Source organism: Prionailurus bengalensis, chromosome X, assembly GCF_016509475.1.
Source record: "Prionailurus bengalensis isolate Pbe53 chromosome X, Fcat_Pben_1.1_paternal_pri, whole genome shotgun sequence".
In the NCBI taxonomy this organism is placed as follows: domain Eukaryota; kingdom Metazoa; phylum Chordata; class Mammalia; order Carnivora; family Felidae; genus Prionailurus; species Prionailurus bengalensis.
This window is the reverse complement of record NC_057361.1, coordinates 96,002,860-96,147,038: the sequence shown is the minus strand read 5'-3', so window position 1 is coordinate 96,147,038 and position 144,179 is coordinate 96,002,860. Positions and strand designations below refer to the sequence as shown.

The following is a 144,179-nucleotide window of genomic DNA, read 5'->3' as shown; positions in this document are numbered from 1 at the left end:
GAGCTTCAGTCACCCCATGTGAGAGTCCACATGTTCTCTAAGCCTCCTAATGGCTGCGACAATGCTGGATTTTGTGTTTATTTATTTATTTTGAGAGAGAGAGAGAGAGAGAACACACGCACACGCATAGGGGAGGGGCAGAGAGAGAGAGGTAGAGAGAGAACACTGGGCTGTCAGCGCAGACCCCCCACTCAGGGCTCAGTCCCTCAAACTATGAGATCATGACCTGAGCTGAAATCAACAGCCGGTTGCTCAACTGACCGAGCCCTCCAGGCGCCCCTGTGATAATGTTGGATTTTATGTTTTCTTTATATGTAAGGATGAGAAAAAATATAAATAAGGATATTTATTTATATATATAAATATATAAATTTATATATATATAAATATATAAATATATTATAAATATATAATATATATATATATTATATATATATATATTCTGTTTAGCTTGCAAATTCCTACAGGTTGAAGACCTTGTTTTTCTCACTGCTTTTCCTCTCCCCCCAACAGACACGCACACACACACACACACACACACTCACCATATTTAGAAGCAGCAGCAAGGCGAAAAGGCAAGATGGCAGCAAGTAGTGTTGGGCAGGTGAATGTGCTCTATAAAAATGGAGGGAGGAAAAGAAGATTGGGAGGGAAGGAGAGGGAAGCAGAGTCCTGCACAGTACAGTGGGACGCCTGCATTGTCACGCACATTCATGATTGCTGGTCATGGTCATGGGCTGTGAAGGCAAGAAAAAAGAAATGCCATTAAAAGTCATTTCCATTTTACACTCTCAATCTGTAAAAAAAAAAAAGTTTAATGATGTGCAATCAGTCAATAATTTGCAAGATCATTAAACTCCTACAATGGAAGGAAAGAAGTCGTTAAGTCTCACAGATCCTAAGCGGCAATTCTCCAAAGAACAAGTGATAGAAGGTGGTTACGAGATGCGGCCAGCAAACCCTGAACTCAAGTTCAGAAGACAGCTCTCACCAATGTTCTTCCAGGGTAACAATTGCCGGGGCAATTCGAGTCATGGGCTTGTTCAAATTAGAATGATCTGATTTCTGTTCCAGAAGCACAGCTTTCACGTAATGCTAAATCACAAGACGTGGAAAATGGCTTATAATGGTACGATTTGATCAAAGAGATAAGCATGTCTCATTTACTTGTTTCCAGGCTAACCATTCACTATTGTTTGAATAGAGCTGGTAATCACAGACTAATGAGCCTTGAACTGAAGACCCAAAGGTAGAGAACTGTTTTGGCGTTGAAGCGTGCTAATTAAGAAGCAAGACAGAGTAGGAAAGAAAAAAAATACATACAATCTGAAGTCGGCCCTGTGTAGCTGGCGAGACAAACACAGCAAACGATGCTTTGAACTAAGTATCAGGGTACCTCTGCGTTATACTTGGTTCCTTAACTTAGTCAAGAAGCGCTTCTTCAACACCTAATATGTGCCAGCCACGATGTTTCGTGTTAGGGAGATAAAAAGTAATGGGATTTGGCTAAAGCATAGAATGGATGGGATGGGGGTGGGGAAGGGAAAGGAAAAAGCTGGCAAGGGTACGAGTTGGTGGCACATACCTTCGTAAAGCCATTTAAGGGGTTGAGGGTTTATTCCGAGAGGATCAGGGTGTTGCCGAGTGGTTTGTAAGCAGGTAAGCAGCAATTCTTTTTGCATATTTGAAGGTATTTCTCCAGCTAGAGTATAGAGGAGGTATGGAGGGATAGAGTCTGGTATTGTACAGTAGGAGGCCAATCAGTAGGTGATTGCAGTGGGACCGGCAAGAGATGATGATGGCCTGACGTAGTTCCCACAGATCTTGCTGAACAGTTGGACGTTTGGGGAGGGTGGGAGCAGTAAGAGAGAAGAAGGGGTCAGAAACGATTCCCGGGTTTGCAGTTTGGTCAGCTGGGTTCAGTACGTGAAGCCGTGTACCGAGATGGGGGTACGGAGAGCAAAGAGAAGCTTCTTGGTGGCCCAGTGAATTCAGTATTGGAGCCACTGACACTCAGGTGTCTGTGGGACCCTGAGATGGAGTTGTTGAGTAGACATTTGGACATAAGGAAAAAGCTCCCAACCTAAAATGCAGATTTGGGAGCCATCTGCAGAAGGATAATAATTTAAGCCATTAAGGGGTAGTTCAGGTGACCAAAGAACCGCGCGTAGAGTGAGAAGAGAAAACAGGCTAAGTCACAATCTGGCGGACACCAGCGTTTAAGAGATACGCAGAGGAAAACAAACCTACAAAAGAAACCGAGAAGGAGCTAGAGGAGAACCAGGTGGGTGTGGTGTCACGGAAATCCAGAGAAAGGACTGCTTCAAAAAGAAGCTAATCCAACTTTTCCGTCCACCACTTTCCTTTCTTGACCTCGCTATCATCTCTGTACAATAAAAACATTGGACTAGGTGTACGTCAAAAGTCATCCCAGAATCATCTCCCGTTTTTTCATAGGAAATCTGAAATGTTTCCCCTTAGTTTGGCTAATTCTTTTGTTTTTAAATGTTTATTTAGTATTGAGAGACAGAGAGAAACAGAGCATGAGCAGAGGAGGGGCAGACAGGAGGAGACACAGAATCCGAAGCAGGCTCCAGGCTCCGAGCTGTCCGCACAGAGTCCGATGCGGGGCTCGAATCCACCAACCGTGAGCTCGTGACCTGAGCTGAGGTCGGACGCTCAATCGACTGAGCCACCGTGGGCGCCCCTGAAAGCCTCACCTCGATTTCGTTTTGTAGCGGGCAACTCTCGGGGTGTCGACCTCTCTACTCCGAGGACTCTCCCTCCACACGGGGGAGGGAGAATGTTTGCAATTTCTACTCTGTGGATCTGTCCCCCCCCCACCTCTGACCATAGCAAGTGGTCCAGGGTGGACACAGGATCCAGGGGATCGTGATGAATTCCTCTCTCCTGATTCTTTGAAGTTGGTATTCAAAGATATTCATCTCTATTGATTGCTCGAACTGAGGAAGCAACAGCCTGTAAGCGGTAGGTTGGTCATCTTATGCAGGAAGGTGGAGCAAAGGTAAATCTGCCGAAAGAGCATGAAGCAGGCGAAAGGGCAGAATTTTAAAAAGAGCCCATGAGATGTGGGGAAACGTCTTAAAGAGACACAGCGGCCCGAGAGTGAGTGTAAGGTCGACTACCCTGGTTCCTAATAGCAGGTTCCTTCTTGGTTCCCATCCCTCTTAAGGCTGAAATGCATCCTCGACCTTGGTTCCTTGTAATAATGTTCCTCATTTGTGCTTACACTCGTTTGGTTTCACTTCTGCCACTTTTTTTTTTAATTTTTTTTTTCAACGTTTATTTATTTTTGGGACAGAGAGAGACAGAGCATGAACGGGGGAGGGGCAGAGAGAGAGGGAGACACAGAATCCGAAGCAGGCTCCAGGCTCGGAGCCATCAGCCCAGAGCCCGACGCGGGGCTCGAACTCACGGACCGCGAGATCGTGACCTGGCTGAGGTCGGATGCTTCACCGACTGCGCCACCCAGGCGCCCCCACTTCTGCCACTTTTGATCTGCAGTCTCCTGGCTTAAGGTAAGGAATTATAACTTTTCTGCCTGGTCTACACTGGAACAGCAACAATGTGGATTCAAATGAAGGATGACACACCAGGGATATCTTAAAGGAGTAACTGCAGGAACTGATCTCAGGCTTAGAATCTCCTCAGCACCCTGTGGCCCTTTCACAATGTATATGTATTTATACTGTTGTGTGTTTAACAGCGGTCTTTGGCCATTTCTCCTCCTAGAAGGAGGTGGTCAGTGAATGCCTAAACATCCCTATCTGGTATGTGCATTTCCACAAACCTGGGAAGTCTATTTTGTGGCTATATCAGAGCATCCTAGAGGATACGGAAAACTGGAACTTCTCTCTTCATGGCCAAGAGAACCCATGAAATCGCAGTTGAAAGAAAGAATGAAGGAAAGAAAGAAAGCAAAGAAGAAAGAAAAGAAAGAAAAAAGGAAGAAAAGAAGCAAAGAAAGAAAGAATGAAAGAAAGAAAGGAGAAAAAGAAAGAAAGAAAAGAAAGAAGGAAGGAAAGAAGAAAGAAAGAAAAAGAAAAGGAGGGGGAGGAAGAAGAGGGGGGAGGGGGAAAGGGAGAGGGAGGACAAGGAGGAGAAAAAGAAGATTCAGATGGATTGCCTAGGTCAATGCTTAACTTAATTTATTTTTTTTAAAATTTTTTTTTTCAACGTTTATTTATTTTTGGGACAGAGAGAGACAGAGCATGAACGGGGGAGGGGCAGAGAGAGAGGGAGACACCGAATCGGAAACAGGCTCCAGGCTCTGAGCCATCAGCCCAGAGCCTGACGCGGGGCTCGAACCCACGGACCGCGAGATCGTGACCTGGCTGAAGTCGGACGCTTAACCGACTGCGCCACCCAGGCGCCCCTTAACTTAATTTATGTACCTCATCATTACAAGTGAGTTCTGACCCAGTGACCATGCTAGCCATGAGGTAAGGGCCTGCCCCAAACGCGGTGTCCGCCTGTGTGTGAATCCTAACCTGTTAAGGCTTTTGGAAACAGAAAGCGAGTTTTCTCAAATATAAATACTAGTCCGAGCATCTCTTCCAACGTCTCTCACTCACTTGAGATGCTGTTTTGTGCTGACCGGGCTTTCAGTGAATACCGTGTCAGGATGTCGATGTTCTGTGTATGCCAACAACAAAATTAAAGAAAGAAAAATGAAAATAATGCCCGGAATAAAAAAAAAAAAAAAAAAAAAAAGGGAGTGACAAAGTAATAAAGTTCACTATGTCCCAGAGCCAGATTCGCTTTGGACTTCCTGCCCTTCAAATCTTTTTCATCGCCAGGGACCAGGCAGTTTGGGCCCCACGCCACACAGAATACGATCTGACCTATAGCGGCTGATCCGTCTACTTGCCACCCGACGTGCTGGAAATAATGGGGTCAGGTTGACGGGTGACACAGGGGGCGATCCCGTTGAAATCGGCAATGGGGCAAAAGGAACCACTTCTGCCTCCTTTGCCTTTCCCGGAAGCCTGGACGCGGGGCACAAAGAATATAACCGGAAGAATTCAGGGTCGCAAGGGGAAACTGAGCAGACCCCCACGGTGTCCACCGGAGGGTGCCTCCTTCGTGGCAGAGTCCGTCAGGTGTGTTAGAAGCAAGTGCGTGAAATGATCTTCACTTCGTCTTTCCAGCTCCCCCTCCGTGGGAGATGATCCCGTTTGCCAGGTCCCCGGCCTTAATTTCCACAGCTACGTCCTTCGGTCAGGCTGTCATCCCCTGCCTCTATTATTCTAGCAGCCTTCTGCTGGGTCTCCCTGCCTCGTGTCGATCTCTCTCTCTCTCTCTCTCTCTGCCCCAGTCAATCTTGTTTCCTGTTCCTATATTCAGTCTTTCCGAATGCCATTTTCTTTACGTTTATCCCATCTGAAATAGCCGACAGCAGACTCTTCTTATCCACTGAATCAAACTGAAAGTCTCCCCCCTGCTTCCTCCCCTTTACGGTGAGGCAGGTGCCCTGTTTGTAGCAGAAATTGCGCAGGTGTGTACAATAGGATCTATACGAGGCAGTTCCGTTATTTTTTTTTAAATCGCTGTCTTTAAAATAGAGGCTGAGTGGAAGCAAAGTGTGAAGACAAGGGACGTGGAAGGAGGCAAAGCACCAAGACAGCTCCTGACTCACCTTGAAGCCACGTTCGAGACCTCCTACTGATGAGGTCTGAAGGATTGGGGTTCGGAGCCAAAAGCCAAGAAATAACTCTTGAGACGTCTTTGGGTCCAAAAGGTGGCTTTTTGCTTGTTTGTTTGTTTTAAGTTGATTTATTTGTTTTGAGAGAGTGAGACAGAGACACAGAACACGGACCGGGGGGAGGGGCAGAGAGCGAGAGCGAGAGAATCCCAAGCAGGCTTCACACAGCCAGCACAGAGCCCAACTCCGGGCTCGAACTCACGAACCGTGAGATCATGACCTGAGCCTAAGTCAAAAGCCAGATGCTTAACAAGTGAGCCACCCAGGCACCCCCAAAATGGTGGTTTTATTAAAGCACAGGGGAGGGCATGTGGGCAGAAAGAGATGCACTTGGTCTATGAGGAGTGCCTGATTATAGAAGATTTTCTATCCCATGGAGGGGAGGGTGATGTTAGGGCTTCAGGAAATTGAGTGTATAGGCTTCTGGAAGTTTGGGTATTGACAAAATTGCTTTCCTCCTTGTAAATCATTAAGACCAGTTGTAAACTGTTAGAGACCCATGTCCTACACGACTGTGATCTCCATCAGTTAACTATTTTTTAATGCTTATTTAGTCCTGAGAGACAGAGAGACAGAGACAGACACAGAGAGACAGAGTGTAAGCAGGGGAGGGGCAGAGAGAGAGGGAGACAAAGAATCCCAAGCAGGCTCCAGGCTCCAAGCTGTCAGCACAGAGCCCGACACGGGGCTCGACCCCACGAACTGCAAGATCATGACCTGAGCTGAAGGAAGTCAAATGCTTAACCGACTGAGCCACCCAGGCGCCCGTTACCAGTTGACCATGTTTTTCCCTTTCCTTTGCTCTTGGGCAGCCAGGAGTGTCTGAGAAATGTCGCGCATCTCTCACCCGGTGGGGGGCAGGGGGAGTTGCTGGGTGTTAGCCTGTACTTTGCCCTCAGCTTTCCTTTTGCTCCCTCATCACTATTGCCACCAGGCGATTGTCACCCACCCTTTACAGTGTCGTTGTGGCCACTAAGCAAAGACAGTGTTTGTTACATGCCAACTATAATCCATACTTCAGATGTTCCATCTCATGGACGTCTAATGGCCTTGGGGGCACGTACTGAAGCCCTACACCTTGCAGAGGAGGAAACTAAGTCTCAGAAGGGAGATAAGCAAGTGAGCCAGGACTGTCTCCGAACCCAGCGCCCTTCCCTTTATTGTGCTGTCTCTCTTTAGTTGAGGTAACGTGAAAGTGATCTATATAGATTAGATCCTCTCCCGAACCCACCTTCCCCTTTAGGGAAACGGTCAAGGGAAGGTCATGCATGCATGTAATCGTCTCCCTTTGCACAGTGCCTATAGAGGTCCCTTCCATGGATCCAAAATCGGGAAACCCTTGAGCTCACGAATTCTCACCAGTAGCAACCTGGAGCTCACAAACACCCCTGCGAAGTAAGATCAAACTAGAATGATTCTTTGTAAAATCGAACATGCAAATGAATTTCCTTCAGGTTTAATTATTTTAAAACCTAAATCTAAAGTGTAATGCATTAATAGCAAAAGAGACTGAAAAGGGCTATTGGAGGCTATTTGATCTTTAACGCCCTGTGGGATATTCCTGCCATTTCTGAGTGTGGCTGCTCTCTTCCATAGCAAATCTTACTTCCCCGCAAATTATTCAAGTGTGGCATCGAGAGCAGATTGAGCCCATCAGCTCCTCACTCTAGATTTTCTTCCGTTGATGCAGCTGAAGGACGTATTGCCTTCTCCAGCAGCCACATCCAACTACGGGTGCATACTGAATTTAAAAATCAGGCAAAAAGACCTAAAGAGATTGCTGTGTGTTCCCGCTAAGTCACGCCTCCTGCAAACGCGTGTTGACGGAGCTGGGTTGCTCTCTTGGGTTGGGCTTTGGGGCATCCTCGTGCAATATCTTATGGTTATCTCTGCTAAAAATGTGTCTTTGTGGCATGCAGCCTGTCAAGACGCTAGTGAAGGACGACACCCAGCCTTCTGGCTTTGGTTGTTGACCTGGAGCTGTGCAAATCCAAATCTGGGGCTCGGATACAGCTCTAGGAACCATTCGCTCATTGGTAGGAATTTAAGCAACAGGCATGGGTGAAGTCTTCCAGAAGATCAAATGCTTGGGAATGCTACATCCAGGGTGCAGTTTGTATCGGTATAGGGGAACGAAACTAAAGGTTGCCAGGAGCTGGCGGAGGTAGAGAACATGCGATGGAATCACGGAGCAAGAGCATTTCAAGAAGAAATGAAAACGAAATCAGTTGTGTCAAATGCCACAAAAGGCTAGTTGGAAAGAGGAGTGCCGGTACAGTCTCCCTTCTCTCCCTCATCAGGGAGAGGAACGGTCTGATATAACTTGTCTTGGTGACCTCATGGTGGTTTCAAAGGATCATTGCTTTTGCTTTTTCTAATAAGAGCTTATAAACTACCCCTTTCTTTTCTTTTCTTTTTTAAAGCTTATTTATTTATTTTGAGGAAGAGAGAGAGAGTGAGCAGGAGAGAGAGAGATTGCTTACTACTCTTGGAATGATAGTTCCCCATTCGACTCTTGGTACATTCTCCCATTCTCAATAATCAACAGGCTTGTTGAACAATCTTATCTCTCAGAACCCTGGTGTGTGATACTTCCAGAACAATGAGCTGTACAGTTACTTAAGAAGAAAGAGGTGGCCTTCAAAAAAGATTTTCCCCACATTTCTTGGACTTCTGTTCCCCCTTCCCAATATCCCTTCTACCATTTTTATAAAAAGATTATTCCCTTCCACTAAAGGACATAAGCAAAATAGTTGGGCTTTTATTTTGTAGTGTTTATTTTGAGAGAGAGAGAGAGAGAGAGAGAGAGGTGGGGGGGGGGTGAATCACCAGTAGGCTCCATGCTGTCAGCACAGAGCCCAACATGGGGCTCAAGTTCATGAATGGTGAGCTCATGACCTCAGCCAAAACCAAGAGTCAGACACTTAACCGACTGAGCCACCCAGGTGCCCCCAAATAGTTTGACCTGTAAAAACCTCAAATGCCATCAAAGTAATTCAGTTAACTTGCCAGTAGAATAATGCCAGTGGGTCTCAAAATTCTCAAGGCAAAGACATAGGCAAGTTCCTTCCTCATAGACTGCAAAGAACCATTGCTACTCGCGTTCTATTAGTATCATAGGGACACACACCTAATTCCACTCAGACCGCCTTGAAACTTTACTACCTCATGCCTTCAGACAGCAGGCTTTTATCGTCACGCTTAATGCAATGAAATCTTTAAGCATTCTCAAAAATTATAAAATGGGTGACATTTCTGGTTTAGCCAGAACCAGAACGATGAGGCATTTAAATTGCAGCTATGAATGGTACTGAAGTCAGAATTAAAAATACAAGATCCGATTGCACCTATTGACCTATATAAAGCCTAGAGAAACAGCAATCCTGTTTTAAGGCAAATTTGCAGATTAATACAGAACTCACAGATGTGAAGAAGAAGAGAAGCCAGTAGCTTCCCTGCCAGTTCCTTCTGGCTCTTAGCAGGAGATCTAGTTGCCACTTCTGAGAACTCCGTCCTGATTTCATACCCCTCTGCTTGTACCAGAAAAACTGTCTCTCCTCATGCCAGAATTTTCTTCCATGTCAGGGGTCTAAAGTCCTTCTTCCTCCTCCCCTACATATGGTTGTCGGAAAATCACCACAAAGAGATCCAGCTGGATGAATGAATCACCCTTTAGACACACAACGCTTCTCAGAGGCACAGATCTTTTGCAAGCGGATGGGGACATCCGTCTCCGCAGCAACTCAGGAGTTAATCCTCAACCAAACAGTCCTGTTAAGTAATTCAGAAGTACAGGGTTTGGTGGGTTGTTGTTTTTTTTTTTTTTTCCTTCCCAAAACGGTAGGGAAAATGTGGAACACAGTATCTACATATCACTCCATTGAAAACTCCAGAGATCCCTCTGTTCTCCAAGCAGATGGAGATCCCACTCTATCAAAGGTCTTGTCTGTTGGCTATTTTTATGTGGCTCGTTGCTGCTGACTCTCACAGAGTGAAAAAGGAGAAAGGTAAGAATTTTGCTGATTCACAGCTTTCTGGTGTTTCTGCCGCTCGGGCTCCTATTTTGTTGAGTTTTATTTAGTCAGTCTCAAATGCAAGTAAATTTCTATTCTCTGAAGTGTAATGTTCCATTCCCAGATGACTAACTCTTTGAAAGTCATTTTCGGGATCTTGAATGATAAAATGCCTGTCTCTCATGATGGCACCAAATCCCAGAAAAATCCAAGCGAGTTGAAAAAGAGTTATAATATATACTTTGTTACAGATTCTATGGAAGGCAAAGAAAAAAAGGCTTTAAGTTAGGCTCAGCAGGGAATTTAAATAGTGTTTTAAAATTAATCACAGAAGATTGTTTAAAGCCTTTGGATTGTTAAGAAGTTAAATAAGAACTGAACATTGCCCAAGTCATAAAAAATTCACCATTTTAATTCTAACTTCCAATATTTTCAGGAAAGAAGGTCCCAGATCAACCATTATATAAAAACATTCACCATGACTAGTATTTCTGGCCGTTAAAGATCAAAATTATTTTCTCTAAAAATGTTCAAAAAATATTTCTGGTTTTGACTCGGGATCATTTTGATAATATTTTTTTTTAATTTTTTTTTCAACGTTTATTTATTTTTTTTTTTGGGGACAGAGAGAGACAGAGCATGAACGGGGGAGGGGCAGAGAGAGAGGGAGACACAGAATCGGAAACAGGCTCCAGGCTCCAAGCCATCAGCCCAGAGCCCGACGCGGGGCTCGAACTCACGGGCGAGATCGTGACCTGGCTGAAGTCGGACGCTTAACCGACTGCGCCACCCAGGCGCCCCACTGAAATACTCTCTGCTTTCACTTCCGCATCTGCACTTATGCACAAGTATAGATGTAAATGGAAAATGGGGAAAAAAAGAAAGCCTTTTACAAATGCTTGCTTACAATGCAAGCTGGTTTAATTGTTATACAAAATGATCCCGAGTTGGGGCGCCTGGGTGGCACAGTCGGTTAAGCCGTGGGAAAGCGTATGGCAAGTTAAAAATTCATCCTGTTTGATTATTCACAGCTTTTTCTCCCCTGCCACCTCTTAAAAAGAGGAATATGCCTCTTAGCTCCTTCCTTCTCTGCACCCTCCAAGGAGGGTCCGGTCTTGCCACATAGGTCTTTGGGCTGTAGCAATGGAAGATCGGAAGTAAAGGAAGATGAAAGGAAAGCTGGAACTGGCATTTAGAGCTGAAGGTCAAAGCTAATTTGCACTGAGTGGGAGAGTTGCCAGGAAATAGGGATGAGAGGAGCCAAGATAAAAGACAAGTGTGTAGGACAGGAAGAAGCAAAGAGATTTTAAGATGCCTTTCTGGAGACTTTATGTCCCATCAATAAGATTCGGGAGCTACAAGTCAAGAGATGAATTGTTGGGGCACCTGGGTGGCTCAGTCGGTCAAGCAGCCGACTTCGGCTCAGGTCATGATGTCGCGGTCCGCGGGTTCAAGCCCCGCATCGGGCTCCGCGCTGACAGCTCGGAGCCTGGAGCCTGCTTTGGATTCCGTGTCTCCCTCTCTCTCTGCCCCTCCCCTGCTCGCACGCTGTCTCTGTCTCTCTCTCAAAAATAAATAAACATTAAAAAAAATTTTTTAACGAGATGAATTATTGTCAAGTTCCTCTTGGTCGAATGGACTGTGTTCCCTATGCCTTTAACATTGCTCCAAAATGATACCGTGTGGTTTTAATGCCTTCAAAAGCTTTTTGGTGACATACCTTTGGCCTTTACAGTATTTTTTCCATTTTATCGTAATAACGCTCTATCATGGAGGAAATCCTCGAAGAATTTCCGTGTACATACAGAAAACCCTTACTCTTCTTTGCTGGCACAAGACAATGACATTTTTAAAAGTAGTTTTTAAGTTTATTTATTTTGAGAGAGAGAGAATATGAGGGGAGAGGGGCAGCGAGAGAGAGGGAGAGGGAGAGAATCCCATGCAGGATTCGTGCTGTCAGTGCGGAGCCCGACGTGGGGCTCCAACTCATGAACCGTGAGATCATGACCTGAGCCAAAATCAAGAGTCGGACGCTTAACTGACTGAGCCACCCAGGCGCCCTGGTAATGACATTTTTTACTCGAAGTGACTGATTAATTAGAAGTCCAGTGAGAGGGAATGAGAACTAGATTGGGAAGAGGGAAAGATTAAACTCATACTAGGTGTGTTAGTACATCTGAATAGCCCGGCACCACCTGTTAGATACAAGCAGTAAATTGATTAATGAAACACTATCATTGGTAACACTAATCAATTAATAAATACATTCATTTCTTTATGCGATTCCACAGCAGCTCAAAGTAACAATCCAGGTAAACTCGGTATGGTACTTGCATCTAGGAGTTCCAAATGGAAAGAGAAGACGGTGGAGAGAGAGACATCCATATAATTAAAATAATGGGATCTAATACACTTTCGGGTAGAATAACATATATGTAGATGCCATAGGAATTCAAAGCATGGAGACCTGAGCGAGGAAAATAAAGGAAAGCCTCACCCCTGATGTACGAGCTGGGTCCACAAAACCAAGGAGGTAAGAAAGTGATGGAGCGAGTACACTCTAGAGAATAAAGGCTCTGCCTGGCTACGGCGGCATGGTGCGTTGGTAAAAAATTGCATGGGACCGGAGAGTGCGTGGGTTATGGCAAAGGGTGAGAAAAGCGAGGCTGGTGTTCATAACTTGCACGATACAAAGCTGGAAACGCGGATTGAGACCAGATCAAGAAGAGTGGCAAACTTTTGCAAGTACACGCAGAGGTACGTTGTCTTTAACGTGCATTCATAACTTCCGTGAATTCTCAAAGACCTCGTGACCACCCAAGGTTTACAGGTCACTGCCAAAGGAAAAGGAGAACCTGTATATTCTTCTTTAGCATATATTTTTGTAAACTCCTTGTATCGATGACTATGCCATTAACAACTTTTCAGATCGCACATACAATTTTAATCCTGCCTAGAATATGTGTCCCAATATGTATCTGGGTCATAGTTTGTCCACACTCCTAATGTTGAGCATTATTATTCCCATTTTTCTGTAAGTACGAGACACATCCCTGCAGCTAAACTCTTCGAGAGCGTTTGTAACAATTTATTTAGAATAGACTCCTGGAAATTTAATTGTTTGATCACATACTGTATGCCTTTTTAAGGTCACTTGCAAATGCGGCCAAACGTTTCCCCCATAAAGATGGCGCTGATTTGAACTATTATTCACAGTGTGTGTGGTGTCTCTGTACATGCTGGACTGTAGTCAAAACAGGAAATTACACTTTCCTCTTTCACATTTTGATGTCCACTCGCGTTGTCATCGGTTGTGTCCCTGGCCCTTTTTAGATTGGGGGGCTTGTCTATTACCTAAGGAATTGTAGGAGCTTACTTCTGCCTCTACTAACGTTGTGAATTATTTGTCGTTCATGTTTGTGAATATTCCCTCTATCACGGTTGCCTTTCTCTTTGTTTCTGCAGTGTTTGACTTGCAGAAGTTGTAAGATTTCACTTAGATCTATCGGTGTTACCCTGGACGAATTACAACTAATATTTAGGAAGTCCAGAACCATCCCACGATAGTTTAAATATCTACCCATATTTTCTTCTAGATTTTCTTTTTTTCTTTTCTTTTTTTTAATGTTTATTTATTTTTGAGAGAGAGACAGAGACAGGGCCTGAGTGGGGGAGGGTCAGAGAGAGAGGAAGACACAGAATCTGAAACAGGCTCCAGGCTCTGAGCCGTCAGCACAGAGCCCGACGCGGGACTCGAACTCACAGACTGTGAGATCATGACCCGAGCTGAAGTCGGACGCTCAACCGACTGAGCCACCCAGGTGTCCCTCTTCTAGATTTTAAAAGAAGCATCTGTTTCCTGCGGAATTAGTGTGGTATGATTTTCCAGGTGTCCCACTGAGCTTATTTATTTATTTATAATTTTTTGTCAAATTAGCTTCCATGCAACACCCATGCTCATCCCAACAAGTGCCCTCCTCAATGCCCATCACACCGAGCTTCTTGAAACATCCAAACGGGACTCCCCAGCTTCAAATGTCACCTTATCTCTCAGGTCGATCTCTTACCACTTTTCGCTTGCTAACCACACCCGCATCCTCTCTAATCTTTGAACTTGCCAAGCTCAATCCCACCTAAGGACCTTAATGTGTGCTCTGTTACCTGGGCAGCGAAAAGAGCTCACTCTCTTACTTAGGTCAGATCTCCACTTAAGTGTTAGGCACTCATAAAGCCTTTCCCTGAACCATCCGTCTAAAACAAAACACCAGTCCAACCCATCACACTGTGTCTCCTTAGTCTGCTTTATTTTTTTTTTACACCACGTAACTCTACCTAAAATGATATATTTACCTCCATACTCATTTATTGTTCTGTTCAGCATCATATGCTTCACATGAGCAGATGTTTTGTCTTCTTTTTCAATCTCTCTATCCCCGGCGCCTAAAGAGTGACAGGTGAACAGGAGGAGATCAATAAATACTTGCTAAATATAGAAATGAACAGCAAATATTCATACCTATTTGTACCTTTTGAAATGTCTAGTGTGTTCCTCTGATTTATCCGCCTATCTCAATACCCATGCCAACGTATGTAGCTTTATAATATATATTAAAATCTGTAAGGACAATCTTTATTTCTTTCTCAATATGTCCATCTCTAACCTACTGCATATATTCTCCCAAATGAATTTCATTTTTTCTATTTCCAAATAAACGATCTTTGAATTGGACTTTCACTAAATCATGGATTTATAGGAGGAAAATTGACAATATTTCTAACCACGAATAATTTGACATCTCTCCATTTAGTTGATTCTTCCCTTATGTCCCTCAGGAAAGTTACAGTGTTCTTCATGTAAATTTCATACATTCCACCTTTGTTTTATTTCTAAGGAGTTGATAGTCTGGTTATCATAAAGGAGATCTTTCGTTCTCATTATTTCCTACCTGGTTATAAAGGTAGTGTAAACATATCAACGGGTATGTTATATTTATTGCACAACTCACATGTATAATCTTAGGACTATTTCATCTACTAAATCTACCAATGACTAGAACTCATGAAACATATGCCATACTAATGCATTAGTTCCGTCTGTTTATCTTTTCATTTCTAATAACTTTGCTGTTTGTTTTTACATGTTTTATTTTGCCCATTGGTTGCAAAAGGTTAGTGGCTGGTATAAAACTACCTTGTATAACTGGGAAGTCAGTACAACCGTATTGTTGGTTTCCTGTATGATTTAAAGTACCAACACATGAAACAATAATCATAAATCCATGTTAATGGGCAAATGATGTAACAAGGTATGATTGATAACAACAGAAAGGGGAAGCAGCGATGTTTAGAAACAGAAGTAATGTATGAGGTTGAAGCTAAGTTCACATCAATTCAAAATAGATGGTTATAAGTTTAAAATGTTGGCTGTAATTCACTTGGTAACCAATAAGAAAATAACTAAAAAATGTACAGAAAAGGAAATTGGACGGAGTGAGAATGGCACACCCGACAAAACCGAACATGAAAAAAGGCATGACTGGAAGAACTGAGACCAAAAACTATATAAGGCATATTGAAAACAAATAGAAAGATGACAGGACTACGTTCTTCACTGTGAGTAATTACGTTAAATATAAATGAAATCAATTCACCAGTTAAGGACAGAGATTGGCAGATTGATCACGATAAAGTGATTTTGTTGTTGTTGCTGTTTTGTCTTTTTGTTTTTTTGTTTTCTTTCAGCTCGAGGATTTCTTTCTGGTTCCTGTTTATAATTACTGTCTTGATTGATATTATTTATTTGCTCATACATTGTTCTCCTGGTTTCACTTAGCTCTATACCCATGATTTCTGTTAGTATTTAAGCCTACTTAAGACAAGTGAATTAAAGTCTTTGTCTAATAATTCCAATGTTTGGGTTTCTCTTAGAGCAATTTCTATTAATTTTTTTTTCCTGTGGATGTGCCATACTTTCTTGTTTCTATGCACGCTGCATAATTTTTGTGTTGGAAACTGGGCACTTCGAATATTATAATGTGGTAATTCTGGGTATCGAATTCTCCTTCCTCTCCGTGGTTTTTTTATCGTTGCTGTTTTTCATTTTAGTAGTTTATGTAGTGAGTTTCCAGAATTAGTTCTATGAAGCATGTATTTTTTTTTGAGTGTGGACCCTGAAGTCTCAGCTGATGGCTGGACAGAGATTTCCTTAAATGCCTAAAACCCGTAAGTCTCCACACTTTGTTTTGGAGATCATTGTATGTATTGATGCATGTTTATATATATATGTATATTTATGTATAAATATATATAAGTTTATAAACTTATATGTTACGTGTTTATATTTATTATAAATTATTATAATTTATATATATATATAATTTATTGTCAGGTTGGCTAACATACAGCGCATACAGCGTGCTCTTGGTTTTGGGGGTAGATTCCCTTGATTCATCACTGACATACAACATCCAGTGCTCATCCCAACAAGTGCCCTCTTCAATGCCCATCCCCCATTTCCCTCCCCCGCCCCCCCTCCCCCCCCCCCCCCGCAATCAATCAACCTGCTTTTAGCACTCAGCCAGGCAGTTGACTCTTAGCCTCAACTCTTAGCCTTTACTCCCTGCTGGTGCAGAGCCTCAAGATCAGCAGACATGAGAGCTTAGGGCCTACAGAGATATTTCCTGAGCATGCACGGCCTAGACACGCACACAGTCCTGCACATGTGTGTGGATTTCTAGAGTTCCAGGGAAAGTTGGAGATTTTTAAAGCCTCTCATGTTTCTCTCTCTCTTTTGAAAAGTTGTTGTTTGCCTCAGCTATTATCGCAGCCCCACGCAGCTGTGATTTTAATGTTTATTTATTTCTGAGAGACAGAGAGAGACACGGCACGAGCAGGGGAGGGGCAGAGAAAGAGGGAGACAGAATCGGAAGCAGGCTCCAGGCTCTGAGCTGTCAGCACACAGCCCGACCGCAGGGCTCGAACTCACGAACCCGGAGATCATGACCTGAGCTGAAGTAGGATGCTTAACCAACTGAGCCACCCAGGCACCCCAGAGGCAGCTGGGCTTTTAAGCGATTTGGACTTTTTGCTTTAGACAAATACTCCCAAGGTAAAGGCTATCGGCACCGGACTGTCTACGTACCCGATCACATAAAGATAAGCCTAGCATGTGAGATTTTCTAGAAAACTGTCAGGTCAAATAATGGCGATTCACTACAAATGGGGCTTTGGAAAATCTTAAACTCCCCTCTTACCACTCGAGGGACCATTAGGCTGCTGATTTCCACCGTGATTGTGGACCATTTTTCTTGACCCAGCCCTCTCGTGGTTGTTGCAAGCCTTTGGTTCATTCCCAGAGTTCTGAAAATCTTAAAATTTTTGATACGTTGAAATTTATTTCTCATTTAGCTCAAAATATTTTGAATTTATAGCTCTTTTTACCCTTTGTGTTTTTTTTTAAATAATTGTATTTCTTTTGTTTTTAAAGCTCGTGTATTTATCTTGAGCGAGAGAGAGAGAGCACACACGTGCCAGCAGGAGAGAGACAGAGAGAGAGGAGAGAGAATCCCAAGCAGGCACGGAGCTCGATCTCACAGACCATGAGATCATGACCAGAGCAGAGATCAAGCGTCGGCTACTTAACTGACTGCACCACCCAGGTGCCCCTATAATTGTATTTCTTTTCTAAATGTACAAGTATTTCCTGATTATCTATTTGATTTTTAATATACCCAGCTCAACAGCACTTTGATCAGAGAATATACTTTTCCTAATTTCAAAATTTCATTGTTTCCTTGAGAATTCAGCTATCGTCTGATGTTCCTCTGGAGGCAATGTATCTTTATTTTCCTCTGGATTTAATATTTGCTGTTTCTCTATTGTTCTCATCAGCTTTACAGAACCTAGACGTGTTTCATTGGTATTTACCTTGTTTTGTGTTCATTGGGCTCCTCGAACAAAAAATATTCGACGAGCCTCAAAATCATGCTGAGAAAAAGATTACAGATGCAAAAGAGTACATAGCACATGATTCCATTTATATGCAACTTGAGGAAACACATATCCACTCTATGGAGATAGACTGAAGATCAGCGGTTATCTGGGGGCCAAAGATAGAGATTGACCACAAAAGGGAACAAGGTATCTTTTGGGGTGATGGAAATGTTCTCTCTCTCTCTCTTTTTTTTTAATGTGGTGGAGGTCTCATAAAATGTTGTTTGAAGCCACTAAGCTTTGGGGTGGTTTGTTACTTTGCTATAGAAACTTGTTTGTAGAAGCATGGTGATGTGATACAAACACTAAAAGATGTAACACTGTCTATGGGACCAGGAACCAGGCAGAGGCTAGAAAATCAGTGGCGAGTCTGTTAGCAAAGGCTTGAGGAACGTCAAACAGCTAATGAAAACTGGAAAGGCAATGAAGAACTGTTATGTGAATCTGGGAAAAAGAGAATCCACTTTGCATCACAGCAAAACAAATAGCAAACTGTCACCTGAGTAGTCTTGGAGAATAGAAAATACGCATAAATGAACTTACAGCTGGGGCGAAAGACACGTCTCAGCAGAATGTTGAGGGGGACAATTGGCTTCTAGCTAGGTAGCGCGAAATACAGGAAACAAAAGATGAATTTGTTGATGAGTTGCAGCAGTTTTTGGTGGAGTCTTTTGGGGTTTTCTATATACAAGATCAGGTCATCTGCAAATATAGATAATTTTCCTTCTTCCTTTTTGATTTGAATAACTTTTCCTTCCCCGCTCCCCTCTCTCTTTCACTGTCTTTCTCGCTCTCTCCTAATTGCTCTGGCTAGGACTTCTGGCACTATGTTGAATAAAAGTGGCAATAATGGGCATCCTTGTTTTTTTCCTGATCTTAGAGGAAAGCTGTCCATCATTGAGTATGATATTAGCTGTGGGCTTGTCATATATAACCTTTCTTATGTTGAGGTACGTTCCCTCTATACCCAATTTATTCCCTCTATACCCAGTTTGTTGAATGATTTTTTTTTTTATCATGAACGGATGTTGGATTTTGTCAGATGCTTGTTTCTGCATCGAGATAATCATAGAATTTTTATCCTTCCTTTTCTTAACATGGTACCCCACATTGATTGATGAGCATATGTTAAACCACCCTTGCGTCCCTGGAATAAATCCCACTTATTCGTGATATAGGATCCTTTTAATGTACTGTTCAATTGGATTTGTCAATATTTTGTTGAGGATTTTTGCGCCTGTGTTTATCAGGGATATTGGACTATAATTTTCTTATAGCATTTGTTTCTGGCTTTTGTCTCAAGTTACTGTTGGGTTTGTAAAGTGAGTTTGGGAGTGTTCTTTACTCTTTATTTTTCTGGAAGAGTTTAAGGAGAACTGGAATTAATTCTTCTCTAAGTGTTTGGTAAAATTCACTAGCGAAGCTATCTGGTCCCAGGCTTTTATTTGTTGGGAATTTTGGATTATTGATTCAATCCCTTTAGTAGTAATCGGTCTGTTCTCATGTTCTATTTCTTCATGATTCATTCTTAGTAGGTCATATGTTTCTAGAAATTTATCCAGTTCTTCTAGAGTGTCCAATTTGTTGACACATAATGGTTCATATTTGTCTCATGATCCTTCGTATTTGTGTGGTATTAATTGTAATGTCTCCTCTTTTGTTTATGATTTTTTAAAGTTTATTTGTTTATTTTTGAAAGAGCGAGAGACAGATCAAGTGGGGGAGGGGCAGAGAGAGAGGATCCCAAGCAGGCTCCACACCGTCAGCCCAGAGCCCAACGCAGGGCTTGAACTCACGAACCATGAGATCGTGACCTGAGCCAAAATCAGGAGTTGGAGGCTTAACCGACCGAGCCACCCAGGTGCCCCTCATTTATAATTTTATTTATTTGAGTCTTCTTTCTTTTTTACATGGTTAAGGGTAGCTGAAGATTTGTCTATTTGGTTTATCTTTGGAACTCCTTTTTTTTTAGGTTTATTTTTGAGGGAGAGAGAGCGGGCACGTGAGCAAGTGGGAAAAGAGCAGAGAGAGAGGGAGACAGAGAATCCCAAGCAGGATCTGCGCTGTCTGCACAGAGCCTGACGCAGAGCTTGAACTCACAAACTGTGAGATCGTGACCTGAGCCCAAATCAAAAGTTGGACACTCAACGGACTGAGCTATCCAGGAACCCCTGGACCTCCCTTTTTAAAAATGAAAGTGCCTATTGTAGGTATCCTAGCTTTATCTTACCTTGGGATACGTCTGAGGAAGGCAAATAGCATGACCTTTTATCTGACAAGTCTTAGGATCCAGAAGAGCTGCCCCTCCAGAAATATATTAGATGAACTACATGTAATGAGTCTAATCTACGTCTAGATCAGCCTTAGATAATGACATTAGGGCTTTGAGCCTGAGCCAAATGTCATAATGAGATTTGAATTTGGGAAGAAAGGATAAACTGTCTTACACAAGGTGGGACTACAAATAATTGTGCCTAGAAGAGAACCAAGGTAGATTGAAAACTATTGCCGTAATACTTTACGGCTCCTGCTATCGACAGGTAGCGTGTTTTGCCCGAGCGCTTTGAGTTTCATCTTCCTTTGTGAGTTATTTTGACTAATAGGACATAATAAATATGGCATTGTATGAATCCAGAGCCAAAAGCTAAAGAGAAGTCCTTGAAAATTTTGCCTTCAATCACTTAAAATGCCGCCCTGAAATTGACATGCTCTTGAAAAAGACCAGTGTTAAAGACTGAAGAGAAAGGTCCAGCCATCCCAGATGTTCCAAATGACTCAAGCCCCCTGACATCTTGTCGGCTGAATGCAGCCACTTGAGTGAGCCTCAGCTGATCAGAACAGCCCAGCCAATGCACAGGGTCATAAAATAATAAATAAGGCCTCGTTGTGCGAATAATAAATAAGTTTCGGGATAGTGTTATACAATGCTTATGTTATGTATAATTGTTACACAATACTTAAAATAGCAAACATTTATCGTATGACACAGTTTCTGAGAGGCTAGAGGCTTGGAGGAGCTTAGCTGAGTTTTCTGGCTCAAGGTCTCCCATGAGGTTGGAATCAAGCTGTCGGCCAGGGTTGCAATCAATTCAGATCTTGGCTGGGATTGGAAAATCTGCTTCCAAACTCACTCACATGGTTGTTGGCAGGTCCCTGCTCCTTTCCGGCCGTTAGCCAGAGGCTTTAGTCCCACACCCTGTGGGCCTCTCCACGGGCTAGTTCACAGCATGGTAGCTTTTGCTTTCCCCAGAGTGAGTGACCCAAGATGGAGAGAATGTGTATACGAGAGAATACGCAAAATAAAAGCCACAGTCCTTTTTTTTTTGAACCTAATCTTGAAGTGACATATCGTCAGTTCTGCTGTATGCTATTGGTCGCACAGACTAATTTGGAGGCAATATGGGAGGATACTATACAAGAGTTTGAATACCAGAAGGTGGCGATCATTTGGGGACATTTTGGGGGCCAACTGTCACACACAGTCATAGGGAACTGGAATAGATTTCACAGAATCATTCTTAGTTTGGCCAGCGATGAGAATTACATTGTGATTTTCTTTTTTTTTTTTTTTAATTTTTTTTAAATTTTTTTAATTTTTTATTTGTTTTGCAAGAGAGAGAGCGAGAGAGCCTGCGCACATGAGCAGGGGTAGGGGCAGAGAGAGAGAGGGAGACAGAGAATCCCAAGCAGGCTCTGTGCTGTCTGTGTAGAGCCTGACTCAAGACTTGATCTCACGAATGATGAAATCATGACCTAACCTGAGATCAAGAGTCGGATGCTTAACCAACTGAGCCACCCCACGCGCCCCGCATTGTGGTTTTCTTCTATAAAGTTCATACTTTTAGAAATGCATAGTGAAGATGGGGTACATAGTGATATGGCTCATAAGATTTATTTAAAATACTTCAGGGGCGCCTGGGTGGCTCAGTCGGTTGGGTGTCTGACTTCGGCTCAGGTCATGATCTCTCGGTCCGTGAGTTCGAGCCCCGCATTGGGCTCTGTGCTGACAGCTCAGAACCTGGAGCCTGTTTCAGATTCTGTGTCTCCCTCTCTCTCTGACCTTCCCCCATTCATGCTCTGTCTCTCTCTGTCTCAAAAATGAATAAACGTTAAGTAAAATAAAATAAAAATAAAATAAAATAAAATACTTCAGCAAAAACAGTAATAACAGAAGGAATAGATAAAGCAATATCTTAAAAATGTTGGGGGTGCCTGGGTGGCTCAGTCAATTAAGCGCCCGTCTTCACCTCAGGTCATGATCTCACGGTTGGTGGCTTCCAGCCCTGAGTCGGGCTCTCTGCTGTCAGCGGGGAGCCCGCTTAGGATCCTCTGTCCCCCTCTCTCTGCCCCTCCCCCACTCGCACGTGCGCACGCACACATGCTCACTCTCTAAAATAAAAGATATTTTCAAAAAATTGGTGAATATGGGTTATAGGCAGAGGGAGTGCATTATCTTATTCCTGGGGGCCCGAAATAGTTCCTGTAAAATTTTAAAACCAACATCTACAATGCACAGGACCTGGAACCCTTGGCAACTTTTTGAACTTGGGGGAATTTTAGACAGCAACTTAAAAACGCCCGAGGGAGAATGCCTCCTTCTTTCAAATTTCTTTTAAGTTATGCAAGCAAAATACAAATAAACCGAGACCACTGACACTGGAGCTTACTGAGGATGACTTTTAACTTTTGCCTTTGAATTAGTATCCGCAGCCCGCAGCTGAGAACAAGGAATGGTTAAACTCTTCGCGTTCTGAAGCGGCCTCCAAGGCCCAATCAATAATCGGGTCCAGACCTCTCTCTCTCTCTCTCTCTCTCGGTTATTATAAAGAAACTGCTGAACTGACTCGAGTAGCCTCAAGTATCTCTGCAGGCCACTCCCAAAGTCTATCGAAGCAGAAGGCTACCGAGAGGGCAGGCAAGCCAGCATTTAGTAAACACCCTAACGGCAAGTTACGGCGGGCTCTTTTCTCTGCTTCGTCGGCAGGATTAGGAGATAAGGATCTCACTGGTGGCGTGATGCTTGTTAAGACCTGCTTGTGGCACTCACAGGCGTGTAGCAGTGGGTAGCGAGGGAGCCTTCGGGAGACCTTGACATGTACCTCCCCGGGGCTTCTTGTGGTCCTACGCAGACATAGCCACTGTCGCCTGGTTCTCCGCTTAGAAATGTCTGAAGGCAAAGGACTTTGCTGGTCCAGCCAGCGGAGGCAGGTCAAGGAAGGAACGCTCGCGCAAAACGCTCCCCAGGACTCCACAGCGTGGGAATGGGCAGGAAAGAACCTCGGCCATTCCCTTAAATCCACATGAAAGGGTGTGCGGTATAGGAGGGACAGGTGCGGTAGGGTCGTGTAAGGCAGGCAAAAATCGAGGACGCATTTTACCTTGGGGGGGGGTGACTCTAACATATCAGTCAATATCAGGAGGATCACTGAAGATTACTCTGTACGGTGCCTCCCCCCCCCCTCCGCCCCCCAAACAAACAAGACTTCTCTGGTAGGTACTACCCTCCTTCTTCCATATCCAAACTCTTTCTACCTTTCAATAGTTTCCCACTGAAGCCATGTGATGCGGCCATGTGGTGCGATCTGACCAATAAAATGTGGCCAAAGTAGCGGGTATTAATTCCATAGGGAAGTATTTAATCACCAACGCTGGTGCTCCAGCCTACGCTTTCCCACGGCTTTCCCAATGCTGAGCCAACATATGGAAAAATATGAACGGAAGAGTCACCACGATCCCAGAAGACATTGGAAGGTTGAATCTTGAAAAGTTCTTTTTGGAGGCCGCGGAGATTTTGGAGCTGTTTATTACTGGTCGATAAAAAGGTCAGGTTTTCCGTCCGTGGTGGGGAGGTATCTCCTGATATCACTCTGAGGAAAGCTTTGAATCCCAAATGAGATTGAGTATTGAACTCTTTAAATTATACGATTTGTTTAAGAATGAAATCTTGCCATTTGCAATGACGGGATGGCGTTAGAGAGTATTATGCTCCTAGAAAAATAAGTCAGTCAGAGAAAGACAAACACCAAGCAATCATACGGGGAAAAAAAGAGAGAGGCAGACCAAGAAACAGACTCTTTTTTTTTTTTTTACGTTTATTTATTTTGAGAGAGAGAGAGAGAGAGTACAAGCAGGTGAGGGGCAGAGAGAAGGAGAGACGGAATCCCAAGCAGGCTCCACACCATCAGCACGGAACCCAATGCGGGGCTTAAACTCACAAACTGTGAGATCATGACCTGGGTCAAGATCAAGAGTGGGTCATTTAATGGACTGAGCCACCCAGGTGCCCTGAAACAGACTCTTAACTATAGAGAACAAACTGATTACCATAGGGGAGGTGGTGGTGGGGGGGGGTTGGGTGGAATAGGTGATGGGGATCAAGCAGGGTACTTGTTGTGATGAGTGCCGGGTGATGTATGTAAGTGTTGTTCAATCATATATTGTACACCTGAAACTAATATTACACTATACGTTAACTAACTGGAAATTAAATAAAAAGTTAGAAAAGTAAAATACTTATATATGAATGAATGAATGAATGAGACTTTTTTAATAACTCAAAGTAACCAGTGGCCAGGAAGCCATGGCATCTGGTCAAGATAGTTTTAAGATATTGGTTACCTAGGGGCTCCTGGGTAGCTCAGTCATTGAGCATCCAACTTTTGGTTTCAGCTCCAGTCACGATCTCATGGTTCATGGGTTCGAGCCCGGCGTCGGGCTCTGTGCTGACAGCCCGGAGCCTGAAGCCTCCTTCGGATTCTGCCCCCCCCCCCGCCCCCGCCCCCGTCTCTGCCCTTCCCCACTTGTGGTTGTCTCCTACCTTTCCCTTTGCTACTTTCTCAAGTATTACAACAATACAGCCACTAGTGAAAACATTTTCTGTTGAAAGTCCACATACCCAACGTAGCGTTTTGTACGTCGTGCCTACTTACATAAATGTTTGTTTGTGGCATATTTTACCAGAGGACAAGGGGGGTCTCAGGGTACAAGCCATCTATGGAATTAGACAAATTATAGGCGCAGCATCTCACTTACTACGCACGCTGGACTGACTTCATGTAAACCCTCACTCCATGTTTTCTGCTTTCAATACTTGGTTCTTGTTCCAGATTTTCCTTTCGGCCTCATCCCTATCCCAGCTGAGGTTGCTCGCAAAATGACATGCGCTTTTAGGGCAATAGTTTATGGATCCCAGCCGATAATAAAAATCGCTCATTATAGCTAATCAAAAATGGTATGGAAATTTTCAATTTGCTCTGTCGTTTCACAGTCCCGTAGTTTTATTTATTCATAGAGATTACAGCATATTCTGGAAGCTGGTGTATACCCTTTGAAAAGACTCCAGCTGTAACATGAAATATATCTAAACTGAGTATTCGCTTCCAGATACTCGCGTTGGTCATTTCACTCTGAGTCTCCCTGTATTTGTACTTTAGAAAACCATTCTAAATAATTTGTAAATATTCGTTGTGGTCTCCACGCAGTTTTAGTCGGCTTACTTTCAGAGTTACTCACATAGCTTTACTAAGAAGTCACTGGCTTATGGGCAACCTGGGTGGCTCAGTCAGTTGAGGGTCCGACTTTGGCTCAGGTCACGGTCTCACAGTTCGTGGGTTCGCGCCCCGCATCGGGCTGTCTGCTGTCAGTGCAGAGCCCGCTTTGATCCTCTGTCCCTCTCTCTCTGCCCTTCCCTCACTCGTTCTATCTCTCTCAAAAATAAATAAAACAGGGGCGCCTGGGTGGCGCAGTCGGTTAAGCCTCCGACTTCAGCCAGGTCACGATCTCGCGGTCCGGGAGTTCGAGCCCCGCGTCGGGCTCTGGGCTGATGGCTCAGCGCCTGGAGCCTGTTTCCGATTCAGTGTCTCCCTCTCTCTCTGCCCCTCCCCTGTTCATGCTCTGTCTCTCTCTGTCCCAAAAATAAATAAATGTTGAAAAAAAAATTTTAAAAAAAATGAATGAACATAAAAAAATTTAAAAAAAAATAAATAAATAAAACACTTAAAAAAAGAAGTCACTGACTTAAAAAATGGCAAATATAGACAATTTTATATCTGATTTGTTCATTTGTTTTCCTTCCTTTTTGAAATTCTCTCCTTCCTCTGTTTTGGTAACCCAGGCATCCCTTCTCTACATGTGTGGTCACTTATCCATTTCAGTGCGTTGTTTTCTCTCTATTCATCTCTTTCCCTCTCTCTCTCTCTCTCTCTCTCCTTGAGAGGCAGAGAAAGAGTGTGAGCAGGTTGGTAAATACAAATATGATTCCACGATCAAGAGAGGACAGTATAAACCCACAGATGAGGCCGAGAGGAAAATCTGGAACGAGAACCAAGTATTGAAAGCAGAAAACATGGAGTGACGATTTACATGAAGTCGGTCCAGCATGAGAAGTAAGTGAGATGCTGTGCCTATAATTTGTCTAATTCCATAGATGGCTTGTATCCTGAGATTCCCTTGTAATGTTTCATAAACTTAATCAGAACTATTTAGAAGCCTCCTCTGAAGTTTCTTAATATCCTTGCTAATGACGCCTACAACTTACACATATGAATACATATATGAAGTGCACTTTTTAAATGCTGATCTAAGAGTGTAGGGGCGCCTGGCTGGCTCGGTCAGTGGAGCACGTGACTCTTGGTCTCAGGGCCACGAGTTCCAGACCCACATTGGGCCCAGAGATTACTTAAAAAAAGAAAGAAAAACATTAAGAGAATCAAAACGCAGTTGCAGGAACGTGAATTCTCAATGGCCTACTTAAAACTTTTCAACTTTGAGCGTCTCCTTGGGTCTGCTTCATTTTCCAGATATCCTCCAGATAGCTACAGGACTCACTTTGTCATCTCATTCAAGTCCCAGCTCAATGTTATGATCCTGCTGAAGCCTTCAGGGACACCCCTATGTAAAATAGCACCTTGACCCCTCAACTTGCTTTATTTTTTTGTAGCACTTATTACCAATCGATATATTTATTTGTACCTTCACTAACCAGAATCCAAACTGAATGAAAGACTTGATTTTGTTTATATATCTATTTCTGACAATAAGACTTAACGATTTTAAACGTTGCCTAAGTATTTAAGGGGATTTACGCCACTGTCCAAAGTGGTTACTTTGGGTTTTTTTTCAGGTAGATCATTTTATTATTTTCATTTTTACAGATGAGGAAACTAAGGCAGAAGAGCATTCATTGTCTTGGCAGTCTGGTTCCAGAGACTCTGCTTTTTTTTTTTTTTAATTTTATATCTTATTTTTTAAAATTTACAATGGAGTGTTACTCGGCAATCAAAAAGAATGGAATCTTGCCATTTGCAACTACGTGGATGAAACTGCAAAGTGGTTACTTTTCAAAGTTTTGCTAATCAATATAGCTTCATACTATCAATAGCTAATAGCTCAAGACACAATATACATTTAGAGTGGGACCCATTCATTGTTAATGATAGCGGAGGTACGTCTGCATTTCACGTCGTTTCCAGAAAAATTTCAAACTATATCTTGGCCACCTTGCCACCAGATCTGTTTGTACCTTCATTTTTACTCTGTTTTTGGTTAAAAAGAAAACCAGCAAACTGGTTCCAGAACTGTCAGCCTCATCTTTTCTTATTGGCTTGCGCTCACATTTTAGTATCACCTATAACCAGTCCCCTTAAATAAATAAGCAACTTGTCCACAAATGCACTCCGATGAGCACACAGAGATTGTAACGGGTGGCAACATGGCAAAAGCAGCAGGGCCCTACCACCCCCCCACGTGGTATGACGCCTGGGCCTCCCGGAGGCAGGTCATGCACTCAGTGTAGTATCTGATCATCTCACGTGTCGATCTCGTGAGGGTGCCTGTGTCAATCTAGAATATTAGAAATCTTGGTACACTTTAGCTTTCACTTAAATATAGAATATAAAAAAAATTGTAATGTGTATTGATTTTTGAGAGCGAAAGAGAAAGGGCACGAGTGGGGGAGGGGCAGAGAGAGAGGGAGACACAGAATCCGAAACAGGCTCCAGGCTCCGAGCTGTCAGCACAGAGCCGGACGCGGGGCTCGAAGTCCTGAACCGCAAGATCATGACCTGGGCCGAAATCGGATGCCCAACCGACTGAGCCACCCAGGCGCCCCTTAAATATATAATTTATTATTGACTTCCAGAACCCAAATGAATCTTCTTACACACTTGCAGCACGCATGTATCCACTTTTTAAAAAAAAAATTAATTAACGAATTACTTAATTTTTTAGTAATCTCCACACCCAACACGGGGCTCGAAGTCACGACCCTGACATCAAGAGTCGTGTTCTCCTCCAGCCGAGTCAGCCAGGTGCCCCATGCATGTATCCACTCTTAAGATCATGACTTTGGAGCATGGGTTTACTCCGGCTCCAAAGAGATCTGGGTTTCTATCCGTGTTCCACCGCTTTACCAGCTCCATGACCTTGGGCAGATGCAACTTCACTAAGTCTCATTTTTGTCATCTATAAAATGAAGATGCTAAAGTGTGTGTTTATTTCGCAGGGTTGCAGGAATTAAATTTTTTTTTTCAACGTTTTTTATTTATTTTGGGGACAGAGAGAGACAGAGCATGAACGGGGGAGGGGCAGAGAGAGAGAGGGAGACACAGAATCGGAAACAGGCTCCAGGCTCGGAGCCATCAGCCCAGAGCCCGACGCGGGGCTCGAACTCACGGACCGCGAGATCGTGACCTGGCTGAAGTCGGACGCTTAACCGACGGCGCCACCCAGGCGCCCCGAGGGTTGCAGGAATCAAATGAGATCATGTGTGTAAGACGATCGCAGTCAAACTCAGGATATAATGAATACACGGTATATCTTGTCCGTTATTAGCAGGGTTACCTTTCTAGGCTCAGAAGCTCCAGAAATGCATCACTGAGAAGAGAAAGGAAATGCCTACTAGGTGATAGAATTGTCTCAGAGGACAGCCATTGGTGATGAGACTCTCTCCACAATTGGCCATGCCTAAGGAAATCAGTGAGCTCACGGTGAAAAAATCCATTGGGTCTTGGCGACAAAATTTTCATTAGTGTGCGCTTTCTGGGATATCCTACATTTCTCCAGCATGTTCATTGTCTGGTTGATGCTTCTCAGAGAGGCAAATTTACACTTACTCGCTTAATCTCGTTCCTCATCTATGCTTTCTATTTGCAACCAAAGTTTTAGAGATGTGGCAAGGGTTAGGACACTAAGTACGGGAATTTCAATCGTGTTTTTCTATATATCCGTTATAACTGATTACCCATTTTTTTTCTCGATAAACTTTCAAGCTGTGTAGCTCAGTATCATATGTAACACCAGTGGAATCGGGGTTGCTGTTGCAATTTAATTTTTAAAGTGCTGATATTCCTGTTGCCGATTTATGACTTTCCCCGGTGCATTTCGCAAAGATCACCCCGATGGAGAAAACACGACTCTGTTTTACACAAGATGTATGTTAAATTATTCTGTCATCCTACAGTGTATTATCGTCAAACGCTGCGTACGCTGTTTTTGTACTGCTGCTGATTCACTGGGATTTAGTCAGACAAAAGAGCGAACATCTCACTCCCATGAATTGTTAAATTCATTTTGAAAACTGGGGGATTTTTGAAAAATTAGAGGGTATAAGTTTATTTATTTTATTTTTGAGATAGAAGACAGCGTGAGTGGAGGAGGGGGAGAGAAGCTTAACCGGCTGAGCCACCCAGGTGCCCTTAGTGTCTCCCCTTTAAGACACCTACCTTTCCGGGCACCTGGGTGGCTCAGTCAGTTAAGCGTCTATCTGACTCTTGATTTCGGCTCAGGCCATGACCCCACGGTTTGTGAGTTCAAGGCCTGCGCTGGGCTCTGCGCTGATGCACGGAACTTGCTTGGGATTCTCTCTCTCCTTCTCTCTCTGCCGTCCCCTGCTCGCACGTGCGTGCTCTCTCTCTGTCTCTCTCAAGATAAATAAAAACCTTATATATAAAGAAAAATTTCAAGACCCCTCTCTTGTAATTCAGGATTGTTCTGTCCGTCCCTTCCTCATCAACCTTGACGTTGGTATTCATCACCAATGCTGCCTCAGGTATCACTATGCCACTGTACAAAGTGGTGGGGTTTTGAATACACAAGGAAGAAAAAAAAGAAAGAAAGAATCAGAAACATTTTAGGGAAAATATCTCGAGAGCGCTAACCATTCAGGAATAGCTAACCTGTTCGGTGGCCTCCAGCTCTGAAAAAAATTTGCCTGCACTGGTTGAATACGCTTACCTCGTGTTATTAACACGAATGAAGCCTGCTGATTAGCGAGATCTTTGGATTAACAAGAATTCTCTTTAAATAATTCAAACACCGATGCCGACAAAAGGGGGATTATCAGTCATCCATGCCTCGAGAGGGATTTAAACCAGGTTGTTTCCTTCTTGACATCGGGGTATGAGATGAATTATCTGAAAGGAACGCGTGACAATGTTATTGTAGGCAAAGAAAATAGATAATTTTGGATTCTGGAGCACTTTAAGAAGCAGGTCAGGCCTGCTTGGAATCCCACAGTACTGGGCGGGGGTGCATTGAAGGCAGCCTGAGGGCATTGAGTGTTACTGACTCTGAGGACCTTGGTATGTGTCCCAAATCAAAGACCCACCTTGCTTGTCTTAAATATTTACCTTGCTAGAACCGACCATTCACCCTGGAAAGAGGGTGAAAAATAAGACATCCATGACCCTTTATTTCATGACCCAAAAGCAGGATGTAAGACTGAGTTTAACATTACATTCTGGGCTTGGAGAGCGACCTGGCCACTCATTCTGTAGATGGTCTTTAAAGGAAAACGTACGATGAATGCTAACCAACCGGCATACATTTTCTTGTGCTGAGGACTACCTCAATTCCTACATCGTGATCTAGATTCTATATATATATATACTCTCTGTTGGTATTCTAAAGGTGAATATTTAAGGTTATTTTAGCCATTAAAAAACTGTACTGAGGCCATTAAAGTCACAATTGCTCCCAATTCCGCCTACTGAAATTTTCCAACAAGTGTATGCGGAGTGGTTGAATAATTCCTTTCAAATGTTACATCCGCTTGCCTCAGATTGCTAGTGGCCTCGTTCTCCCTTCTAATGAACTGTGACCCGAGAGGCTGGGGAGATTGACTCTGTTCCCTTTCTGGGCACAAGCTAAGAAAGCCTGCTGAGAGCCTCCGGGACTGTGTATCATTTTGATGTTTGAGGTAAAATATCAGAATAAATTGTTCCCAAAAGAAAGATATCAAGTGCATGCTAAAAGACTCTTGCCGTCTGCCATTCCCATCAGACCCCAAGCAACACGGCAATAAAAGTGACCGATCTGCATTCCCTTGGATCATCTTGGCGTATTCTCCCCTCTCCGCTTAGACCATCTGGTGGGTTCCTGCAGACAATACCCTGCATGGTTACTGTGAATGGAGCCTGGCCCGTTGGGGAAGAAAATCAATTATCAGCTTCTTTTTCTCTTTCGATTGGAGGCAGGCTTGCTCTGCTCCACTGAAGAAACCTTCCAGTAGATTACGTTGTAGCTTTCACTGCGTTAAGCCTTTTGTAAGACTTAGCCTATAATGCCTCTGGTTTCCTCTTTCAATTTGGTCCTCATTCCCATTGTTCTCTCTCTCTCTCTTTTTTTTGTCCCCCTGGTATACTCCTAGACAATATTTCTTCAATATCGTAGGTACTGTCTCTATTTCTTTCCGTCTAGAAACACTAAACCACGTGATAGCATTGTAGCACCACCTTCTTTTTTTCCCCTCTTACGTAACGACCGCAAGAGATTCTTCCCCACCCCACTCGCACACGCCAGGTTTTGGTGGTTTTTCTGTGCGTGGGTGGTAACGTCTTAATGACCAAAGTACATTATCCCCACGGAGTCTTCTATCACGTTTTCAATGGTATTCTTTGTTCACGACAAGAACGGGTGTTTAGCTAACTTGGTTTATGAAATCCCAGCTCTCGGTGAGTCCGCGCCTATAGACTTTGATTAGGGGCTGGATTTAAAGAGATAGTTCCACCCTGAACATTTCAGCAGAAGGGAGCAACTGAATGACTGGGAAGCTTGGGGGAATAGTCGTGATTTTTTTTTTTTTCAGCAAGAAGCTTACCATTTTACAGCTACATGTTTTTATCGCAGCCAGAACTGCTGCTCTCTCACTTGACTTAAAAAAAAAAAAAAAAAAAAAAAAACAGGAACCTGTGCTTAATGGGGATAATTTTTCCCTTGTAGATGCTCAAGTTCTAGAACTAGACAGTAGTGATGGTCGTACAACATTGCAAATGCACTAAATACTGTTGAATTGCATGCTTTGAAATGGTGAATTTCATGTTCCGTCTATTTTGCAACAGTGAAGAAGAAAAGAATGTGGGGAAAAAGAAGAGGACAAAAATTGCAACGAAGACCAAGTCCTCTTAGGTGACTCCCAATTGCCCTTTTCCTATTCGTCTGCCAACCTCTATCCCTCCTTTCCCCTAAGTGTGTGATAATCCTTGCTGTACTCGGTCTATCCAGAAGAAAGAAGCTTTTTTCTGCTTCTTTCAGGTCTGCCTTTCTGAGTCAGGGCTGTAGGTTGCTCAAAGCAGATCTACATGGTCTCTTCAGCCATGCCAGTGATCACATTAATTCTCATTCTGTTTACAGTGTAGGCACATACCCCTATTTTGGATGAAAATGTTTCGACTGAAATTGCTCTGTCTTTCCCGGAAAGTTATCAGCATGGAACGCAGTAGTGGAAACCAGGAGGATTACGGTACAGCTCACTGTCATTAAAGAAGCATGGGGTTTGGAATCAAATAAATCAACCTGACAACTTAGTATATGATATAGGAAAGGTGAATCACCACGAGCCTCAATCTTTTATCTATAAAAGTGGGATAACACCTATGGCACAGGGAGAGTTGGGACCTTTAAGTATGGGTATGTTTAAAATGGTGTTACATACAAGACACGTTGGATAAATATCTCCTGTGTTGTCTAGCTCTGTCACGGATTAAATGTAGAATCGTCACCGAGTTCTTTAACCTTTTTTGCTTCTATTTCCTCTGAGAGACCGAGGGAGAAGAACGATGGTTTAACAGTAAGTCAGAAGATGAGTAGATCCTGAACAACAGCAAACCGCTTCACCCCTGTAAAGTTCCTCTGCGTTATTTTCATTTTGGACCACATAAGACACAGTAGTGTGGAGACCCATATCCTTATCATTTCACAAAGAGCCGGTGCGTTATGTAATTCCATTCGATTTTATAGAAACGAGCAGGGAAGGGGCAGAGAGCGAGGGAGACCCAGAATCCGAAGCGGGCTCCAGGCTCCGGGCTGTCAGCACAGAGCCCGACGCGGGGCTCGAACCCACAAACCGCGAGATCATGACCCGACCCAAAGTGGGACGCTTAACCAACTGAGCCACCCAGGAGCCCCCAGAGAGTCTTTCATCAAACTAGCCTACTCAATTTTTTTTGTCCCACTAGGTTGACAGAAAGTGCATAATTTCACCATGACATATTTTGAAGTACTCGGAATAAGAACGTATGCGGTTGCCATTGAACGTCTCTCATGTAGGTATTTTTTGTGCCAGTAACGTGCACTGATTGCTCCCAGTGAGTTACTTAAAAAATCATTCTTTTATCTACTCAACCCAACCACTCGTATGGAAAAATCAAACCAACAAAAAAATACGCATCGAGTGCTCGTGATTTGCCAGGCATTGTGTTTCTCTGCCCTCATGGACTTTGTGGTCTAACGGGGCACATAGAGATGAAAGTATCATACAAAATAATGTAAAGTTACACTCTATGTTATGCCACAAGTAAAGGTCCACGGTGCTATGAGACTGTATAATACGGAGATGAACCTAAAGCCATGGGTGTTGGGAAAGGATTATATGAGGTTATCTTGGCATAATGACGCCCAGAAATCGTCTCTTAATTTGTGTACTCTAACTTGGATAATGGTACCCCTGTTCACTCAGTCACCTAAACGTGAATTTCACAATCATCGTTGAGCTGGCCTTCTTCCTAGACTTCGGCTACATTCAATCACTGTATCCTATCCTCCTTCCGAGCCATATCTCACGCAGCTGAGCCTCTCTTCACATTTCCATTGTTGGTACCCACAATCATTGGCCATTGCCTCCTTGTTGGACTACAGGCAAGGTGTTCAATTTTAGTGGGCCCCCTTAGACCATTTTCACGATCCAGCCGTGATCCCTGAGGCCGGAGTAATCTTTCTGAAATCACCTCAGTGTCTGCCTTAGCAACCTGTCCCAAACTCGGTCTCAACACGCCTTTCTGGTCCCAGTTCCCTCTGCTTCCGTACGCATCAACAGCACTACAGCAATTTCTTAAATACCATCTGCCTTTTCCGTTTCTTTGGACATAGGCTGCACTGTTCTTTCTGCTTAGAATGCCTTCTCCTCACTTGTCTGCCAATTACAACCCTTGTTTGTGAAGGATTCATTCCAGGGCCACTTCTTCCGTTGTACTTTTGGGACTTCGCCCAAGCTGGAACTGATTTCTCGCTCTGTTGAGAACTCCAGGAACATTTTGTTTATAACACTTATGTGTTCTATTAGAATGTCTTGTCTCCCTTACTAGACCATAATCACATTAAGGCGTTTTCTTAGATTCTTTAAACCCACTGTAATGCTCCATTTAGTTCTCTGGGCAAAGTAGGTGATACAAGACATATTTGCGAAGAGAATGAAACACATTTCACTATTCTGCAAAGAGCAAAATTGCCTGTGAATGTACTGCTATCCGGACATCTCCCCCCCTTAACTCCAAAAGTTCTTGAAGTATCCGTCGGCAATCTAGGCTTTCCGTAAATGTAAATTTAGCTACAGATATTAGATATATAGGTATATGAACTCATATGGCTTCAATGTACACTATTTTCATGAATGGAAAATCTATACTATTTTTTGTCATTCACTCAATCTTACTTCCCAGGCTGACTTTTAATCCACCCATTTTCAAATAGTAAAGGAGAATGATATAACTTCTCTAGAGACAGTGCTGATCATGCCATGCTGTGAATCACTGAGAACACAGCATTGGAGCAGGGGCTTCTTGGGATTTCTTCAAGTAGACTTTCCAAGGGTCACTTCTAAAGTTTGATGATTTTTAACTGGTTCTCAGCCAGTGAATTCACCGACACTGTGGATGAAAATTCAAAGAAGGAAACAAATGGTCCTGCTTTACAATTAGCGGTATGATTATTAAAACTTCAAAAAATATTTTGGTTTATGCAAAGACCTATGTTTCGTTGACCGGATGCAATCAAGCGCCTTTTGACAAATAGGACGCGAAGCCAGTTTTCAGGAATAAGGCTTTCAAAGCAACATATGCCCCAGATTTATAGATAGGTCTAGATTATTACAGATTTATTTTGTCCTAGCAATGATCAGGTATTTTATGCTTTGTAGGACGAACGTGAGCTAACTTGTGCATTTGCTTATGGTTCCAAAGCCTCTAAGAAGTTTTATTAGCCTAGAAGTTTTTCTTTTGCATTAATAAAGATTTAAATAAAAAGGAAAGAAAGTGCTTATAGCATTGAAGCTCTATTTGTTTGTTTGTTTGCTTTGTCTGATTACCAATTGTCCTTGTCATGAAGGATACGTCTCTTTAGGGATTGTGAAATAAGTTGCGTGTCTCCTCTGGAACCTTCTTTCTGCCTCGTCTCCTTGGTGTGTTTGTCTTCCTGCTATCATCTGACGTACAAGGTCCTCTACCATGGTCATCTTTTTCTCTCCTGCCCCGACTTAAGCAAGCCCCTTTCCCACTTTAAAAGTTATCCCATTTCTTCAGGAGTCATAAAGATAAGCGCTTCCCAACCTTATGTATTTACTTATTGATTTATTTTGAGAGAGAGGGAGAAAACGCATGCATGCACAAGTTGGGGAGGGGCAGAGAGAGGGGGGGAGAATCCCAAGCAGGTTCCATGCCCAGCGCAGAGCCTGACGTGGGGCTCGGTCCCAGCCCCGTGAGATCATGACCTGAGCTGAAATCAAGAGCCGGACGCTTAACCGACTGAGCCACCCAGGCGCCCCAGTGCTCCTCGGCCTGTAATGTGCATACGTCTCACTGGTTTCTTATTAAAATGCATACTGTCATTCAGTAGGACTCGTTTGCAACCTGCAGTTCTATATTTCTAACAAGCTCCTTAGCGATACTCACACCTGCTAGTGTGGAGACAGCACTTTGAATATCAGGGTGTTAGGTGACAGAAAAACATTTCAATCAATTTAACTTCGACGATCTAATCGTGGCTTCAAAAGTTTTTCTCTGCTCAGAAAAACCTATGGGCTTAAATAAACCTCCAGTAACCCATATGGAAACACGATAAGGCATTTTTAAATTCTACAGTAATGCTTAGGGGACAATCATCGCTGAATCTCTCAAATCATGCAGCAGAGTAGACAGAGGCTTGCCTTAAAGAAACAGCAAGGCTTACCCATTATAGGACTCAGGAAGTGGATGTTCATTCCCCCACTTTACGGATGGGGAAACTGAGTTCTAGTGATATTAAAAAAACTGGTCTGGGGCGCCTGGGTGGCGCAGTCGGTTAAGCGGCCGACCCCAGCCAGGTCACGATCTCGCGGTCCGTGAGTTCGAGCCCCGCATCAGGCTCTGGGCTGACGGCCCGGAGCCTGGAGCCTGGTTCCGATTCTGTGTCTCCCTCTCTCTCTGCCCCTCCCCCGTTCATGCTCTGTCTCTCTCTGTCCCAAAAATAAAAATAAACGTTGAAAAAAAAAATTAAAACAAAAAAACAAAAAAAACTGGTCTGAGCTCATGAAGACCGTCATTGAAACCAAGAGGCTTTGAGTACTGATTCTCTGTCTGGAAAGATCTATGCTTTCTCTACAATGTAACTGTGCCTACGTGGTAACTAAAGAAATATGCCAGCGTCATAGACAGACTGAAAAATCCTTCAGGGGATTTAAGACTTAAAATTTGACCATCAAGTTCGTTCATGTTGTAGTCATACACACGTGCACCCACGTGCGCATAATATTCCTACAACCAAAAGGGTAAAACTTTGTATTCACGTACATCTCTAAACTTTCCATGCGGTAAAGTTGGTTCAGAAAAAGGTAGCAATGGGCATTCAATCAATGTAGCTCACAGCTGAATTCAAGTGAAGAACTTGCTAGACAGATAGTTTTGTTGCTGTTTGTGGAGTGTTATGAATTTTTGCCCAACATTTAATTTCACCAGATTTTCGTATCAATTTGTAGAATTTCATTATTTATTTATGTGTGTATGTATTTACTTATTTAAAGCTTGACTGCTCTCCTCCGCGTGTAATTTTAATATCCTCTCTGCTGAATGTGTACAGTGTAATTCGGAATAAAATTCAAGGAGCACTAACAACGGTAGGATGCCAAGCTATAGGCCGATCTTCAAATAGAGGCCAGAATAATAGTCCCCATTATCAGCTTTCGGACTGAAAGCGACCAAGAAATAAATAGGATGTAATGGGACGAAAAACATCTAGTTCGTCTTACGGTGTGGTTCCTACTTCTCTGCATTCAGCCAGCCACCGCCGTTTCTTAAACCTGAATAAGTAAAGCGAAACGTAAGAATTAGCACCTTATCGCATGTACAAAATTCAGTAACAATCCTAAGCAGGAATATTCTTTCAAGGGAAACGACTGTAATTTTGTTGAAATGGGTTTTTCTCCGAAGTTGAAAATACCCATACTTTAAACCACTTTTCACATTCGGTCTGTTCTCCTATGATTCCAAGGCTACATTCACGGGGAAACATGGAGGACAGCAGTTCCTTTCAAACCGATTATGTGACTTGGGTCATGGCCTTCGCTCTACCTTCGTCGGGTTCAGCTTCTCCTCTGCTATCCAGAGCAGGCTCTCATGGAGGACCGCCGAATCATGTCAGACCTGTAGAACTTAACGCGTGTGAAGCATGATCTGATATTTTGTAGAGACCGTGCTTTCCAAAATCCTTTGGGGCGCCTGGGTGGCTCAGTTGGTTAAGCATCCGACTTCAGCTCAGGTCACGATCTCCCAGCTTATGAGTTCGAGCCCCGCATCAGGTTCCGTGCTGACAGCTCAGAGCCTGGAGCCTGCTTGGGATTCTGCGTCTCCCTCTCTTTCTTCCCCTTCCCCACTTGCACTCTGTCTCTCTCTCTCTCTTTCTCAAGAATAAATAAACAACAACAACAACAACAAAAAAACTAAAAAAAAGAATTCACAATCTTTTGATGAACGAATCACCCATACTGGGTCTCCTTTCTGTGACTTACCCCGGTCATTCTGTCCAGCGTCTCACTCTATTTGCTTGCTTCTTTGATTTCTCCAACTTGCAAGGGTACCTGGTTTGACACACCAATGATTTTAAATCTCCAGGCCATTGAGTGGAGATGAACAATCTCAGAAAGTTTGTTTGTTTGTTTGTTTGTTTTGAGAGAGAGAGAGAAAGCAGAGGGGCAGAGAGAGAGGGAGAGAGGGAATCCCAAGCAGGCTCTGCGCTGTCCGCGCAGAGCCCAGTGCAGCGCTCGAACACGTGTACTGTGAGATCATGACCTGAGCTGAAATGCAGAGTCCGATGCCCAGCCAACTGAGCCACCCAGGCGGCCGACCAGGCATAATTTGAACTAAATTAGCTCCCCCGGGGAAAATAAATGGCCTACGCTTGAGAAATGTGAAAGCAAATCACAGGTTATCTCACTCAAACAAAGATACACATGCTGTGTGACATTTGTTCATTATAGAAAAGTGATATGAGGCATGTAGCCAAACATGCCCTCTGCTGGTCTGAATATTAGATCCCTAAAAGCCATAAGGTTTATCTGCAGTCTTTGTAGTGGAGTATACATTTGTAGGTTCATATGTTTCAGACTGAATCAGAAAGGGCTCCTTTTATTTTCTGTGAAATGGTAAAACAGACACATCTCCTAGTAAATGATCATTAAAGCAAGAAGAAACGCCTACCAAACATACCTTCCCAGTGTTGCATGGAATCATCATTATCTGAAATACTTGAGAACAGTGGCCTCTTCAACTATAAAAAGTAACGTATGCAGTAGCTTCGTCAGCATAGCAAACTGACCTAACACCAAACTCTGTTCCGAGGACATAAAAACCCTGAATAAAAATATAGCTATTTTAATAATCATAATGGATCTTGAAAGAAAAGTTCCCAGCTGACAGAAGTATAAAAAGAACTCAAGCTCTCTGCTTCTCCCTGTACAACAGAAGCCGCATTTGCTGGAGTGGTGCCAGCTCGTCCCGAGACGCGATGGCAAAGGTTGGACTAAACCGATTTGGCCATATTGGGCACCTGGTCGCCAGGGCTGCTTTTAACTCTGGCAAAGTGGATATTCTCCCCATCAATGACCCCTTCATTGACCTCAACCACATGGTCTATATTCTCCAATATGATTCTACCCGCGGCACAGTCAAGGCTGAGAACAGGAGACTTGTCCTCAATGGAAAGCCTACCTCCATCTCCTAGCGGCTAGATCCCATCAACGTCAAATGGGGTGACGCTGGTGCTGAGTATGTGGTGGAGTCCACCGGGGTCTTCACCACCATTCAGAAGGCTGGGGCTCACTTGAAGGACGGGGCCAAGAGGGTCATCATCTCTGCCCCTTCTGTTGATGTTTGTGATGGGCCTGAACCATGAGAAGTATGACAGCTCCCTGAAGATTGTCAGCAATGCCTCCTATACCACCAAGCGCTTGGGCCCTCTGGCCAGCGTCATCCATGATGACTGTGGCATCATGGACCACAGCCCATGCCATCACTGTACCCCAGAAGACCATGGATGGCCCCTCTGGGAAACTGCTTCTGGCACCACCAAGGCTCTAGGCAAGATCATCTCTGAGCTAAATGGGAAGCTCGTTGGCATGACTTTCTGTGTCCCCACCCCCAACGTGTCAGTTGTGGATCTCACTTGCCACCCGGAGCTGCAAACATCAGCGACATCAAGAAGGTGGTGAAGCAGGCATTGGAGGGCGCCTTCAAGGGCATCCTAGGCTATCCTGAGGACCAGGTTGTCTCCTGTGACTTTCACAGTGACACCCACTCTTCCATCTTCGACACTGGGGTTTGCATTGCCTCCAATGACTACTTTGTCAAGCTCATTTCCTTGTATGACAACGAATTTTGGCTACAGGAACCAGGTGGCGAACCTGATAGTCCACAGGGCCTCCAAGGAGTCAGGGCCCCCTAGGCCACCAGCCCCCGCAAGAGCAAGAGGCAAAGAGAGTCCCTCAGCTTCTGGGGAGTCCTTGCCCCAAATCATCCCCCAACACACTGAGAATCTCCAGACCTCTACACAGTTTCCATCCCAGAGCCCCTGAAGAAGGGGAGGGAAAACTGTTTCCCGTTATGTGAAATCCCTCCCGTCTCTAGCAGATGCAAACGCAAAAATTATTTTTAGAGGTATCTTCAGAAACTAGGGAGCCAGGGACTCCTACAGGAAAAAAAAAATCCTGCCTCAATAGGAGGCAGGCATGTGTGCGTGCACACTCGAAGAGTAGACACATCATACAAATCACAGAAGTATACAACCTATCCTTTTTTAAACAATGTTTATTTATTTACTTTTGAGAGGAGGGGAAGGACAGAGAGAGAGAGGGAGAGAGACAGAGACAGAGACAGAGACAGAGAATCCCAAAGCAGGCTCTGCGATGCCAGCACAGAGCCTGACCTGGGGTTCAATCTCACGAACCCGAGATCATGACCTGAGCCGAAATCAAGAGTCTGATGCTTAACCAACTGAGCCACCCAAGCGCCCCATAGGTAACCTATCCTTAAGCAGTTCTGCATATATAGCACACAGTAAACCAGAGATAAAAGAACAATACCAAAAGAAAGAACCCTAAAAATAAATATATTTAAAATGATTAATGATATTAAAGGGAATAGAGCCACGGGGGTGGGAGTGGGGGAATAAAAAAAAAAGGCATCAGAATCATCCAATAAAAATTCTAGACATGAAAGTAAGGTCACAGAATTAAAAAACTAAGCTGATTCAGAATTTAGGTAGAAAATCTTACGGAGAGATTAAGAAACATAGAAGTGTGAATGACATATCTAACAAGCATTCCAAAGGAAGGAAGTAGGAGGTGGAGAGGAACAATAGTGAAAAAAGAGGAGAATTTAAGGAAGACATGAATACTTAGATTGAAAGAGCAAAGCTGCCATCAAGATAAATCGAATTAAAGTGACATGTTGGAGGGGCGCCTGGGTGGCTCGGTTGCTTAAGCATCCCACTCTTGATTTTGGCACAAAGCCTGCATGGGATTCTCTCTTTCTCTCTCTGTCTCTCCCTCTGCCCCTCCCCTGCTTGTGCACTCTCTCTCTCAAAATAGATAAGTAAATATTCCAAAAAATGCTTACGATCCTCTCTTTCTCTCCCTCTTCCTCTGCCCCTCCCCACTTACGTGCTCTCTCTCTCAAAAATAAATAAGTAAAGTTAAAAAAAATAAAGTGGCGTGTGGAAACAAGGGAGGAAAGCTATAGAATGACAAATGCAAAGAAAAAGACTACAAGTAATCCGAGGAAAGATCTATATTCGGCCCCCCCCCCAATAAAATGGCGATCACGCGGACAACAGATTTCATACCAACAACGCGGGCCAGAAGACAGCGAACATCTATCATCCAACAGCTAAGGGAAAATAGCTGCCTACCTAGGGCAGCTAAATATCCAAGAGTGAATGTGAAAAAAGACATTTTCAGACAAACATTGGAAGAGTTTACCACTCAGGAATGCTTACTGAAAGTGTGACCCAAGACGATACTAAAATGAGGAAAAGGCTGAACCTTGAAGGAAGTAATGGAAACGCAAAAGGCAATGATGAACGAAGAAGTGGGCATATATGTGAGTAGAGCTGAAGAGGCATTGCTTGTGGAATGTATACTACAAGGAACACTTTGGGGAAGTTTGAAAACAAGTTGGGGGAGGGGGGCGGCGCCTGGGTGGCTCTGTTGCTTAAGCTTCCCACTCTTGACCTCAGCTCAGGTCTTGATTTCCGAGACGTGAGTTCACGCCCCACATTGGGCTCCGTGCTAGGTGTGGACCCCACCGAAAACAAACAAACAACAAGCTGGGACTTCTACTTCCTGGAAGATGGAGATGTGTTTTCCCTATTCTTCCTGCTAAGTAAAACCAAAAATACTGGGCGTTATATATAAAAAACAGACGTAGAAAGACTCTGCAAGGTGGAAAAGAAGGCAAATCAACTATGGACTTTTGGGACCAAGGAATGATACATTGGTGAGTTCCCAGACAGGGAACTGTCTGAAGAAAATATATCTTCATCCCACGAATAGCAACAGGAGAAGACAAAAAAAAAAAAAAAAAAAGCAAGCAAGCTTCAACAAGACTTATCCTCTCTAGCCAAAGAACCAGGAAGGGGAGAGCTTAACAAGACAAAAACCAGTCCACTGCACTCAGACAGCACAGAAAGAGCTGTAACCTGACTCCTACCCATGAAAGAAAAGCCACAGGGGCAACTTAGACATCCACTCTCACAAAACTGCAACAAGGTTCTCTAACAGCCCCGATTATTAGGTGGTTCAGAGGAAGCCAAATTAAAAGCAGGAACTTTCATCCCCGCTGCTTGGTAATGAGCCCCACCCCCCTTGGGATCAGAGGATACCACGGGGGGGGGGGGGAAGTGACCCCCCTCCCCCACCCATGGTATCCGTGGAGACCACATGGAGAGCTGGAAGTCCATTTCTTTCCAACAGAAATGAGTTCGCCCCACTCCAAAACTCTGGTGTCAGTGGAAACCAAGCTGGGAAACTTTATTTCTCCTCCACCTTGTGGGAATGAGGCAGCTCATTCTGAGTAGTGTCAGAAAAGAAGAGAACGTAAGCAAGCAAAACCAAACAAAACATGAAGACTTCAACAAGATCCAGAGTCCCATGAGATAATATGGAAATATCCAGCTTTCAATAGACAATCATTCAAACAGATTGTCAATAGACAATCAGATCTCAAACAGAATGAGAAAAGGCAATCAGTAGATGTCAATGTCCAGACGAGAGAGATGTTAGAATTATCTGAAAGGAAAAAATTGGCATCCCCTTGAATGTATACCCACCAAAAGTACCCTTCAGGAATAAAGAGAAAATCCAGCATTCTCAGATGAAAGACAAACTAAGAGAATTTGTTGCTAAGAAACACACCCTAAAAGAATGGCCAAAGAAGTCCTCTAAACAAAAAGGAAGTGATAAAAGGGAGAACTTGGAAATGCCAAGAAAGGAGAGAGAAGGTGGCCAGCAAAAGTATGGGTAAATACAACGGGCTTTTTTTCTGAGTTTTCCAAATTACATTTGCTGGTTTAAGAAAGGTATACCACTGTCTGATGTGGTTTTAAATGTATGCAGTAGAAAGGCGTCTGGGTGGCTCAGTGGGTTAAGCGTCTGACTTCGGCTCAGGTCATGATATCACAATTTGTGAGTTCAAGCCCCACATCAAGCTCTCTGCTGTCAGCACAACGCCCGCTTCAGACCCTCTGTCCCTCTCTCTCTTTCTCTCTTCCTCTCCCTGGCTGGTGCTCTCTCTCTCTCTCTCTCACTCATAAACAAACATTAAAAACAAAAACCTAAATGTACGCGGTGGAAATATTTCAGACAACTATATTATAAAATGGGGACAGAACTGGGACATAAAGTGAGGTGAGATTTCTTTTTTATTTAAAATTTTTTTTAACATTTATTCATTTTTGAGAGTGAGAGAGACAGAGCATGAGTAGGGGAGGGGCAGAAAGAGTGGCAGACACAGAATCTGAAGCAGGCTCCAGGCTCTGAGCTGTCAGCACAGAGTACGACGTGGGGCTCGAACTCACGGACCTCAAGATCACGACCAAACTGAAGTTGGATGTTCAACTGACTGAGCCACCCAGGCACCTCAAATGAGGTGAGATTTCTACACTTCCCTCAGAATGGTAACAGAAGAGAGTACCTGGGTAGCTCAGTCAGTGAAGCATCTGACTCTTGGTTTGGGCTCAGGTCATGATCTTACAGTTCACGGGTTCGAGCTCCCCATCAGGCTGTGTGCTGGGAGCAAAGAGCCTGGTTGGGATTCTCCCTCTCCTTTTTCTGCCCCTCCCCCACTCGTGCTCACTCTCTCACTCTCCTTCTCTTAAAAAATAAATAAGTAAAAACTTCAAAATTAATAAGTAAAATGAAAAGTTTCCTTTAAAGGGGCGCCTGGGTGGCTCAGTCTGTTAAGCGTCTGACTTCGGCTCAGGTCGTATCTCGCAGTTCGTGAGTTCAAGGCCCGCATTGGGTTCTGTACCTGGAACCTGCTTGGGATTCTGTGTCTCCCTCTCTCTCTGCCCCTCCCCTGCTCGCTCTCTGTCTCTCTCTCAAAATAAATAAAAAACCATGAAAAAAAGCACAGAATGCTCTTTAAAAACCAGATTTGTAAAAATAAAAAAATAGAATTTACATTTTTTCTTAATGGATGATTCAAAGAAATCATAAAAGAAATGGTTATATATATTGTAATTGAATAATCACAAAAATACTACGCATAGGAATTTGCCATAAAGTTACAGTAATTAAATAGTGTGATATTGGCAAAATGAAGAGATTAGACTAATGAAACCGAATGAAGCCAAATGTATGTGCATGTACAATTTAGTATGTAATAGAGATGACATTAAAATTAGTTAGAAGAGTATAAGGTTTTAATAAGTTGCCTTGGTATCGGGGCGCCTGGGTGGCTCAGTCGGTTGAGTGCCTGACTTCGGCTCAGGTCATGATCTCGCGGTCCGTGAGTTCGAGCCCCGCGTCGGGCTCTGTGCTGACAGCTCAGAGCCTGGAGCCTGCTTCGGATTCTGTGTCTCCCTCGCTCTGACTCTCCCCCGTTCATGCACTGTCTCTCTCTGTTATGAAAAATAAATAAATAAACATTAAAAAAATTAAAAAAAAATAAATTGCCTTGGCATCAATGGAGTATATATAGGAAGAAAAATAAAATTGGATCTCTACATCACCTAATAATAAAAACCAATTCCAGATGGATTTAAAGACCTAAATGTGCTACATTGTATGTTAACTAGCTTGGATTTAAATAAAACCTTGGAAGAAGGAAGGAAGGAAGGAAGGAAGGAAGGAAGGAAGGAGGAAGGAAGGAAGGAAGGAAGGGAGGGAGGAAGGAAGGAAGGAAAGAAGGAAGGAAGAAAGAAGGAAGGAAGGAAGGGAGGGAGGAAGGAAGGAAGGAAGGAAGGGAGGAAGGGAGGAAGGAAGGAAGGAAAGAAGGAAGGAAGGAAGGAAGGAAGGAAGGAAGGAAAGAAGGAAGGAAGGAAGGGAGGAAGGAAGGAAAGAAGGAAGGAAGGAAGGAAGGAAGGAAGGAAGGGAGGAAGGAGGGGAGGAAGACTGAAATATGGAAAATAACAAAACTTTTAGACAAAATGTAGGAGAATATCTTTATGACTTGGAGATGTCAATGGCTTTCTAATACAAGCAACCAAAGCTAAAAGTATAAAGTAAAAGACCAAAATTTGAATATGTAATAATTTACATTTTTCTGTATGACCAAAGGCAAGGGTAAATTAGAATGTATGACTGGGAGAAGACGTTTCCAGTACATATAAGCCAAAATCACATAGGGGATCAAGAATCCATAAAGAACTCCTATGTATTTGTTTTTGGAAAAAAGCAGTGAAAAGGTGGTCAAAGAATATGGACAAATAATTCAGAGAGCAGAAATAGGAAGAATCAATAAACATACGAAAGGGTGTTCAATCTCAATAATAATCAAGAAATACAAATTTAAACAAATATCTTTCACAGCCAACAAGTTGACAAAACTCTAAATATGACAGCGTAAATTTAGGCAAGGATGTAGAAAAACAGGTTCTCTCAAATGCTGGGCAGTTGGAATGCAGTTGTTGAAACAATTCTGGAAAGAAATTTATTTACGTAATGGAATTCTATTCAACAGTAAAATAAATGAACGAGGCCAATATGGATCCATCCCTAATCAAAATGAGTAATAAAGCAAGTTACGAAAGAATTCATATATAATGGTAAAATGTTTGTAAGTTTTAAGAACCACACAACAGAGTATCAATCTTAAAAAGAAAATACGCAGTTATTGAACTGGCAAAAGTGAGTTGCTGTCCTGGGCATGCACATTAAGGCAAACCATAGTCAAGTTCAAAGAGCTAAGGAGGAGAGCTTGTTTTCATAGAGTAAAGGTGGAAGTTGAGGGGTTATTTTGAACAAAAGCTCATTGGAGGAGATGGAAAGTTCAGGGTTGTGGTGATTTCTCATTAGCTACCTTGTTGCTAGGCAAAGAGAAAATCTTTCTTCTTCCTGCTGGGTACGTAAAGAAAGTTGTGCGGAATGGTATAGGAGTGAGAAACCTTCTTTCATTGCTTCCCAACTCCATTTTGAATTAGGTTGGCTTTATTAATTTTCACATCTTTAAAAAAGACTCAAGGGGCACCTGGGTGGCTCAATGGGTTAAGGGTCCAACTTCGGCTCAGGTCATGATCTCGCGGTTCGTGGGGTTGAGCCCCGCGTAGGGCTCTGTGATGACAGCTCGGAGCCTGGAGCCTGCTTTGGATTCTGTGTCTCCCTCTCTCTCTGCCCCTCCCCTGCTCATGCTCTGCCTCTCTCTGTCTCTCAACAATAAATAAATGTTTAAAAAAAAAAAGACTCAAGCAGATATGGCAAAATCTTAGTATCTGTGAAAGTGGAGGCGCCTGGGTGGCTCAGTCGGTTAAGCGTCTGACTCTTGATGTGGCTCGGGTTGTGATCTCACAGTTCTTGGTTTCCAGCCCCTCATCGGGGTCTAGGCTGACAGCTGGGAACCTGCTTGGGTTCCTCTCTTTCTCTCTCTCTGCCCCTCCCCCGCTCACACTCTCTCAAAATAATAAACACTAAAAAAAAAAAAAAGAAACTGGGTGGTGGGTTTTCAGGGTCCAGATTATTGGAAAGAACATAAAATGTCTCCTAATCCCATCATCCAGAGTTTACCATTGTTAAGCTTGTAACACATTTCTTAGAGTCCCTCTGTTTTTCTCCCTTGGGTTCTTATTGTCTATCCTGTGTGTGTGTGTGTGTGTGTGTGTGTGTGTACCAAATCGGGATCATGAAGTTTTACCTACTAATTTCTTCATGTAACATCATATAGTAAGCATGTGGGCATTTGATATATAGACATTTCAATTCTTTCCAATTTTTTCACTACTTATTTATTCACTATTATATCACTATTATTATTCACTATTTATTTCTTATAAACAAGAAATGGTAGCCATTTCTGATGTGCATCTTTGGCCCCATCTCTGAATAGTCTAGTTTTTTAAAAAAGCTTTTATTTTAAGTGATCTCTGCACCCAACATGGGGCTCAAACTCACAACCGTGAGATCAAGAGTTACATGCTCGACCAACCTAGGGAGCCAACTAGGCACCCCTAAATAGCTTCTTAGGATAGATTTCTGGTGTGGAATTACAATTATATTAATATTTTAAGGCTTTTGATACATATTTTGCCATATTGCCTTTCAGAACATTTGGGTTAATTTGCATTCATGTCAGTAAAGTGAGTAGCCACACTCATCACTGAGGATTGGTATCTTAAAAATATTGGTCAAACGTATATACCTCATTTTAATTTTTGTTTCTTTGATTGCTAATTGGGTTGGGCATTACTATTATTACAAAATTTTGGTCAATTGTTTCTCTTCTTTTTTACGTCCGTATCAATTTTCTATCAAAATATTCATCTTTGTTCAGAGTTTCCCAGCTCTCTTTCCTTGTCGACATCTTCCCGTTCGAACATCACGTTGTTTTCAAAGTGTTTCTTTGATACATTTTTATGTAAGCAAATATCCTTTCTTTATTTTTGTTGTTCAAAACTTTCTTGGCTGTCTTATGTTTTAAAACTTCCAGATGAGTGTTAAAATCCTTTTCTCAAGTTTCAAAAATCCTATTGGGATTTTGATCTGAATTACAATAAACTTACATCTGAATTTTGGAAAACTTGGCGTGTTTATACTGTTTAGTCTTCCTATCCAGGAACATGTTATTCTTCCACGTTTACGTAAATCTTGTATCTTTCCCAGTGCAGTTTTGTAATTCTCTCCAGCCAACTTTTGATTGTTTGTTTCTGGTTATTTTGCATATGATGTTGCCATTTTAAGTGGTTTTCTGTCCCTACCATATTTTCTAACTAGTTATTAGCAATATGTGAGAAACCTCTTCAGTCTGTTCATTTCCTTTGTATTCAAGCATTTGACTAACCTCTCTCATGAGTTTTAAGAGTTTTAATGCAGAATCTTCTAGATTTTCTCCGCAGATATTTCTAACTGCATTCACTGGAATTTCTATGCCATTACTAAACAATTGTAATGATGAAGCATACTTGTCTTGTTCTTATTTTTTAGTATAAAGCCTCTAATATGTCACTGTGTTACTCCAGAAATGGGCGTTGAAATTTAGCAAATGCCCCTTTGGGCCATATATTGAGATAGTTTAGTAACTTAGTTTTCTTTTGCCCGATGGATATGACATAGTAAGAGATTTCCTGATGTTGTCACCCTGACCTTCAGGAATAAGCTGTACTTGATGATGGTATTTTCTTTTTAATACTGTCCATATTTTGTTGGCCTAGTGCTTTATGTTAGTTTTTTTTTAAGTAAATCGGTCTTTAATTTCTATGTGCTATATATCTGGTAAGATTTTGTATCAGGGTTAGATTAGCTTCAAAAATGTGTTCAGGAGACTTCTCTCTTTTACCAGAATGTGTGGTTTTTTTTTGTTTTTTTTTGTTTTTTTTTTTTTAAAAACGACTGGCTATTCCATAAAAATATGAAAAGAAAACATAAATAATGAGCCTGGGATTTGGAATATAGCTTCCCAATAGAATATAAGCTGCAAGAAGGATTTTTGTCTGTTTTGTTCATGACCGGATTTCTACTGTCTAGAATGGTCCCTGGCATAGAGTAGATATTCAGTACATGTTTGCTGAATAAATTGTAACAAACAGTATCCTCTTACCTATTATAGTATTGTTTGGAAAGTTTATTTTTTTCTGGTTTATTCTGTATTTTGCTCAATAAAGCTCTTCTAGAGTGTCACTTAACACACACACACACACACACCTCAAAAAAAACTGGTCTATTTTAGACAACTGAAGCATAGGTGTGACTAGAAAGATAGCGTGTTGTACTTAAATCCCCCGCTGATATTAAGAACAATTATCCCAAATGTCCACACTTTTCTAACACTACAAGTTATAACAGGGCTGTAAATTATTAAGTGGGCATTTCAACGTTTCGGCGATAGACACAATGAATCGTTAGTCTCAATTCGAGATAGACGTGTAGCTCATTCTCTTAGTAAAAAAGCTAAAAGCAATTTCTCTTCCAAGTCCCTTAATACTTTCCAGAACATATTACAGATCTAAAGGTCACTCACAATAAGCTCTAAATGTCACTTAAAGTAAAACGATGTCACTGAAAATTAAATACCAAATTTCAGCATCGTCGCTCAGATTATGTAAGCTTTTTATTTTGCCTATATTAGAACAACAGGGGTGGTCTAATTCTTTTAACTCAAATATGATTAATTTGCAAAACCATGACTTAGCAAAATATATTCTGGTAATTTTTATGTAGTGACTTCTGGATTACGGTGTCATAGCTCAGTGATCTGGGGGATATTTCGCAAATACCACATTCCACCTATTCATTTGACCCTGGATATTATGGTGCATTTCCAAATGAAAAAGAAGCTGTGATTGAAAAGTATAGAGCAACCAAAAAATGAAATGAATCTACAATGCCCTCTGTTGATGAAATGTGTGATTAGAAAATGCATGGTCAGAAAGGAAAAATTCAGCGTACGTTTCTTGCTTCATTTTTGTATCAGTTTAAATTAGTTTCTCTAAAGTATGTCCTAATTTCATCACATGAATGTTCTGCTTTTATAGCAGCGAGCACAGAATTATATGTATTAGTAAGGAAAAAAATCAGGGGCGCCTGGGTGCTTCAGCTGGCTCAGCGTCCAACTCTTGATTTGGGCTCAGGTCACAGTCTCACAGGTCATGAGTTCGAGCCCCGAGTCAGGCCCTCTGCTGACGGTGCAGAGCCTGCTTGGGGTTCTCTCTGCCTCTCTCTCTCTCACACACAATAAAATAAATAACTTCAAAAAATCAAAATAGTTAATGCAGTAGGTTCCAGTCACGTGGCCTTGTTCCAGGAGAACAATAGAGAAGGAAGAGCCATTTCAGAGATGGAGAGACATCCTTTGATAGCTCTTCTCCCTCTCTTTAGTAACATAATCATAAATTTTGGTTGAGTATATTGGTAGCCAACATAAATACTATATTTTTTAGCCACCTTTGCAGCTAGATTTGGCCATGTATCCACATTCTGGCCAGTAAAATGAAAGTGGCAGTAACACGTGTAACTTCTGGGAAAATGTCTTTTTTTTTTAAACGTTTATTTTTGAGAGAAGGAGAGAGAGAGAGAGAGAGACAGAGACAGAGAAAGAGAGAGAGTGAGAGCACACGCATGAGCGGGGGAGGGGCAGAAAGCGGGGGGTGGGGGGGGACAGAGGATTCAAAGCAGGTTCCACGCTGACAGTAGCTTTAGCATGGCCAGCCCAATGCGGGGCTCGAACTCACGAACCACAAAATCATGACCTGAGCCGAGGTTGGACTCTCAACGAACTGAGTCACCCAGGTGCCCCTGGGAAAATGTCTTTAAAAGAGAGGACGCGTGTCTTGCCACACCTTTTCCACCAGCCTGGTAAATCAGAGCAGTTCGGCAACCATCTGGGATCATAATGTAGAAAATATATGTTGAAGATGACAAATCAACAGAATATAAAAAACTTGGGTTCCCAAGACATTTATGAATCCCCTACTCATGCTGGACTGCCTGCCTCTTTTTTAAAATTTCTTTTTAATGTTTTTATTTATTTTTGAGACAGAGAGAGACAGAGCATGAGCAAGGGAGGGGCAGAGAGAGAGGGAGACACAGAATCCGAAACAGGCTCCGGGCTCCGAGCTGTCAGCACAGAGCCCGACGCGGGGCTCGGACTCACGGACAGTGAGATCATGACCCGAGCTGAAGGCGGACGCGTAACCGACTGTGCCACCCAGGCGCCCCTGGACTGCCTGCCTCTTAATCAACTATTTTATTTTTGCTAAGTTATTATTTTGGATCTCAGCTACACCTGAATCTAAACCTAAATGAAGGGGCGCCTGGGGGGCTCAGTGGGTTAAGCCTCTGACTTCAGCTCAGGTCATGATCTCGCGGTCCGTGAGTTCGAGCCCCACGTCGGGCTCTGGGCTGATGGCTCAGAGCCTGAAGCCTGTTTCAGATTCTGTGTCTCCCTCTCTCTCTCTCTCTGTCCCTCCCCTGCTCTCTCTCTCTCTCTCTCTCTCTCTGAAAAATAAATAGAAAAAAATCAAAAATCAAAAAATAAACCTAAATGAATAAGAAGGAATATTGGGTGAAATTTTTCAGAGACTATGACACCGTCAAGCATTATGACAACTTTGACCACATATTCAAATGCGCTTGCATTAAACTGTCACTGAATGCGTTAGAGATACATTATATAAACCTAGGGTGAATTTTATTGTCATACAATGAAAAATATTGTAATGCTTTCTGGATATGAAGTACCTTCCTCCTGTGGTCATGTTGACTCATTTGTTAAGGAGAGTCTCGCTGATAGTTCAGGTTGAAGATAGGGATTATTTTGAGAAAACTAGGGTTTCCATTCTGCACTCATATACTTTTCCTTCAAAATCAAATCAAAATGGGCTCCCATCTCCCACACACCAGGAGCTGCTATACTTTGAGCTTAAGATGTATGACATTGTTGGGGTGCCCAGGTGGCTCAGTCCGTTAAGCCTCCAACTCTTCACCGGCTCGGGTCATGATCTCATGGTTTGTGAGTTCAAGCCCCGCGTGGGGCTCTGGGCTGACAGTGTGGGGCCTGCTTGGGATTCTCTCTCTCCCTCTCTCTGCTCCTTCCCTGCTCTCTTTGTCTCTCTCTCTCTCTTTCTCAAAAAAAAAAAGTATGACATTGTTACAGAGGTAGTTAAATATGGCAGCATACCCAAGAGAAACTCCTGAGCGATGACAGAATGTCCATAGTACAACTAAAAAGGGGCAAACACTTAAATTATATAAACAATGTCTTAGTATCATTTGATATTCCCTCTGTCAATTTCACAGCTAGAGAGATAATGAATTATCTGTCATTGGACCTGACATTATATATATTATATAGATTTAACGTATATAGTAAACAGCTGCCAATATATCGCCATTTGTTAATCTTTTCTTTTTTTTTTTCAACGCTTATTTATTTTTGGGACAGAGAGAGACAGAGCATGAACAGGGGAGGGGCACAGAGAGAGGGAGACACAGAATCGGAAACAGGCTCCAGGCTCCGAGCCATCAGCCCAGAGCCCGACGCGGGGCTCGAACTCCCGGACCGCGAGATCGTGACCTGGCTGAAGTCGGACGCTTAACCGACCACCCAGGCGCCCCTTGTTAATCTTTTCAATGCAGGAACAGAAAATTCATACCATAGACTATCTAATTCGTGATTCTTCTCCATTTGGGGATAAGCAAATGAGAGGACCCCAAATCAGGAGACCTGGTTCCCAGCGAACCAATTCTGAGACCTTAAGCAAAGCAATTAAATGATACCAGCTTCCCCTGTCAATGATCGAACGAAAAATCGCATACATTCAAACACCGGCCGTGGAAACACTCACCAGGTTGCCCACAGACATTTCACAATAACATCCAAGTGGCCGAGGAATCTGGTATGTTCAAGTTTAATGTTGCATGATGTATATGTCAAGACTTGGGGATAATTGTAATAAAATTTACACGTAATGTCGTCAGTATCCTTTTTTTCCCCCTCATTCTCTCCTACTCCTTTACCCTCACACGACTCTATTAAACCTATTTTCTCATTGTACTCTCTTCCACCTGCAGAACCCCATCAAGTAACTAACGTAATCCAGGTATTACAAAATTGATGTCGAGTACATCTTAGCATAAAGTCAAGTCTCAGGAGGGAGAAGACTTTTAAGTCTTCTCTCTAAACTGCGGAGTAAACAAAAGCTTTCACAACCTCCTTCCCCACGGGTTTCAGCTCATTGGTCGGGGGATTAATCTTCTCCTATGTAAAAATGAAGTGGCAAAGGACCAGCCCATGGACTTTAAAACCACGATAAGTCGGTCAGAGAAAAATATCACATGATTTCACTCATATGTGGAATTTGAGAAACACAACAGAGGAACACAGGGCAAGGGAAGGAAAAATAAGGTAAAAACAGAGAGGGAGGCAAACCAGAAGAGACTCTTAAAGACAGAAAACAAACTGAGGGTTGCTGGAGGGGAGGCGGGTGGGGAGATGAGCTAAATGAGTGATGGGCATTAAGGAGGACACTTTTCGGGATGAGCACTGGGTGTCCTGCGTAAGCGATGAATTGCTGGGTTCTCCTCCTAAAGCCAGGACTACACTGTATGTTAGCTAACTTGAATACAAATAACATTAAAAATAAATAAATAAATAAATAAATAACCGCCTTCTGTAAGCATACGAGATAAGCCTCATTCTGATGGGAAATCAAGATCGAAACACACTTTTTTCCATCATATCCCAACAATAAGATAGCCCTCTGTAATTCCTATCTGAACCACATAGCTTTACCAAATAGAACTTATAAGACTGCACCAGGTTAGCTTGTTAATAGTAATTAACTAAGAAGCAGAGTATTGTTGTTCATTTCCTATCTTTCCCTTATCTGGAACAATGTGAGCTGCCTCTCTCTCTCTCTCTCCCTCACACACACACACACACACACACCCACAAAACCTCTCATCTCTCAACCATCCTTCTAAACCACACTTACTTGACTTGGTCCCTCCTAAAGGGTTTAATTTTTCCCATTGCACCAAGAGGCAGTTATCCCATTATTGAAACCATATATGGATAATGCATTTCTATCAACGCCAACAACCTGCCTGTGTCTAATGCCTACCATCACACTTCATAATATCAAACGTATCCTTTCTGAGATATTTTCACAAGTACTAACAGGACTAAAATATCAGTAACCTTTCGTATTTCCTAAAATCCAGCAAATCAAGAATGTTTCACATGTCACCAAGTTTCTGGTCGTCACAGCACTTAAACAATAGCCAAAAGGATGAGATCTTCATTATAAAGGAATAGCTGCTTGGAAACGCATATGTTGTACACAGTGTCAAACTGAACTCATGTTGTTAGGGACCCAGAGAAGGAATAGTCGTTAGCAAACAGAAAGACCTGGAAGGCACCTTTCTGTACTGTTTAGAATACCCTTCTTGCATCTATAAATAGGAAAAGGCACAAACAGGCAAATACAAATTTTTATTTTCATCCACAATTGTTCTCAAAGATAACAGAATAGTCAGAAACATCATTTCATAGCACAAACCAAGATTTTTTTTTGGGGGGGGGGGATTGGGGTGGATTTTCATTTATGCTAGCATAAAAAGTGAAATGCTTCCAAGGGGAGAGAAGTCATCGTATAGATATATGACCATTAAGTTCAATAAATTTGCAACAGAGACCGTTGCATAAGCACATTCCTGCCAATGGCCAAGACGTACAAATCTTGAAACGTTTGTAGCGAATATTTTGGAAACACAGTAATAATCAACAATAATTATTAGGAACTTAACTTTTTTCCCCAAATAAGGAACTTTTAAAAAGATGATTTAGTTATTTAGTTATTATTATGATTTAGTTATTTTCTGTATATTTTAATGTAATAATTTCCAGTAAAGGACTCATAAACCACCTTTATTTCTAACCCTAACATAGCATTATACGAATGTGTTTATACCTATATAAATGTATAGTTACATGATAATGCGAAACTTCTGATCTTATTTTTAAAATCTAATTAACTTTACAAGCATGTTAAATAAAACACTGTGCAAGGAATGTTGAATTTATCATCTTAATACAACTGTAATCATTTTTCTAATAAATAAATAAATTATATACATGATCTCATATGTGTTCATTCCTCTCTAACCACGATACCTAGTCTAAACTCAACCATTTATCTTTACTAGAATCAACCATTAAAACTTCTTTCTGGGGAGCCTGGGTGGCTCAGTCAGTCATGCGTCCCAACTCTTGATTTGGACTCAACGGCCATGAGATCAAGCCCCATGTCGGGCTCTGCTGGGTGTGGAGCCTGCTTGAGATTCTCTCTCTCCCTTTGCCCCTCCCCATGTTCTCTCTCTCTTCCTTTATCTCTCTCTTTCTCAAAAACAAAAACTTCTTTCCTTACATACATCTCATATTACTTATAAAATTTTAAAGTAACAATGAACATATATATTAACACTATCCAAAGACTTTCTTTATCCTATTAATTTATAGCTGTTATAGAAATAAGGAGCAAGAGCAAATGAAAAATTCTGTTTACTGACCAATGCTTTATGCACTTTTCTTGCTTAGAAATTGTTCAGAGACCGGGGCGCCTGGGTGGCTCAGTCAGTTGAGCGTCCAACTTCGGCTCAGGTCATGATCTCACGGTCGGTGAGTTCGAGCCCCGCGTCGGGCTCTGTGCTGACAGCTCAGAGCCTGGAGCCTGCTTCGGATCCTGTGTCCCCTCTCTCTCTGACCCTCCCTCGTTCATGCTCTGTCTCTCTCTGTCTCAAAAATAAATAAACATTTAAAAAAAAAAAAGAAATTGTTCAGAGAGCCAAAGAATATTTACTAATTAGCTCAATTTAATATGAATTTAAGGGCATAAAGTTCGCTAAAGACATGGAATTTATAATTTAAGCCAACGCCTTAAGTCTTGATAATTTGTGGCATCATAAAAATTCACAAGAATATGCTTTTTAAAATATACGCATCATTAGAAATTCATTTGGTTCACAACATTTTATATATTAGTAATTTAAAAGTATTTGTGGAGACAATAATACCAATTTATTTGATCTATAAAACAAAGCAGCAAATGTAAATATTTTAAACCCTCATAAATTACATTCCTGAACTATCTAGAACATCACATCTTTATTATTTTTACATAATGGTGAAATCAGGGAGAGGAGAAAAAATTGCCGTTAAACTGAAAGGAACTGACTGCGATTTGTCCAAAGTGTCATCTACTTCTTTAGAATATGACATGAACTATTTTCTGATACAATTCCAGAAAACTCTTTACTCTTGAAGTCATCCCCAAAACTGAGTGTCTCATTTTTCTGCTTATGTTTGAAGTCACCGTTAATTTTGTTCATCGGACTTACAGTTTTAGCGAGAAGAAAGGAAACTCCAGAAGCCAACGTACTCAATGGAACAAAACACATACGCTTAAATTTACATTGTGTTTGGAGGTTCTTGATTGTTTACCCCCAGATAAACATATTTCCGTAGTGTTCGCATAATGACAGAACACATTTTTGATCAATGAAACATCAGTATTTCCCAAAAGGGAAAAAGAGAAGAGGAAGAAAAAAAGAGAGAAGTGAGTGAACGCCCGCTCCAGATACGTGTAAAATTATCACAGTAAAAATCTTACAGGGTTGGGAGATGGCAAAGAGTCGGGAAACCTCAATTTGACACATACATACAAAAAAATGACCATAGCTGGTTGAAACAGTAAGTCAGAGGAGTGACAATTCTAAGTTCATACCTTAGAAAAATAGTTATTTCCTGAAGTATGGAAACAAAGGAGGTGGTTTTTAAGTTACTAACGATGAATGGAAAAGGAAAGAAAAGAAAATTTGGCATGTCATGAATAGGAGGTAACAAAATTGAAAGTTAATAATACATGTGGCATTCATTCCATTATTTGAGTTTGTTTTTGTCAGTGTCTCACAGGTGGAGAGGCTCTAGACTTTTAATTATTTCTACCGGTTGTCATATTTTAAAAGTCAATTGTTGGGGCACCTGGGTGGCTCAGTCAGTTGGGCGTCCGACTTTGGCTCAGGTCATGATCTCACAGTCCGTGAGTTCAAGCCCCGCGTCGGGCTCTGTGCGGACAGCTCAGAGCCTGGAGCCTGCTTCGGATTCTGTGTCTCCCTCTCTCTCTGCCCCTCCCCTGCTCATGCTCTGTCTCTCTCTGTCTCAAAAAAAAAAAAAAAAAATTTAAAAAAATTTTTAAAAAATTTAAAAAAATCAATTGTTAGTGCGTGATATCAACAAGACGGCGGACTAGGAAATTCCAGACTTCTACCCTCTTTTCCGCATGGAACTATCAAACAATGACAGCTTGACTAAAATAGCTTTATAGAAGCTCTATAAACCAGTGAAAGATCTATACCAACCAAGTAATTGTCCAATCAAGAAAAAAGCACGATAAAAACAGGGGGAAATTCTGCAGCCTTTTGCAGCCTTTTGGCTCACTCTTGCTTCACCCCTCCCTGGTGGGGGCATGGTTGAAAAATAGCAGACCGATTCCTGTTACAACAGGAACAGTAGAAAATTTTGGATCTCAGTCTGGAAGTCATACAAGACAATGGAGAGTATCTATCTCGGCACGTGAACACTACAGGGGGACCGCAGACCTGTCGGTGCCTGGGAGCAAGAGATTGTAAGTAGAGGAATACAGTGGAACTTCTAAGGCCTCAACGAGAAGCTAGAATGAGACAGCTTGGAAAACTGAGACATTTAAAAGCAGCTGGGAAGGGGCACCTGGGTAACATCCAACTCTTGGTTTTCGGCTCGGGTCATGATCTCACGATGATTCACGAGTTCGAGCCGTGTTAGGTTCTGCCCCTCCCCCCTCTTAAAATAAATAAATAAACGTTATAAATAAATAAACAAACTAAATAATAAATACATAATAAAAGCAGTTGGGAAATAAAAACCAAAAATTAAAAAAGCACACACACAGATCCACAAAAGAACACATGCCCAGAAAAGACCCTGAGCTGATCCTAAGACTCGGGGAGGGGGGGGGGGCCTCTAAATGGTAAAGGTCCTCTATGTCGGTCTTTAAAGATGAGAAGCGGTGGGCATTTTTCTCAAACGCCGGATTTTCCACAAGGTATCAAAAAGCATACAAAGAAACAAGAAAACATGGCCAATTCAAAGAAACAAAGTAAATCCACAGTAATCATTCCTGAAGAAGCATCTACACAAAGACTTTTAAAAAACTATCTTAACTATGTTCAAAGAGCTAAAGAGAAACATGGACAAAAACTACAGGAATGCGGGGAAAAGATATAAACAAAATGAGAATATCAACAAAGATAGAAATAATAAAGTATCAGGTTCTGAGACTGTAAAAGACAATAACTGAATTGAAAAACTTACTGGGGGGGGGGTTCAAAAAAGACTCAATGTTTATATTTTCTGAAAGAAATGAACTGTCAACTGAGAATTCCACATCCAGCAACGATGTCTGTCAATAATAAGGGACAAAAAACAAAACAAAACAAAACAAAAAACAAAAAAACGGGGCACCTGGAGGGCTCCGTCGGTTAAGCATCCAACTTTGGCTCAGGTCCTGATCTCACGGTTCGTGAGTTTGAGCCCTGACATCAGGCTTTCTGCTTTTAGCACAGAGCCCACTTCAGATTCTGTGCTCCTCGTCTCTCTGCCCCTCCCCCGGCCATGCTCTATCTCCCTCAAAAAACAAAACAAACGTGTGTTTTTTTTAAACAAAGAATAAGGCAGAAATGAAAACATATCCAAACAAAATCTGAAAGAGTTCATCACCAATAGTAACGTTAAAAAGAAATACTAAAAGGAATCCTTAAGTTGAAATAAAAGGACACTAGATGGTAACTCAAAGCCACGTGAAAATATAAAAATTTCTGGTAAAAGCAGATGCATGGGCAAATGTAAACACACACACACACACACACACACACAACAAAACAGTATTATAGCAATTTTGGTTTGTAATTCCACTTTGCTATTTTCTACAGGATTTACACAGGCACAATCGTGAAAAGTAATTATACACCTATGTAAGTGGGTATCCAACATCTAAAGATGTAATCTGTGACATCGATAACATAAAGCGGAAGCAGGAAGCAGAGTTATAAAAGAGTGAAGCTTATGTATGCAATTGAAATTAATTTTGGTATCAACTTAAGACAGATGATCATAACTTTAGGATGTTCTATGTGGTTATATATAACCACAATAAAATACCTATTGAATACCTACAAAAGGAAATAAGAAAAGAATCAAAATGTGTCGCTACAAAAAAATGAACTGAAGATAAGCCGGCAATAATGGAGAAAAGGAGGGGCAAAAAAAGCTTTAAGAGGTACAGAAAACAAAAAAAATAAAGTGCTAGAAGTAAATGCTTACACCTGTAATTACTTCAAATGTAAATACACACCCCAATCAAAAGCTATATATTGGCAGAATGGATTAAAAACAGAATCCAAGTATATGCTGCCTAAAAGGGAGCAGTTTTATTTTATTTTTTAATTTGCTTAGATGTTTATTTATTTTTGAGAGAGACAGAGACAGAATGCGAGTGACTTGGGGCAGAGAGAGAGGGAGACAGAATCCCAAGCAGGCTCCAGGCTCCGAGCCGTCAGCGCAGAGCCTGACGCGGGGCTCGAACTCACAGACCGCGAGATCACGACCTGAGCCGAAGGCGGAAGCTCGACCGACGGAGCCACCCAGGCGCCCCAAAGGTATTTCATGCAGCTAGTAATCAAAAGGGAGTGTAAAGTTAAGTTGTTGATTTAAGTCTTTTTAAAATGTATTTTAAATCTGTTTTTCTAATATTTATTTATTTTGGGGAGAGAGCAAGTGGGGAAGGGGCAGAGAGAAGGGAACAGAGCATCTGGAATGGGCTCTGCACTGACAGGCTGACAGCAGCGAGCCCGAGGCCGGGTTCGCATTCACGAGCCACAAGATCGTGAACTGAGCCACCCAGGTGCCCCTAAGTCCTTTTTTAAAAAGGAAGCACTAGGGGCGCCTGGGTGGCTCAGTCGGTTAAGCGGCCGACTTCGGCTCCGATCACGATCTCGCGGTCCGTGAGTTCGAGCCCCGTGTCGGGCTCTGTGCTGACAGCTCAGAACCTGGAGCCTGTTTCAGATTCTGTGTCTCCCTCTCTCTGACCCTCCCCTGTTCATGCTCTCTCTCTGTCTCAAAAATAAATAAACGTTAAAAAAAAAAAAAAAAAGGAAGCACTAAAGCCCATAAATTTCCTGCTCAGCACTGATTTCGCTGCATCTCGCAAACTTTGGTATGCTGTATTTTCATGTGCATTTGCACCAAGATATTTCCTAATTTCCTTTCTAATTTCGTCTTTGAGCCATTGGTTGTTTAACAGCCTGTCGTTTAATTGCCACGTGTTTGTGAATTTGCCGGTTTTCCTTCTGCTGTTAATTTCCGGCTTCACCCACTGTGGTTAGAAAAGATACTTTGTATGATTCGGTGTTTTTACATTTATTAAGACGTGTTTTGTGACCTGACATATATGGCCTATCTGAAGAATGTTTCACGTGATCTTGAGAGAAACACGCCGTCACCTATTCTTAGGAACAATAACAGAGCGAGGAAAAGAACAGACTAAATTCAATGTTGGCAGAAAGATGAAAATAATAGATATTAGAGCAGAAATGAAGGCAGTAGAGAATATCAAAATAGGGGGAAAAAACCTAAACCAAGGATTGTGGATTTGAAGAGATCTAGATGACCCTGGATTCGGTGATGACTTTTTAGATTTAACTCCAAAGGCCCTACTCATGAAAGAAAGAATTGATAAGCTGGATTTTCTTACTACTAAACATTTCTGTTCTGTGAAAGACCTTGTCAAAAAAAAGGGAAAATACAAGCCATTTGACCGGGGGCGGATATTTGCAAAAGCCGTATCTGAGGAAGGACTGTTATCTAAAACATACAAATAACCCGTGTTAATAGCAGCATTATTTACAAGGACCAAAAGGTGGAGGCGACATAGTGTCCATCAGTGGATAAATGGGTAAACAAACTGTGAAACATTCGCCAGCCTTAAATGGAAAGAAATTCTGACACATGCCCCAACATGGATGGAACTTGAGGACATTAAGTGAAATAAGCCAGGCACAACATGACGAATGTTGTGTCACTCTACTCGTCTACTCCCTCTACTCCCATGTGGTAGCTATGCTACCTCAATTTGGAGGGACAGAAGGTAAAATGGTGATTTCGAGGGGCTGGATGGAGGGGACAATAGGCAATGAGTGTTTAATGAGTATAGATTTTCAGTTGGGGAAGATGAAAAAGAGATGGTGGGGATCGAGTGTACTTACAGCCACAGAAGTGCACGCTGAAAATTGTTTAAAATGCGGGGCACGTGGGTGGCTCAGTCGGTTGAGCGTCTGACTTCGGCTCAGGTCGTGCTCTCGCGGTCTGTGAGTTCGAGCCCCGCGTCAGGCTCTGCGCTGACGGCTCGGAGCCTGGAGCCTGCTTGGGATTCTGTCTCCCTGTCTCTCTCTGCTCCTCCCCTGCTCATGCTCTTGTCTTTCTGTCTCTCAAGAATAAGTAAACATTTAAAAAAAAAAGAATTAAAAAAGTCCGTTAAAACGTGAAATTCTCTGTTTTGTATATTTTACCGCAATACAAAATGAATGAAAAAAAAATCAATGATTCGAAACAGGACTGTAATGTGCTTTATGAGAATATTTTGTAAGTGCTTCGAAGCGTTCCCTTGGATTCCAGTAGGATCAAAATTCAAAATGCTTTGGTCAGAGACAATGTTACTGGGCTACACTCCATTTCATTTGATGAAACGAAGGTGAACAGAGACCTTATTTTTGCTCGTATTCGTTTCCCCAGAATACACCACGGTGCGCACCCTTGACATGGGCGTTGAAGAAGTAAAGCTTTGAAACCATAACTGGGAAATACGTTGAAGGTGAAAAGTGTATATAGTTCCTCTCCTTCCTATCGATACGAAGATGTGAGTTACTCCCCAAGCAGCTAGGGGTTGGAGGGTGACACTCATCTTGAGACGACCCTGGCTATTGCCTTTAGCTCTGAGTGTTTCGTTCGTTGTCATCTTGTACATCTACCCGAATTTCTTGTGCATTTCCTGTCAGGTACAGTGATTTCTCTCCCTATCGGCTCGCACTAATTATCAATCGGAATATACTGTTCAATTCCTTGAGTGGGAAATATGAAATACTTGATGCTCACAAGTCAGCAAGTACGGGCAGAGGTCCTGAGGATCCGGATGAGGGCAAGCGAATGGGGGTGGTTATCTCAGGACTCAGCTCTATGGATTCAAGTCCTGCTTTCGGCTCCTGGTTCCCAACGAGTTTACTTCATGCCTGAACCTGCTTCTGCACTTCTGAAGTGGGCACAGTCAGAAAAAATTCCTGTAGCACGAAGTTATTGTAAGAATTACATGGGAAGATGTCCCCGGAATTACTTTTTAGACGGTACAGTAACACAAGGGCACATAATTAGCCCAATGTGGCTAGGGTTGGAACGACTCCTAAAATAGCAATGGGAGTGTGGCGGAGGTTTCTGGCAAAGACTTACACAGTTTGTGGGTAACTGCTTCTCACAGCACCTCCAAACCTTTCTGGACTTGCTTTTGAAATGAACGGAGTGGCTTGCAGCAAAGGCAAACCTGTCTTAAGCGAGAAAGACAAGGAGGGGCAAGCACTGTTTAAAACTCGTGTTTCGTCAGTCCGTTTGGCGTCTGTGTTTCTACCATGTTTCAGCTGCCCGCAAATCCCAAACGCCCCCGTTGCCTCTCGCGGCCCTGGCCAACAACCCGACGCAGCACCCGGGTAGGCCATGGCAGGTGCCGCCTGCTTCCGGGTTTGACGTCATCAGATTGTGACGTAGCGCCCTCGCGGAAGCGCTCAATTGTGAGGGCGGCGCGCGCCGGTTAGACTGTGTGAAGCCAAAGGCTGAGGCGACTCCCAGTTGCACCGAGCGGTGCGGGACGCTTGGCATCGTGGCCCGCGGCTTCCATACTCGGGGGGACGACTAGGGTCCCCTGCTTCCCAACTGCCAGTCTTGTGCCTCCGTGGCCTAGAGGGGAGGAGAGGCCGAAGAGAAAACATGAGCATGCTGTTGCTTCTACTGAGTTTTATCGTGTTCACTTTCCTGCTTGTCGTCTGGAAGAGCCGCTTTCAGGTAAAGTGTGTAAGAGAGATTGGAATTGGATGCAGTCAGGTGGTCGGTGGAGGGGGAGGGAGGTGTTTGTGACTAGAAAGATACTAAAACAGTAAACTAAGAGTAAGGGGAGGTCGCCTCATTCTTCTCTTCGAAGAGCCCCGGATGTTTACCCCCGCGCTTCCCTCTTCTTGACCAACCATTCGACAGCCGTGGTCTGTTGGAAAAAGCCCCAAGTCACTAAGTAACGTGGTCAGCGTTTCATCCACTTGAAAAGTAGAGCTGAAAGGGCCCACGCTCCGCCGTCGCCTCCTGTTTTAAGAATCTATTCCTTCCCTAGCTTCTACTACCCCTTAGGTTGGTTTGCGTCTTTCTCCCCTGGTTTCAGCCATCTTTATGACAGGTTTTTGGGCATTCGCAAATAATTCAGTTCAAACTGTGGGTGTCCTGGTGATATTTAAAGTCACAAATGACTTTAGGGCTTTAGGGGTCCTCTGAGATAAGGATCAGGGCCCAAGTATAAACCTACTGGACAGTCCAGGAAATGTAAGCCCAAAATACAACATTTTGATATTAAGAGGCTACTTTATACAAATTTTTTTTTCAGTCTTTGGGAAGAGCGTATTTCCAAATCAGTGTTGTTGTTCAACGGATTTTCAATCACTTAGGGGGGGCAATCAGTTCATTTTGCTACCCAAGACTAAGCATCTTATTTGATAGTTCAAGTTGACCCTTGAACAACATAGGTTTGAACTTCGTGGGTCTTTATACTCTGATTTTCTTTTGATACAGTACACTATTATAAATGTATTTCCCCTTCCTTACTATTTTCTTTTTTTGAATTTTTTTTAAAGTTTTCCGTTTATTTTTGAGAGAGCAGATGCACGCGAGCAAGTAGAGGAGGGGCAGAAAGAGAGGGGGACACAGGATCCACTGGGGGCTCTGCCCCGACAGCAGAGAGCCGGATGTGGGGCTCCAACTCACGGACCGTGAGATCATGACCTGAGCCGAAGGCAGATGCTTAACTGACTGAGTCACCCAGGCGCCCCCCCCCCCCACAATTTCTTAATAACATTTTCTTTTCTCTAGCTTACTTTATTGTAAAAATACAGTATGTAATACAGACACAAAATACGTGTTAATCGACTATGTTGTCTGTAAGGCTTCTGGTCAACAATAGGCTATTAGTAGTTAAGTTTGGGGGGAGTCACAAGTTCCATATGGGTTTTTGACTGCCCAGGGAATCAATGTCTTTAACCTCCCACTATGTTCAAACATCAGCTGTATTTGGAAATTGCTAGACTCAATAACCTACATATGTATAATTTCCTTCCCTTACAGAGCAGCGTTGGTGAAATGTCATCCAGTTCGACCTCTCTTGCACTAGTAAGAGCAACCTCTTCTACTGAGTCAACTAAGAGCAATACTGATGAGAATCTTTCAGTCGACCGCATCTCTCGTGGTATCTTAATTAATTCCCCACACACGATAGCCATGCAGAAGCGAATATTGATAAACCTCAGGATCGTGGAAGACAAGCTGGCTGAATTGGAACATTTCCTAATTATCCAGGGTTTAAATTGTACATTAGCTAACTGTAAATCCGCTGACAGGCTTAGAGAATGTAATGAGAGTGAAGGCAATCATTAAAAGCACTTTGAGTGAATTCATTTGATTATATGTATTCATACCAAATGAATTGTTGTTTAGAAGGGGAGGGGTTGGGGCGCCTGGGTGGCGCAGTCGGTTAAGCGTCCGACTTCAGCCAGGTCACGATCTCGCGGTCCGGGAGTTCGAGCCCCGCGTCAGGCTCTGGGCTGATGGCTCAGAGCCTGGAGCCTGTTTCCGATTCTGTGTCTCCCTCTCTCTCTGCCCCTCCCCCGTTCATGCTCTGTCTCTCTCTGTCCCAAAAATAAATAAACGTTGAAAAAAAAATAAATAAAATAAATAAATAAATAAAAAAAGAAGGGGAGGGGTTGCCAAGTCAGGTACAAAATCCAGACATTTATAAATTCGCTTTTACTGACATTTAAAGAATTGATTACATGTTTTATATATGTATACATCTATATATATACATATTATATAGATGTAAAAACATTATTTAACATGTATAAATGTTTATTATATATTTATATAAAATATATAAATGTTGTACTGGGCAAGGAACGAAAGCACAATAGAGAATAACAGTTCCAAAGGTTTGCTTTAAAAAAAAATAAGCTACAGTAAAAATATAGTGATTTTAATTTCATTCACGTGTGAAAAAGAGTTTTGGTGTACAATAAAATATTGCAGATGTCTTTTTGCACTAAAGAAAATGGCATCTTGGGGCGCCTGGGTGGCTCAGTGGGTTAAGCCTCGGACTTCAGCTCCGGTCATTACCTTGTGGTTCGTGAGTTCAAGCCCCGCGTCGGGTTCTGTGCTGACAGCTCAGAGCCTGGAGCCTGCTTCGGATTCTGTGTCTCCCTCTCTCTCTGCCCCACCCCTGCTCGCACTCTGTCTCTCTCAAAAATAAATAAACATTAAACAAAATTAAAACCAAAAAGGAAGTAGGATCTGATGGAACTCTATCCTATGGGATACTCCCTCACCACTGTTGAATCTGTGTTAACAGGAGCTGTCATGGAGCACCCTAAAATTTGCCAGGCACTGTTAAGATCTCGTTTTATACGCTTGCCAAGATAGTCACACAAACTCTTTACTCCTCGCAGTCAGCTCTTGAAAGGGATTGCCTCCCCATCACCCTCTCCCCCACCAATTTGGTATCATTTCCTTAGAAATGTGCCTAACGCTTCCCTGAATTGCAAGATTCACCTATAGAAAATGGCACGCGTTTTTCTATTTGGTGAAAAATCGACGCCTCCGATGTCACCAAAATGATGGGATGCACGTAGTGTAATATGGACTAAGAATCAGAAAAAGTATTTCTAAACTCTCATCAGCCATCTATTTCCAGTATTTTATAAAAATCCAGTGTAACTGAGGAATTAACCTGTTGAAGTTCACTAACAGCATTTGACTTACCCTCAAAGAAAATCCTTAAAATACCGAACACAAGTTTATGTTATATGTTTGTACATAGCTCCCTGAGACTTTTCGATCGTAAGCCTATCTGTTTACCTCCTTCCTGGCCCTTCCCCCCAAATAAGTTACCAGTCTAAATTTAATACCTTAATCTCTTCCTCCCTTAATCTTCAGTAGAAAAGAAGAGGAAAAGGAATTTAAAATGTATCCGAAATTAAGGCGTAAAATGATTCCTTTCCTTCTTCACTTGCCAACAACAAAAAGCCAGAAGAAATAGTGATGCGGTTCTTAAACTTTTTTGAACCACAGATCCCTTTGGTATTCTGTTGAAAGCTGTAGATTCTCTCCCCAGAAAAATGCATGTACACATACACATAGAAAGATACTATGTATAGGGGCGCCTGGGTGGCGCAGTCGGTTAAGCGTCCGACTTCAGCCAGGTCACGATCTCGCGGTCCGTGAGTTCAAGCCCCGCGTCAGGCTCTGGGCTGATGGCTCAGAGCCTGGAGCCTGTTTCCGATTCTGTGTCTCCCTCTCTCTCTGCCCCTCCCCCGTTCATGCTCTGTCTCTCTCTGTCCCAAAAATAAATAAAAACATTGAAAAAAAAATTTTTAAAAAAAGAAAGATACTATGTATAATGTCAGTTTTAAATGTTCTCTGAAGCCCTAGTTAAGAACCTTTAAGAATAGCTGAAAAGTTTCTTGCATATTTCAGCAATGTTCATCATCCCAGGCTGTGAGGTTCAAACCAGTGGTCAGTAATGCCTAATCGATGTATGAACCTGCCAATGATATGTTTTCATTATCTTCTGTAAGGAAACTGGGACATAGGACTTTCTAATTGCCTTCCTTCATTCTTGACAAGTTTGACAGATTTATCTCCTATAAGTATGTAAATAAGTTACCACGTGTACATAGTAACTTACTCAAATAAGACAAACATCATTTTGCTTCATCTCTTAACTATATATTACAATCATAAGATCTTAGATTTGATCGAAGCCATTGTATTAAACTACAGTGCTCATATACACAGTCCATTTTCTGCATATATGTATAGCATTTATAGTTAAATAAGGCCTGCAACTTTAATACTTTCTTTTAAATATACTGATTTTATTTTCCCCAGCTTTATGGAAAAGAAAGCTTGTATACTAAGAAAATATAGCAAACAATTTTTTAAAACTTGTATAATAGAAAATATACCAATTTTCTAAATAACCGGCTCAAAATAAAGTCTTCAGCATATTAGAAAAATATTGTGGTAATATTTACAAAAGTGTTATTGTGAAATAGAGACAGCTGCGTATGTGTTATACAGATAGATGATCTAAAAAGAAATATAATAATCACATTGTTAAGTATTCGTAGATTCACATTATATCACATTCCTGCTTAAATGGGAAAACAAGTTTATACTATTATGGACATAGTATATACATTTTTCTACTCAATTAACCTACAAATAAATAAAATGTTCCTTGATTCTAAAGTTACCACTTTACATGACCACATCTGTTTAAAACATTAGATCTCATTCTGGTTTTCTACTGCCGCTGACAGTAGGTATTTCATGGTCAGTCTCTTTTTTAGGATCTATCATGTCTTTGTATCTCTCCCCACGATGCCGTTCCAGGTACGGACCCCAGTTAGAAGCTGGTCTACAACAGCTCACGATGCGCTGAAAAGAAAAAAAAAAAAAAAAAAAAAAAAGCATGTTTTAGACCATATCAAATATCAAACCGTATTTCCTTTGCAGAATATTAAGTTTCCTCGCTGAGCAAAATGAGCTAGGAACCACAGAAAAGTCAAAAGCGATCATCAAAATTCTTAATAGAGTGTGCTAAAAAAAAATGATAGTCAAAGTTAACTAGTTGTTAATAGAATTACATTGACTACAAGACAAAATAACCGAGCCTACAAATGATTTTAAGAGGAAGTGTCTGAGCCCATTACTCCACGTCTTTTCACTGAATTCTCCGACACTGCTGTCCTTCCCTGAGAGTGAGAGTCAGGTGAGGATTTAATCTAGCATATGCCTAGAACCAAAGAAAGGGAACCCCGGGGTCAAACCATCGATCTGGATGGGAATAATTGGGGAAATTATTTCAAGCCTGACTCCTGACATTTGTCCCGGTCATTGTCCTAGTGAGATGTCAGAAGCAACTCCATCCCCCTGGGCCTCCGTGCAAGAGGGATCACTCAGGGTCTAGATGGGGTGCGAGATCATTTACCAGGCTTTTTCAAGTCTGCACACGCTATTAGGACATGCGTTCTAACCGGCCAATGCTTTTAAGGTGAAGATCGTAGATCTAAAGCAAAAAGGTCATTTGCCTTGTGTCCTCTTCAGGGACAACTCAGCACAAGTATAAATGGCATAACTTGTACGTGCCGAACACCCTTAATAGGGCCTGAGGATACAGCAGCAAGCAACATAGGACTCCTCCCTAAAGGAGCTTATAATCTAGTACAAGACACACAGATATATAAATATAAAGCAATGTTATGTACACAGTAGTCAGATGAGTAATCTTCATGCGGATCGTAAGTACTGTATTTAAAGAATAAATAATATAAATGTGCTTACTTGGAAGATAGTTCCTTCAGCTTGAATTATTTTTACGACGGCCATAATTGGAATCCAAATAATGCAGAAAATAATCATACACCAGCCTAGAGCAACTCCCCAGTCAGGGTACGGAATTTTGGCATAGTTAGGCCTATGAAATTTCACCAATGACCAGATCAAGATTGCCTGTGAAAATAAAGTATGAAAAAGCAATGCTAAAGATTAGACTTTATTGCATTAGTGATTTCTGTTGCACCAACTGTGAGGAATTTGATCCCCTTCCTTGGAAACAATCCATCAAACGCAATTGCAATGAAGATACACTCAAGCGACTAAAATAACCCAGTGACCAGCCAGAAGATAATTCTAAATGAACCAATCTAAGTAACTTGCATTTGACTTTGAATAGATTCTTCCAAAATGGGCACCTCCATATCTGTGCAAAAGGTGCAAATAAATACTTGTGCCACATGTGTTTCAATGCCCAGGAAATATATCAGGCTGAAAGTTAAATGATACCTGAAAATTTCTGTCCTTGACCTCTTAACTTTAATTTATAATAGTATGGTTTTATTCTGTGCCATAAGCTAGCCAGCGTATAGGAGAATGTAAAGTACCCTTTAGCGAACAGGCTGTGCTCCCTTGCTTAGCAATTGTTTCTAGTATCTCCCACTGCACAGGGCAGTCCTTACGCCACACCTGAAACACACACGCGTTCACACACATTTGGTACATATTTACCAAAGCACACGTCACCTCCAGCCTCTCTGGCAGAGAAAAACAAGCTCAATGTACGTATGGGCAAAACAGCGAAATCGGAATCTTAACAGTGAAAAGACTGAAGTTGAGGTCAAGTTAAAAAAAAAAAAAATCTTTCACAAAATCTGGACATGTTGCCACATTAAATCTAACTCTTTAGAAATCTGTAAAGCAAACGAAACTAAATAAACAAAAGCCAGAGTCACCTCCTAGTTTCTCTAGATCTAGCTGTCTTTGTTTTACTAAAACCAGTGGAGAAATAGAATGTAAGAATCTTTATCAAATAGCTATTCAAGCTTACTATTAAAATTAAATAGGTTAATTCCATTCATTTAAGTAATTTAAATGTATTTCCCAATTGCCATAATTTTTTACATAACTACAAGAGAATGGATGAGGGATCCGGGAGAGTATCCTTGACCTCACATGACTTTATACAAAATAGATGGTAATGTATAACCCTTCATATTTAATACTTTTGCATTTGAAATTAAATCCCATTGTCAAAGCTGTGTAATCGATGAAAACTGGCTGGCTAAAAAGTATAGTGAGGTCTTCTAAATTGATAAAGGGCTTATTTGATTATGGAGACTTGTCAAAGGAGGAAAACAATATTTAGTAGCACAGTCAAAATCGTTTAGCTAGAATATGGGGCGTCTGAAATATTTTGATCGAGTACATCCAGTCCCAAACTGCTCGCTACTTGAAACTGACCTTATGAAATGTAAATAAATAAGTAAGTAAGTAAATAAATAAATCTTAACACCCTCTAAAACAAACATAATATTTCAGATGTGAAGCAAATTCTGGATCAAATTATTTAATGCATGAAGACAGTGAGAACCAACAGATGTCCCCTTATGAATTTTTGCCACCTCCCCATCTCTACCAAGACAGTAATCCTCCATCCTGTGAAATGTTTTTGTCAATCAGTCATTTACTGCGCCGAACTGTTCTTTAAAGGTTTCCTGTTTATATGCCGTGTCTGTCCAGTAAGATCTCTTTTGCTTTCTCTCGGTTCTTAAATAGTACCCATTGTTGAATTTAACATGAACCATTGCCTCTGTTGACAGCGGTGAGTTTCTTTTAGCCATTTCAGATCGTAAATACCTTCCCATACAGAGAAAAATTATGCATTAAAATCTGAGTGTTGCTTCTTAGCAATTTGTATATTTAGATCGCATTCCTTGAAGACAAGAGCCTGCGTCTTAGCAGAGAGGTTAGGAACATTGTAGATGACTCGGCGTATTTTTAGGGAACGAGCAAATGAACCATTTCTACTTATTCTATTGAGAATGTTTAAATATGTAAGATCTGTAAGTCTATAGGAGCCTGTTCTTTTTCTCAAATGGTAAATGTTTAAACCTATAGCCTCAAAAGCAATATTGCAAAGGCGTTTTAATTTAGGCCACTTGCAGGTGCCAGTCATAAAGCAAAAGTTGGAAGCCATTAATTTATGACATTAGTTTGCTTTATTGTCTCCGATATGAATTATTCTTCAAGTTTCTATTAGAAATGTTATATATATATATAAAACATTTATATAGATAATAATATGTATATTATTGATACCAAATTCATGGCATATTAATACTTACAATCAGAAGAAGAGGTGTAATGACAAACCAGCAAGCTCTCCACCAAAGCCAGAATATCCACCTTTTTGCTCCAATCATCATTTCTATATCTTCAATGAATCTGTTCCCACCTTAAAAAAAAAAAAAAAAAAAAAAAAAGTGCGTTCAGCCCTTGCTCACATTTTCTTCCTTTAATCATTGTGGCCCCAAATTATCTTTCTATCTAAACATTTTCCTATACTGCAGCAATGGAGTATACGCTTTTAACTACAGTAGCTTCATTGTCAACTTTCCCAGTTATATTATACTCTACTATTACGGTAAACATAATGAAAAGGAACCAAACTAAATTACTGTAATGAAATGTGTAGGTAATTCTGTAGTTGCTGTTTACCGTAAATCCAGATGATTCCTATTATTTCCAGTATAGCCGCAATCAAAATGCCCCATCCAGCACAGAAGTGGTCAATCAGATGAACCCAGTAAATTCCAGCCTACAAAAAGAATACCAAATCACCTCTAAGTATATTTTAATTATTTTTATGACTGACGAAGTCTTTAAAGTGAATCTGTTCATTTGATTTTCACAAATGCTCCTTGGTTTCACCTGTGCTAAGATGTGAAACAAGAACATTTTCAAATGTAAAGACCAAACGTGGCTTTAAATATCTCGAAAGGGATATGTGACTTCATTGTAATTGGGGAAGTTGTCCATTACTGGGTCTCCTCCCCTCTTCAAAATAGACTGCCCATTGACATTGTGCTGTAATGGGGAAAAAAAACTGGGCTAAAACTCAGAAAGCCTTGATCCAAGGCAGACTTAGACTTGTCACGGAACATCCTCTTAAACCTTTGTTTCCTCATGTAGATTATGAAGTACATTCCAACGAATGATTTGTCTGTGTAAAAATACTATAGTATACCTGAGTCACACAGACGAGACCAAGGAGAAACAGCACCAAGCAGCAACCCAAAGTTATAGGAACCCTCATTTTCTTCATCACTTTGGGAAATAAATCTTGGATCGTTGTTGTAATCGTTTCTTCAGAAGGGGAGAAAAATGGCGGGTTAATGTCAACTCACTTGCCGATAATTTTAATCCAAGAATTCCACTTCTATTAATCACATTTACAAATATATGAAAAGAATATACTCTGGGTCCTACTCCCGGCTTTTAAAAATCCATAGGGTCCTTTCTCTTTGCAGTCACCACTTGTTGGTTCTGATAAAAAACCGAACGCGGCCCTCTTCATTTGTTGGTTCTAGTCTGTTTTTTAAGGCTTTTCGTTGGTGGTAACTACGAGGTAACAGATCTCTGGGGCTGAAGTAGTTTGCAAGAGGGTTATGGGGAAGGAAGAATTCTAGAACTTTTAAATAAGGTGAATATTTGAATAAATACCATGGAGACAGAAAGGCCTTCCAGGTTTAAGAAATAAATGGGTTCGTGAAACAATCCTGGCTAAAAATAGAAGGTTGTATGCCCGAAAGGATTAAGATGCAGGTTTAAAATGTTCAAGGGCTTTGAAAGTCAACTAGAGAAAGCCAGACTTTATACTGTACAGAGTTAGCTATTAAAATATTTTATGTAAGAGTGATACGACGAAGAATGTTCTAGAATCTCTAGCTGTGTACCCTAGGGAAAATCCCCATGTGTACGCAGAGTAATAACTGCAGTAGCGTGCGTGAGTTTTAAAAGTGGAAATAGTCCAAATGGCCATCATTATGGGGACAGATTGTGAATTAACTAGATCCGCATGAGCACGTGTCAACAAAGGTTCACAATACAGGTAAAAAAAAAAAAAAAACAACCGTCAGGGTGACATGTATGCTATGAGACTTCACGTTTATGTGACAAAATTTTATTTAGGTGGTATTTATGGATACACATGTAGCGTCTACAAACATGGACTGAGTGCCACACGTAATCCGTGGTGACAGTTGCTGCTAGGAAGGAAGAAATGTGAATCGTATTCGGGACAGAAACACAGGGAGCTTCAATTTCATTTCTGAAGCAAATATAAAGTATTAAACGCCTGTTCCTTTCGGGTGCCTACGGCGTGAGTGCTTTGTATTTTTCTGTATTTAAAATCAAGTTAAAAAGAATTTGCAGGCCCTAAGAGTAAAAGCTGACGAGGACAACAAGGATAGGAAAAGGATATTTTCAAGCAGGGGAAACATGAGTAAAATATAAGAGGGATATGTTAACCCTGGAAGGATTACTTACCAATGGATGCAAACTGAGAGTCGAGACCCAAAGTCAAAAGCATGAAGAAAAATAATATGGACCAAAATGGCCCACCTGGGAGTTGGGCTAGAGCTTCTGGATAAGCAATGAACGCCAGATCAAAACCTAAGAAAAATGTATGACACGGAATTTAAATTAGTTGCCAAAGAGTTCACATATTTGGACATTTTCAACATAAGATACTAGAAAACTTTCATTTTAATTTGGCAACCCGATCCATGGTATACATTCTTGAGCAACTATTTCATTTCCACTTTTAAAAATATTTGACTTGGGGGCGCCTGGGTGGCGCAGTCGGTTAAGCGTCCGACTTCAGCCAGGTCACGATCTCGCGGTCCGTGAGTTCGAGCCCCGGGTCGGGCTCTGGGCTGACGGCTCGGAGCCTGGAGCCTGTTTCCGATTCTGTGTCTCCCTCTCTCTCTGCCCCTCCCCCGTTCATGCTCTGTCTCTCTCTGTCCCCAAAAGAAATAAACGTTGAAAAAAAAATTTAAAAAAAAATATTTGACTTGGTTGTTCAGTCGATGCGATAACGCGAGCACGTGACAAGAATTACGCTAGTGAGAAAAATTTTCTAAGCGGCACATGTCTCACATAAGAAATCTTAACTATTTCAACGATTTTGTTTAACCAAATTTCATGTTTTTAAAGATTCGTGAAGAATAACGACGGTCTTACACTCCAGGAATCTAAAGGAAGTCGCCTTAGCCTAGAAAGTCTGAAAGAATTACGCTATCGAGAAAGATATGTTTATGGAACTACCTTTCTAGTCTTTGGCCGTCTCTCCAAATGTTCACCCGGAATCACTATTTGTAGCGGCATTTTAATTAGTATACGGACACTTGCAAGATTGTATGTAACTAAACTAGAAACTGACTCTTATTTCATATTTGATGTGTAGTAATTTTAGAGGTGCTTTTGAATTTTTTCCAAGTAGGTGGTACTTAGTTTTAAGTATGTTGAGTTTCTCCAGACTCCCAGACGACTGGCCTTGCATTCAGGAGAATTAGCCGCGAGCCTGTACTGTGTCACTATCCGTCCCTCCTCTGGAAGTGAGGAGCTGGACGTTGGATTATCCATAAGGTCCCTTCTAGTCCTAACATTCTATTCTCCTGCATTGGTCTCTCCATCAAGTGCTAGCCATAAATAAAAATTTAAGGAGGAATTCCTACTACTAAGGACCCTAGAATTCTTTTCCTGAGAATCTCAGCCAGATAATTAAGCATCCCTAGCCAATGGCTTTAAAGTTAGGAAGTTCATTAATCAGGTTCCTTTAAAGCTGGACACTCAAAGTCACTTGGGTTTCTATCTATACGAGATCTGATGTGTCTTCAAAGTTCAGACACAATACTGCACTTGCACTCATATAGTCATATATATATGAACACACACATGTATATATACACACACATACATGAAGATAACGCAGGTAAAGGCACGCACGATGCCTGATACTTGTAATTGTACAATAAGTAGTCCATGTTAAGGACTAAACAGAATTCAATAAAAATATCTTCTTAAACAATTGTTCCCTAATAGAGTCCTGTTTTCCGAGATCATCCGAGAAGTACCACATCATTAAGACAATCAAATTACCTAAGATGAAATGAGAAAGAAAATGCAACGCCCTAACTCCTGCTTGAGTGCTTTCAGTAAATTGCTATAAAATGTATTAGTGTTTCCTAAATGAGCTGCACTGAATTAATCAAAGTTATTAATATATAGCGTTACATACCTGATTTTACAACTTGAGAGACCTCCTTTCCCGATATATGAGCCATGTGTCCCAATATAGAAAAAATAGCAAATCCGGCGAACACGCTCGTGAGGCAGTTCGTCAAACAAACCACAATAGCATCTGAGAAGCAGTTGTTATTGAACTTATTGTAAGATGATAGAGCAACTAAGCCGCCCCAAGCCACCGAAAGGGAGTAAAATATTTGAGTGGCCGCGTCTTTCCAAACCTATAAGAAAAAGCAATTTAGTATTTCAAAACATGCACTTTAACTGTTACACTTCTGTAAAATATGTTTATATATACAAATGAGTGAATATGAGTAGTAAGGGAGGAAACGCCAACTACCCACTGCTCAGCTTAAAAAGGAAACAGTTTCCAGTGTTCGAGAGCCTCCAAGCACCCTTTTCTGACATCACCCTTCAACTTCCAGTGGTAACTGCTATCCTGACTTGTGTGTGTATGACTTCCTTGTTCTCCTTTAAATTTTTAAACTAGATAAATGTGTCTACCCAAACAACACGGCATGTAGCGGAGTGTACAGAAAAGTTTTCTTAATGCCTTGGAAACCTGCACAACTTGCCTTTTTTCATTCAGGGTTGTATGAGATTTGTCCATTATCAATTTGAACCAAATGCAATTTCAATTTTGTGAGTCAAAACTGAAAACATATTGGCAGATTCATATGGTTTAGCTAAAGATACATGGTTTTGAACACTTGTAAACATAGTTTTAATGTTTATTTTTGAGAGAGAGAGAGAGAGAGAGAGACAGAGTGCAAGCGGGGGAGGGGCAGAGAGAGAGGGAGACACCGAATCCGAAGCGGGCTCCAGGCTCCGAGCTGTCAGCCCAGAGCCCGGCGCGGGGCTCGAACTCCCAGACTGTGAGATCATGGCCTGAGCCGAAGTCGGACGCTTAACCGACTGAGCCACCCAGGCGCCCCTGTTCATGAATCTATTTCTGAGACTACTGTCCCAACTGGTCAGAAAGAATGTGACCAGAAACTATGGAACAGCACGTTGTTTCAATTCCTATAGCGTTATGATATTGTTTCATATCTGGCAGAACAGGTGTTCTTTACTTCTTCAAAAACACCTTTCTTCCTTTGCCTTTTTCTCCTTCACATACGCTTTACTATCGGCTTTCCAGGTCTAAGGAAGACCGTGCTGCAATCCTGATGAAAATTCTACTGACTCTACACATCAATTTGGGGACAACAGAAACATATCAATTCTTAACAAGGCATCCCTTAGATCACCAATTCCCTTATCCTGTGTTAGTTTGATTAGAGCCTCATGTAGCCGGCCTCAAGTCTTTAACAGCCTCCCCCTCACGTCATCTAATCCTACCCCTTTACCAATCTGCCTTTCACAGTGTACCCCTCCTAGATCATTGCTAAAGGACAATAATTAATCATAGAAATGAATCGAAGTGAATCCATTTTAACAGTGAAATTCTGTAGATCTAATGCGACCCAAAGGAAAAAAAAAAAAAACCCTAATTGTGTAGATTTCAAATAATAAGACCGGCCAAGATTTGGGCAAAAGCGGGGGTTTTTTTAGTCCATCTAAACACAGGACTGCTCAGTGAAAGGCAGGCACTAGAATATGGTGACGAAGAGCCATAGCCCTGTAGTCACAAAGAATGAAGTTTACATCCAATATCTCTCACTCTCCTTGACTTCACTTTATATAATGTTTTTTTTTTAATTTTTTTTTAACGTTTATTTATTATTGAGAGACAGAGACAGAGAGAGAGCACAAGCAGGGGAGGGGCAGAGAGAGGAGGAGACACAGAATCCGAAGCAGGCCCAGGCTCCGAGCCATCAGCACAGAGCCTGACGCGGGGCTCGAACCCACAAACTGTGAGATCGTGACCTGAGCCAAAGTCGGACGCTCAACCGACTGAGCCACCCAGGCGCCCCTATATAACGTTTTTAAGCCTGTTTGTTCATCTGTAAAATGGAGATGGTGATGAAGATGATGATGATGATGATAAAATAAATCAAAAGAACAAAATATATACAATTATTACTATTGATGTCCTAGGGATGATGTGTGAGAATTTACTAAGATAGTATCTGTAAAGCAAGTAGGATGCTCAGTGGTAGCTATGATTGCTATTAAGGAAAATAATCATAAATTGATACTTGGTCTCTTTTATGGAAATTAAAAACTCTAATTCCCCCCTTGAAAAGTATGTAATCTATTTCCAATTTCAATAGGAATAAAAGTTGTCAGGGAGTAAAATATTACTAGGTCTTCAGAATAGAGCTTGATGTTAGATTATTATTATATTATAATTACTTTATAATGGCAGGAAGCCAGTAGAAAGCAAAATGGATGGATGGATGGACGGACGGATAGATGGATGGATAGACAGGATAAGATAGATAGATAGATGATAGATGGATACATACATATATAGATAGATACATAGATACATAGATGGTATATAATGGTTATTTCACATTTCTTAGGCAGCTGCTTTCACTTGACACATTTTGTATGCATATGTGAGTTAAGGGGATCTTAGAAATGAGTGTGGCAGGTCTGGGTTCTATGAAAATGCTAGACGTGTACCTAAGGTTGCAAAATTCCAAACATAGTTACAATCTCCATATCTATCATTCTCATAGCTATCTACAAAATTATTGATTTGGGGATTCGAAAACCTTAATTCAAGATGCACCAGCTGGCTGTGTCAACTTAACTAAATGTGACTCTTTCTGGGTTTTTAATTTCATCACTATAAAATGAAGGAGTTAGCAAAATCATCACTGAAGACCAGAAGAGTCTTCTAGCTATGAATGTGTGTGGTCCTCTGCTCTCCTAAAGACTGTAACAGAGTTCAGATAGCCAAAGAAGAGGAAAAAAATGTATATATTTGTGATCCCAGGCTCAGAATACAGATTATGAGAAATAAAAAAAACATCTAAGAAATAATTCTCATTACCAGCAAACCCAAAGAAAGAGTGAAGGTACTGTTTGTACGGGGGGGGGGGGGTGAGGAAGAAGGGGGGTTCAATTGTATGTTTCACAAGGAGCTTTAGGTTTAGGTCTGATATTTTAAAGGTAATAGAGACAATGAAACACAGACCAATATGAAATAATCACATACATTTTTCAGGCTTGTAAACATCTCTTAAAGAATATCAAAGGGGCTTTTCATCGGTGCTCAAAGTTATGAAGTTTAAGGAAAATGGAGGGTCCACTTCTTAGGGAAAATGTTGCCATCTATAATAGTACAATGTAACCTAACAGCAGTGATTAAAATCATTGCCGATATTTAGATAGCAGTTTACCATTTTGAAAGCGCATTAATTAATATTTTATCTTGTCTAACAACCTAACAGAGAGAAGATGATGAGTACCAACTTCCATTTTATTTGTTTCTTATTCATCATCAAAAATGTCCCTTGAGTTGGGAAGATATTAACAAACAAGGTTAAAAGACGTGAGACTCAAGATAAATGAAGAAATAAACAAATGGCCTGCGGACACATCAAGCTACATCTCCAAGACTAAAACAATAAAAGTTCATAATTCTAAAAGAACGTAAGGCCGTTGTGGTTAATTATTGAGGGAAAATTATTTGGGCACAGGAAACCAAAGGCCAGAGACTGACATCCCAATTTTCGAAAAAGGCAAAGGATACATAGATTTCCATGACTAAAAACTGGTCAATTTGACTGGATTACCAGAAAGATTCTACAGCAAATAATGAAATATCCAGATTGGAAGTACTTAGAAAATAGCAAACTGCTATCTGGCAATGGACGAGAGCTAAAAGAGGGTTGACCCAATTCACATTCATGGCACATGGTTAGGTTTATAACAGTCTTGTTTATGGAATGCTTCATTCACTTCAAATTTGTGTTGTAACAGCATAATCCATTAGGTGCACTTTGATTTTAATTTGGGGATATTCACTTGGAAGACAATTCAAATGCACACTAGACCATTAAACTCGCGGCTGTAGTCTTGAAATCTAGCGTATCCAAGAAGTCTCACGGTCTCACGGTCCTACTCGGCAACTTGTAGGCATTATGACACTCCTGTTCAGTGTTTGCTTTTCAGGTTTACCTCCTCGGATCATTTGAAATCCAAATGGAGTCTTACCTCAGCTTCCCGGAGTTTGGTAAAGTTTGACTGTGCTCCAATATAGTATGAAATGCCTTTCGACGCACCCTCCAGAGTCGCACCTCGGATTAACAGGATGAGTAGGACGACATAGGGGAAAATCGCTGTAAAATATACCACCTACCAAGAAAAACAACCAGAGGTTAAGAAGTTAGATTTTTCAGCCGTGGTATTGCATTGTATGCAAACAAAGTTATTAGCCAGTCGAGATCAGCAAAATACAGTATCAAAGACTTCGTAAGTTACTAACGAATCTGGTGACACCCCTACCAAAGTTGCCATCGTCTTGTCTTTCTGTTCTCCCCGCTCTCAAATGATCCATTTTCAAAACACTCCGATGTATGAAGCAGTGTTTCCTGGGGTCACGTTGTGAATACACGAGACCTCAGCGGTAGCAACTTGGAATCTAGACAGACCGCTTTCCTAAATATGTCTTTTTCAATGTCTGAGGAGACAGAGTATTGCTTCTTGGTAAATTACTACACTGAGATGGGAAGGGAAATGGTCTTAAACCCCGCAATGGTTTGTATATATTCACTCCCCAAGGAGAAGGAACATAATCTCCCACGAGATGGCCAAATCTCATGAAGGCTGATTAGAGCAAATACCGAGCCCTTGATACTATTATCCTTAAAGCTGCCATTAAGAGATTTGATAGCACAGATACAAGTGCGCTGCTCGTAGCCTAGATAACACATGGTTCCAGATGAGCAGATTGCCTCTGAGGCTGGCTTTTCATCAATGCGGATGATTTCTTTGATCCATAGATGTCCTATGTTTGACGATAGGCCCAAGGAGACGATTTAAAGCCAGCCAGAGACCAATAACAATCAACTGCCTAGGCAAATGGCCTTTCGGGGATTATTTCAATATTAACGTCAAAAGGGAGCCACAGGTTTCAAAACTGTGCAACTGAAACATTATTTTCGAAGGTTTCCACGGACTTTCTGAGGGGCACAGTACTTGTGTGATCTGGTGGCATCCATTATAATTTTACGTTAACTGAATGTGCTAGATATTCTACCGGGAATTCATAGAGAGAGTCCACGGTTATGCCGGTCCTCCATCTTTAGGAGATTTCGGCCTAGCAGTTACAAACACATAAATATTCGCTTCTCTGGGCGCTGCACAACTGTTCATGGAGAAAATTTCACGTTGTTCCCGGAAATTGCCAAGATGCTCTCTGAAAGTTTAAAACATAAAACCATACAGAGGGACAATACTAATGGTTTTTCAGAAGAGGACAAAAAGAGGGTTCTGAGTCGTTCTGGGGAAGCTGTAGAACAAATGCGTCTGATTTTTTTCTCTCTCTCTCCAACTGAAGGATTCCTGACGCTAATGCTATCTAACAAGGATCTAGACTTTTCCAAACCCAACACTGCAATACATAATTCCATTCAAGATGCTTATTTATATAATAGGACAGACAATTTAAAAATATATGCCCAAGCCTCAGAATGCTGTCTTGACTAGCAGGGTCCAACTTCTGGGGACAGCTGACCCTTGAACAACACAGGTTTGAACTGCACGGGTCCACTTATATGAGGATTGTTTTCGATAAATCCAGTACCGTGAATGTATTTTCTCTTGCAATTTTCTTAATGACCTTTTCTTTTCTCTAGCTTACTTTATTGTAAGAATACAGTATATAGTATATGTAACAGGGCGCCCGGGTGGCTCAGTCGGTGAAGTGTCCAACTTCAGCTCCGGTCATGATCTCGCCGTTGGTGAGTGCGAGCCCCGCGTCGGGCTCTGTGCTGACAGCTCAGAGCCTGGAGCCTGTTTCAGATTCTGTGTCTCCCTCTCTCTGCCCCTCCCCCACTCACGCTCTGTCTCTCTCTCTCTCTCTCTCAAAAATAAATGAATGAACATTAAAAATATGCACATAACGTACAAAAATAGGTGTTAATTGACTATGCTATCAGTGAGGCTTCTGGTCAACAATAGTAGGATTTTCAACTGCACGGGGTGGGGGTGTTGGTGCCCCCCACCCCAGACTTGTTCAAGGGTCAGCTGTCATTGTCAAACTCTAGTACTAGTTTTTGCTTGTTTTATTTATACCAATAGCGGGGATCTTACGCATTTTCTTACAGCCAGGCCGCCTCCTTAGAAAGCTTTTCACGCATTTGCACTGTTCCCGTTATAGAAAAAACATGCATTTGATTATGCTTGCCACTGAACTTCAACGAAGTTGGAAAAGGGCTACATCACTCTCTAATGCGTTTTCCGAATTACCTTGCCAGAAGACTTGATTCCTTTAAATAGCGCTGCTCCGACTATGAGCCAAGCCAGAAGAAGACAAAGTGCTAAATACCACACAATTACCCCAGTCTCATCCATTCCACTTGACCGCTGGAGCGCCACCTTGCTGAAAGCACACAAGTCCTTCTTATGAACACAGAATCGCTGGTCCTACTACATCGAATTCTGCAACATCCGTCATCCAGGAGGATGTTCCATGTATCGCAATACATCAACGTCACGGGACGTTTTTATTGGATACCATTGTAAAGAGGGGCAAACGTAGTTCAACGAAAAGCTAGGCTATGCATGTGAGCGTTAACCGTGGCCAGTGCAGAGTTCCAAACCCTCGAATAAAACATCTACTAGTTCCTGTAGCTATGGTTTCCCCCCTCGTACTTCAAAGCTCCTTTATGTAAAAATAATAATAATAATAATAATAATAATAACCTTACATCAGGTTATTTCTTTCATTCGTCACCGTATTTTTTCTCCAAGTAAAATGATGAAGAAAACCCCGAAAATTATATTCAATCATTCATCACGCTTTTAGTGAGCATCAAACCTAGACTGGTCCCCATTTGTATGCCTTTTTCAAAGGCTTTCTGTAACATTCAATGATTTTCTGTTAGAGACGTGCGTGGATCTGGGATTTTAATTCTTCGCTTTACGTTTGGGAACATTTTAAGATCCAAATTTTCAAAGGGCCACAGGGCATTAGCACATCGGTGAGGAAGAACTCATTACAGCGTTATTCAAGGAAATCTGGTAAGGGTCAAAGGTAGGTAGAGGTAAGGAGAGTAGAAGAGATCATTTAAAATGAATACAAGTAAATATATATATATATATATATATATATATATATAATATATACATAACATATATATAATAATATATATAATCTCACATATCTATTTTTACCATGTAATGACAATTATAAGTAAAAGAGACAATGAAGAATTTCAGCCTTAAATAAATAGCAATTTTGCTCCAAATATGACTCATCACCCAGCTGTTTATTATTAGAATTTGCTCATTGTAGTCCAAAATGTGAGTATTTTTTTCTTCAAAGCAATGCCCTAGCTTAGACCTAAAAAGCAATGAATAAACCACTGCTGACAGTATTCTGCTCATTTAATAAGGAATTTTTAAATGACCATTTATTGACTCTGAGCCGACTTTGCAGGTTACTGCTGCTCACACAGGCTGGGTAAGCATTTGAGTCAAATGCAGCATAATTTGTTCCGATTCCCCTTTTTGTCCCACTAACATGAGGTAAGGAAAGAGCTGATCACTATTTTGCTGTTATTTACAAAAATTGTACGTCACCTCTGTTTAAGAAGCAGATCGTCTGGGGCACCTGGGTGACCCGGTCGGTTAAGCGTCTGGCCCTTGGTTTTGGCTCAGGTCACCGTCTCACGGTTTGCAAGTTCAAGCCCCGCGTCGGGCTCTGAGCCGGCGGCACGGAGCCTGCTTGGGATTCTCTCTCCCTCTCTCTCCGCCCCTCCCCTGCTCATGCTCACTCTCTCTCTCTCTCAAAACAAATCAACACTGAAAAAAAAAAAAAAGTAGATCGTCTAACATACTCACTTCCAATATTGTTCACTGGGAAGCTGTCCTGGCTGATAAGCCTCACTTCCATTGATGCAGGTCAAATTGTGGGTGCTTAACCAGCTTTTATTTACTCGGATGATGTCCCCCATCGTTGTACTCACATTACAATGAGTAACTAAAAATTATAAAGAAGAGCACACACAGAGACACGTACTTAGTTTTAGAAAAGTATTTTCCTGGAAAAAAAAAGTATGAATGGTAAAATAAACTGTTTAGATTGTTACTTGGTGAGGGCAGAGGAGAAATCTTACAAATGGAATAAACCCTGAGTGCTCGGCATCTTAAGTCTTCTCTAATACTGAGCTTGGGGTGAGTATAGTAATAACCGCCATAAAGTAACAATCATTTCAGATGGGATTTAGTGCTCTAAGGAATTTTTAGGATGTGGACTTAATGAACCTATATAGATAAGTGATACCTTTAAATGGCTAAGAAGCATGAAAGCTTCATCCCTTTATTCTTTGATAGACATAGGCAATCCCAGTAGTAATAGCCTACAGTCTCAATATCACGTGATCCCAAAGACCAGCAACGTATGATGGAGACAACGGACATTCTCCAGCTGCTGAAACACAATACAAATCTTGGTTTGCGAGCAGCACTCGTTCCGGAAACATGCTTGTGATCCCAAGCACTCGTATATCAAAGCGAATTTCGAGAACCGTTGGCTCAGTTGTGATCACGCGACACTCGGTGCCACGTACAACTCATATGGCAAGACGTCGCCCGTTTATCACGTTAAAACTTATCGGAAATGTTTGCTCGTCTTGCGGAACGCCCGCAGGACAAGTTCCTCGCAATCCAAGGCTTCACTATAGTACTATCATGGATAGAGCTTTTCTCTACCACTTTCCCATTTTCTTCCTTCTCTCCTGCCTACTCCAAATGATGGCTTAGTTTTTACTGGCTGCCCTCAGAAATGAACGGATTGCACTAATCAATTTTCAAGTTATCCAGGCTTTATTCGGCTTTCATCAATAACCCATGGCTCACTTTGGATTGCACCTAAATTGGTTAGAAAATAATGTAGCCCTTTAAGCTTATTAGAAAATATAGAGGAACAATGCTCAGTTCACACATTTTAAAAAAAATAGATGTAGCTTACCTATAGGCGACCTGCTACAGTTATCATCTGCCCAAACCGAACAATTTTTCCATGGTAGCTCACTTTGAAAAGAAGCAAACATGTAGAAAAGACTATAGGCAATTATGACATTGTAATAGATTGTCACAAAAATGGATATCAGGACCATCGTAATTCCCACACCTGGAAAAGAGAACAATTAAAATTTTTTTAAAAAGTGAACTTTCTTTTGCTAATTCGTTAAGAAAACTGCATCTCAATTTCCCCAAATCTATCTTATTTATTTTATTTTATTTTATTTTACTTTATATTTTTGTTAACGTTTATTCATTTTTGAGAGACAGAGAGAGACAGAGCATGGCGGGGACGGGGCAGAGAGGCGGAGACACAGAATCGGAAACAGGCTCCAGCCTCTGAGCTGTCAGCACAGAGCCCGATGCGGGACTCGAACTCACAGACCGTGAGATCATGACCTGAGCTGAAGTCAGACAGTCAACCGACTGAGCCACCCAGGCGCCCCTCCCCAAATCTATTTTAAAATGAGAAGTCTGGTTCAGACATTTTCTTTGCCTTTCCTTGTTTTGAGCAGGAGTGGGGAGGCAGTCTAACTACTGTCTAAATAGCTTTCTTCTCAAATTTAAAATTATGTTGGTGATTGGCTTTCTCAGACCGGTTTTTCAGTTAATTAGAAAATGGTACTAAGATCAAGGGCAGAAAACCTCTATTCATCCATCAAGTTCACATGAGCAATCACCCATGGCCATTACTCTCTTTTTCAGTCAGAAAATTCTTGTCACCGTGGGTCCTATTCTTAAAAACAAACAGAGGCGCCTGGGTGGCTGGGTTAAGCGTCTGACTGTTGATTTCAGCTCAGGTCATGATCTCACGGTTCGTGGGTTCAAGCCCCACATCCGGCTCTGGGCTGACAGCGCGGAGCCTGCTTGGGATTCTGTCTCCCTGTCTCTCCACCCCTCCCCTGCTCATTCTCTTTCTCTCAAAAATAAATAAATAAATAAACATTCAAAACCAACCGACAAACACTAGTTATGGCTCTACTTACTTCATCTATAAACCAGTATTTTAATAAGTGGAAGACAAAGCCTCCAAACGAGTGCACAGGATTTCTCCAAGTACATGTAAAGAACATCCAACAACTCCGTACCCATCTGAATTTAAACTTCCGAAGTTTCTTGAACTCTCCGGTGTCAAACTGCAGTGTGACATTGAATAGAACTCGAACGCTCAAGGCTAGCTTCTGCGGTGGCTTCCTCAATATTCCAGCACGACTGTTCTATGCACCTCACTATCAATTTATTTTTGACGCTGCATTGAGGCTTTTGCAAATAGTTTGCAGCCGTTGAAACTAATCTTCAGGCAGGAGGGCTGTTTGATGTTTAATGACAATCAAGGCACTTTGAAAAACTTCCCGGGAAGTTAATACGCAACACGACTACAATTGTGTGCCAGAGGAATTTAAAAGGTGAAAATAGGAGAATAATGACACCCTTAAACACCCTCTAGCATCCCCCCCACCCCACCCCCACCCCCGCCCGGTCCCTTCCATACCATCAGCCGGAGAGAAACAGAACTCCAAATTAACATTTGGTCTGTAAATTCTATGCTGGCAAACGTTCAGAGGAAAAAAAAAAAAAACCGGATGCCTCTTTTGCCTTTCCCATGTCCAAATTGGAAACATTTTAACGCCACAAAGTGGGGACAGCTCTATACGCCAAATAGGCCAATAAGCACCATAGGGAAAATGTCGTGATACCAACCTTGAAACAATGGAAGAATCCTCCAAACTGAAACTGGACCTAAGCTAGCAAACTGTCCCAGTGAACACTCCAGGAAGAACAAGGGTAAACCAGCCAGCGCGAGCATGATCGCGTAAGGTATCAAGAAGGCACCTGAAACATGCAAAATAGAACCAAAGTGCCATTATGTCACGAAACCTCCGACGACCGTTTGACAACCAACATAACACTCTGAAAGCATTCTGATACAGTGGGTCCTGTATCGGTCCTGACGGGGTTTAGTCCCCAGATTTACTACTCTCTGTGAGAGAGTAGTTGATGCTCTAAACCTTGACGTCCTCATCTGCGAAATGGGAGTCCAGTGTTACCTAAAGACGCTAGCCTAAAACATAGCCTAAAGGGGCGCCTGGGTGGCTCAGGGGGTTGAGCATCCACACTTCTTGATTTCTGCTCAGGTCATCATGTCACTGCTGGGGATCGAGCCCCTCTGCCCCTCCCCCCCCCCCAGCTTGCTCTCTCTATCTCTAAAAATAAAAATAAATAAAAATAAAAAAACTATAGCCTATAAAAAGCGATCCAGAGGAGGTGAATGATCACAGGCTTTGGAGCCAGATGCACCTTGGTTTATACCCCGACTCCACCATGTGCTAGTTATGAGACCTGGGGCAATTTACCTAACCTCCGGACCTTGGGTTCCTCATATATGGGGAGGACAAGAATAACTCATCAGTATGTGGCAAGGGTTCGATTACAGAGCCTATGTGAAAACACTTGGCAAGATGGCACACACATCGTAGATGTTCAAAGTTAGTTTCCCTCCTTTGTCCTTTCTAAATAAGTAGTCTATTTTTTTTAAGACTTCGGGTGCAAATGCTAAATGTGTTTTAGAGCAGAAGTGTTTGCAACTAAGGGTATTATTCCCCAAAGAGTCGTAAGAGTCATTCCTCAATAAGAAATGTCCTGTTTTTGGTAAAAGATTCTGAAGGTTTGAGGTCTACTCTTAGTTAGCTTTTCTATTTTATTCTTATTTCTTTTAATGTTCATTCATTTTTGAGGGAGAGAGACAGAGAGAGAGAGAGAATGAGCAGGGGAGGGCCAGAGAGAGGGGGACAGAGGATCAGAAGCAGGCTCAGAACTGTCAGCGCGGAGCCCGACGTGGGGCTCGAACAGACAAACTGTGGGATCATGAACTGAGCCAAAGTTGGATGCTCAACTGACTGAGCCACCCAGACGCCCCAACTTTTTTATTTTATACAGACTAAATCTCCTACCGTTAGAGTATCCAGATCCCTTTTGGCACTGTAAGTTAAAACTTTTATTATTTTAGGGGCGCCTGGGTGGCTCAGTCGGTTAAGCGTCCGACTTCGGCTCAGGTCATGATCTCACGGTCCATGGGTTCGAGCCCCGCGTCGGGCTCTGTGCTGACAGCTCAGAGCCTGGAGCCTGCTTCGGATTCTGTGTCTCCCTCTCTCTCTGACCCTCCCCCGTCCATGCTCTGTCCTTCTGTCTCAAAAATAAATAAACATTAAAAATTTTTTTTTCTAATAAATAAAATAAAACTTTTATTATTTTACTTTTTTTCTGCCCACACCTGGGGCATAATATTGCTGATTTGAACGTTTGCCAGATTGTAGGCTGAAGCAGGGACAAAGTATTAAATTTATTGATCAAGCACTCTAGAAGTCTTAACAAAGTTTAATAAGAAAACATGGGGATCGGTGAATAAAAAAATGGGTTTTTGAATTATGTACATTTCATGCACCCATGTTACACTGTTTTCCTCATGTATCTTTCATATTACGATATTGTAACATCATACCTGGGGACTACATTTTCCCAACCCTCAAAATTTATTCTATTAAAAATAATGAGACAATAAAATACTTGTTATGTACAAGTCACTAGTCACTAGAACATAGAGACAAATATGTTTTTATAGATGTTGCAATGCACATGGCATCATTACTATGACTAATAGAAGTTTAAGTCCCACCAATGATAAATATAAAGAGAAGTAATACAAAATATCCCTGTCCAAATACAATAATAAGGTAAATTTTACTAGCCCATTATATTTTTTTCAAAAAAAAAAAAAGGATTGTTTTCCTCAGTGGTATATATAGCTTTTTACTTATTATATTATTTTTTTAATTAATAACAACCACAACTGGTAAATTATGAATAACATACAGTGGCCACAAATTGTTAACGCTGCTGACCTAGACCCTACGGTCGTATGATACCTCTTTTTCATAAACTGGTAAGAAGAATCTACAGATAACGATGGGTCGAGATTTTAGCAATGGTTTTCCAAACCTGACCATATTTAAAACTCTGATCATTAATACTTGACAAATCTGAATTTCCTGTTCCTCGCCTACGCTTGGACAGAAGAGCAAAAAAGCAGTCGAAAGAGCCTAGATCCCCGTTACCCAAATGATACGATCTTTAAAAACTGAGAGCTGATGTGATATGTTAATATTGGGAGGAAATGAGGGCGAAGATGATAAAAGCCTTTGGGGGCCTACGTTTAAAACTCTCTATTTGACCTTGTTTAACCTAGGGATAATCTGAACCTGAACACCAGAGGCTAGACGGGAGTCTGCACGCTCTTCACTACGTGTGACCTGAGGACTTAGACGCCAAAATGATTGTACTCCTAACTCATCTTCAAGTGCAAACTTAGACCAAGCCCATGGCTAAACAACGTAGGCTCCAGAGAGGGGAGTTTATGTCACCAACACTTGAAGTGTTTGATCAACAGACCTTGCTTCTTGAGGCTCCAAAGGCCCATATGAATGTTCTAATGCAACCAATTAACAAGGAATATGAGATTGAAACATCACCACACAAAATCCTATTATACCAAGAAAAATAATTATAGTGGCACAGTTTCACTGGTTCCCAATTATGAAATCTAAGGGCATGGAACCTCTACACTTCTAATAGAACCTGTAATTACAAGTAAATAAAATATGGTGTAAGTGAAAAGTTGTTTCGACATTACTAGAGAATTGTGCAACTCATTTTGTTTCCTTCTGTGTGTCACCTCAGAGTTATTTTATTCTCTTGGTTCTAATTGAGTCTTCCCTAATGATCTATAGGTATAAACAGTATCATTTGGCAGAAATTGAACATCTGGTCTTGAACTAAATTCTCATTGCATTTTGGAAGGATCTTCTACATGGCCCATCCAGTCTGGAATACATGTAACGGAATATTGCAGCTTAAAATACTAAACCTTTATTTTTTAATCAACTCCTTCGACACCCGTGTTTCCAGAATGGAATGCCTTACGCTATTCAAGCAAACAGTGTATTTGAACTTCGCTTCAGAATGAGAATTCCCGTCTTTCGTCTAGATTCAGCCTTACGTTAAGCCAAACACACTTAAATCAGAAACTCAGAAGTTGCCACCTGCCCAACTTGAGCTAGCAACTCGTAGTCTGATGATAAATGAAGTATTGCTTATTCCCCATCTTCCCACTAACTCACACTATCACCCGCCTTTCCTCAGTTCTCAAAATAGCCTCTGAGGCCACACAGCACCCCATTTAGACTAGAAGGGAAAGAAGTTGGGGGTGGGGGTGAGAAATACCTCCGCCATTGTTGTAGGTCAGATAGGGGAATCTCCACACATTTCCCAGGCCCACTGCATATCCAACCATAGATAGAAGATAATCCGATTTTTTGGACCAGTTACCACGGTCCTGATTCTCATCGTTTTCACCAACATGGAAATTCTCAGATGAAGCTGTCACTTTCTGGTAGAAGACACGATATCAAGAGTTTGTCTTTATGCTATTAAAAGTCCACAGAAGCATAATTACACACACACACACACACACACACACACACACACACACTCAAAGACAGACAGACAGACAGACAGACAGAGGATGAACCCAGAAAGCCACAGCCGAGGGAAACACTTTTCAAAGGTTGAGGACATTTCTGCTAATGGCTGTTTTTACTTTACAACATTTACCTCTTAAAATGAAAAAAAAAAAAAAACCTCTTTAGGTGGAGATGTTTACTCCTTTTGGGAGTAAGATCATCCAAATGTTGATGGAAAGGTTACACGGGGTACCCCGCACGAAGGGCAAAAGAAGGTGGACGAATCAATAAGGTTTCAACTACAAAAGCCTTAAAGATGAATTAGGGAAAATGAACACCCTGGAGATTGTATGAGATCTTTGAGAAGAAGGATCCAATTTAGCTTCCACTAAACCAGACAAACGAAAAGAATTTACAGACTCTCTTTCCCATGAGCCGATAGTTTGGGATGTTTGGAGTTAAGGGAAGTTTAACTTCTCTCCTTGTCTTGGAGACAAGACAGTCAGTGCTTTTCTGAAAGCCCCAGTATAATATTCCTAGACAAATTCTCCCAACCTGTTAGCTGCTCTAGGGTATAGAAGTTTCCTCAGGTCAGATAAGGACAGTGCATTTCCTCATTTCCCTCCAGCGTATGGACACAGTCCGGAGAGGGACAGAAAACAGGATTCTGTGGGCGTGCCCAAAGCACAGGTTGAGGTGACCCTCAGTCTTCAGGCGACCCCACTAAGACCTGTTCTATTTTTCCCGTACTCTATGGGGACATCTCAGGCACACTTGAAGGCAGTTGAAGAGAAACGTGGAGAATAAGGAACAGCCACAGACGGCAAATACAGGGACTGCTTCCCCTGAAGTTTTTCCTTCCCCGGCCCCCCACACCTCCCGCCGCTTCCAGACTCCTACCTCCTTCCCTCTGCACTTGAAGAAGCTCGGGCACTTCAACTTGTCCATGGTTGACTCACTCCCTCTGCTCGCTCCACCTCGTCTCGCAGTGCGGCTGAGCTTGACTGCTGACAGGTGCACACTCCCCCGTTGCTACCTGCCTGAGCGAGCCACCTTGCCCAGGGGTGGGACCATTTATGGAGGGAGCTCTCCCCTCCCCTTTCAGGGCGCCCTGTCGTGTCAATTACCGGAAGGGACCAAAGTGAGCCTCTGGTTTTTCCCCAGGTAAGCTGGCGTGTAGCAATCCCCTGCCCTGGCCCGGGGAAAGGGCTGGGCTGTGAGCGAGCGGCGGAGCAGGGAGCAGCCTGAGCCCAAGTGACTGACAGCCTTTGACTCAGAGCCCAGCAGGTGCCTTCGCAATCTCACCTCCTTTCCCGGGTTCCCTGCTTCCTCCTAGCCTCCTCTCTTAGTCTGGTCTCTGTCCCGATGCCACATGCTGATCTCCACTGGCGTGCGGGGGGGGGGGGGGGGGGGGGGGGGGAGGGTAGAGAAGGGGAAGAAGGACCCCGTCTGGGGGCCCCATTCTGTTCCCCAAGATTCTTCTGAACAGACCATATCGTCCTGGGCCCTGGGATTTCTCAAAGTTTTCCCCTCACTAGAAAGCACTTGATCTCCTGGGGCAAACGCTGCTCCCGGAGGCAAAGGCTCCTGAATCGGGCACCTTGAAAAGCAGCCACCTGAGATAATATTACTCAGCTGGCTCTGCCTGAAAAGAGCAACCTGGAGCTGAAGTCTCGGGGACCTTTCTCAGCCTTCGGGACAGCATTGCCCTTTACAGGGATGGCTTTGTGTAGTATTTCAAAGAGGCCAAACAAAAACAAATTATCGAGCAGGTTTCTGGGAAATTCTAGCCCCAACAAAGGACTCCACTCTGCAAGAGTGGGGCCTTAGAAAGTAAACTATGAGGAAGCATCCCAGCTTGGCCAGGGAGGAAAAGAATTATATAGTGCTGTTTACCAGCGTGGCACCTCGTCATCAAAACGCGCAGAGTATTTCATCGGACTCGGGTTACAAGATGGTGGCAGTTGCATGGAACAGTGTGAATCGGTGCCCTCAGAGGAACCAGCAGAGGGTCAGATTCTGTACGGTGTGTGCGGCTCCCTTGTTCTTTGTCCTCTGTTGACCGACATGAATTTCCCATTTGCAGCAGAAATATACCCTGAGGAATCTGGGCAGGTAAAGCAGAGGAAAGCTCACGAGGGAAGCGAAAAGGTAGTAATGAGAAGCCATCAATGAATTCCACCTGACTTTGTCTTGAACATGGCACAGGCTGGTGTGTGTGTGTGTGTGTGTGCGCGCACGCGCGCACACCTATTAGTATTATATACTACCTATTATATGCACGCTACTAGGTGTGACCTAAAGGCTAAAATGAAGGGATTATTCCCCCGTCTCAGATATAGAAGAGAGGAGAGGAAAAGGGACGTATAACTCTCTCTGTAAAAGGATGAACTGAAAGGCAAATCTAATCGCATTTCCCAAACGATCGACATCTCGTAGAAATTAAAGGCACCCAGCAAGGGACAATGAAACAGATGGCGACTGTGGGAAGAGAAGGAGAATAGGAGTCTTAAGGATAGATACATTATGGGGATATCGAGGCAGGAGTAGGGGGGGATGCAGAGGAAGTGGCCCCCAATTCTCCCTGCCTCTTATGCAGTAGAGGAGCTTCTAACGACAGTTTAGAGCATCAAGGCATAAACTTTAAAATAGAAGGTATTTAAAAAAAAAAGGGGGCGGCGACTGGGTGGCTCAGATTCTGTCTCGATCTCTCTCTCTGTCCCTCCCCCACTCGCTCTCTCTCTCTCTCTCTCAAAAATAAATAAACATTACAATAAAATAAAGTATTTTAGGAGCGCCTGGGTGGCTCAGTCGGTTAAGTGTCTGACCTCATCTCAGCTCATGATCTCGCGGTTGGTTGGTTCGAGCCCCATGTTGGACTCTGTGCTGACAGCTCAGAGCCTGGAACCTGCTTCGGATTCTGTGTGTCCCTCTCTCTCTGCCCCTCCCCCACTCATGCTCTCTCTCTCTCTCTCTCTCTCTCTCACACACACACACACACACAAACACACAAATAAATAAAACAAACATTACAAAAATAAAACAGAAGGTATTTTGGAGAATGTATCGTTTGTTTTTTGTTTGTTTGTTTGTTTGGGGGAAATGTCTCCGTTGTCGTGCATGTCTTGCCATCCACCGCCCCAGACTGTTAAGCTTGTGTGTCCTTTCCTGTGCGTGTGCATACATGTTGTTTCACACCTCTGTGCCTTTGCTCATGCTCTTTCTCCTTCTGGAAATTCCCGCCCTCCTCATTTGGCTAACTACTACTCATCCTTTGAGACTCTGCTTAGATGTCACTTCCTCCAGATCTTTCCACAACGGTTGCACCTCTGTTACGGCGGACCGGGCTTGGGTGCCCCTCGGTAGGCCTACGCTACCTACCGTATATTCCGTTTACGCTGTGAGGGATTATTTGCCTACAGCCTTTGAGACTGCCACTTCTCTGAGGAAGGTCAAAGAACCTGTCTTAATCATCCCTGTATTCCCAACACCTAGCACAAAACCTGACACAGACAGGCAACTCAGTGGATGCTTATTAGAACATTTGACTCAGGGAGGCCACGGAAGAACTCCGTGGTCAAGAAAAAAGGGAAAGGACAACTGGCCCACAACCCATCCCCGAGAGGGCGTGAAATATCGGGATTGCATTTCCTTTTCTTTTTTTTTTTTTTTTAATTTTTTTTTTCAACGTTTATTTATTTTTGGGACCGAGAGAGACAGAGCATGAACGGGGGAGGGGCAGAGAGAGAGGGAGACACAGAATCGGAAACAGGCTCCAGGCTCTGAGCCATTAGCCCAGAGCCCGACGCGGGGCTCGAACTCCCGGACCGCGAGATCGTGACCTGGCTGAAGTCGGACGCTTAACCGACTGCGCCACCCAGGCGCCCCTGCATTTCCTTTTCTTTGGGTTCTGCTTTATGAACTGATAACTTGTGTTTATGATTTTTTTACTCCAGCATTCATGGGAGAATATGGGAAGACTCTGTTCATTGATAGGATAATAAGAAAGAGGGTTGGAGAGAGAAAGTGTGGCCATTTATGTGCCTTGAGATCTAGGCCAAAGCCATGATCTAGTAGGCAATAGTAAAGTGATTGTTAACTTGCAAATGACACATAGTACACTCTACTTTAGTTGTGCAAAACACCTCAAAATTATACTTAACTATCTCCATGCACCGAGGTGTGCAATGCTGGACTTGTAACTGTGGGTCATCCCTTCCAAGGATACCCACACTGCGGCCACGAATCTGCTTAGCTTTAAAAAAAGAAAAACAGCATTGACAGCAATTTTTTTAAATTTTTTTTTAACTTTAATTTATTTTTGGGAGACAGAGACAGACAGAGCACAAGCAGGGGAGGGCCAGAGAGAGAGGGAAACACTGAATCCGAAGCAGGCTCCAGGCTCCGAGCTGTCATCACAGAGCCCGACGCGGGGCTTGAACCCACGAACCCTGAGATCATGACCTGAGCTGAAGTCAGGCGCTCAACTGACTGAACTGCCCAGGCGCCCCGAGAGCAATTTAAAGATTTATTTAGTAAGTCACCAGCAACTAAAGATCATCTTATAACTGATTTGTCCAGGAAAAAAAAATTAAATAAAAACCAATCCAGTAGTTATGACTAAGACTCAATTTATGTCATTATTCATGGAAGTCCCTTCAATATTGTTTTTCGTCACGGAGAACAAAGGAGACTCATTACCTAAAGCCTTCTTCTAGCTATCTGGATGTGAAAAATCCGCACTGTTCACAAGGCCTTTGAACGATCTCACCAACCCAATGCCTTATTGAGCAACCACACATTGAACTTCACCAGCTGAAAGTCGAAGAAAAGGAACCCTACCAGTCTATTGACGGCAAAAAGAAATAAAGCTGTATTTTTAAAAATCCTATCATAATAAATGCGTGCACATGAGTTATCCCTTTAAAGTCTACAGTTTCAGACATTTCAGACCACGTCATTAAAAAATCAGACTCTGTCCGTCGTCGAAACAAATTAATAAATAATTAATAACTTACTTCTTTGAAAAGGGTCTTTTCAATTCTAGGAAGCAAGACTTACTTAGGAAAGACAATCGGACAGACGTCCTTGCTGCCAGCCAAGGGGATAATGATTCTCGAGCTGGAAAAACCAGTGGAGGGACAGAGAATTCTGTTCCTACAGAATATTAGAGGGTACCGTGCCTGAGGACCTTGAAAGGAAACAACAGCTCTTATGTGTAATTTCCTATGAGTGCTTTCTTTTTTTAACGTTTATTTATTTTTGAGACAGAGAGAGACAGAGCACGAGCGGGGGAGGGGTAGAGAGAGAGAGGGAGACCCAGAATCCGAAACAGGCTCCAGGCTCCGAGCCGTCAGCACAGAGCCCGACGCGGGGCTCGAACTCACGGACCGCGAGATCGTGCCCTGAGCCGAAGTTGTGCTGACAGCTCAGAGCCTGGGGCCTGCTTCGGATTCTGGGTCTTCCTCTCTCTCTCTCTCTCTCTGCTCCTCCCCTGCTCTCTCTCTCTCAAAAGTAAATGAAGATTGAAAAAAAGAAGGTCCTGTCAAAGTTACACAGCTACTAAGTGACGGGTCTGATATTTGAACCCAGACTCTCCGACTCTGATGTCTGTGCTCCCAAACGACCTTACCACAGGAGCACGACCACTAGACATTAGACGATGCTTTATCCGTGGGGCTCCTGCCACGTCGGACGACGTACTGCATTAGCATGAATGATGATGTTGTACAATCAGGCATCATTTGACCCTGGTCGAGCGATCCACAGAGAAGGAAACTTTTTAACGCCATCTTCGGTAAGATTGAATGAGCTTTTCCCGTATGGCCTCCTTGAAAGAGAAGTCTGACTTAGACACTGGTGACGCCTTCCCAAGTGAGTCTCACATTGTCAATTTGCACGAGTCACCATCGGGACACTTGCATTCAACTGACTCACAGTGAGGCTAATCAGTTCTGAGTGTGCAGGGCTGAGGGCTGGATTTCAGTAGCTAGAACTTCGAGACAAAGAAAGACATTCAATGCTCTCGCTGTCACAAACACACAGGATTTGGAGCCTAGGGAACCAATGCCGCTTTTTAAAAAGATGTATCTTTAGGGGCGCCTGGGTGGCTCAGTCAGTTGAGCGTCCGACTTCAGCCAGGTCACGATCTCGCGGTCCGTGAGTTCGAGCCCCGCGTCGGGCTCTGTGCTGACGGCTCAGAGCCTGGAGCCTGTTTCCGATTCTGTGTCTCCCTCTCTCTCTGCCCCTCCCCCGTTCATGCTCTGTCTCTCTCTGTCCCAAAAATAAATAAACGTTGAAAAAAAAAAAGAGATGTATCTTTACCGAAACCAATCCTTAATGTAAGAGATACGTGAATCAAACTAGGCAATAGAGCTAATGTGAATTGTTTCAGTTTTAACATTCTCATTTTATACGATGTATTCATTCTTTCTATCACCCTGAAACATTGACTGTAGCCGCCAGAGGTACTCTTTAAACTGTTAGCAACCGTGAACAAACATTTTAATTTGAGCCACTTCTCTGATACTATTGTAATGAAGCGTTAAAGGAGAGAAATATTTAGGCTTGCTCTCAGTTTGCATTTACAAGGACAAACTGTATTATTACAATAATAAACTGGGCTATAACTCTTACACATGCAGGCCCTTTATAAAAAGATCCACGTGCCCGATCTTTTGCTTTCCCACGTAAAGAAATCGTTCCCTTCACTTAAGCCACAGAACAATTCCTCTTGTTAACTTCTTAAATAAAAGCAAGCCTTAAAAAAAAAAAAATCACTTCACGGGGCGCCTGGGTGGCTCAGCCTGTGCTCAGGTCACCATCTCGTCGTTCCCGAGTTCGAGCCCAGACGCGGGTTCTGTGCTAACAGCTCAGAAGCTGGAGCCTGCTTCGGATTCTGTGTCTTCCTCTCTGCTCCTCCCCGCTCTCGCACTCGGTCTCTATCTCTTAAAAATAAACGTTAAAAAAAATTAAAAATAAATAAGCCTTAAAAAATCATTTTAAAAAGCGACGTGCGATAGAATGTCTCATATGTGAACAACATAATGCCATTCTCTCCCTCCCTCGCCAACACAGTGATGTTCTAGCTTCTTTTGCTAAAACTGACATCTGGAGAGCCAGCTGAGGTCCTCTTCGTCTCTGCCCTCTCTTTTATTTTTGTAAATGTGTACGTATTTATTTTTCGAGCGAGACAGAGAGCAAGCCGCTGAGGGGCAGAGAGAGAGAGAGAGAGAGAGAGAGAGAGGGAGAGAGCAATCCCAAGCAGGCTCGGAGCTTTTAGCGCCGAGCCCGATGCGGGGCTCGAGCTCACGGACTGTGAGTTCGTGACCGGAGCCCCAAACCCAGAGTCAGCCGCCGAACTGACTGAGCCACGCAGACGCCCCTGTGCACTCTCTTTTATTGATGAATAGCATGGCAGCTGATCTGTTTCTGTTGTATTACCGTCTGATAATACCGCCACTAACAATGTCACCGCCTCTAAGAATAACAACACTAACCACCTACAACGGTAATAATATCAGCTACCCAATGTTTGAGCAGGTGCCATACGCCATGCACTTTGCGAACGCGCTTTTCAATCTTTGTAACAACTCTACCCAATAGGTGCTACTCTTATCCCCACTTTTATTATAGATTCATAAACGGGCACAGAGGGGTGAAATCACTTGTCCAGGGTCGCGGAGCCGGGAAACGCCAGTTCTGTTAACCAGATCCGAGCTGTCCCCCACCGATCTTTCTTTGAGGCTTCTCCTTCCCACCGCAGCCTTTCTCGATTGTTCTCCAACTTCTTTCTCTCTTCCCAGCGTCCCACCCTTTTGCTGTTTATTTCTGTGACTGCGTCCTTCACCCTTTCTCACGCCTAACCCGGTCCTTCATATAACTCGTATTCTCACTCTTGGCAGTCTCCCTCCCTCGACCCCTCCCCTCTCAGGCAGTCTCTCTTTAAAACACAAACAAAGGTTAATCAGTATTCATCACCAGCCTGAAGAGACGACACCTTGACACCTGCCAGGTATCCCACCTCTCCAAGCTGGGGATCTCTTTGGGGAGACCGCTGAAGACAGGAGGGGTGACTCAGTGCATAAGCCAATTGGATCAGTTCCACGGGCTTAACCTACTTTCAGAGACCAGTTTATGCAACCAGGCCCCTGCCGATACCAAGGGAGGAAGGGCTTAGAGATAAAATGGAGGCCGGCTCTATCGACAGTATTCTTACAGTTATTAACATCAGGGCGCAGCAACCGGCCCCCGGTGGTCAGGATTTCAGGTCGCCCACGACCCTATGTTGTTGGGATGCGGTTGTTTTGGGGCTTACGAGCGGTGATACACCTGTTTCGTAATTACCCAACACCAGCCAGTGCCTCCGTGTGGGTTACGGACTGACTCACTTGTTTAGATCTTTTGTGTCTAGAAATGAAGACAGCTATATGATTAAGACTTACTGGGAAATATCATTGAAAAGTGCAGGAAAAATGAAAACACAACCTCTTACGTCATGCTTTTCCCTGAAACCATTTTCCCAATTTGAGCTGCTCATGCCAGTGAGGTGTATCGGGTGAAGTAGGTACTATGCGTATTAGCCTTCTTTTTTCTTTTTCTTTTTTGTCTTATTTTTCTATACGGTTAACCGAAAAACTCTCGCGTTGTAGTTTCAGAACTTCGTGCTGCTGGGGCGCCTGGGTGGCGCAGTCGGTTAAGCGTCCGACTTCAGCCAGGTCACGATCTCGCGGCCCGTGAGTTCGAGCCCCGCGTCGGGCTCTGGGCTGATGGCTCAGAGCCTGGAGCCTGTTTCCGATGCTGTGTCTCCCTCTCTCTCTGCCCCTCCCCCGTTCATGCTCTGTCTCTCTCTGTCCCAAAAATAAATAAACGTTGAAAAAAAAAAATTAAAAAAAAAAAAAAAAAAAGAACTTCGTGCTGCAAAAAAAAAAAAAAAAAAAAAAAAAAAAAAAAATCTGTGAGGCTAGAAACAATGGCAACATCTCCTGATAGAGATACTAAATCCTATTACCCGTTCTGACTAACATATCCTTTAAGACATAGAACACATAATCATATTGCTATCCAGTTTATTGAACAGTGTTGGGTAAACACGTAGCTTTCCCCCCCCCCCTCCCCCCCGATGACTCCCTTGAACCACGGTGTGTTGAATCTCCATTTCCTGAACCTTAGAAACACCTCAGGAGTAAAACTGTCCCCATTTACAGGTGACATGGTATCATATATAAAAAACCCTAAAGACTCCCCCTCAGAATTGTTAGAACTAATAAAACACTTCAGTACAGTTGCAGGATAAACGAATCAATATCCAAAACTCTGTGGCTTTCCTGTATGCTGATGACATCCTACCGGAAAGAGAAGCTAAGAAAAAGTTCCCAGGTACAATTGCCTCCAAGAGAATAAAATACCTAGGGATAAATGCAATCAAGGATGGACACGTTCTGTACACTGAAAACTATAAGACGTTGATTAAAAAAAAAAAATTGAAGGGGCGCCTGGGTGGCTCGGTCGGTTAAGCGTCCGACTTCGGCTCAGGTCATGATCTCACGGTCTGTGAGTTCGAGCCCCGCATCGGGCTCTGTGCTGACAGCTCAGAGCCTGGAGCCTGTTTCAGATTCTGTGTCTCCCTCTCTCTCTGCCCCTCCCCTGTTCATGCTCTGTCTCTCTCTGTCTCAAAAATAAATAAACGTTAAAAAAAATTTTTTAAAAATTGAAGAAGATACAAACGGAAAGATATTTCCCGGTTATGGATGAGAAGAATGAATATTGCCCAAATCTCCATGCTACCCGAAATCATCTACAGATTCGGTGCAATCCTTGTCAAAATTCCAATGGCATTTTTTCACAGAAAGAGAACAAAAAATTCTAGAATTTGTGGGGGAACCGCACAAGACCCTGAAGAGCCAAAGTCATCTTGAGAATGAGAAACAAAGCGGGAGGCACCACAACCCCTGATTTCAACTATATAAGAAAGCTATAGTAATCAAAATAGTATGGTATTGATATAAAAATAAACACATAGATCGATGCAACAGAATAGAAAGTCCAGAAATAAACCCATGCATAAGTGGTCAACTGATTTATGACAAAGGAGGCAAGAATATGCGATGGGGGAAAAAAAGAGTCCCTCCAGTAAGAGGTGCTGGGAAAACTGGGCAACCACATGCAAAAGAATGAAACTGGACCACTAACATATCATACACGAAAATTAACTCAAAATAGATTGAAGACTTGAATATAAGACCCCAAACCAGAAAACTCCAAGGAAAAAACATAAGTGGTAAGCTGCTTGACATCGGTCTTGGTGATGACAGTTGAGACCTCACATCAAAAGCAAACAAAAGAGGGGCACCTGGGTGGCTCAGTCGGTTGAGCGTCCAACTTCAGCTCAGGTCATGATCTCACGGTTCTTGGGTTTGAGCCTCCTCATCGGGCTGTCTGCTGACAGCTTGCTCAGAACCTGAAGCCTGCTTCGTATTCTGTGTCTTCTTCTCCCTCTGCCCCTCTCCCACTCGCTCACTCTCTCTCTGTCTCTCAAAAATAAATAAATGTTTAGAAAAAATTTTTTGAAAAAGCAAAGCAAAGAAAAGCAAAATAAACAAGTGGGACTACATCAGACTAAAATGCCTCTGCACAGCAAAGGAACCCATCAACAAAGCAAAAACACCATACTGATGGGGAGAAGATACCTGCAAATCATATATCTGTTAAGGGGTTGATATCCAACATACAGAAAGAGCTCCTACAACTCAATAACCAACCAACCAACAATCAAACAGTCCAATTTACAAATGGACAGAAAACCTCAATAGGCATTTTTCCACAGAAGACATACAGATGACTAACACCTGATTAGATGCTCAACATCATTAATCATCAGGGAAACGCAAATCACAACCGAAGTGAGATGTCACCTCACACCTATTAGAATGGCTATTGTCAAAAAGGCAAGAAATAAGTGTTGGCAAAGATGTGGAGACAGGAGAACCTGGTGCACTATTTGGTGGAAATGTAAAGTGATGCCACTTTGGAAAGCAGTGTGGAGTTTATTCAAAAAATAGAGATAAAAACAAAACTATCAATTTCACTTTTGGATCTGTATCCACAGAAATCAAAAACTAACTCAAAAAGATATCTGTACCCTCATGTTCACTGTGGCATTATTTATAGTCACCAAGATTTGGCAACAATCTTGTGGACAAATGGATAATGAAAGTCTGGTATATATATATACATATATATATATACACATATTATATTATATTACATATTATACATTATAATACATATTACATATATTATATATACATATTATATATATACATATACATATATATGTATATATATATACATATACGTATATATATATATATATATGCAATGGAATATTATTCAGCCATAAAAAGAATGAGATTGTGGGGTTAATGGGTAGCCCAGTCAGTGAGGCACCTGCCTCTTGGTTTCAGCCCAGGTCATGATCTCAGGTTCAGGAGTTCAAGCCCCACATCGGGCTCTGCGCTGACAGCACGGAGCCTGCTTGGGATTCTCTGTCTCCCTCTCTCTCTGCTGCTCCCCTCATCGCTCTGTGCCTCTCTCGAAAAAAAATAAAGAAAACCAAAGAAACATTTCAAAAAAATAAAATTGTGCCATTTGCCGCAAATGGACACGGATAGGCCTCGAAGACATCATGCTAAGTGAAGTAAGTCAGACAGAGAAAAAGAAATGCTGTATGACATCACGACATCACTTATATGTGGGACTTACGAAGCAAGCTCCTAGATTCAGAGAACAGATTGGAGGCCGCTGGAAGTTGGGAGGTGGAGGGGGTAGACAAAAAGGGTGAAGGGAGTCCAAAGGTACAAATGTCCAGGTATAAAATTAATAATTCATGGGATATAACATATAGCACGGGGACTATGGTTAATAATACAGAATTGCAAGTTTGAAAGTTGCTCAGAGAATAAATCTTAAAAGTTCCTGGCACAGAAAATTTTAACTATGTGTGGTGACAGACATTAACTAGACTTACAGCAGTCATCATTTGGGAATATATACGAATATCGAAGCGTTATATTGTACACCTGAAACTAACATGCTGTGTGTCAATTATGGCTCAAAACAAAACAAAAAACGCAAAGGACACACGAGGAAAAAAATCCCCAACTCCTCAGGCACGTATCACAGCTCTTCGGTCACTTTAATACTTTGGTATTAAAAATTCCACCTAGTCCAACCCATTTTAATGCTCCAACTCATAGGGCATCTGGGTGGCTCAGTTGGTTAAGCGACCGACTTCGGCTCAGGTCACGATCTCGCAGTTTGTGAGTTCGAGCCCCGCGTCGGGCTCTGTGCTGACAGCTCAGAGCCTGGAGCCTGCTTTGGATTCTGGGTCTCCCTCTCTCTCTGCTCCTTCCCTGCGCATGGCTCTGTCTCTCAAAAATAAATAAATGTTAACTTTTTTTTTTTTAACTGTAATTCACTGCCAATTTCTTCTTCATCTTCTTTCTCCCCTCAGGAAGAGCCAGACTTCAGCTTCAGGGACTTAGAGCAGTAAGGAAATACAACTGGCTGTTATTCCTCCCCTCTCTTCTCAGAGTCCCTTTCTCCCCTGCAGGGTTGGAGATGGGAAGAGCTCCTGGTATACTCTGTATTTAGCTGTCACCGCTTCCTTCACTATGAACGGCTGGCCATCAATGCCCTCTACGAGGCAGGTATCGAAATCGCAGGCGTGGGTGAGCCCTTCTGGAACTGTATGGATGTGTGGCCTCGCCTTGCACTCTCCTCTTGCAATCTCTTCCAAGCCAGCGTCTGTAGCATACTTCGGAGCCTCTGACTGCTGGGAAAACCTTCATCCGCCAGCAGCCCTCTTGGGTAGCATCCTGGCGAGATGACTCCAGCCTGGCTGCCTTTGGTGGCATCCATTTGACCAATGGGAAACACATACACACTTTCCATGCCAAATTGGGAGTTCAGGCCACTCCACTGACATCTCCTCTCTTTGCCCTGCCATGTCTCTTCTGTTATCTTCTCCTGCTGCTCAAAGCATCATAAGGGACAGATGAGACGGTCCACTAGATACGCAGAGGTTGAAAGAAAAGACAACATGGCGAGGTCTTCCTTTTGCCAAACCTGCAATTTCTGGCAAGCAGTTATCACGGAGTCTTCTCCACCCTAACTTGCCGTTGGAACGCTCCTCCTCTTCTTTTTTTTTTTTTTTTTTGAAAAAGTATTTTCTTTACTTTTGAGAGGGTGGGGGGAGAGGGGCAGAGAGAGAGGGAGAGAAAGCCTCCCAAGCAGGCTCTGGGCTGTCAGCGTGGAGCCCGACGCAGGGCCTGAACTCACAAACGGTGGGATCATGACCAGAGTTGAAACCAAGAGTTGGAAGCTCAACCGACTGAGCCACCCAGGTGCCTCCCCTCCTCTTCCTCTTTAAGAAGAAAGAGGTCTTGGGGTGCCACCTGGGTGGCTCAGGCGGTTAAGCCTCCGACTTCGGCTCAGGTCGTGATCTCGCAGTTCGTGAGTTCGAGCCCCGCGTCGGGCTCTGTGCTGACAGCTCGGAGCCTGGGGTTGGCTTCGGATTCTATGTGTCCCCCTCTCTCTGCCCCTCCCGTGATCATGCTCTGTCTCTCTCTCTCTCTCTCTCAATAGTAAACCAACATTAAAAACTTTTTTAAAAAAAAAAGAAGAAAGGGGTCTTATTGTGGTGATCACTTCACAATACATGCAAATATTAAATCATTACATTGGACACATGAAACAAACATGCTATATGTCAATTACATCTGAATTAAAAAACAAAGAAATCCAAAGAAAAGGGGAAAACTATACCACTTCATACATACAGCTTTATACACATAATTTCTCAAAGGTCCCCGATGAGAGGGGCAGATCCAGGAACCGGCTCTGGTTCCCTGATTCCCAGGCCCCTGCCAGTTGCTGGAGCCCCCCACCCCCACCCCCACCCCCCCACCCTAACACTGACTTCAGAGGCTCTGCCTTATTCTTGCAGCCAGACTGACACGAAGATTCTCGGGCAGAGTTGGTCCAAGATAGAGCAGCCTTACTCAGGATTTCATCTTGCTGACGAAAGCCAAGTTCTGGTAAAGAAAGGGTTACCGACTGCATCCACTACCCTGGGTGCTGTGGGCAAGCTTGCATAATTGAGCTCGGGGTCTTTTCTCACGAGGGTATTAGGGAGTTGAAGGAGACAATGAGCCGTCAATTGTGAACACAGATTTAAGCGCTCAGATGATAGGAATAGCTGGGGAGAGTTTCACGGGGGGACTAAGAATAAGGCTTATTGTTACACAATACTTAAAATAGCAAACATTTATCGTATGACACAGTTTCTGAGAGGCTAGAGGCACCTTGTCTTCTCCACCCGTGTGTCGGGAGGCCTGGAGCGTAACAGGCTCCATGAATATTTAGTGCTTGCCGAGCCAGTAAAGATCCTTGAATCCGGATTCCATCCTGTAGGTAAGAGGGAGCCTTCAGCGTTTTCCACTTGAGCGTTTCCCAAAGTGCCTTGAGAATTAGTTCAAGTTTCATTTGTATCCAATCTTCACCATGCTGCACCTCTAGCCTACGGAAGGATATCTCCAAGTGAAGAAGGGCAAACCGCCAGTCCCCGCCCACGAAATAAGGCTGAGGAGTGACCAAAGTAGTGTTCGTTTTTATTTCTTTGGCTGTCATCAGAATAGAAGGTCTGCTGATCTTTGTGTCACTTCCTGTGGTTTGAAAACGCAGATTCACATTCATTTGCGTAGTTGATAGGACTGTAAATTTGCTCAAACTTCTGAAAGGCAGTTTGGCAACACGTATCAAACGTTTGAAGGATGTTCAGATACTTTGACTCGGTATTTCTTAATTCTAGAAATGGAGCCCAAGGAAACAAAGACGTAAACAAAAATTGAGCATAATTGAGAAAAACTAATAGCACACTGAGTACCTAAACGTTTGTGAATGTTCAAGTAAATTTCATACTATTCAACCAAGAAAATGTCTGTCGTAGAAAAATGACATACAAAAACATAAACATATCCACAAGATAGATTGGGATAAGTCTGGAAAAAATAATGCTAAAATATTGGAAGGTGTTTGCTCCAGGCGGCGAGATTATTAATAACTTATATTCCGAGTTATCATGGGTATTTTTTATAATCAGAGAAAAACCACGCTTGCCGAGTTTATTTCATAATCTATCTTTGATTTTGTCTTCTCGTACCTACTGCAGAGGCAAATGGAAAAATGGAAAGGGACGGAGAAATGGAAGTAACAATAAATTCAGTGCAGTTTAGGAACATACCAGTGGGTCTTTAGGGACTTTGCCTGACTACCCTAAACCCATTCCCAGAGTAAACCTGCAAATCCCTCCCTTACCTTCGCGTTCTTGCCCCAATATGGCTGCCCATGCAAATAACCAAAAAAAAAAAAAAAAAAAAAAAAAAAATTCTTTTAAAGAAAAACAAAACAACACAGTTCAATTCAGCTGGTTCTCTGCTCTGTGAGGTCGCAGGGAGGAAAGAGAGTGGCGTGTGTAGCTCTAAGCCTGGGATTCTCTTCGAAACTCTAGCCTAAACCTCCATTCTTCTGCTGCCGGTCCTTAAAGTTGGTCTAAAATTTGGGTTTTTTGAAAGTTTATTTATTTATTTTTGAGAGAGAGAGAGAGAGAGAGAGAGAGAGAGAGAAAGCATGAGCATGAGCAGGGGAGGGGCAGAGAGAGAGGGAGACACAGAATCCGAAGCAGGCTCCAAGCTCCGAGCTGTCAGCACAGGGCCCAACGCGGGGCTCGAACTCAGGAACGGTGAGATCATGACCTGAGCCGAAGTCGGATGCTTAACCGACTGAGCCACCAGGCGCCCCTAAAATTTGCTTAAAAAAATGAAGGAAATAGAATATAGAAGTTTTGACACTGTTTACTACACTCCACCCCCCCCCCCCAACTTTGCAGTAATTATGAATCTCAGGAAATAGGGCTACAAGTCTCACACGGGCAGTTCCCTGCTTGGGGACTTTCTGCCGCCATCATCCAAAGCAATGCCTGCGTAGCAGCCGGAGAGGGTGGTTCTTTTCTGAACTCCGTGCCCTATGGCCCACAGTCTTTCCCCTTTCTTTCCCCCTTATCTCCACCCTCGGGGCCACATCTACTGCTCACACACGCTCAGTCAGCCCCCTGAACTGCACAACTACGTACAGAGCTTGGCAATTTGAAGCTATCAACTATACGCAGCTTCGGTCAATTGCAGGTACACAGGCCTATTATTTAAATTAGCTAGACACAGCTTACTTGTTAATTAGGCCCTTAAAGAGGCTGTTGCTCCAGATTTTTCTCCAAGGCTGGACAGCTCACACATTTGGCCCTCTTCTTTCCTGACAGACCAGCAGGCCCACCCCTCAGGGTTGAGGTAAAATTGCACCATCGTTAAATACACCAAAACTGTACCGCAGATAGCATTTAGTGTACCTACTGATTGTAAAAGGGATATTTTTGTTTAAGAAAATCACGGAATAAGAAAAGTATAGAGTAAAACAAAAATTATCTATAATACCTCCACCCAGATGAAACCACTGTTGTTCGATCGTACGCTTTATATATCTGTAAATGTCTATGCGTCTATATGTATGTATAAATGACAAAATCAGTTTGCTATTATTTAAAAAAGTTTTAGAGCCAGTTTTGGCACCTCGTATTTTATTTTGAGCATTTTTTTGTTAACATCTTTTTTTAAAATTTTTTTTAATGTTTACCCATTTTTGAGAGAGAGAGAGAGAGAGAGAGAGAGAGAGATCATGAGCAGGGGAGGGGCAGAGAGAGAGGGAGACACTGAATCCAAAGCAGTTTCCAGGCTCTGAGCTGTCAGCACAGAGCCCGACCTGGGGCTCAAACCCACGAACCATGAGATCATGACCTGAGCCAAAGTCAGACGCTTAACCCACCGAGCCACCCAGGCGCCCCTGTTAACATCTTTTAAAATGGCTCCATCAACTGACGAATGGATAAATAAATTGTGGTTTGTATACACAATGGAATACTACCTGGCAATGAGAAAGAATGAAATACGGCCTTCTGTAGCAACGTGGATGGAACTGGAGAGTGTGATGCTAAGTGAAATAAGTCATAGAGAGAAAAACAGATACCATGTGTTTTCACTCTTATGTGGATCCTGAGCAACTTAACAGAAGTCCATGGGGAAGGGGAAGAAAACAAAAAGAGGTTAGAGAGGGAGGGAGCCAAAGCATAAGGGACTCTTAAAAACTGAGAACAAACTGAGGGTGGATGGGGGGTGGGAGGGAGGGGAGGGTGGGTGATGGGCATGGAGGAGGGCACCTGTTGGGATGAGCACTGGGTGTTGTATGGAAACCAAGTTGACAATAAATTTCATATTAAAAAATAATAATAATGAAAAGCAAAATGGCTCCATAGCCTCCTATCACATGGGTTCGGCAATTTATTTGACCTGTTCTCGGCGATTTATAATTTTTCAAGTTTTCATTGCTATAAATGATGTTTGGGTAAGCATCTGTGTCTAAATACATTGTTAAGGATTATTTCCTCAGGATAGATTCCTAGAAGGGTGATTCGAAATCAATGGAATGGTTGCTTCCAGGTTTAAAGCCGTATTCCCAAATTACCGTCACGACGTGCGCCAATTCACATTATCCCCAGATGTGCCAGGGTCACCCTATTTATTTGCATCCCTCATTTACCACCACAAAACAGAAAGATTCTCTGTGGATCTCGATGGACCTTTATAGACGGTGACCTTTTGATATGGCCACGGAGCCCAAGTAGTGGTTTTGTTATCGGACGTCTCTTAGTTACGTTTCTCGGTCAATCCCACTTAACATCCGAACTCTCACCAGAATGTAGTAAAAGTTCCAGGACGAAAATGTCCATGGGAAAATCTTCACCAGCTGCCAGTTGTGATTTCAGACCTGACACCATGGCTGGAGCTGTCTCCACTTCACCACTACTCTTCGTCCTCCCCCTAGTACCCCTTACTACATTCGGTTCCATTTCCAGCCCAAACGTCCTACCATGGGCTGTTACAACCACGGGAACATTCTGAAGACGAATCAATAAGTGATCGCGGAGCACATTAGAAGTCTAAGTACGGCCACCTAATAGCACAGCACAGCCATGTAAAGTACATGACCTGAAAACCACTGTAAGATGGAATGACTTAAACCCAGTGGCTGCAACTGTAATGTCATCTATGAGTCTATCCGGAGATGTTCACTTACTTATTTTATGTTACTTGGAAAGAAGATTTATCCTCAGACACCCTTACTGTAACTCTTGCTGATGTCTTAAGAGTTCCACATAAATATCTGGGGGCAGAATTTGAGTATCTGTACATCATGGATTAAGTTACTAAATATGAGGTCAGAACTAGTCTGATGTATGAATCAACTTCTTTCAGAGCATCTCCGTCTTTCCACTTTCCTTAAAAGGCGCGGTTGGCTTTTCATGTGTCTGTTTCTTTGAATAAATTGTTAACCACTTGTATGAGAATCCTATAAACGTTTGGGAAACAGTCTTTGAGACGATTCTTTCTGTCCACAGGAGCCATGTTGAATACATTCAAGTTGTTGGAATTTACGAGATAGCAGCCTAGTCACAGAACAGGTATTGTCCTAGATCAGCTCATGCAACAAGCCTTGTAAGGCGATTTGTGATTATCTCTACCTAGTAGATGACACAAGGAAGCCCTCACCCAAGTCATGACCCTCGAAAATGTCTTTAGATGCTGGCAAATGTGCCTGGTGGGGGAGTAGTGCACAAAAGCTCCCCCAGTTGAGAACTACCGCTCTCAGGAATGTTTCATAACCTCTTTGTAGTGAGGTTTCCATTTCTACTTTCCACTTAAAGCTTGAGGTTAGGGTTTTTAGATTTTATTTTGTAGGGTTTTTGGGGGTGGGGGGTGGCGGATATTTGTTTGTTTGTTTGTTTGTTTTTTTAATTTTTTTTTCAACGTTTATTTATTTTTGGGACAGAGAGAGACAGAGCATGAACAGGGGAGGGGCAGAGAGAGAGGGAGACAAGAATCGGAACAGGAAACAGGCTCCAGGCTCTGAGCCATCAGCCCAGAGCCCGACGCGGGGCTCGAACTCACGGACCGCGAGATCGTGACCTGGCTGAAGTCGGACGCTTAACCGACTGCGCCACCCAGGCGCCCCTGTTTGTTTGTTTTTTTAAGTGGGCTCCACACCAAGCACGGGGCTTGAACGCACAACCCTGAGATCAAGAGTCGCATGCTCTACAGACTGAGCCATCCAGGTGCCCTCCCCTAGTGGATTGTTTTAAGGAAGAATCAAGAAAGGTTGTATTTGCACTATGAGATAGCACATATTTAGGGGAAATACATCAGAAAGGTTGAGAATTTCCTGTGTATAACAAAATGGATCTTTATGTGAATTCTAGCTCTGCCACGTACTGGCTGAGTGACTTTGGACAAATTTCTTAAGCATTCTGTCTGCCAGTTTCCTCATTTGGAAAAGGGGAACAATGATATAGTGCTTGTTTCACTGACTTATTGTGATGATTCAGTAATAGAATGTAAATAAAGGGCTCATCAGGGCAAAAAAAAAAAAAAAAAAAGAAAAGCACTTCAAAAAGGTAACTCCCTTTAGGTAAACAACAAAGGAAAACTCTTGGAAAGCTGTTGGGCTAGTTTTTTTCCACCTTGACATTATGATTTGGGAAACTCAAAAACAACAGCAACAACAGCAACGACCACAAAGTGGTACCGTATCTATTTTTACGAGCCAATCCATAGAAATTTTCCTGAACAATCTTTCTAATGATCTTCCTGTCTAGATGGAATCCAACTTTCTGACTTGTAACAGGGAAGCGATTCCTTGAATTTCAAATCCATGCATGGTTATCAGAAACTAGGCCAGGACAATTGGTGGAGACCAGGGAAGCTGCCCACAGGACCTGTAATTCACATGCACCCATGCACCCAGAACTAGAGAGTTCCAGCTGCGATGGAACCTCTACAGGGATTATCCAAAACTTGTAAAGTGAGAGACAGTGCAGCAGGGGGGTGGCTGGATTTGGGCCAATAAAATCATGTTAAACCTGTTTGGTTCACGTGCGACTGAATTGGCCTGTGACAAAACACACAATTATGAGGCCAAAAGCTTGATCTTTTCTGTATCACTCAGAAAAACCCACCAGTTGAACGGAAAGCACGGAAAGTTCAAGCTCATGTACCTCCCTGCTTAAATCACAACAAATTTAACATGGAAGCTTCAACTACAGAGTAGTTTGAACGGTAAAGAAAGACATTGGTTTCCATGTACATAGAGACTGAGCAGTCAAAAGCTCTGTTAAAAACATCTCCTGTATTGTTCAGCCCCTCCCTTTTTGTTCTCTTTCTTCGAGGCACAAAGTCTAAGATCCCTGGAGGGCCATGAGAAAAATGAGGAAAATGTTCCGGTTTTGTCTCAGCCTCCTTAAATCGCCCTTACGTTTCAGTGTCAATGTTAACTCAGCCAAATAACTCAGTGCTTCAAGAAAGAAAAGTGTTGTTTGTACTGGCGGAGAAGATCTCTACTGAGCTCTTGTTGATTGAGGTAATGATTACACCTAAGGGGAATCTGAGAGATTTCTCTAGCATTTGCCTCTCATGCCAGCCTGACTTAAATCTGTCCCATTTCAATGTGTAGTATAGATTCCCTTGGTTTACTCAAGATCTGAACTAAGCCTTCAGGAAGTCCATATGTTTCTTTCTACGTTACTCCCACCTCCGAGAAATAAAAGTCCAAAGCATGAAATCAAATTCATCAGTGATCCCACCCACCAAAATGTAATATTTTGGCACATCCATAAAATTTAAATCTTTTTTCTGCGGAGATGTGTACAGCAAAACCTTGCTTTGTGAGCATAGCTCGTTCCGGAAACATGCCTGTGATCCAAAGCACTCGTAGGTCAAAGCGAATTTCCAAAACCATTGGCTCGGTTGTGATCGTGTGACGTTCGGCGTTACGTACGACTCGTGTCGCAAGACATCGTTCGTTTATCAAGTTAAAATGGATTAGAAATGTTTGCTCGTCTTGAGGAACACTCGCAGAGCAAGTTACTCACAATCCAAGGTCTACTGTATTTTAAACAAATGATTGCTTGGTATATTTTTTAGCAGGTGTTTTTCCTTACTTATTATCTTCCACGTGAATATGTGTACGCATACATGTGTACATATAATAGAAGTGCTATGTATGTACACACAACATACTGATAAAGAAATGAACAAATTGTAAGTATATGGTTGGACGGTTTTTCACAAAGTGAACATGCCCCATGTAATCATCACCCAAGTCAAGAAATATTACTGGCTTCCCTGTGCTTTGAGCTTTCTTCCAACCACACCACCCACGCCAAAAGTAAAACACTACCCTTACTTCTCTCACCGTCCAACTACTTTTGTTTCTGAACTTTGTACAAATGGAATTGTAGCTATGTACTTATTGTTGTGTCTAGATTCCTCTGTGTCCCATTATATTTATAAGATTCACCCAAGTGGTTGCCTATGGCAGTAATGAGTCTCCCTTACAATTGTACAGAAGCCCATTGTGTGAATATACAACAAGTTGTTTATTCCTTCTATACTTGATGAACATTTGGAATGTTTCCAATCCTTGGCTTTTATGAAGAGAACTGCTAAGCAGATTCTTGTACATATCTTTGGTGCACTTATGTCCACATTTCTCTTGTATCTAATTAAAAGCGGAACTGCTGGGTTGTAGGCTACGTTAGCTTTAGAGTATAGAATGTCCGTTTTGCAAAGTGGTGGTGTAAGTTTACATTCTCACCAGCAGTTCATGGGCAACTGGCTGCGTTACATCCTGGCCAAACCTTGTTATTACCTATCTTTTTCATTTTAGCCATTCAAGCGGATGTGCATTTACGTCTCAATCTGTCTAACCCTTTTGACTATTGGGTTGCCTATCTTTATTGATGTGTTAGGAATTCTTTAGGTATCCTGGCTACACCGACTTGGCTGGATATACGTACTGTAAACATCTTCTCCCAATTTTTCACTCTCTTTAATGATGGTTTAAAGAACACAAGTTCTTCATTTAATTATCCAATTTTATAGCACGGTCTTGATTAATAGTGTTTTTTGTGTTCTATTCAAGAAATCTTTGCCCAAAGTCAGTAAGATATTCTCCTGTGTGTTTTTTGGGAAGCTTTACCATTTTATCTTTCACATTTAGATCTATAATCTGTCTGGAATTGATTTGTGTATCGTGTAATAGGAAGGGGAGATTTCCTTTTTTTCTATTTGCTACCGATTGACCATGAGTCCAACGCCATTTATTGAAGAGGTCCCTGCCGCCCTACAGGGAAACCAAATACTCATATATGTAGAGGCTGGTTTCTGAACTCTCTTTTCTGCCTTCATTGCTCTATTTCTCTCATTTTGTGCCCATATCATCATGCTATGTTAATTATTGCAAGTTCTATTGTAAGTCTTGTTATCGGGCATGTAGGTCTTCTATCTTTACTCTTTTTTTCTTGATTATTCTTGGCCCTTGCCATTTCCATAAAACCTTTAGAATAAGCATGTCAGTTTCCACGAAAACACCTGCTACGGTTTTAATTGAGACTCTTGTGGAACTTACAGATCAATCATAAACACTGACATTTTTATAATAGTTTGCAGTGCTATACATGCATGGTATATGTCTCCATGTATTTAGGTCTTTTTAATATCTCTCAGTAGTTTTTTATAGTTCACTATGTATTGACCTGGCATATATTTCATTGGATATTTCCTACATATTTAAGATTTTTATGGTATTTGAAATGTGCTCTTTTAAAACTTCATCTTCTATGATTGTTTCTGGAATATAAACACAATTTTACATTTGATTTTGTGGTTAATAACCTTAATAATTCACTTGTTAATTGTGAAACTTGCTTATAGATTCTTTTAGGTTTTCTACATACACAGTTCCTCGTCTGTGAATAATAACAGTTTTATTTTTTCCTTTCTAATCCTTACACCATTTTTTTCCTTGTCTTGCATTGACTAGGACTTCTGGTACAATAATAAATGGGCATTTTTGGTCTCATCCCCAATTTTGTCTCATCTTAGGGTGTATTGAGGGGGAGAGCCTTTCATATTTTGTCATTAAACAGGTTTCCTGTAAGCTTTTGATATATACTTATCAATCTTTAAAAAAATTGTATCTCTTTCTAGTTTGCTACAAGTTTTATTTTTTTAAGTTTTAAATGGATTTGGGGCACCCGGGTGGCTCAGTCGGTTGAGCATCCAACTTCAGCTCAGGTCGTGATCTCGCGGTCTGTGAGTTCCAGCCCCGTGTCGGGCTCTGTGCTGACAGCTCAGAGCCTGGAGCCTGCTTCCGATTCTGTGTCTCCCTCTCTCTCTGCCCCTGCCCTGCTCGTGCTCTGTCTCACTCTCTGTCAAAAGTAAGTAAACATTTAAAAAAATTTTAAATTTTGAATGGATTTTATCGAATGTGTTTTTCTGCATCTGGTGAAATAAAATATGAATTTCTCCTTGATTCTATTAATGTGAATTACAGTCTCTGAAATAAGCCTAACCTATTTGGGATTTTTTTCTCTTTTTTAATATAGCACTGCACTTTATTTGACAATACGTGAGGATTTTCCATTATACAAAATTTAACATGTTACAAGTATCTGACCATGTCAGTAAATATGGGTCTATTTTATCATGTGTAATGATTGAATTCATTCCCATATTGATGCACTACCATGTAAGTTGTTTTCAAAATTTTGCCATTATAAACAGCATTGCACTGAACACCTTTGGGCATACATATTTAGCTTATACTTGTTTTCTAAAGTGCTAAGTACACAGTCTTCTTTATTTCGCTTGAATTCAGCAATAGCTTTATAAGTATCAACTGCCAAGAATAGAATCCAGATTTCCTGGTTGCTCTCTGTAGGTTTCCCGGATAGCAGAAGCTCCCTAATACTCTCTTGAGTTTTCTCCTATTGGCCCTGGCTGAACACTGATATCTATTCAAAGGACACAGGAACTAGGAAGTGAAAAATCTAAATACCTTAGTGCTAAAATTAAAAATAACCTCAGGGGCACCTGGGTGGCTCAGTTGGTTGAGCATCCAACTCTTGATTCTGACTCAGGTCATGATCCCAGGGTCTTAGGATCAAGCCCCACTTGGGGTTCCATGCTCGGTGTGGAGCTGCTCAAGATTCTCTCTCTTTCTCTCTCTCCCTCTGCCCCTCTCTCCTGCTCACATGCGTGTGCTCCCTCTCTTCTCTCTCTAAAATAAAAAATAACAATAAAAATAAAATTAAAAAAAATTTAATAACCTGGGAAAACACTTCACGAAACAATTGAATGTGGCTTCGGGAAAACCCGAACTGATCATCACGAGAGCAAGGTAAATGAAGTCAGAAACACTGGATTCACGTACCAATTACCAGCTATGTAATCTTAGGCAAATCCATGCTTGCTGAAACCTTGAGTTTCTTCACCCATAAAATAGGGACATATTAATAGTAAAAGACTGTTAAGAAGATAAAATGAGTAGCCCTTACTACTGTATTTTTATAGAGCTGACAGTCAGTGAATGACTTTTCTTTTAGTCTCTCTGAGTCAAGAGGCTGTGACACAAAAAAGAAAAGGAAGGAGAAGGGGAAGAAAAAGAAGAAGAAGAAGAAGAAGAAGAAGAAGAAGAAGAAGAAAAGGAAAAAGAAAGAAAGAAAGAAAGAAAGAAAGAAAGAAAGAAAGAAAGAAAGAAAGAAAGAAAAAGAGGGAGGAAGGAAGGAAAAGAATCTGGAAAGGATTTTCTAGTTTTTCTTTGAGGATTCTCAGCAAAACAAAATATGTCTTTTCCTCCATCAAGATCTTCCTTTCGCTTTAGTACATGTCAACAAATTAAACTTCTCAGGCTTGAAAATCGCCTGGAGAGAAAAAAAAAAAGGTGTATATTATTAATGACATCATTTATTTTGCATGGTCACCGGAATGTCCATGTAAATATCTTCTCCAGATGACTTTTTAACATGTCATGTAAGGCTAAAACGCCAGGGTAAAGTCCTACTTTAGAGATGACTAATTGGGATCAGAGTAGGTACGTTTAGTTATGAAATAATTGAGTCACACTCTCAGGGTACACCTTTTGATCTGAGGGTGGTGACATAAAATGAGCAGAAAGCACTCAGGGTATGATGCATTGGTTAGTTATTTCAACTTACTGGCACTTACGCCAGAGATAGCTTACCCTTAATGGCAACCCTGAGTCTGGGGGCCAATGTCATCTCTTTGTGCTTCCACTGTTGGCCTTAGTTTTACCCTCTGGGGCTGCAAGAGTTATAGTGTAAATCTTGTTTATGTGACAGTCTTTCAACTATGTAAAGTCAGTGCTCCGGGCGCCTGGGTGGCTCAGTCGGTTAAGGGCCGGGGTCTGGATTTCGGCTCAGGTCACGATCTCACGGTTTGTGAGTTCGAGACCCGCGTCAGGCTCTGCGCCGACAGTGCGGCCCTGCTTGGGATTCTCTTCCTCTCTCTCTGCCCCTCCCTCGCTTGTGCTCTTTCTCTCAATGGAATACTACTTGGCAACGAGAAAGAATGAAATCCTGCCATTTGCGGCAACGTGGATGGAACTGGGAGGCATTATGCTGAGTGAAATAAATCAGTCAGAGGACAGATAGCCTATGTTTTCACTCATATGCGGATCTTGAGAAACTGAACAGAAGACCACGGGGGAAGGAGAGGGGGAAAAATAGTTACAAACAGAGAGGGAGGGAGGCAAACCATAAGAGACTCTTAAATACAGACAACAAACTGTGGGTGGATGGGGGGTGGGGGAGAGGGGAAAGGGGGTGATGGGCACGGAGGAGGGCACCTGTTGGGGTGAGCACTGGGTGTTGTATGGAAGCCACTTTGACAATAAATTACATTAAATTTTTTTAATTAAAAAATTAGAAAACAAAATAAAATAAATAAACTTAAAAAAATAGTCAGTGTTGGGGCGCCTGGGTGGCGCAGTCCGTTAAGCGTCCGACTTCAGCCAGGTCACGATCTCGCGGTCCGGGAGTTCGAGCCCCGCGTCGGGCTGTGGGCTGATGGCTCGGAGCCTGGAGCCTGTTTCCCATTCTGTGTCCCCCTCTCTCTCTGCCCCTCCCCCGTTCATGCTCTGTCTCTCTCTGTCCCAAAAATAAATAAACGTTGAAAAAAAAAAATTAAAAAAAAATAGTCAGTGCTCATTTCTCAATGTACTTTTCAGTAAATATGATTATGTAAACCCAGCTTACAGAAGACCAATAATCTTCTAAAAGCACAGGTATAGCCTATTTTCAAGTAATAAGTCATGACATCTGGTCCTATAGGATGAAGCTAGTCCCATCTTTATCAAACCATCCAAATCAAGACTCCTGTAAAATCAGTAGCCAGTTTAAAAAAAAAAAAAGGGGCATGAGAAAGCTGACCCTTCGTGAATATCTGTTTGTATAGCACCAACATTTGAATATCCGTACAGCTTTTAAATTTCTTAATAAATCCTGACTTACCGAATTGTTGGATGGATGATTGAAAGAAAGGAAAGGAGGTGTTAGAACTATCTCCCCCCTTCCTTTTTATTGACTTTTGCTACTCTCGAAGCCAAAAATGTTAGAGCTCTAAGAGACCTTTAAGATCGCTGGTCCAACCTCCCTATTCTGCGGATGAGGAAACCGAATGAACAGAGGAGGAAGAGGATTTGTTTTAAGGTCATTCAACCCATCCCAAGTGGGACTGACCTTCCAATCCCAATTTACGGGTGTTTTCACCATTCTTGTTTTTTTTATTGTTAATGAAATTCCAGTCCGTGAACACACAGGTAATATTAGTTTCAGGTGGACGATACAGTGATTCAGCATTTCCATGCATCACCCGCTGCTCATCACAGCAAGCGCCCTCCCTAATCTCCATCACCGATGTCCCGCGTCCCCTTCCCACCCTTCCTCCAATGGCAATCTTGCGTCTCCCCTCTATAGACAAGGGTCTGTTTCTTGGCCTGCCCCCCTCTCTCTTCTCCCCCACCCCCTTGCTCACCTGTTTTGTTTCTTAAATTCGACACGTGAGTGAAGTCAGATGGCACCTGTTTCCCTCCAACGGACCCGCTTCGCCCAGCGCGACACTCCCCAGCTCCATCCGCGTCACCACAAAGGCACGGCGACGTCATTCCGTTCCCCGGCCAAGCGATATTCCAAAGGATGTATACACCACACCTTCTCCATCCGTTCACGAGTCAATGAACACCTGGACTGCCTCCACCATCTGGCCGCTGTAGATGATGCTTCCAGAAACATCGGGGTGCACATATACCCCTGCACTAGAGAGAAGAGCAGTTCCATTTTTTTTAACTTTCCAAGGACCCTCCACACCGTTCTCCAGAGTGGCTGCACCAACCAACGCTCCCGCCAACAGTGCAAGAGGGTCCCCCACCGCATCCTGGCCGACACCGGCGGCCTCCTGCGTTGTTCAAATCACCAGGTAAGTCTGACTACGATGTTGACTCACACGTACTTCTCACTGCAAGGCTGTCTGGGGTATGGTTTTGAGAACCGTTTGCCCAAAGAAGGAGCAATTTACAAATGTATTGCTTGTTCTTCTGCGCCTACCTTCCCAAATCGATTCAAACCCCTTCTCTGCCCAGTGGGGTTGCATCGGCAGTGACCGTGCTCCTTTGTGACCCCAGCTCCTGCTCATGGCTGCCCCCCACCTCCCACAGATCCCAGCTCTCCTTGGCCTGAGGGTAAGAACTTCCCACGCTTGCTAGTCCCATTTCTTCCTGGTTCCCTTAAACTTTGCCTACACCCCTGTGAAGAGCCCCCTCATTAAATTTCATTCAGATTCCTAATTGAGCTCATGCCCCATTTCTTTCTTTCTTTCTTTCTTTCTTTCTTTCTTTCTTTATTTCTTTTTTTTAAATTTTTGAGAAAGAGAGAGAGAGAGAGAGTGCATGAGCAGGGGAGGGGCAGAGAGAGAGGGAGACACAGAATCTGAAGCAGGCTCCAGGCTCCGAGCTGTCAGCACAGAGCTGGACGCGGGGCTCGAACCCACGGACCGTGAGATCATGACCTGGGCTGAAGTCTGCGCTTAACCAACTGAGCTTAACCCCGGGCGTCCCAGAGCCTATGCCCCATTTCTTGCTGAAATCCTGGCTGATACACAAGCAGCCCTACATCTTTCCCATATAATGCCTCGACTTGCGCTGAGCTTTTACGTTGCGTCCCTGGGGAAGGGAAACAAACAAACAAACAAAACGAAAAACAAAACAAAACGCAGGCACACCGTAGCCCCAAACGGAGAGTTGGCTTCTCCAGACTCCTTCTTTGGAAATCCTCAGATATCCCTACTTGTGTATTTTTACCTTTGGTCTATTGCTGTTGGCAGAAATTAAACATCAGCTATCTGCTTTCTGTAAATAGGCAGGAAATGTTGCAGCCGACCGAGAGCACCAGCTCTACACATTGTAACATTTTAAGAGAGCTTCAGTGCAGCGCAACGATTTCAACTTCTTGTCAAAACTCATTCAAAGAGAGTGCGTTTGTGCAACCACCTCCTTGCAGGACCGTTTTTCGTTTTTTCGACAGTAGCTGGCAAAACAGCCGCGGTGAAACATGTCCATAGTCTTCCCTAAAGGTGGTCTTGCTCCTTGGGGAACGTTGCAGTATCTCTGTGGTGCTTCAGTATCATGGAGAGATGGGAACTGACCTGAATATGAGCCCAAGGTTAACCAAGGCCAAGGAGAAGAGAATTTGATCCTCTCTGGGCATTAGGGACTTAATATAGTTATTTTGCCACGAAAACTAAGGCAACAACTGCTCCACGCGCATACAAACACGCACATCCACAGAGTTCTATTAAGGATCCTCTGCACTTTCCTTGCCTAATTTGAAGCACATTGTTCTTTCTTTCTTTCTTTCTTTCTTTCTTTCTTTCTTCTTTCCTTCCACGTAGTCAATGTATGCTCCAAATGATCCCCCTGGATCTTTTTTCTAAACCACTGTAACAGATACCTAACTCGTAAAGTCACTTTCTTATGTTTAAAAACAAAACAGGGGCCCCTGGGTGGCTCAGTCGGTTAAGCGTCCGACTTCGGCTCAGGTCAGGATCTTCCGGTTTGTGAGTTCGAGCCCTGCATTGGGCTCTGTGCTGATGGTGCGGAACCTGCTTGGGATTTTCTCTCTCTCCCTCTCTCTCTCTCTGCCCCTCCTCCACTTGCACTCACTCTCTCTCTCTCTCCGTCTCTCTTTCTCTCTCTCTCTCTAAAAATAAATAAGTAAACTTAAAAAAATTAAAAACAAAGCAAAACAACTTTCACTGATTTTCCATTACCTTCAAAACTGAATTCAAACTCATTTACATGGCATACACGGTCCCTCATTATCTAGCCCCTTCTAACCTCTCTAGAATCTTCTCACACTCCTCCCATTTCAATTCTGGGATCCAGCCAAACACAGTGCTCTCACACTTCTGGGCTTTGGTTCATACTATGCTCTCCCTCCCGCCCTGCCACCTCCCTCCCTCCCCTTTGACTTAATTGCCACGTTCAGGTGTAAGCTTAGATATCACCTCCTCCAGGAAGCCTTCCCGAATACCCCAAGTTTAAGTTAGGTGACTGTTTAATATGCTTCCCTAATATCCTACAATTTCTCTTTTCCAGTGCTTGTCATTGCCTAATGTAAATATCTATGTATTTGTCTCCCCCACTAAACCAAAATTCCTCAGGGCTGAGAATTAGATCTTACTGGGTTATGATGAGATCCCAAGCACCTAACACAATTCGTGGTACGTGAAAAACGCGTCGTATGTGTTCATGAAATGAAAGAAAGAACATCCACTTTCCTGTGGCTTTTTACCTGTAAGTCCTCCCTCTGGAACCACATAGTTGCATTCTTAGATCAATAGGTGGTAAGTTACGGGAAATCTTCTTTGAAAGGAAGTCTTACCCTGGTTCTAAGTCATCTCTGATCCCTCTAAATGTCAGGCAGTTTTGAACCACTGTATAGTGGGTTCTTGATGGCCTCAGACTAAACTAATGTGACAGATACATTCATAGCCCAGGGAATTAATTCCTTCATTCATGCAATAAATATTTATTTCTTATTTTACATGTATGGAACCATCCTAGGCATTGCACATATAACACAGTTAATAAAACAGACAATAATCCTTATCCTCATGGAGTTTACATTCTAAGTGGGATGAGATTGGAATAAAACAAAGCGAGTAAACTATATCAGTCACTAGGATGTGATAAGTGCTAGGGAGATAAATAGAGCAAGAGAGAGGGTGAGAGAGAGTCAAGAGGGGATGAAATTTAAGGTTTTTTTTTTTATTTTATTTTACAGAGAGTGACCACACGAGCGGCGGGGGAAGAGGGAGAGAGAGAGAATCTTAAGCAGGCTCCACACTGAGCGTGGAGCCCGACGTGGGCTCAATCCCACGACCCGGGATCATGACCTGAGCTGAAATCGAGTCGGATGCTCAACCGACTGAGCCTCCCTGGGCGCCCCAAGAGGCGATGAAATGTTAAAAGACCGGATGAGCTGGGCAGATACCACAGTGTTCCAAGCAGAGAGAAAAACAAGTGTAAATGTCCTCAAGCAGAACTGTTCCCGGAGGATTCAGAGAACAGCATAAAGACCGGCAGGGCTGGGGCCAAGCGAGCAAGGAAGGGAGTAGAGGAGGTGCAATCAAGTAAGTAATGAAGTTGGAAGTGGGACCAGGCATGTAAGGCGTTGTAAACCATCATCACGGTTTTGAAGTTTACTCTAAGTGAGACAGGGAGCCCCTAGAGGGCTGTGAGAAGGGACACGGCCTGATTTAATGTTGTAAACAGATCACTCCAGAAGCTGTAGGTAGAACAGACTACCGTGGAACAGACCAGTTGAGAGACAATTACGATACTTCGGCCAAGAGATGGCGAAGCTAGGAGGAGGCGGGAGGCAGCAGCACAGGCAGTGGGGAGTAGTCAGATTCTGGGTCTGTTTCAAGGGAAAGAGCCAACACAATGTCTGATAGGCCGGAGGTGAAATGTTAGTGAAAGACACAGGTCAGAGCTTAATGACTAGAAAGACGAAGCCGCCATTTTTTAAAGTTTATTTATACTGAAAGAGAGAGAGAAAGAGCACGTGAGCATGGGAGGGGCAGAGAAAGAGGGAGAGAGAGAGCGTCCCCAGCAGGCTCCATGATGTCAGTGCGGAGTCTGACGGGGGCTCCATCCCACACACCATGAGATCACGACGTGAGCCGAAATCGAGAGTTTGACCCTTAACTGACTGAGCCACCCAGGCGCCCCGAAGCCGCCATTAATTGAGATGGAAAAAAACTGAAGGAGGAGCTAGACTTAGAGTTTTTGATGTATTGTCTTTTCAATGCCTACTGTACATCTGAGTGGGAGGCCTTGAGTTGGCCACTGGATGTGTGAGTTTGGAGTTATGCGGAGAGGTCTGGGATAGAGATAAATTTAGGATCCGTCAACAGACAAATGACCTTCAGGTTTTTTTTAAGGTCTGTTTATTTACTTGTTTATTTATTTGGGGGGGGGGGGGAGCGAGTACGAGCAGTGGAGGGGCAGACAGAGAGGGAGAGAGTATCCCAAGCAGGCTCTGCACTGACAGCATGGAGCCCGATGTGGGGCTCGATCCCACAAAGCATGAGATCATGGCCCGAGCTGAAATCAAGAGTCGGTCACTTAACCGGCTGAGCCACACAGGCGCCCCAGATGAATGAGCTTTAGAGCTGTAACATGGGATGAGATCAGAGGAGACACAGAGGGAGATCAAAGTTATGAGGACTGAGCCATTGAGAGGTATCAGACCCCTTCAATGTTGAGGGGTAGGGGAGATGAGAAATAAAGAAAATGAAGTAGGAGAAAAGAGTGGTGTCTCAGAAGCCAAGGGAATCCAGCGTCCCAAAGAGGAGGGAGTCATCAACTGAGCAAATCCCACTGATGGTCAAGTAAGATGAAGGCTGAGAAACGATCATGGGATTTAGACTCTGAAGGTTCCTGGGAATATTGACAAGAATAATTTCAGTTCATGGTGACAACAAAAGCCTGATGAGAACTGGTTTAAAAGAGGATGGGAGGAGTGTCTCAGGTGGCTCAGTCGGTTAAGCGTGACCAGTAGGTCATGATCTACTGGTCCTTGAGTTCGAGCCCCGCACCGTTCCCTCTGCTGTCAGTGCACAGCCTACTTCAGATCCTCTGTCCCCCTCTCTCTGCCCCTCCCTGGATCTCACGTGTGCACTCTCCCTCTGAAGAATAAATAGACATTTTTTTTTAAAAAATTAAAAAATTAAATAAAATCGGACGGGACTAGAAGAAATGAAAACAGCGAATAGTGACAACTCTTTGAAGATAGGAACTGAAGTAGTGATAGATTAAGGAAGCTTCTCAGGACTTTAGGTTACACATAGGGTGGCCAGATTTAGCAAATAAAAATGCAGAACACCCAGTTAAATTGGAGTTTGTAGTAAACAGGTCATTTCAGACAAATTTCAGATAAAATTCTAGATAGACCATTCTTAGTACAAATATGTTCAATGCAATATTTGGTATAGATGTGTACTAAAAATTCTCTGTTTGTATGAAATTCAAATTTAACTGGGCTTCTTGCATTTTACCTAGCCACTCTAGCTACAGATAAACTCTAACAGGATAGACATGAATTTAAAATTTCCAGCACTTCCAAATCTGTCTAGATTTCTGAAATGTTCCTGGCTTCCTGGGCCACCTCAGAGAACAAGATAACTAGTGACATAATGGAAAGGTCTGGAGCATGTATCTCTGAGGACAGGAAGAAAACAAAACAAAACTGATTAACATTCTCTTCTCACCAGGGACCCTGTAGAAAGGCAAAGCAAATCACATAGTCCAAGACTGCTCTTTGGCAAGAAATCTTTAGTCATCCATCGTAGATTCAGGTTAATAAGGGGATACGGGCACCAAGCGATTGACATAAATGTTACAGAGATCGTAAGTATTGCAGAGATCAGTTGATGTAACAAAGTCGCCTTAAGCAGCTATGGTGTGTTGGTCACCGTGTGCGAAGCTGAGAGGCAGGTAGGACTGAATAAGACCCACCCCCCCTTGCAAAGAGTTGAAAAGGAGCAGACAATTGAAAAAGCATCGTAGGTTGCACAACCTCTTTGACCTCATTTCCTACCTTTCTCATTCCCATCCAGCCCACTGAGACGGCCTACTCGACTTCTGGGCCTTTGCACCTGCTGTTTCTTCTGCCTGTTAATGTTCATCCTTCAGACGTCTCCGGGGCTCCCTCCCTCCCTCCCCTCCTTTGCTCAGATAGCACCTTCCATAGAAGTTGTCTATAGCCACCTGCCTGAAAAATAACATCCATCACTCTCTCTGTGCCCTGCTTCATTTTTCTCCACGATACTTAACGCCTTATGAAATGCTATCCATTGTCTTGTTTAATCGTTTACTACCTGTAACCTCCGATTGCAATGATATTATGTGAGAAGGACTCAGCTTGCCCTTGCTGGTTTTGCAGATGGGGGGTGGGGCCACAAGGTCAAAAATACGGGCATCTTCTAGAAGCCGGAAAGGCAAGGGAACAGATCCTTCCCCAGAGGCTACCGAAAGGAATCAAGCCCCACCAGCACCTGGATCTTCACCCAGTGACACTTGTGCCGTACGTCTGCCTCCTTCCAGAACTGTAAAACAATAAATTTGTGTTGTTTTAAGTCACCAAATTAGTGGCAATCTGTTACTGCGGCCAAGAACTAGTTTGTGATAAAGACATTTTCAACCCAGCTCTGACTCGTGTATCCTGCCCTGTGTCAGGCATCACAAAATGCTATGGGGGTTCAGTGAAAACAGAGAGCACTTGTAACCAAGGCACGAGGAAAGGTGTCCTGACGCAGTTAGAATTTGAACCGGGCCCTGAACGATTGGTAGAGCTTCCAATGGTGAATATATCAGAACAATCCAGCGTCCATCAATCAAGGAATGAATACCCAAAATTGTGGCATATTCATGCAATGGACTACTACTCAGCAATTATATGAAGTCCAAGAACAGGCAACACTATATTGTTAGAAATCCAGGGGCGCCTGGGTGGCGCAGTCGGTTAAGCGTCCGACTTCAGCCAGGTCACGATCTCGCGGTCTGTGAGTTCGAGCCCCGCGTCGGGCTCTGGGCTGATGGCTCAGAGCCTGGAGCCTGTTTCCCATTCTGTGTCTCCCTCTCTCTCTGCCCCTCCCCCGTTCATGCTCTGTCTCTCTGTCCCCAAAATAAATAAACGTTGAAAAAAAAAAAAATTAAAAAAAAAAAAAAAAAAAGAAATCCAAACGTGGTTTCTGGGAGGCAGGAAAACTAATTGGAAAAAGGACACAAAAGAACTTTCTAGGGTGATAAAAATGTTTTTATTTCGGGGCAGTAGTTACATGAATGTCTAGAACTTTCAAAATGCATAAGACCAAACCCTTGACATTTCTTTAACTTACTGTATGTTAATTACGCCTTTAAAAAAAGTTTAATATGAAAAACAAGATATGCGGCTCAAATTTAGAAACCGAAAGAAAACAAAAATAGTGTAATTGGCTTGGAGAAGTTCTACTTCCCAGTTGCATATCAGAATCACTTGGGGAGCTTTGACGTATACATATGCCAGTGCTGACCCATTGGTTTGTGATGAGTCCCAAGCATGGGTATTTTTTTTTAATCTTGAGAGAGAGAGAAAGAGAACGTGTGTGCACGCCTGTGTGCGCATACGCAGGGGAGGAGCGGAAAGAAAGGGGGACCAGAGGACCCAAAGCGGGCTCTGCGCTGACGGCAGAGACCCTGATGTGGGGCTTGAACTCACGACCGGCAAGATCATGACCTGAGCCACAGTCGGGCACTTAACCAACGGAGCCACCTAAGCGTTCCAAGCATAGGTATTTTTATAAGCTCCCCAGATAGTTCTTATGTGAAGTCAGGTTTGAGAACCAGAGGCTGAGAGCACAGGTGCCATAAAATAGACAAATGGTGAATGTCTCGGGACACATGCTAAGGAGTTTTAGTTCACCTCCAGGGAGATACAGACACAATAGAGGTTTTCTAAACAAGAGGGAAAAACTCAAAGCTGCCCCTTATGAACATTGATCTCACACTGTGTCGTCTGTGACATAGAAGGCTGGACCAGTGATCCAGGCAGCAAGTAATGTGAGGCGGAACTGATGCGGTGGCTTCTGGAATGGAAGAGGGATCAGGTGGATTTCTTCAGCCGTTCAGCCAGTGGTTACTCATCTATCTGAAGAGAGATGGATGGCAGTGCCTGGGTGGCTCAGTCGATGGAGGGTCTAACCCTTGATATCGGCTCAGGTCGTGACCTCGCAGTTCATGAGACCGACCATGGAGCCTGCTCGGGATTCTCTCTCTCCTCCTTCTGTCCCTCCCCTGCCTGTGCACATGCGCTCACGCGCTGTCTCTCTCCCTCCCAATAAAGAAACGACATACGTAAACCGAGAGGGATGAGTAGATTACATGGATGAGCACGTTCGTTTATTCAGCTAATCAACACGTATTCATGGAGTGTTGAGCTGTCATTCTCTAGGAATAAAGTAGAGGAAAAGGCAGATGTGCCCCTGCCCTCCTCAGACTTGCCTTCAAGCCACAGGTAGTTTGGCTATAGGGGAGAGGCAACGATAGAGAGAGAAAATGTAAGGCTGATGATGGATCAACATCAGCGAGTCGATAACAGAGAAGACTCCCTTCAGATAAGGGGAGGAAAGGAGAAGAGGCTTGTTTTGGCTTGTTTCTACTTGTGTCTGTGGTGTCTGTGCTGTATCTAGGTACGAACGTGGAGCTAGAGTTTAGGAGGCAGATCTCGGATAGGGACAGGGATGTTACAATGACTCAAGCCGGTGACGTTGGTGGGTTGTGAAAGTATACGGAAAGAAGAGGGAGGGAACGGAGACTAAGCCCTCGGGAATGCCCTCTTCAGGGCTCGCCACCAGATAACATCAAACACAGAGCAGTAACTGGAAGAGTGTGATAATACGGAAGCCAAGGGAGGGGATTCACATGGAAAATGCTGCAAGGACACTGATAACAGGCCACTTGGGTTTGAAATTAGGAAGTCGTTGACAAAGCTGCTTTATCAGAATGGGTGGCTGTAGAATTAAGATTAGACGTCCCAGCCTCCCTCTCTGTCTCTAGAATGCCCTAGACCCTTTCCCCATTCTGGTCACGAAAGCCTCCAAGGCAGGTTTTCGAATCCGCACAACACAAGGGGTGAACGTTTAACGAAAGGAGCCCCTTCCATCAGCGGCAAAATATCTGAGTTCCAGTCCTGACTCTGCCACTTGCTGGCTGCATGATCCTGGACATCTCGCTATTGGAAATAATGCTGTGGATGGGGGCACCTGGGTGGCTCGGCCACTTGAGCATCCGACTTCGGCTCAGGTCACGATCTCAGTTTGAGGGTTCGAGCCCCGTGTCGGGCTCTGTGCTGACAGCTCGGAGCCCGGAGCCTGCTTCGCATTCTGTGTCTCCCTCTCTTTCTGCCCTTCCCCTGCTCACACTCTGTCTGTCTGTCTGTCTGTCTCTCTCTCAAAAATACATAAACGTTAAAAAAAAAAAAAAAACTATAGAAATAATGCTGTGGGGGAGTGACATCAGCAAAATGGCTCCAACAGTTCCAGGCAGCCCCCATGACATGAGGTTCCCAGCAGGCTCACGTCAATCAAAAAACCTGCTCGCACCGGCACCTGCCTACTCCAGCAGCCCCAAGCACCTCCCCAAGCTTCCATGCTAAGAGCCCCCTGCAGGCTTCTAGGAACACAAGCCTCTGTCTTCCCTTGGCACCTGCCAGCTGCAGCAGCCCCAGGTGGCTCCTGCGACCCCAAATGATGTCCTGTGAACCCAGACCCTGGCTCACCCTGTGCCTAACTACTCGAGTAGCCCTGGGTTCCTCCCATAGCCCCAGGTGACCTGCACGGCAGTGCTCCCTGTGGGTTCCCAGGAACTCAGGACCCCATCTCCTTCTGGTGCTCGCTGACCCCACGCCTCCAGCAAGCTCATCCAGGTGTCTGCCTTATTCAGGGGCCCCAAGAACCACCCCCCCACCCATGACCCCAGGCAGCTTCTACAGACAGCTCCCTAGAGATTCCCGAGAACCCAGGGCTCCTAGCTCACCCTGGTTCCAGGCGTCTCTCATGGCTGGTTGGCACCTCCCGGCAACTTGTGGGGCAGAGCTCCCTGCAGGCTCCTGGGACCACAAGCCCCTGTCTCAAGGCAGTGCCTGCCACCTCCAAAGGCCCCGGCTGGTTCCCATGGCCCCAGGCAGTTCCCCAGATCCAAGTACATCCAAGCACTGGCCAGAGCCTGCAGCCTGGGTGGATATTATGGCCTCAGCCTCTCAATACCCATGAACCCAGGCTCCAGGGGAGAATCTCTGAATCCCAGCCCAGCACCAGGCTGCCCAAGGACTCCAGGAACAAGCCCACTCATGGACATCACCAGACTGCCCAGCCAGAATCGCTGGACAGGCTGGCCGGTGAAAATCTTTGCTTTCCAGAGCCAGTCTGCAAAGGCTGGAGGAGGTGTTCACAGACACGAGTGCAAGCCTACAAAGATCGTAATCGAGGAGACATGACACCACACACGCACAAAACTAATAAACTTCCGATGACTGGCCCTAAAGAAATGAAAATCTATAACCTGTCTTACAAAAAATTCAGAAGCGTCTTCTTAAAGAAATGTGGTGAACTACAAAAACACAGATACAGAACTACATAAAGTTAGGAAAACAATGTATGACCAAAATGAGTTCCACAAAGAAATAAAAACCATTAAAAAATTAAACGGAAGCCCCGGAGTTGAGGACTACAATGACTGAACTAAAAAGTTCAATGAAACTTAAAGAGACTCGACCAAGTAGAAGAAAGAATTAGTGAACTAGCTTTACTCAGTGGCAGTATCGTAACCAATGAGGTTTACCTGAGGCACCATTATTGCTAAGGATTAGTGAACTAGAAGACGGGTCGTTTGATTCCTCTAGTGAGAGTAGCAAAAAGAAAAAGGAGTGATAAAGACTAAAGAAAGTCTTCGTGGATTATGGGACACCATTAGTGGAAATAATCCGTGCATTATTGAAATCTTGGAAGAAAAAGAAAGGGAGAAAGGGGCAGAATGCATATTTAAAGAACGAATGGCTTAGGGTGCTAATAAATATTAGTTAAAGAACAGATATGTGGCTGGGGCGCCTGGGTGGCTCAGTCGGTTGAGCGTCGATTTCGGCTCAGGTCATGATCTCGCGGTTCGTGAGTTCGAGCCCTGCGTCAGGCTCTGTGCTGACAGCTCGGACCCTGGAGCCTGCTTCAGATCCTGTGTCCCCCTCTCTCTCCACCCCACCCCTGCTTGTGCTCTGTCTCTCTCTGCCTTTCAAAAATGAATAAACATTAAAAAAATTTTTAAAGAACAGACACGTTGCAATAAGGACCTAACTGAGGGCAGCACGAATTTTCATGAAGCCACGTTAGCAAGGCCTTTACTTCCAAAAGCTTGGAATTCTTGAGTGAGACCACAGCAAATGGTGGCTACCTACATTTGGGGATCCGCGAAATAGTATGGAATAAACCCAAGAGGATAAAAAAAATTATTGGCAAAGTACTGTTGAAATGGCTTCCTGTGGGGTCCAATTGAGGAGAGAGGTGGGATGCAGCCAATCGGGATGAAGGATTAAATAAATAGAGAGGATTAAAGTGACTGCAGACCATGATGAGAACAATGAGGAAATACACAAATTTAGCCTACTCAGTAGGTGGGAAGGAGTGGAAAGGGGGAAAAGGTCATAGTGAATTCTGATTCCTAATTGGAAAGCTTGTCTTCCTGTGGTGTCTGTAAAATGTGAGTTCTACAATTTCCCATTATCCTGTTTTGCCTTGTGTTTTGCCTTATCTGAATGACTTCAGATCTTATTCATATTTCAATTCTTGGCTCAAATAGGACTTCCCCCTGGGAGGACTTCCTTGACCTCTCAGGCAAGAATATGTTTTCATGGTGCTTACGTAGCTCTTTTTTTCCAAGGGTTATTGCCATTGTGATTTTACATTTGTCTGATTCTTTGATGGCTACTGACACAAAGTAAATATTCAGTAGGCATTTCGTGAGGGAATTAGTGAGCGGATGTTATCCTGGAAAAAAAACATGAGCTATAACAAACCGATGTGCCTAAATTTCTATTACCAATAAAGAAGAAGCCGTTCTTATATAATAATTATACTGCTCAAATTACCGCCCTAGAAACCCTTTTTGAGAAGTGCCTTCAGAGCTTCTGGTGTAGATTTTTCACTTAATCACTCTTGGAGGGTAGACTTGAGTTTGGGCAACGGCCAAAGTTATCTACCAATCGCGCCTTACGGAAGCCCAACTAAGCCATGTTCTTAAAACAAGACTGATATTTTTATGTGACTTATCACCTATTTCTGAAGACAATTAGCAAAGGAGTCATACACGTGATTAAACATTCCCGTGTGGCTGCCCAAGATCCTGGACCGCTGTCTTGAAACAATCTTTAATGTTACATCTGGTACGCTTATCCGCTCCATTCAGAAACTGGGAGCTACGTGTATGGTGAACACGCGCGTGGGAGTTCTGGGAGTTCCTTGCATCTTGTTGATGCATTTGGAAAACTCTAGTCGCTCCTAAATCGCCGTCACCAGTAGCCTGGTTCCTGACCCCTGCATTCTCCGGGTTACTCCACCTTAGAGGCCTTACGGTAATGGTCACAAGGTACGGTTCTGCTTCTGCCCAATCTGTAGAGATGGCGACCCCCAACCCCCTTCAGAAAACTTTCAAATGTATCTGGGAATACACAGGAAGTGTTTCCCCACGTCCTCTTTAGTCGGCCCATGGCATTCACAATTCCCCTTCCCTCTAGTCTCCTTGCTTGCTCTAACTCTTCTTGGGCAGGTGTCCCATTACCACCAGCGTCAAAAAGTTACAGCGATGCTGCTGATGTTCAGCAAAGAGGCCGGTGATGCCGATGCCTGACAGAGACAGTGCTTCCAGTCCTCGGGTTTACCCAGATCGACATCGAGCCTGCCACCGTCCACTTTAGCGGGTGCTTATGGCCCCAACAAGGGTACTGGCTTCTGTCGCCGAGACCACAGGCATGGTCTTCCGTCTCTTCAGGAGCCACCTGCACCACCTGCCACAGAGTATTCTTATCTACCTAAGAGACTGGAATGAAAACAGCCCTTTGAGATTTTACTCAATGCCCTTGCGTTAGCCTTTCAGGCTAAGTCCCAGGCAGGAGTCCAGACGGGCTGGGCCAGAAAACAACTGTGCCTTACGGTGCACGTACTGAGTTCAGAAAACTCTCTCCTTTCAAACCATGGCCCACTGTCCTTTGAACCAAGCACGCGTGTCTCCTGTTTCTTTCCAGTTAGAGTGCATTGTAACTTTTGGAGGCGATGGGTATGTTTTATTGCCGTAGATGGTGTTGATCGTTTCATCAGTGTCTCCTTATCTCCAGATTCATCAAGCCGCACACACTAAATATCTACAGCTTTTGGTATGTCGGTCTGGCGTAAATAAAGTGGTTCAGAAAATAAAGACAAATGAAGTCCATTCTACCCCAGGTTTCCTTTCAAATAAGCCCCTTGGTGGGCATGTTTCACGAGGCCCACTGGCCTGCCCGTAGGTAGGTCAATGACGAGAGGAGAAGAAGCAATGTAGGCTTCAGCAAATACTTCTGCTCCAGATCTAGAGTCACATAATGCCATCAAAAACTTGTTTTGGACAAGCGGAAGAAGCGAAAACATCTACTCTGTGAAATGTAATGATCCAAACATCCTTTCGACATAAAACTTTAATTTGAGGCTGACGGTGTTAGTCTATACAGCCCTCCTAAGTGCTATTAAGCTCTGGAACGAAGAGAATAATTGGTAGATTATTCACAGATGATAAAATCAAGGCAACCAAACAAACGAAAGTGCGTTTATATGAATCCACTCAAGCTCTCTTTCACTTGTTCTCGGCGTTTATGTATTTAATAATATTCATTGCAAAAGCATATAAGTCAAGTGCATGAGATGTGTTATCTTGAGCAACCCTCATTATGGTGGTGCTTACACAAAATCTACAGATACTACTACTAGTAATAAAAGCTAGTATTTATCCGCCCAGCGCACACTGTGTGCTAAGCACCGTGATGAGTGTGTGCATTCTTTCACTTCATTTTTACAAACCTTTGAGACAGGCTCTCTGACCACTCCCGTGCTACCAATGAGGAAACTGAAGCTTAGGAAAAACAATTAGCCTTCACAGGGACACAAAGAAGGCAGGAATCAAGCCCAGACAGTCCAAACACAGGGCCTTTGCTTATAACAACCTCCTCTCAAAGTTGCTGGATGCTGCTGAGGCCTCCTATGGTAGACTATCTTGTTGCAGCATGACGTTTCCACTGGGGACAACTGTAAAAGACACATTACAAAGTGACTTGAGGGCATTCGAGTGGTGTCAAGATGACTAAAACCTGAGGGACCAGGACCTCAGAAAAGGGAAGTACAGAGAAGTGAACCAACACTCTCCACAAGAGGCGTTTCTTTTCAGGGTATTTGCCTATTCTAGGTATAGGGTGAGAGGCTGGGGAGGCACAGGGCTGTAGCTAAGAGGCAGAGAAGTAAACAAAGCTTCTGGCAAACTTTCAGGACCAGGAGCAAAACCAAATAAGAGCTTGGGGCTGTCAAGGGAACCAAGGCGTGTAGGACAAACATTCCAGATGGAAGAAAGGCAAAGAAAAGTGAGCCTAACATCCTGCCCTTTTCCATCTGGAGGATTTGCCAAAGCCATTGCCTGGACAGGGCAGCAGACTGGGTAAGGAGCTAAGTAGGCAGCTGCAAAACTTGAGGCCAAACTTCTAGCAACTTCTTAGTGATGCAGTCTCACAAAGCAGGAGAGTTCTTAGTAATCACAACTGCTCTCCGATGAGATTTGTAGGGAGCTAAACTCTAGGTCTGGGGCAAATTAGAGATAGACTGAGGCTCAAAAAAAAAAAAATCCTACCACCAAACTCAATCCCTGATTGGATCAAGGTGAACTATCCTTAAATAGCCTGCCCGTTAGAGATTAGCGTGAGCTCGCTCTGGAGGCAGATAACATCATCCACAGTCTCTACAGTTTTTCGTATGCAGTGTCAAAGTTATTCTTCACATAGAGTGTCCAGCAAGCTCTCAAACATAATGTCCAGCATTCAATCAGGTAATGGAGAAATAATCCCCTACTAAAAGAAAAAAAGTCAGGAAAGGATGAAAGGCAGTGGAAGGATTTCTATCTTGATAAATATAAATCGATACTGACTACACATAAAGTTAATAATAAAGCCTTGTGTGGCCCCAACTATAGGTAGAGTTAAGATACTTTGCGGCAACACAAAAGAGAGAAGAGGATCAATGAACTTGAACTACTGTCAGGTCGCGACATTATCAAGGAAGGGGTAAAAGTACTAATTTAAGTTGAACTGTATGAAGGATGCATGTTGTAATCTCTAGGGCAGTGGTTCTCAAGTTTGTGTTCTCAGGCACTCCTAAAATTTACTAAGGATTCCGATAAACTTTTGTTTTGTGAGTTACATTTGCTGACACTTAGCATATTAGCGATGAAAACTGATGTTCAGGTCTTTTGCATTCTTACACTTTTTTGCCTACTTGTTTTAGGGTTTATTGAGTACATTCTCTCCCGTTATGAAGCTAGTTCTCTACATTTCTTTTATTCCCCCCGCCCTGGGCTTCTGTTTTATATATGGCGAAGCAATGAGTATAAATTGGGACAATTCTTGGAAAACTGATTGGCAGCATTTACTAAACTGGGACATAATGCACACCTTACGATCCATCAATTGTTACTGTTTAAAGTATTTAACCGATAAAAATGTGTACAAATGTGCATCCAAACACAATGTAGAAATATACTCATTGTTGCTTATTCAAAGAGCCCCAAATTAGAAAGAACCCAAATATCTAGCAGGAATAGGGTGGATAAACAATTTGTGGTGTACATATACAATAGAAAACTATCCAGCAATGAAAAGCCATAAACTGTTCCGTAAAACAACTGTGTGTATAAATCTCACCAACATAATGCTGTAGCTAGATGGGGCGCCTGGCTGGCTCAGTCGGTGAAGCGTCCCGTTGAGTTCGAGCCCCACGTCGAGCCCCACGTCGGGCTCTGTGCTGACAGCTCAGAGCCTGGAGTTTGCTTCGGATTTTGTGTCCCCCCCCCCTCTGCCCCTCCCCGACTCGTGCTCTGTCTTGCTCTGTGTCTCAAAAATAAATATTAGAAAATTTTTTGAAAGGGGCTAGACACAAAAGAATACATATCCTGTGATTCTATTTATATAAAATTCAAAAGGCTTGTGAATGTAATCTAAAATGATATTTCAAAGTGATTAAATTTGGAGGTGGGTAATGACTTGAAAAAGGGTCTGAGGGGAGGCTTTAGGGCTCTGGTTATGTTTTATGTGTTCATTTGGATGGTGATTATCTAGGTGTGTTTATATTGTAAAAATTCACCAAGCTGTACGTGTATAATTTGCACACTTTTTTATATATTTGTTATGCTTTGATATAAAAGTTTAGGGGGAAAAAAAAGCCTTTATTTCCAGCCAGACTGCTCTCTTGTGCTCTAGACATCTCCACTAAGATATTTCTCGGGTAGTTCTTTTTTTTTTTAATTTTTTTTAAATTTATTTTTTGAAAGAGACAGAATGCGAGCATAAGCTGGGGAGGGGCAGAGAGAGAGGGAGACACAGAATCTGAAGCAGGCTCCAGGCTCCGAGCTGTCAGCACAGAGCCCGACTCTGGGTTGGAACCCACGAACTGTGAGATCATGACCTGGACCAAAGTCGGTCGCTCAACCAACCGAGCCTCCCAGGCACCCCTCGGGCAATCCTTAACATGTTCAAACCTGTCCCCGTCATCTTCCCTTTCTTCTTTCAAATAATTTCTTCCAACTTCTTTCTTTTAAACCCTTTCCCACCTGAGTAGATGGCATCCATAGCCATCCATTTACCTAAGACAGAAACCTGGGAATCTGTTAATTCTCCTCTCTCCGAACACTCCATGCTATGACATTCAACGTCTCCACAAATGATTATTTCTAGAACCTATCTGGAGCCTTCTCTTGTTCGTCCCCATTTAGTTCCTTGCCCTACTTTAAAGTTTCAGCATCTCTCATTTAGACTCTCTCAAAAGCCTCCTAAACTGATTTCTGGGCCTCCAGTCATGTGGTCTTACTCTTCACACAGCCCAAGTGACATTTCTAGAACCCAAATCTGATCATGCCATTTTCTCACTTCAAATCCTTCAATAACTCTCTATTGCTTTCTGCATGATGATGAAAGACCTTAGTATTGCCTAAAAAGTACAACCTGTCGGGGCACCTGGGTTGCTCACTCAGTTGACCATCCAACTCTTGATTTTAGTTCAGGTCATGATCTCACAGCAGGTGGGAGGGAGCCCCACGTCGGGCTCTGCTGTCAGTACAGGGCCTGCTCGGGATTCTCTCTCTCTCTCTCTCTCTCTCTCTCTCTCCCTCTTTCTCTGCCCCTTCCCTGCTTGAGCTCTCTCTCTCAACATAAATAAATAAACTTAAAAAAAAATACAGAGAACAGAGGGACATGTTAAACTATACCTTAAGGATAAAATCAGCAAAACCCAGACTGGGGAAACTCCAAGGAATAAACAAATCAGTTCCTTCAATAGGTACATTTCAAGAAAAAAAGAAAAAGAAAAAGAAACCGGAAAGAGAACCCATAGGTTCTCTTAAATAGACTGAGGAAATATATCCAACAATCGTAATACGTGGATCTCAATTTTGATCACCGTTCAAAGAAGCAAACACGATATTTATTACACAATTCTGCATTTGAATGATTTACTGGATGTGTGATGATACTAAGGAATTCTTGTAATTTTCCAGGTATGCTCATTATTTAACTGGGATAATTATGGTTAGGTTTCTAAAAATTCTTATCCTTGGAGCACCTGGGTGGCTCAGTCGGTGTCCGACTTTGGCTCAGGTCATGATCTCGCAGCCCATGAGTTCGGGCCCCGCGTCGGGCTCTGTGCTGTCATAACAGCTCAGAGCCTGGAACCTGCTTTAGATTCTGTGTCTCCCTCTCTCTCTCTGCCCCTCCCCGACTCACACTCTGTCTCTCTCTCTCTCAAAAAATAAACATTTTAAAAAAATAAATAAAAATTCTTGTCCTTTAGAAAATCATACTGAAATATTTGCAGATGAAATAAATGATGTCTAGGTTTTGATTCAAACTAATAGGGGAAGGAGACACTGGATGAGAGTACCGACAATACAAGATTAGCCACATACACAAGTGGAGATGACTGAATTATGATCCCCCATGTACCCGTCACTCAGCCTTTGGGATAATTTTCTTCTATCGACATGGAAGCTTGTAGACTTCAGGTGCCAATGAACTACCTTCAGCTCTCCATGTCGAACAGCTTGCCAATGAACTCAGAAGTGCATCCCAACTTGTTTCAAATCTTGGGTCTTCAGCAGAGGAGTTTTGATCTCGCACGTATTCGGGTAAATTAGTGTAGCGAGTCGTGCAGCTCTTCGGTAGCAGGTGAGCAAAATGTTTGGATGGGAATTTGTACTGATCTACGCTTATGGAATCAGTGAAGAGAGTTGGCTTTGACTGTGGGAGAATGATAATTGAGACAGTATCCTCATTCCTCTGCCGGCTTATAATACAGCAATGAAAACGTGAAATGTACGCAAATCGTCAGAACACAAAGCAACTAGTATGAAAAATGGACCAGAGCAGAGGCAGGAGAGACTGTAGGGAGGGAGACCACCTCAAGGAATATCTCAATAGTCCAGGTCAGCTGTAACGAGGAGCTGATCGCTCAGACAGTGGTAGTGAGTAAGGGAGACGACAGAATAAGTTCAGGGTGGGTCTATGCCTTTTTTAGACATCATCTTCCTCGAGCCTTGGTGGTGGTAATGGCTTTCCTTCAACTCCATGGCTCACATGCTTTAGATTCCTTAGTTCCAGTACGGGGTCCTCAAGTGTGTGTAATCAACATATATGTCTTGCTTTGCTAAAATGCGTCAAAGTCCAGACCCTAAGGCATGACATCTCTCGGGACACACTGAAGTCGGTATGCTCTGTTTTGGATGTAAAGGGCACACCCTCGGGAGGGGGGACTGTGACTATGATTAGGCAAGGGGGCCTGTATCCACTGGTCGTCCTCATGATCCCTAAGACAATGTCAACACTAGGTAGCCACTGAAGTAACACCTGCCACCAAACCCCTCCCCCAATCCCACGCAGTTCACTGGCGGCTAAAGTAAGACGCAGTGATGTTCAGCAATGTAGTGTCACGCTGACCTTCTGTCCCCTTCTAGAACATGCCAAGCTCCTCACAACTTCAAGTTCTTTCAACATAGTCCCTTGAACTGGAAGGCTTTCCCACAAGCTCTTTGCCTGTTCCGTATTCTCTTTTTTCAGGTCTCAGATTGGAAATCACCACGTAAAGAGGGGCCTTCCCCTGCATGACTCTAAACCAGGCGCCCTTAATCACTCTCTATCAAAATCCCCTTTTAAATTTACCTTTTAGTGGCCATCACCTTCCGTAATTAGCATAATTCCTCTAAATTTTCTTGTTTCCTCTGTCTGTCTCCCCCATTAAGATGTCAGCTTCTTGAGGGCAAAGACACAATGCCAAATTTATTTTCTGTTTTATCTGCATTATAGTGCTCGGTAAATACCCGTGGAAAGATTGAGTCAATGTTAGGTCTTCTGCTTGAACTCTGTAAATAATGGAATCTGCGGCTAGTTCTGCCTTCGACTTCCTTCCTTTGACGAGCTTCTTGACAAGGGCTAAGCCCAGGTGCCTGGGTGGCTCAGTTGGTTGAGCATCTGACTCTTGATTTCGGCTGGGTCATGATCCCAGGGTCGCTTGGGATTCTCTCTCTCTCTCTGTCTGCCCCTCCCCTGCTCAAGTTCTATTTCTAAATAAATAAATAAATACATACATACATACATACAAACAAGAGCCAAGTAAATAAGGCGTCAATAAATATTTACTTCTAATCATGGTGAGGCTTGCCATATCTTTGCATCAAAAAGTCTGGCTTTTCTTTTTAAAAAAAATTTTTTTTGTAATGTTTATTTATTTTTGAGACAGAGAGAGACAGAGCACGAACGGGGGAGGGGCAGAGAGAGAGGGAGACACAGAATCAGAAGCAGGCTCCAGGCTCCGAGCCATCAACCCAGAGCGGGACGCGGGGCTCGAACTCACGGACCGTGAGATCGTGACCCGGGCTGAAGTCGGACGCTTAACCGACTGCGCCACCCAGGCACCCCCAAAAGTCTGGCTTTTCAAAGTATCTACTGACTTCCCAGTCTTACAGTCTTCTGAATACTTAGGAAGTAAACCTTTGGTTGGATCATTTGACATTTTCCAGAGATATTTTGCCTACCATTATCGGTTAAGAATATTAAAAAAATATTTAGAATATAAAGGTATAGAGCATTTCCAAACTTTCCACCGGTCCAACACATCGCCCAGCAACAAAGATTTCAGAGGTATTTGAAATCAATAATACAGCTCATTTTCCCCCTGTGCTCAGCCTCATCTGAAATTTCATCTGGCTTCCGCTTAACCATCAACACAACACCCCAGAGAAGGTTTTATTTTACTGAGGTAAAAATTGGTATATAACATTATGTAAGCTTCTGGTGTGCAACATTATGACTTGATATTTGAACACACTAGTTACCAACCAACACCATAAAATTGAGACCCTCTACCCTTGTCACCCACCTTCCCAACCCCTATCTTTTCTGGTAGGCAGCAGTCTGTTTTCTGTATGAGTCTGGTTTTGTTTAGTTTTGTCTGTTCATCTGTTTTTATTTCGATTCCACTTATAGGTGAAATCATACAGTATTTGCCTTTCCGTATTTGACTTGTTTCACTTAGTATAATACCCTCAACGTCTATCCATGTTGTCACAAATGGCAAGAGCTCATTCTTTTTTATGGTTGAGTATTATCCCAGTGTGTGTGTGTGTGTGTCACATTTTCTTTATCCGTTCATCCATTAATGGGCGTTCCCACTGTGTTCGTATCTTGGCTGTTGTGAGTAATGCCGCCATGAACATATGGGTGCAAATATCTTTCTGAATTACTGCCTTTGTATTCTTCAGAAGTAAAATATCTAGATCTCATGGTAGTTCTATTTTTAGTTTCTGGAGGAGACTCCATAATGTTTACCGTAGTAGCTGCACAAAATTACATTTCCACCAACAGTGTAAAAGGGCTCCCTTTTCTGCACATCTTCTCCAGCACTTTATTTCTGTCTTTTTGGTAATAACCACTTTACCAGGTGTAGGGTAATACTTCATTGTGGTTTTGATTTGCATTTCCCTGATAATGAATGATGTTGAACATCCTTTCATGCGTCTGTTGGCCAGCTGTATGTCTTCTTTGGAAAAATGTCTCTTCAGATCCTCTACCTACTTTTAAATTAAATTGGTTTTGGGGCGCCTGGGTGGCGCAGTCGGTTAAGCGTCCGACTTCAGCCAGGTCACGATCTCGCGGTCCGGGAGTTCGAGCCCCGCGTCAGGCTCTGGGCTGATGGCTCGGAGCCTGGAGCCTGTTTCTGATTCTGTGTCTCCCTCTCTCTCTGCCCCTCCCCCGTTCATGCTCTGTCTCTCTCTGTCCCAAAAATAAATAAACGTTGAAAAAAAAAATAAAAAAAAATTAATTAAATTGGTTTTGTTGTTGCTGTTGTTGAGTTGTAGGAGTTTTTTAATATTTTTCGATATTAACCCCTTATTGCATATATGATTTGCAAACCTTTTTCTTTTGTTGATGATTTCCTTTGTTGTGCAGAAGCTTTTTAGTTTGATGCAGTCCCATTTGCTTAGTTCTGCTTTTGTTTTCCTGCTCTCGGAGTCAGATCCCCCCGCCCCCCCCCAAAAAAATCTCTAAGACCAATGCCAATGACCTTACTGCCTATGTTTTCTTTCTTAATTTACTTTGAGTTAATTATTGTATACAGTGTAAGATCGTAGTCTGGCTTCGTTCTTTTGCATGTGGCTGTCCAGTTTTCCGGAAGCGTTTATTTTAATGTAATTTTATTTTTTGAAGTTTTTATTTAAATTCCAGTGAGTTAACGTGCAGTGTGAAATGAGTTTCATGTGGACAATTCAGCGATTCAACAAACACATCCGTATACCACGCGGTGCCCATCACGATGAGTGCCCTCCGTAATCCCCATCACCTATTTAACCCACCTTGTCCCCTCCGTCCACCCCTATAACTATGCCTTTGTTCTCTATAGGTAAGAGTCTGTTTCTTGGTTTGTCTCTCTCCCTCTTTTTTTTCCCCTTTGCTCACTTGTTTTGTCTCTTAAATTCCACATGCGTGAAATCCTATGGTATTTGTCCTTCTGTGACTGACTTATTTTGCTTAGCATACCAATCTCTAGCTCAATCCATGTTGCAAATGGCATGATTTCATTCTTTTTTATGGTCCAGCATCATTTATTGAAGACATTGTCCTTTACCCGTTGTATATTTTTAGCTTTATCATAAATTAATCGACCACATATACATGACTTTATTGCTGGCTTTCTGTTCTGTTCCATTGATCTCTGTGTCTGTTTCTGTGCTAACGCCATACTGTTTTCATTACTACAGCTTTGTAGTATAGACTGAAATCAGGGCGTGTGTACTTCTGGCCCTTCTTTGTGATACCATTGTAAATGGGATTGCTATCTTAATTTCTCTTTCTGATAGTTCATTATTAGTGTATTGAAATGGAACAGATTTCTGCATATTGATTTTGTATCCTGCAACTTTGCTAAACCTCATTTATTAGTTCCAAAAATTTTTTTCATGGAACCTGTAGGGTTTTCTGGATATAGTGTCATATCATTAGAAATAGCAATGGTTTCGCTTCTTCCTTTCTTATTTGGATGCCTTTTATTTCTACTGTGTCACATGGAAGCAGGAAAGTGTGCATTCTTAGAGGAAAGAATCTTAGAGGAAAAGCTTTCAGCTTGTCAACATTGCGTGTGATGTTAGCTGTGGGTTGGTTCCATATGGCTTTTATTATATTGAGATGGATACGTTTCCTCCACATACACTTTGTTGAGAGTTTTTGTCATAAATGGAGGTTGAATTTTGTCAAATGCTTTTTCTGCATCTATCGAGGTGACCGGATGATTTTTGTTATTCGTTTTGTTAAGGTGGTGTGGATGTTGAACACTTCTTGTATTGCCACTTGATCATAGTGTATGATTCTTTTAGTGTATTATTGAGTTCAGTTTGCTAATATTTTGTTGAGGATTTGTGCATCTATGTTCATGAGGGATATTGACCTATAATTTTGTTTTTTGTCGTGTCCTTGTCTGTCATTTGTTTTTGTTTTTGTTTTGAGAGAGAGAGGGAGAGAGAGCAAGCATGAGTGGGGGAGGGGCAAAGGGAGGGAGATAGAGGGCTCAGTCTCAGGAGGTGTGAGATCATGACCTGAACCGAAATCAACAGTTGGACACTTAACCGATTGAGCCACCCAGGTGCCTCTTGTCTGGTTTGGGGATATCCGAGTCATGTTGGCCTTGTAAAATAATTTTGGAAGCACTCCCTCCTCTTCAGTTTTTTAGAAGAGTTTGAGAACGGTAAGCATTAATTCTTCTTTGAATATTTGGTAGAATTCACCAGTGAAGCCATCTGGTCCTAGGCTTTGGCTGTTGGGAGTTTTTGTTTGTTTGTTTTATTATTACTGACTCAGTCGTCTTCTTAGGAATTCGTCTAATCAGATTTTCTAGTGTTTCATGATTCAGCCTTGGAAGAGTATGCTTTTAGGAATTTATCCCTTTCTTCTAAGTTGTCCAATTTGTTGACATCTAATTATTTGCAGTAGTTTTTATGATCTTCTGCATTTATGTGGTATCAATGATAACTTCTCTTTCATTTCTGATTTTATTTGAGTCCTCTCTCTCTCTTTTGTGTGAGTCTAGGTAAAAGTGTGTCAGTTTTGTTTACCTTTTCAAAGACCCAGCTCTTGGTTTTATTGATCTTTTAAATTGTCTTTTTATGGGCCCCTGGGTGGCTCAGTCAGTTAAGCATCTGACTTCCACTTAGATCATGACCTCTCCGTTCCTGAGTTCGAGCCCCTCACCGGGTTGTGTGCTGACAGCTCGGAGCCTGGAGTCTGCTTCGGATTCTGTGTCTCCCTCTCTCTCTCTGCCCCTAACCCACTCATGCTCTGTCTCTGTCTCTCAAAAAAATAAACATTAAAAAATAAATAAATAGATAAATAAATAAATAGTCTTTTTTTTTTAATTTTTTTTTCAATGTTTATTTATTTTTGGGACAGAGAGAGACAGAGCATGAACGGGGGAGGGGCAGAGAGAGAGGGACACACAGAATCGGAAACAGGCTCCAGGCTCTGAGCCGTCAGCCCAGAGCCCGACGCGGGGCTCGAACTCCCGGACCGCGAGATCGTGACCTGGCTGAAGTCGGACGCTTAACCGACTGCGCCACCCAGGCACCCCAATAAATAGTCTTTTTAGACTCTATTTCATGTATCCGTTCTGATCTTTATTATTTCCTTCCTTCTACTAATTTGTTTGTTCTTTTTTTAGTTATTTTTTTATTTCCTTTCGGTGTAGAGTTAGATTGTTTATTGGAAATTTTTCTTGTTTCTTGAGGTGGGCCTATCCCATAGTTTTTTACCTACTGTATTTCCATTTTCATTTGTCTCTGGATAATTTTTTATTTCTCCTTTGATTTTTTTTTTCATTGACCCATTGGTTGCTCAGTAGCATGTTTCATCTCCACATATTTGTGATCTTTTGTTTTCTTCCTATAACTGATTTCTAGTTTCATACTGCTGTGTTAAAAAAAAAAAAAAGATGCTTGACATGATTTCACTCTGCTTAAACTTATTTACGTTTCGTTTTGTGGTTTAACATGTGATCTATCATGGAGAATATTCCACATACACTAGAGAAGAGTGTGGACTCTGCTTTTGGATGAATTGTTCTTTCTCTATCTATTAGGTCCATTTGGTCTAATATGTCATTTAAGGTGGACGTTTCCTTATTGACTTCCTGTCTGGATGATCTATCTATTGATGTAAGTTGGGTGTTAAAGTCCTCTGCTATTATTGCTACCGGTTTTTGCCTTTAGGTATGTTAAGATCTGCTTTATATATTTGGATGTTCCTATATGGGTGCATATATATATTTGAAATTGTTATATCCTCTTGTTGGATTGTCCCCTTTATTTTTTTGTAATGTCCTTCCTTGTCTTATGACTGTCTTTGTTTTAAAGTCTATTTTGTCTTGGAGCACCTGGGTGGCTCAGTCAGTTAAGCATCCAGCTCTTGAGTTTGGCTCAGGTCATGATCTCATGGTTTGTGAGATCAAACCTCGTGCTTACAGCACAGAGCCTGCCTGGGGTTCTCTCTCTCCATCTCTCCCTGCCCCTTCCCTGCTCCCATGCCCCGCCCCCCTCTCTGTCAAAATAAATAAATAAACTTTAAATAAATAAAGTCTATCTTGTCTGATATAAGTATTTCCTCTGCCCTGTCTTCCAGATTGCTGATCTGTTTTCCTACTTCATCTATTCTGCTGTTGAACCATTCTGGTGTATTTTTCAGTCCAGCCACCGTACTCTCCAGCTCTGTGACCTCTGTTTGGCATTTTATTATGTTTTCCTTTTCTATTTCTATTTCATATCTTCTATTTCTTTGCTGAGGTTTCGTTCTGTTCATCTATTCTTCTCCCGAATTCGATGAGCATCTTTATGCCCACTTCTTTGAGCTCTTCATCAGGTAGACTACTTATCTCTGTTTCACTAAGGTCTTTTTTTCTCAAGTTTGGTCTTGTTCTTTCATTTGGAACATATTCCTCTGTCTCCTCATTTTGCTTGACTTTCTGTGTTTGTTTCTACGTATTAGGAAAACTACTGTCTCTCCCAGTATTACGGGAGTGACCCTGTGTAGGATATGAAACTTATCATTCAACCTTGCCCTAGCTTTTGCTTGTCTCTCAAGCCTTTGTGATGGTCTACGTAGTCTGGCTTGTTCTTAATAGGTTCCACTTACTGACAGTGTGTCGATGACTGACAGTGTTCCAAAGGGAGGGGTTCGGACTGCCTAATCTTGGTCTAATTGTAAGCCACCTCTTCAAACAGCAGTACTTAAAGTATGTAAATATACACAGTCATATGGGTCCACAGCCATCAATCCTGCTGGCTTCCAGACCCAGAGATCAGGAAGTGTCCCCTGGGTGATAGTTGCAAAAAGGGTCGCCTTAAATATGTGTATAAGCTCTTTTCTGGGAGGTACCAGTGAGCCGTGTCCTGTCCAGGGAAGGGGGCTAATATGATGGCTCCCTGCCCAGGTTTCCTAGTGGTGCCTCTGCAGTGGGAAACTTGAAGCCTGCCCCTGAAGGGGAAGCTCCAGGACAAGAAAACAGGTCTTTTCCTGGTAAAGACTGGGGATATGTTAGAGTCTGCTGTTTGCGCCGTGCCCTGGGCACGGTAGCCTGCCAAAGACTATCTCTCCAATTGTTTCAGACCCAGGCGCTCCAGGGGCATCCTCCGTGTGGCCTGTGGGCATCTTCCCGCTGTGGTGGGGTGTACCATAACTACAGCCTGTGGGGGGTTGGGGGTTCGGCTGGCCACGCTGGGGCAGGCAGGCTGTGCCTGTGGCACACGGGGGTGGGGTGGTCCCACCAGAGCTGGCGGGTGAGACAGGGGTACAAAAAATGGCCCCTGTCAGCACAGGCTCCAACAAGGCAGAAAGAGAACCCCAAACTAGCGCCTCCCAGTGCCTCCATCCCCAGCAAAGTCCCAACCGGTCCCTGCCCCTCCAGCAGATGCTTTAACATTAACAAATGAGTCTCCTCATATGGCTCAGGCCTTCCAAACTGTTACTTCTGTGCCGGGTCCCAGGTTGAGTGGGTCTGTGTGCAAGCGTTTTAAGAGTGGATTTTCTCTTCCTGAGAGCCCTGTGATTCTCCTGATAGCCCTGCTGGTTTTCAAGGCCAGACGCTTTGGGGGCTCATCTGCGTGTGCACTTCCCAAGGGTTGTCATGTTGGTATGGGGCGTAAGCCCACTGCTCCTCAGGAACAAGCACCATATTATGAGATCCTTCTCAACCGTGGGTCACCACGCCTGGGGTGTGGTTTCTTGCCAGACCACCCCCCCCCCCCGCCCTACCCATCTCAGTGTGAACCTTCGGTCCTTGGCCATGGTGGCACTGATCAACTAGATTTTAGATCATTTTTAGAAGGAGTTGTTCCATATGTGGCTGGAGATTTGTCGCGTTCATAGGAGGAGGCGGGCCTAGGATGTTTCCATGCCACAATCGTGAGGGAGGGGGGAAGATTTTACACTACATTGCTCCTTTGCCCTTTGATTAGGGAACTGCCGTTAAGAAGTGAAAAAGAAGATAGGAATTTAACTGATGACTGATCGCGCCATCCCAAACCATCTGGGAGCATTCTTCTAACGTGTCTCAAGCGTCAGTAATTACCAAATCAGTGTCCCTCTCCCTCTTCTGTCTCCACTGAGATAGAGCAAAAGGGCAGAAATATTAAACCTTGGTGTCTTAAGACTAAATCTCCGCACCACATGGATTTTTCTTATAGCCCCATTTACTTCTTAAGAGGCCAGTCCTCATTTGGAGCACTCTTTCCTCCCAGAGTACCCTGGGAAACCTCTGGTGCCGGGAAAAGAAACCCAGCCTAATGGTCACCACCTCAACATTCCAGCTTTAGTGTTTTGGGTTTGGGTCTCCGACCA

At 42.7% G+C, this 144,179-nt stretch overlaps 2 protein-coding genes and 1 pseudogene across 2 annotated transcripts; 2 read left to right on the top strand and 1 right to left on the bottom strand.

Moving 5' to 3' along the window:
- Nucleotides 1-38,934: 38,934 nt before the first annotated feature.
- Nucleotides 38,935-62,661, top strand: LOC122477129 (annotated as a pseudogene).
- Nucleotides 62,512-64,452, top strand: CT83 (cancer/testis antigen 83). The gene is made up of 2 exons (XM_043570250.1): nucleotides 62,512-62,807; nucleotides 64,128-64,452. Exons 1-2 carry the CDS (start codon nucleotides 62,733-62,735, stop codon nucleotides 64,434-64,436), a joined length of 384 nt encoding a protein of 127 aa, XP_043426185.1. The 5' UTR covers nucleotides 62,512-62,732; the 3' UTR covers nucleotides 64,437-64,452.
- Nucleotides 64,453-66,484: 2,032 nt separating this feature from the next.
- Nucleotides 66,485-90,512, bottom strand: SLC6A14 (solute carrier family 6 member 14). The gene is made up of 14 exons (XM_043570282.1): nucleotides 90,266-90,512; nucleotides 89,127-89,292; nucleotides 85,551-85,682; nucleotides 83,797-83,958; nucleotides 82,668-82,806; nucleotides 81,072-81,204; nucleotides 78,816-78,956; nucleotides 74,695-74,923; nucleotides 72,942-73,067; nucleotides 71,641-71,759; nucleotides 71,112-71,211; nucleotides 70,739-70,848; nucleotides 68,400-68,567; nucleotides 66,485-67,493 (listed from the first exon to the last, which is right to left on the bottom strand). Exons 1-14 carry the CDS (start codon nucleotides 90,311-90,313, stop codon nucleotides 67,347-67,349), a joined length of 1,920 nt encoding a protein of 639 aa, XP_043426217.1. The 5' UTR covers nucleotides 90,314-90,512; the 3' UTR covers nucleotides 66,485-67,346.
- Nucleotides 90,513-144,179: the final 53,667 nt, after the last annotated feature.

Coding starts and splice junctions, on each gene's coding strand:
- CT83 (XM_043570250.1), top strand. CDS start 62,733: ATGAGCATGCTGTTGCTTCTACTGAGTTTTATCGTGTTCACTTTCCTG. Junction 62,808..64,127: donor TCTGGAAGAGCCGCTTTCAG/GTAAAGTGTGTA, acceptor CTTCCCTTACAG/AGCAGCGTTGGTGAAATGTC.
- SLC6A14 (XM_043570282.1), bottom strand. CDS start 90,313: ATGGACAAGTTGAAGTGCCCGAGCTTCTTCAAGTGCAGAGGGAAGGAG. Junction 89,293..90,265: donor TCAAGTGCAGAGGGAAGGAG/GTAGGAGTCTGG, acceptor GTCTTCTACCAG/AAAGTGACAGCTTCATCTGA. Junction 82,807..83,796: donor CTGTAGCAGGTCGCCTATAG/GTAAGCTACATC, acceptor TATAATTTTTAG/TTACTCATTGTAATGTGAGT.